Raw genomic sequence first — 121,743 nt, 5'->3', positions numbered from 1 at the left:
AACACAAAATAGCTTTTAAATTTCCAATGGTGTTTCTAGAAGATTTGGTTTGATGACTGTCACTATTATTTATAGATTATTGGCTCCAGGAATCTAAACTGAATTCTTTGAGGATAATAATCATGGATTACTATATTATATTCCTAACTCCTAGCACAAAAACACTCAATGGTTGTGAAATGAGAAGATCACACAGGAATCAACTATCAATGTTAGGTATAAACTAAACTTAATCTTTTTAATAAATATCTGACTTTTAGCCAACAATCTAGATCTGGTCAAGGATGTACAAAATCAATCCATTTAATATCCCTTCTTAAGCATTAACAACTTGATGGAGATGTTACTGTATTTCTGGTGGAAAAAAAAACCCAAGTTAATTACTTTTATAATACCTTTCAAGGGCAAAATCCAGAATGGGAATTTTTGTTAGTTCCTACTATAATTGAGAGTTTACACTACGGAGAAATAAACTAGCAACTGTTGTACATATTTTTGCAATCTTCTTTTTAAGGTTAAAAAACATATTACATTAATAAAATAATATTAAAGTTAAGAATTTTCAACACCAGAACCCACCTTAATTTGGGTTTGCTACCTTAGACATTTTTTCAAATGTTTATTGATTAAATAAGATCACAAAAATTATATACTGAGAATTTACGTTGTGTTCAGCTGGTAGACTAGTTCTCAAACTTCTTTCTTCAGGCTACTATATCCATCTATAGACACTTAAATATATTCTGCCCTAGACAAAAATCTTTGGATAAATTTTAAGAACTTATTGTTGCTTTAACATACTGTTCAGATTAAAATAAAAGCAACACTAAAATACATAAATGTTATCTTTTAGAAAGCAGTGGACATTGGCCAGATTATTAACATACTATTTCACATTATTAATAATCTCCCTTTGGCAGACATTGATCAGTTATAAACTCAAAGAAATGACTTGAAAAAAAAAAAAAAAAAGAAATGACTTGAGAAGTCAGGCACGGTAAATAAGCCTTAGGCTCCTCCCTAATATATAGTGTCACATTACTGTCATGGTGACCGTCCTTAAATTCAGGACTGATGAAGAGAATCCCTAATTCTAACCCGAAATACCCATTACTTTAAGCAGAAGTCTACAAGCAAGATATTAACAGTTAAGAATTAACAGGCTTTTAACCAAACTACCAGTACCTACTGACATACATTTCCTATATGGTTCAAATTTTCATGAAATAGAACAACAGAAAAGAAAATACCTGGAATAATCGAAAACCATTATTAATTTATCTAGAAAAATGTTCTAAGGCCACCTTTCTTTCCATATCAGGGGAGTAAACGTTTTCTTTAAGAGTGCTTAAGTTAAAAAAAAAAAAAAGTGCTTAAGTTAGGACACCTGGGTGGCTGAGTTGGTTAAGCATTTGCCTTTGGCTCCAGTCAATATCCTGAAGTCCAGGGATGGAGCACTGAATAGAGCCCCACATTGAGCTGTCTGCTCAGTGAGGAGTCTGCTTCTCCCTCTGTCCCTCATCCTGCTCGTGCTCTCTCAAATAAGTAAAATCTTTAAAAAAAAAAAAAAAAAAAAGGCATAAGTAAAGTAGGTTCTTCACACCACCATAAAAAGTAACCATACTGGTTACTTTTATGAGTATTTTTGTATTCTTGTGCATGCAGGCTCACACACAGGTCAGGTAAGTCAAGTTAACAAACTCTTTCACCAAGTCCTTGAAAAATGGAGAAGGGCTGAAATCAATTAGATGATGGAAATGACTTAATATGCCAATACTTTAAAAATGCTTAAATGCTAGTACAGATATGGGGGCATCTGGTTGGCTCGGTCATTAGAGCACGTGACTCTTGATCTCAGGTCCTGAGTTCAAGCTCTACCTTGGGTGTGGAGCCTACTTGAAAGAAAGGAAAGAAAAAAAGAAATACTAGTACAGATAGAACTCAAGAATAAAAATAGGGATCCCTGGGTGGCGCAGCGGTTTGGCGCCTGCCTTTGGCTCAGGGCGCGATCCTGGAGACCCGGGATCGAATCCCACGTCAGGCTCCCGGTGCATGGAGCCTGCTTCTCCCTCTGCCTATGTCTCTGCCTCTCTCTGTGTGTGTGTGTGTGTGTGACTATCGTAAATAAATTAAAAGAATAAAAATAAATTTGGATTTTGTGAATAAAATATGTTAAGGTGAAATTTAAAAATTTTAATTTGGACAGTGGCACCTCTTTCTAAAACAAGTATTATATTGCCTAAGTGAAAACTAGCTTTTCTCAGCAAAGTTCAATGACATTTCAGCCTAAATTTTTATAGATGATGGATGAAAAAGCAAATGATAACTGAACTACCAACGTAACACATACATAAAAACACACTTTAACAATCCACTTTAATTTAGGACAAATTATTTTAAATCATCTTAAATTCAAACGAGGTTGGCCTTATTTTAGGCTTAAAGGGCTTTTAACAAATTTTTTTGAAAAGTAAAAATTTTAAAGTAAACATAAAATTTACCACTGAATTCTGACTTCACATTATTAGGCCTGTTTTTAACCCAATAGTTAAGAGTGTACACTTAGTCAGGAAGAAAAGGTTTTGAATCCTGGCTTTGCCGCTTCGTAAGACAGATGAACCACTAGCCCCATTTAACAAATTAAATAATCTCAATCTCTGACTTCCTCATGTGTCAAGTAGGGACAATACCACCTACCTTAAAGGGCTGTTGAAAAAAAAAAATAAATAAGGGCTGTTGATTACATAACACACAACGTAAGGCAATTCTTTAGCACAGTGCCTGGTATGTCATACACCACGGTATTAATAACCTACCATGAAAAAAAGCTTAGCTAAGGAAAGGAAACAGCAGATTGTTTGTTTTCTATACCTTATCTATTTTTATTTCTCAAAACCAAGTTTTAGAGTTGAAAATCAGGTATTTTGCTACATAGAGACTATCTACCTTCTAGCCCTTCTATATAAAAAATGGATACATCTGCCATTTCTGTTCTCCACGAGCATTTCCCATCTGTCGATCTTCATCCATATAAATTGTTTTTAAAGTCACCTTTAATTATTTTCTTGCTTAATCTGCTTTAGCTTTTCACCATCCACCACCAGATTACTTTGATCTAATTACTGAATGTTAACCATATTTTTTCTCTCAGAATTCGAGATTTCAGGAAAAATAAAACCACCTGAGTATTTTTTAGTAATCTATCAACTTTCCCTTCTAAGCTTTCAGAAGTTATTTTATCTTCCATGACTCTTGTAACCTGCTTTCTGATCTAGTTCCTAAATAAACATGCCATGCCATTTGCTCGGCAACCTAATTTTTGGTTTTTCCTTCCTAGAGCTATTTTCCACCAACTCCCTAAAGCTTTATTAAAGCCTGTTTTTCTACACTCACTTCATTTTCTTGAGGACGATGCTCCTAAACTCCTCTGGATCCTTAACACTATTCATATTTGTGGTGGCCTTTGCCAAAGTTTTTATCTCCCAACTAGATCCAACTAGACCAACCAGATCCTGCAAACATCTATTGCTGATACCTCTTATATTAAGGTCTACTCTGAATCCTGCAGGGAGTGTGAAATAATCTATTACTCAACGTGTAGTCAGGACACTGGCATCACCTAAAAGCCTGTTAGAACTGCAAATTCTTGCCCCATCTCAAATCTACTGAATTATAATCTGGATTAAAAAATAAATCCCTGGGGCACCTGGGTTGAGCGTCTGCCTTCGGGCTCAGGGCGTGATCCTGGAGTCCTGGGATGGAGTCCCATATCAGGCTCCCCGAAGGGAGCCTGTATCTCCCTCTGCCTGTGTCTCTGCCTCTTCCATGAATACATAAAATCAATTTATTGATTTCCATCCACACTGAAGTTTGAGAAATAATGTTGAATGATAAATTGTGACCTAAACAGTTTTTAACTAGAAAATTAAAATCATCAGAAGTTCTTTCAAAATTATTTTTACAAACACAACAAATGGTCTCATTTACTTTTTTTTTTTCACATTTTGGAACGTCAAACAGAAACAACATTACAACTAACAAACTAATATTACTCATTATTTTAAAAGTTTTAATAACAATATTAATTATTGGTTTTATTTAGACAGATTAAATTTTTCCACATCAAATTCTACATAAATAGGACTAATCAGGTAAGGTTCTGCTCCATAACAGGAAGCATGGAATGTTTCAATATGACCAGCCAATGCTTAAACATGTATCATCTAACCAAAAGTATTTAGTATATCATATTAGTATATGTATATTTAGTATTAGTGTATCATAACTTGCTGAAGTATACACAATTTAGTATTAGTATATCATAACTTGCTGAAGTATACACAAGTTGCTTTGACCAAACCTGAATTCGTTCAGCAAAATAAATAAAACCCCTTTTTATAAGCAATAGGTTCAAATGAAAACAATTTGTTTTGATAATATTTTGATTGATCAATGTTTCAATACAAAAATTTCAAAAAGAGTGATTTAGCTGATAAAAAAATAGTAGTGGCTTTTAAAAACATATGAACTGCTTTTGAGCTACTTAAAATCCTGGACAACTGAAATGTGCAGTTTTAAAGGATTACTGGCTCAAGTACTGAAAAAGTATAGGCACATCTTTGTCTCCAAATTCTATTAAAAAGTGCTTGATACAGTATGAGATCTTCAATAATGCAGTATTTTCATATTAAAGGAAATATTTTCCCTCTTACATATTTGAAAACTGCGGGTGAGTTCTTCCCCCCATTCCCAGTGTTACTGTCCTTGACAATACTGATCCTCACCCTTTACCCCTGTGGAAGATAATTTTAAAGTGATCTAACCTCATGTTATTTTAAAGGCATGACATGAGTTGCACAATTTTATGACTTATTTAACCTCCTGCTCTCTTAATAAATGGATAGCTGGGCCTAAAAATCACACCCTCTGGGAATTTTAAATAAATAGTTGAACAAAACACTATGCTTATTAGTTTTTTTTTTCTTGTTAGTTTTTGAGGAAATGCCTATACATGGATCATGAGTTCAGTCACAAATTTCAAGTTTCAGTTAACAGAAATGTGATTATTTTTCATAGCTATAGGCAGAAAATATTCCCCTATGTGAATATAATACACACCACTGACAATACCTACTAAAATCTATTTCTAAAAATAAACTAAGAAATTCAGGGCTTCAGGTAGAGCCAAAAGACGCCAATAGCTTAAAATATAAAATACTAAGCTTAAAATGATCGTCAAATGCAACTTGCTCTTATTTTTGGAAAAAACACACCATACATCAGGTAAGCTGTCCCCATCTCCAGCTCTGTCAATACCTAAAGGGGACCATATTTAGATATTTTTTTTCTGTTAGAATATTCCTTCCTGTCTCTGTGAATGATCTGTTGATTTCGGACGAAATCAACAAATAAAATCTTTCTGGAAAATGCTAACCTAGAAGTATTTTGTATACTCTCTTATCTTAAAACAGAAGGGGGAAAAACAGTAGGGTAATCACTTTTTCCTCCCTATGAGCTCACATTTATTTAACAGTCTTCATTCAAAAGAGACAGAATATATTGCTATTCTTTCTGAAGAGTTTATTAATTTGTTTATAAATCATTAGGTCCCTATCACATTTCTCCTAGGTCTTTTTTGCTATTAATGGTACAGTCTGCAGAAAAATGAGCACATTTCTTCAAGTAAATTTCCACTGAGTTGCAGAACTTCTACCTCTTTGATAAAGAACTAAGTACAGCCTCAAGGGAGAACTCACAAAGAATAAGGATTGTATTAGGGCTCTCCTCAAGAGAATGGGATCAGTATGAAAACAGAAACCCTTATAACATTTTAAGAAATCATCCTCAATACGGTACTTCTTGTATACTGGAGACTTTTCCCAATGATGCATCTAAATTCTCCAACAAAACCGTCCTCAAATATTCCCTCGTCATGTCTTCAATTGCTGGCATGTTATGTCAAGGGGTCAAGAACACCAGGGTTATGAGTAAGATGGCTACTGAAAGCACTGTTTAAGTGTTTTCCCTTTTCCCACCTCTGTATGTTTTCTAGGATCTTTCCCAAATGGATATGCCACAATTTCATCAGAAAAACTTGACTGGCAACCTTTTATGCCAAAAGCCAACATTCTCATCTTACAGTTGTAGGCCCAGGGCTAATCCCCAGTAAAGCTACTTCCTGACACTTTAAGAGGCCCCCTCAAGTTCAGCCCTTTTATTTTTACTCCTTCCCACTCCTTCACTGCCTTCCTTCAAACCAGTACTCAATACCTAGTACTGAATTTGAAGACAGGAACTCCATTTGACCACAAAAGTCTCAGTTACAGAACTACTGAATCTGTTTTGCACAATTGAAACCATCACGCCCCACCCAAAATCACCAACACAACATTTTGAGCATGTTAGATTTTATTAAAAATATTTAACATTGTACAAATATTCCAATACAGTTATGGTACCTGAACACTGTACCAAAAGCATGATTTTTATTAAACTGCTGATTAAGTGGTCTTGCAAATGTTCCTATTTTAATATTATCATATTACTGTATGCATATAGCAATGTAATGTTCGCAGGAGCTTTCAGCTCAATTATAGAAATAGCCTTATAACAGTACTAAATATCTTAATAGATTTGTTAAAGTACAATTCTACCTATGTTACTGAACAGGCTAGAGATGTCCCTTTTGTCCATGCTAAATGAAAAATCAAGAAAAGCAATGTTCATGGGATCCTGACAAAGTTACTACATAAAATGAAAGCCCTTGTTTACATTTGAGGAGATTTAAGCTTTCCCCCCACCCCACAATGTCTCCCTTTGCTGATCCCATGAAACCCATTTTGTTGTTAGTATATAAAAGCCAGCAACTAGACTCTGTGCTGCATTTTCCTTAACTTAGATGAACCCCTCAGAACTACTTGAGTGTTCCTACTGCTTACTATCAAGCTTTCCAAAGAGCACATTATTAGTGCAATCTTTATAATCTTTTCTATAACTGGTACACACATAAAATGTGTCAGAAGAGAAACAAGTACCTCCAACCAAATGATGCAATCACTGCAATTCTTAAAGTATAATTACATTTACAAAGTAGTCTACAGCAAGCTTACAGAAAAGATTTCAGGATACTGACTAGTACGTGTAACACCTAAGAGATTCTCCCTAGACTGATATACATTCAACCAACAAAGGAGGTGTAAGAATATTAAAGAAGTTCTTCAGGCATTATTCATAATTACTTTTAATCATTGATTATGTCATAATACTTTTTTTATATGTTATGGCCAGAAATGCTTAGTTATTAAATTTAATATCTTTGATTTATTCTTTACTAACATGGAATCTTCTACTAGGAGAGATTTTAATCTTTAGTAATTATCTAAAAATTGACTCCTAATTGGACCAATACCTACTAATCCCAACAGCTATCTTGGGTTTCAGACAAAATACAAGTTGTTAACAGATTTGTGGTTTTGCTATTTCAAGGTTCTAATATTTAGTTTTGTTAATGTCCTCTTGACCCAAAGTCATTATATCAAATGTATTTTTAAAACAAGCCTTCTGTTTGTGAAATTACTAGAACTTTAAAGTTTCATTTTACAATGTTAAATTTTGGGGGAAGATTTAAAAAATAATTTCTCCTAGTGTTTAAATCCTCCATTTTTATCAACACCTTCCTACTTTTACTAATATCATCTTGCAATAAACATCTCTTATGATGCATTGTGTTAATTTACCCAATAAAAATGCAAATATAATAAAGATATTAAAGGGACTGAAATCATAGTAAAATGAAATTTATTGTATAAGAGACTTTAGAATCTATCTTGTAAAGTGTCTATTGATCACCTAAAATATACCCTGAGTATTTTTATTACTTCATACTTGCAGACCTTTCCTGCTAAACTGTAATTTGAGAATAAAAAGTATGAAGTACTTATTATATGTTCCTAATTAAGAACAAAATTATTTAATATTAAAGTCTTAGTTGTCTACAAGGCCAACATAAATGCCCACTTATAAAATATGGGCATTCTCCCACACTTAATGCCCCACTACTGATAAAAAAAAAAATAGGAAAAAAAAAATTTCTTACCAACAATTCCACTGGTTATCGTCCCCAGCGAACCCCACCTAGCAAGTCGACATCATGACATGTCAGGTCAGGGCAGCCTCAACCTCGCTTCCCTGATAGTCAGGTGATAAAAGGAAGGAGTTAAAACAGGAAAAGTACACTTGCAGATTTCTGGATAACATCTGAAAATGGTTAAAAAACAAAAACAAAACAAAACAAAAAAACCTAGAGCTTCTGGTAACCTCTAAATAAAAAATACATATGCATATATATTTAAAAAGAAAAAAAACTATTCTAGAAAGATTAACAGTAACTACTTCAAATTAAATATTTTTATTAATCACTGAACAATACATTAAATATGCAGTATTTTTAAGGCTTGATGCTTTTGTTTCAAAAATCAGAACTAATTCACAAACTTCTAGTGCAAAAGTAAACACATTTGGTTAGTGGATTTGTCATTCTGAATTCTCTAGTCAGTCACCCAATCCACGGGCTTACTCAGAACTAAGTTAACAGAAGCTCCCATTCTTAGAGAAACATAAACACACTTATAAATCCAGTGCACTCTTTCTATAAGGCTTTTTCTTAGCTGCTCACTTAAGAGATGCCGCATAATAAGGGACAACACTAATATTAACATTTCTTCCACACACTTTGGTTTTGTTTAAGAATACTGGATAGCTCAGTATTAATAAAATTCTCTTTGGAAAATCAAAACTGCAAATTTTAACATATGTAGAAGTGTTTATAATTGACGAACAATAGCCTTATAGCAAGTATTTACTGGAGGGGTTTTGGTTTTTACAAATAATACACAATTAATAAAACGTAGGTATGATTATCCAAATGGGCAGGAGGCAAATGATGTAATGAGTTTCCAGAATATTATGTGGCTTTATGCTAGGAATGGAATTTTATGTCCCTTCTCTTTTGGAATTTAAAATAGAATTTATTTTGATGCATGCTGATCTTTTTTAAAAAAGGGTTCACCTCCTAAGTCGGATTTCAAATGAGAGAAAAATTGTCTATTAAAAGAAAGCATTGGGCTTTCTTATGCAGAATAACCCCAGCAACTAAGAAAACTAAAAACAATTATGCTGAACTCTTTTGCTTAAAAAAACTAACTACAGAACCATAGTAGCTCAATTTCCATATCAATTGATCAGATAAACTTGGATTTATTAGAAATCTGGCAACTTATTAGAACTTTTTTGCTTTTAAAAAATTAAAACACCGTCATATAAATACATACATTTAAGCAACTGCTATAAATGAGTGATCAAATAAAAATTAGCATTTCATTATGGGGAAGGGGTATATTTAGGTCAGTCTTAGGGTACCTACAAAGAAGAGGTTGGCCTCAATATGAAGTAAATATATTTCCTAACACACGTTACTGTAGCAGGCTCATAAGTAAAAGAAAATGAATTAGGTTGGGGAACAAAATAGATGGGATAAGAGCAGGAAATAAAATTTCCCAAAACTCATTAAAAAAAATCCATTAAAACACCTAATGAAAATCTAAAATAAAGATTTCCTACATGGACATTTCTCAGATTTATGTATTAGATTGTTAGATTTATTTCTGTGAAAAGTTAAGTTTTGAATCTGTTTTCTCTGACTGCTGCTACAGCAATAGTTTACAAGATCTCAACAAGGGAAAAGGCACTAAACTGAAACTTAATGTTCAAAAAGTTGTGTTTTTCTAGGAAATAAAAGCTACAAAAAAACCGATAAAGCAATATTAGAGGGACATCTCTTAGACATATTTTCATCAGTGAGAGTATAATATTATTTGCAATTAAAGGAAAGGATTTTGGCATGGAACCCAAGTTTTAGTCTTATGTTTTTGCTAGGCTTTATATTTTAAGATGGGTAGGGGAAGCACAATCAATTACTTTTTCAGAATCACTTTTTTTCCCATTCCTAATTTTCTTCCTGATAACTCTGTAGCTGGTAACATCTAATTTTAAAGAAATAAAAATAAATCAAATTTTACTTATAGATGCTTTCTTCTTTCCAAGAAAACTCAAGATTTTATTTAAATCTAATTTAGGCTTATACTTCTAACCACAAATTGTATTTTCAAAGTTTAAAAGCAGCATTTAAAAAATGTTTGGTGTCTTTACTTGCATACATGGGCAGAAAAAAAACAAGTGCATGTAAGTTTTACCAAGTAAGATACCCATGTTAATTTGGAACTACCATACAACAGACTACATAATTCCTTTGTGAGTTTCCAAAAACACAGAAGGAATATTAATAGGGCCTGTTAACTTACCGAACTATGTAATAAATGTACTTTTTAAAAAAGAGAAATGAGATACAGATTTTCATCAGTAAATACTAATTTTCTTACTTGAAATCAAAAGAGAAGCCATGAAACCCAAAATATAATCTAAGCATGCTCATAAGGAATTATGATTTTGAAATCTACTGCTGTCATAAAAGACACCAAACAGGAACAAAACACAAAATAAAGGTGTGCCTATTTTAATTATTCCCTAAGGGGCTTATTTTTATAATTTAAAAACATTTTAGCCCCACCTAGGAGTAAAACGGAAGGGAAAATTTTATGGTAATTTGAAAATGATCCAGACTTTTTGTGCACTGTAAAGTATGGATTCTTTTGTTCCTCTTATTCTCAAGTAAAACTGTCATTACAATAATTCCAAATTTCTAAAGAAAACAGGGAAATAGATGCTATAACTCGGCCAACAAAAACTTTAGCCAGGAGAGTAGTAAAAATAAATAAATAAATGAGATATTAACAGAAAAGTCAGAAGTATGACTAGTGGGTATTTTTAAGCCTTTCTTATAAGGCATATAAGTGCTTCTCAGAGCAAATTTATGTAGCAGTAAGAAATTATATTCCTAACCCAAGATTGAAATGGTAGTCACAATCACGTATACTAAAACTGAAGTTTAATCTGCAGTGCAATTGACGCCACAGTTCTAACATTTTTTTTCCTGTTATACATTCATTTATCCAGCAAATAAGGTCTTCAGGCAACAAATTATCCTTTATAGAAAGAATGTGGGTCAAAATAAATTGCAGTCTGCTTCCCCAACCCCATTTTATTTAACCCAAATTATCCAATGCCTGCAAGAATGTTCAAAGCCTTTGAACCTGTTTTATAAAAATAAAGGATAAAATTTCAAAATTAGAAGAGACTATGAGAGAACACCAATCAATAAAGTGCTATTTGTAATAAATACTAGAATTTAGACTAATCCTCAGTTTGATAGCCACAATGCATATTGGAATAGACAAGAAATTTTGCATGAATTTGATCACTCACATAGGCAGTTATAATTTGAAAACAATATTCCTTGCAAGGATTACGAATAAAATAATGTTTTAGGACACAATTGAATTTGAAATAGGTAATGTTTTGAATAGATTTTTTAGTTTTATTGAAATCTTACATGAACAAGAAATTGGAAATACAATCACATCAAAGAACAAATTGTCACGGCTTTGACGTTTAAGCCAAACAAATTTTGTAGGGCAGATTTCAAAAAGGTGTGAAGTTATAACAATTTAAAAACACAGTTAACCTACTTCTAGGAATGCAAAACATACAATCATAGGTTATTTTCAATACAAGAAAACTTAAATTTGTTTGCTTTAATTTCTTAAAACTACTAAGACAAAGCACTAGCTTGTATTTTTATTTACAGCATACTCCATACTCCTATGTAGTCTATCCCAAATCCAAAAAAATGAAACTGTCCAAAACCAAAGGTTCTGCAAAATCATGATTTTAACAGTGTGCTCAGCTTGTTTTTGAAGCTAAAATGAAGCCTGAAACGATAAAAGCATTGTAACCCCCAGAATAAGGGAACTCTGCAAGCCCAATAATGTCCAAGAGCATTTATGAAAAGAGGAAAAAAATAAAAAGACTTGAGTATATATACAATAGTGATTTCTTCAGCCCAATACAAATGGCAGCAAACTGCTACTGAAAGATGAAACAGTTAAGCCAATTTTTTTTTGAAGAATGTAGATCTAGAGCCAATCGGATCTTGCCAATATCATTTTCAAACCCTCACTTGTCTATTTCCACTGTTGCCCATAAGTATCCTGATAAAATTCCTGGTTGTCATTATTGTAACCATAGTTACCAGAATAGTCACCACCTTGTTGAAGCGGCTGCTGAGCGATGGGTTGGGAACCCCAGTTCTGTTGGTTGTTGGTCTGGCGGCGCTTGGAATCAGGTTGGTTGTACCCATCTGCCTTTCTCTTGCCTCCTACATTGCCCCCACGATTGCCCCGAGATCCACGGGAACCACGGCCTCTCTGCTGTTGTGCAGGACCCCCTCTGCCACCCCTAGAGCCTCTTGGTGGTCCCAAAGGTGCCCCCCTCTGTGAATAGCCAGCTCTACCTCTTGGAGGTGGTGCTCCCCGCCCCCTTGGTGGTGGTGGAGCACCTCGCCCTCCCCTTCCTCCTCCTCTTCCTCTTACTGCATAGCCATCATCATAGCCGTAGTAGGGATCTTCATAGCCTCCACGATAGTCGTGATAATCATAACCATAGTAATCATCATAGTAATCTTCATAGCCATAGTAATCTGGAGGGTAGCCATATCCACCTCTCCCCCCACCACGACCCCGACCTCTAATTGGAGGTGGCATACGAGGAGGAGGGTGATAGTAATAATCTTCATACCTAGCAATGGAGGAAAGGGAGAAAAGAGAAAAAAACAAATTAGCTTACTTCAAGACTATTCCTGAATTTTTTTATTAACTTGATCTCTATTACCAAGTTATTCTTTGTTCAGAGATGTAGTTATTAAAATGTAGACTCACGCAGTGCTTCTGGAAGCCTGTCTAGCAGCTTGACGCTCTTTCCTTTTCTTGTCTGGTGGCTTGGCTAAGACTATTTCAATTTCTTCCCCTTCTATTTCTTTGCCATTCATTTCATCCATGGCCTATATAAAATTGTAAAAATAAATTTATTTTGCAAGTAAGACAGTGCTTTAAAACATAATTACATAAACCTATCTGTGGCATTTAATACAATTAATAAACAATTTATTTCACAACTATTTTAACTGGCAAAAGAAATCTAGCCATGAAGAAAAAAATACAAAATACTTATTTTCCTCCATCTTACTTATGTGTAAATTATATTCAAAACAGAACTCATGTCCCACTATTTATAAAGATAAAAGGGCTTCTAGAGTTACCTATCACTGTTCCTTAATTCCAAATAACTAACCCTGCAAAGTTGAACTAAACCAAAGAAGCAAATCCACATCTGGGAAAAGTGCTGTAAGTAACACAAACTTTTCAGGACTCAAATTTTTAAATAAAAATATGGCATTCAACATGTAAATATGAAACTGCTCTTTCACAAAAATCTTAAAAGATTTGAAAGACAAATGAGGTCACTGAGATTATCAGTGAAACTGAACAAGACTCGGACCAAAAAATGCCTCGGTTTCCCCCACAACACTTCACCTAGAGCATACTTAACCTGAACAGTTAAGAGCAGAGCCCAGAACAGACATGAACTAAGGAAGACTCGAGTGCTCACCTGGAAAGTAATCATTAAAAGCATTCTATGCTCTACTCCTTTATATATGTTGTTCCACCTAACAGCCTCTGCCATACTTCCGATCAAGTAACTCAGTAACAAAGTATCACACCTCCTCCCCACAGCCTTTCTTTCTATTTCCCTACACTACCTTTTCCTCTCTGGACAAACAGAATAAAATGTTCTATACATAGAGCATTCACTTATCTACCAGCATGTAGACAAAGATTACATCAGTCCTCCTCTACATGCTAATTGCTCCCCTTTACCACATTTAGCTTTTGGCTACTTCACCTAAAGCAATGAAATAAGTCCACAGAAGCTTCTCAGTTGCTGAGACATTTTGTAATTTCAGACTTCACTACCCTACCAGTTTTTATACTTCTTTGCAACTAGAGGCAACCGGTTATTTAGTAACAACTAAATGAATAGGAATACTTAGAAGGTATAAATTAGTTATCTGTGTTTCATACCACTGGCAATTTCAGAAACTAACATTAAATTCAGCACTACACTGAATTTTGTAAGCAATGCTGTCTCACTAATTAGCTTTCATCAAAAGACAAACCAATAAATTCTAACTAGCCAAAGATTCTATAAAGCAAATACCCTGGGCAGAAAACAGAATCTGCTCAAATTAAAGGGGGCAACACTCCACAAGACCATGAAGAAAAAGGACAAGGCCTGACTGAGACACTGAGGATTTTGAACCTACCTCCCCAAATACATAAAACAGCTCTTATTAATGTTTTGCCTTCTCTCCCCTCACCAAGAAAGGTGAGAGGAACAAGAAACTAGAAATTTAATCCATTGGAGATTATACTGATCATTATTGGCAGAAAACAGCACATATATTCAGGTTTTATACTCTAGCCACCACATGAAAATACTTTTCCACAATTTTCAGTTCTATCATCAAATGGACTACTGTATGCAACAAGTATCTCTCACCAACTACTGAAATCAGCAACACATTTAATACTATTAGAATTCTGGGGGCGCCTGGGTGGGTCGGTCAGTTAAGTGCCTTCAGCTCAGATCATGATCTCCAGGTCCTGGGATATCAAGCCCCGAATCAGGCTTCCTACTCAAAAGGGAGTCTACTTTCTCTCTCTCTCTCTTTCTTCTCTCTCTCTCTCTCTCTCTCTCCCCCTTTACCCCTCCCTACTGCTCATTCTCTCTCTCGCTCTCTCAAATAAAATCTTAAAAAAAAAAAAAAAAAGAAAGAATTCTGAAATGACTGAAGAAAGACAAATTTATAAAGAACTAACCACTGTCTCAGAACACATCTGCTGAATTCTATAGGCTGTGCTGTGTGTTATGTACACTGCTCTGGATCTTTCACAGGTCCACAAACTATGATAAACAAAGTAGTTATAGTATGATTTGTTACCTATTTATCATTTACAGCACCTAATTACTGTATCTTGTAGTATTTCCAGGGCATCATGCTATCAAATCTTAAGCTTACAAAAACAATACAGAGATTAAAAATAACTTGCCTGAAATCACAAACCCAGTTAGTAATAATCAGGCTTTGAAATACAAAGTCTTACCTGTTACATTACTATCACTTCACAGATTATTAAAAGAAAGTTCCAGAGTTCGGCAAAAGCTGAAAACCAATTTTATTTCAGTTTTTAAAGTCATTTTATGTGTTTGCAAGTTTCAACAACAAAATTCAAATATCAAGAAGCAAAATTTCAAAATCTCTACCTTAACAGCTGCTCCTCTGTCTTCAAAATGAACAAATGCATAGTCTTTCAACTTCTTCACTCGTTCAAGTTTTCCAAATTCAGAAAATGACTTTTCCAGTATTTCTTCTGTCACTGTAGTAGCCAAGTTTCTCACAAATAAAACTTTCACCTAATACAACAAATACACAAATTGGCATTGGCTACTTAATTTTAGCTGAAGTCTTACATTAAAGTATTTCTTCCTATCCTCACTGCAGGCCTTCCTTCTCAAAAACATTAAATAGGGGCGCTTGGGTGGCTTATTTAAGAGTCTGCCTTTGGCCTAGGTCATGATCCCAGAGTCCTGGGATCGAGCTCCACATCAGACTCTCTACTGAGAGCCTGCTTTGAAGAGCCTGCTTCTCCCTCTCCCTCTGCCTGCTAGTCTGCCTATTCATGCTCTGTCAAATAAATAAATAAAATCTTTTTAAAAATTAATAATAAATGTGTATCACAGAAAATATAAAAATTGCCAAGAAAATTACTCTGTCAGTTACCAATTTACATAGATTTCTGGTTCCTTCTCCTGCTGTCATTAAAGTACCTAACCCTGTAAACAAAACCTTCAAGGAACCAACACATAATCCACAAACTTAAGAGGTCCCTAAGTATCAACTAAAACAACATGTTTTGCAGTTCTGCTCCCCTAGAACTGAGTGAGCTAATTCTAAAGTTCATATGAAAAAATAAATAGGAAAAAAAAATAACAAAATTGAGAGACCAGCCCTACCAGATATAACAAACTATAATGTTCACCTGGATAAAAATAAAAGTTGGGGGGGGTGCCTGGCTGGCTCAGTCAGAGGGGCATGTGACTCTTGATCTCAGGGTTATGAGTTTGAGCCTCACACCGGGTGTAAAGATTACTTAAAAATAAAATCTTAGGGGATCCCTGGGTGGCGCAGCGGTTTAGCGCCTGCCTTTGGCCCAGGGCGCGATCCTGGAGACCTGGGATCGAATCCCACGTCGGGCTCCTGGCATGGAGACTGCTTCTCCCTCCTCCTGTGTCTTTGCCTCTCTCTCTCTCTCTGTCTATCATAAATAAATAAATAAATATTTAAAAAAATAAATAAATAAAATAAAATCTTAGAGACGCCTGGGTGGCTCAGCGGTTGAGCATCTGCATTTGGCTCAGGGTGTGAACCCGGAGTTCTGTAATTGAGTCCCCCATTGGGCTCCCTACGGGGAGGCTGCTTCTCTCTCTGCCGGTGTCTCTGCCTCTCTGTCTCTCATGAATAAATAAAATCTTTTAAAAAGATTAAAAATTAAAATCTAAACAAAAAAAGCTGGATTCATATCTCAAAATACACCTGGATAAACGCCAAATACATCAAAAATTTTAAAGGGGTAGGCAGGGGTGGGGATGGGGAGAGAAAAATATTAGAAAAAAATAAAGGTAATTCCTTTACATAACTACTCCAAGGAAGGCTTTGTGACTTAAAATCTATTATATAGGGATCCATGGGTGGCTCAGCGGTTTAGCGCCTGCCTTTGGCCAAGGGCGTGATCTTGGAGACCCGGGATCGAGTCCCACATTGGGCTCCCTGCATGGAGCCTGCTTCTCCCTCTGCCTGTGTCTCTGCCTCTCTCTCTCTGTGTGTTTCTCAAAAATAAATAAAAAATCTTAAAAAAAAAAATCTATTATATAAAGGAGCAGTAAAATTCAACTACTAGAAATAAATGGCTTTCACATGGCAAAAACATTCCAGAAGTAGAGCCAAAGACAAATTACTTCTATCACAAAGAGTTAATCTCTGTTTTTTTTTTCTTTTTAATCAGAGCTCCAGAAAATAAGAAATAGCTCAATGGAAAACTGAACAGAAAGACAGACAAAATTCATGAATACAAGGTTCACACAAGGAAACACAAATGGCCCTTCAACATATTAAAAACTTAAACCCATGCACAGTAAGAGAAGCAAATTATGATGGTTTACCAGACTGGCAAAATCCAAAAATATGATCACACACTATTTTGATAAGGATGAGGAAGAAAGTGGGCCTCTTATATTTTGCTGGTGAGAGGGTAAAATGGTACAGGGGAATATGGCAATATCTTAATAATTACAGATGCATGTACTCTGTGGCCTGCAATTCTATCTCTGAGAATCTATCCTACAGGTATATCTGCATTTTTAGTAACTTGACAGGACACAAGCTCATTCATTACAGTATTGTAATAATAAAAGATTAAAAACAAACCAATGCTCAGCCAGCTGAATACAGTATAGTACATCCACACAGTGGAATCTTATGTAGCCATAAAAAAATGAGGAAGAGCTCTAAGAGTAGATATGAAGAGGCTGCCAAGATACACTGTTACTAAGACATTTTTTCCCTTTTTTACTTCTCTGAAATAGGGATCCAACTTCCAGCCAATGTGACATGCAAGCAGTGTCATAATTTAATTGTAATCACTTCTTAGTGGTATACATAATAATGGTATACTTCCTCAGAGCTAATGATCCAGGATAACGAATAAAGAAAATATAGATCAGTGAATGCAGATTACCTGTAACCATCATTTAAAGTCAGAAAGTATTTAAATACAGAATTTGCCTGTATCTGCCTAAGTAAGAAAGGAAGCACTAAAAGAATAAACCAGAGGCTACTAAATCTGGGTGTGTATTGGAGATAAGGGAATACAGTAGACGGAGCGAGGTAGAAGTGAGACTTCTCTGTCTATACCTTTCTACATAATTTTGATTTCTAAACTAAGGAACTATTCAAAGAAAAAAATGAACATACCCACTGAACTGTTGCCTCAGATAAAGGAGTATATGAATAAAAATTACTTGGAGGAAGGTATTAATTCAAGGGCGGGAAAAATCTGACACTGTCCACCTCCACCTCTACCCCCTTTATTTTTACAGTGTTGTCATAGGGGTCAAACTCTATGTTTCACAGGCGTCGGTTGGTTTATTTACTTTTTCCAAAAAATTCAATACAAATCTTTTATTCTTTTCTTTTTTTTTTTTTCAGAGAAGAAACCAAAACATACTATTTATAAAGGCCCCCTTTTCATTCTGAAACTTACAATCTAGGAAGACTAGTTTCTGGAATAAAATGCTGACGTTTTCTAACCCTATAGAAGTTTAGGATGCATTTAATCTGAAAGGTTTTAAGAGGTACGTGGATAGTGTTGATGAACAAACCACCAGCTACACTGGTTTTCTGGAAATTTTATTCATCTAATGTGTAATATACCTATGCTTTTTTAAACATGTTTTTACAGAAAAAGCAATACAAACTCTACTCAGTTTCTACAAGGCAGGTCAAAATTGTAAGGGTTAAGAGATTTATCCAACTTCAATAAAATAGAGGACATCCAAGTTCAATAGGTTTGTCCAAAGTCAAATTATATTAGAAGAAACAAATGAATTAAAATCAAGTTATAAATAAATAAGTACATACATACATACTATTTAAATTCCCAGTCCCTTTCCTTAACACAAATCTAATCAAGGAATACAAGAAAAAAGACAAGGAGCAGCACATCTAAGCCCTTCTCTGGTTCCTTCTCAGTGGATCTTGTCTCAACCCAGAGATGTCTTTACCTATAAAAAGATCACACTAGCATAAACTGGGGCTCTCCAAACTAATTAGAGTGAAGATTACCTGCTCAGAACCTGGAATAAAAAGCTTTAGAGAAAGACTTCTCAGATTAGGAGAATTCAACCACTAACTTATGGTCATCAGAGAGTTGCTACCTCACCAAGGGGAGAGACACACCAAAATACTAAAAATCTCACTAAAACAGCAGATGCAACTCTGATGAATCTCTTCACTCTGAGGAGTCACTCAAAGGTAAGCCTAACAATCAGGACTCATAGCACCATTATTTACCAAAGATTGTAGCAATGCAAGTATAAGGCTTAGGAGGGCCTGCCATGTATATTTTGCTACTATCACATAATAGCAAGCATGATAACCCTTTGTCTTTGTTCATGGAGACAACCGTCTAAGGGAACATGATAATTAAATTTAAAAAAAGAAAGAAAAAAATCAGCCATAAATTTAAATAAAATATAATCAATGGCCATGTAATAAAAGTCATAGGATGGTCGATGAGGATTACAATTTCATAACCCCCAAAAAACATTACTTCTGTCTTGACTTTTTTAAACTTCTGTAGCCCTCCTAGTACCTAGCACTAAACACATTCTCAGTGTATATGGAAATACTTAAAGGAATTTCATTTCAGTTCCTTTTGTACATTTAATCTCTGGAAAAAGGGATGATTTGGAAATTTCTAGATACCAACAGACTGTTAAGTTGGTATTAAAGCAGATCCTAGGGATGCCTGGATGGCTCAGTGGTTGAGCGTCTGCCTTCAGCTCAGGGCGTGATCCCGGGATCAAGTCCCACATCAGGCTCCCTGCGGGGAGCCTGCTTCTCCCTCTGTCTGTCTCTGCCTCTCTCTCTGTGCGTCTCTCATGAACAAATAAATAAAATCTTAAAAAAAAAAAAAAAAAAAAAAAACACATCCTAGAATTAACATCAAGAACTATATTTAACATGAAACTTCTAAAAGTTGAGCTTTACTGTGAAGCACAAAATTTAAATAACCATCTCACCCCCAGCCCAAACAACTGCATTTACCTTAGCCATGACTTCTGGATCTGGTTCTTCCACAGGGTCAGCCCATTCAACTGTAACTACATTTCCCCATACTTTTACTTTTCCACTCATCAGTCGGCGTCTGGCTTGTGCTGCTGACTTGTGATCCTCATATTCAAGGAAGCAGAACCCCCGATTCTTCTTTTTGTCATCGGGTTGATGATAGAGAATAACGTCCACCAAACCCTCTGTTAAACCAACAGCCAGATATATAAGCCAAAAGCATCCACCACACATCTAGCGATTAGGCAGACCTAAATCCATTTGCCGAAGAGCAAAAAATACTGAAGAAGCCTCAAAATGATTCCCTAATTACCTAGTAGACAATTAAATCAGCATTGTTAGATATAAGTTGTCAAACAGTATTTTATGTTCTTTTTTAATTTTTCAGGGTCCTGAGGATACAGCCCTAAAAAGGTCCAGTTACTGTATTCTGACATGTAACATATTACCATGTTTTAGAGTGTTTGATATAACATGACCTTATAAATTTATGAAAATACTACCAAGGAATTTAAAAACCAAGTTATAAATATAAATTCAAGAGAACTTACATTCAACCAAGTAATCATGATCAAAAATTATCCTTGGATCTAACTTAAAAGTTACTGTTTTTACCAAGAATGAAAACGATTGCTAAATAATGGTGTCCCTCTGGTCTTAGTCTTGTGTTGTCATCTTTCCACATATGTTCTTTCTTGGTAGTATCAGCTAGTTTGTACTTTTAAAAAGCTATCTATATCCTTAAGAATGCTTACATTTTATTTCAAGCCCAGACTCAAAGACATTTCCAATTTAACATGTCCAAAACTGCAGTCACCACTCCCCAAATCTGTCTTCTCTACTTTCCTATCTAATAATAAGAACCACCCCCTGGCTCTCAAGCAAGAAACTGAGGACTCATTCTTGATTTTTCCTTTACTCCCCTACCCAATTTCAAGCCCATCTATTTCTTTCCACCTTCACGGCTATTACCTTAGTCCAATCTTCTGTCCGAACTACTGTGATACTAAGTGATTAGCTTGATTAGCTCCTGCACTTAAACCCCTCTAAACCATTATCCATATAGCAGTGGGGATAATATTCTAAAAACATCAAACAGATGTTACTCCCTGCTTGAGATCTTTAAATACCTTCTTGTTCTACAAAGAGTAAAATCTAAACTCCTTAAAAGGTCCACAAAAGCCTTGCCTACTTCATCTAATTCTACCTTTAATTCTACAGTAATTTTAACAACACTGGCCTTCTCTCGGTTGCTTTAATACATCCAGTTCTTTCTTGCCTCAGAGATTTGGCACATCTTGCTCTCTTAGGATGCACATCCCTCTGCTCTTTATATGCTACATCCTCCTCATTCTTCAGGGCTTGCTGGAAATGTCATTTTATCAGAAAAGCCTTCCATAACCATCAAAACAGGGATAGTAGCTATTCTCCAGCTAAGTATCCTTTATTTCCCTCTTCTCAGTGCTTACCACATTGTGTAAATATTTAATTTTTGGTCTTATCTCCTTTCCCAGAATGTAAGCTCTATAAGGGCAGAAAATAGATCTTATTCACCACTGCATCCCAGCACACAGCACAATGCCACCACTTTAATAGGCACTGGATAAATACCTGCTGAAGGAATGAATAAATGGATAAGAAGCCAAAAAGGAGCTGACAGATAATAAAGTGATGAGGTCAAAGAACTGCACTATTAGAGGCATGTGCCCAACACAACTGCGATGGATGGTGGCAGTGGTTACAAAGGAGAACACTAGAAATCAAGATTTTGGAGTGGATAGAATCTCTGGCAGCAAGCTCCAGAATGTTCTCTGGATGTGGGGGAGCTGAAGTAAAGAACTGGAGATGAGGTAGTCTTAGAACTAGGAGGCTAGGAGACTGGACGGTCCATCCACTTACATCTCAAAGGTACTACTAAGTCAATTTAGGGCAGAAGAGAAAGACTATGAGCCGAAAGCAATCTTCAATTAATGGGAGATGAATCCAGAAGAGCAATAGGTGACAGCATCAAAGAAAGAGAATGGACAGTATATATGGATGACAAAATCGTGTTTTTTATGAGGGCAAGTAATGGTCTAAATCAGTATTTCGTTTTTTTTTTAAACCACAGCTAGCATCAGAGAATCTCTATCCACGTTTAAAAAAAAAAAAAAAAATGAAATGGAATAGGAAAAATTACGCCAGATCGTGAAAGTACAGTTTTGTTAAATTTTGTTTCAGTTATAAAGGTATATGGACCTGTGATGTAAAATGCACTTCTCAATCAATTCCATGGATTTAGAACCAGAGATTTTGAAAAATCTGATCTAGACAAGGTAACAGAAAGGAGGATAAAAACTTATCCTCTTGGCCCTAAAGCACAATGGATGTCAGGAAGCCTTCAATGGAGGGCTACAGGACAAAGACTGGCAAAACCTAAAGATTAATGAAGGTACAGACAGGGACATTCCAATAAATTAAGGATATAATGGAACATGCTTAGACCAAACCACTGTAAAGCAGAAAGGAGGCAACTTAGACACTGAAGATTTGAATTTTTAGATTAATATATACCTCCTTTTTATGTACTTGTAAATAATACCACAGATCTCCCAAAACTAACTTCTACTAAATACATTTTTGTTTTACCTGTGACTTTACTGAATTCTTCCAGAATGTTTTCCTTAGTCTTATTCTTCGGAATTGATCCAACAAAAAGCCTGTTGTTTGCCACAGAAATGCACACTCCAAGGTGTTTACCAGGGCGAATTTCATAGCTGTCACACTGCAGGGAAGAAAAGAACCAGATACCCCACAACCATCCCAAACTCAGGACAACTGATCTCAATCTAAAAAATTTAACAATTTAAGGCCAAACACTTCTTGCTTCACAAACTCACCGAGTTCCCTCATGCTTACCATTATATAAATGTGTATTTTAAAACTTGTTATGGTCTCTCATCTTAGTTTGGTTAACTTTTACTGTTCTTCTGAACATAAATGACTCAGTTATTCATTTTATTTTTAAAAATATCTTATTGTCATATTTCAATGTTATCTATCTGAAAAATTTTCCAGAGAATTTCAGAAAAAGTACTCAAGACTGATCATTCAAGGTCCTTAGAGATAAAATTAGATACAGATAAGCCAAAAGCAAAATAACAATGAAGAGTTAATAACTATGTATAATCAATAAAGAGAAATTCAGAAAAATTTCACATTCTACACAAAACACAGTGTTCTGAATGTAAACATGAAAAGTTTTAAACTGCATATCAAACACAATACCTTCAAAATCATATGAAATGACAGGAAAGAAAAAAGGCTTTCTTTAAATCACTATGGTGGTGGTGGTAGTTTCCTTAGCTTCTTAGGCTTTAACATCACTTACCCATTAGCTTACTAAAAGATACATGATTATTAAAAAAATAAAAATCATCCATGTGTTGCCAAAAATTAGGAAATAAAGCTTTGAAACTTCTCAATAAAAACAAGTTGGAAGCAAAAGTTCTTAATAAAAACTAAAATCTGGGTTAAGCTAGAAGTGGAACTAATTGAGAAGTGATTAATGAAACCAAAAGCCCTGGTGAAAGAAGTACCCATTTTAGAAGGACTGGAACTAGACAAAGTGAGGCTTTTAGATGTATGCAAAGAGTATGCAAAAACAATGACAGTCATTTTAAGTTACTGAGATGGTAGTACCAAAACAGGTGTGAAGAAATTTACACAACTCTGTTACAATGTACTACTACTACTACTAATACTATTATACTATTAAGTACAAAGGGTAAAAGGAAATTACTAGATTACAGAAGATGGGCCCTTCAACTAGTATAAAAGGAGAGAAAGAGTGAAGACAGAGAAGACTGAAGGGCCTGTAAACAAAAGATAGAAAGAACAGGCAAAAACTTAGAAAATAAACTATGATTATTAGGCTGTAACAAAAATAGTCTCAATCATTTCCTGAATTGTGTTCTAAGAGTCACTGTCACCCAGTTATGTTCCCCAGAATCCATCCCAACCTTCATTTCACCTTTCAGAATCTTGTCCTAAAGTTTAACAGTAACAATTCACATCTTTTTTGCCTGAAATCTAAAGAGGGAACTGCAGAAGCCAAATATTCAAAAGAAACTTTAGATATAACCAGTCTAATAAATAACTTACTCAAATTATGGGAGATTTTCTCTAACACATTATTTCTTGGGTATTTTCATTCCTTTTTACTCTTATAATCAGGAAAAATAGAACAAAGATCACATATCAAATGTATCAACATCTAATCATTCAAAGCAAAAACTAAAGAAAATGAAACAATGTTAACTGCAAACATTTTTAATTGAGGTGATTTACCACTAGACAGTGGGTATTTGTTTATCACATACCAGTTTAACAGCTTCCTGTGCAGCTTCCTTTCCACAGAAGGTAATAAATGCATACCCTCTGTTCTGACCAGACAGTGGATCCATCATAAGACGTAGATCCCAAATGGGACCAGCCTTTTCAAAAAGGGGTACCAACTCATCCTCATATAAATCTCTTGGTATTTTACCTACAAACACCTGAAATAAAATCTCAGTATTAGAATCCCAAAGTAAGCATTTTAGAGCCATAAAGCCGAACTACCTTACTTCTAAGGGGCTAGAGGAACAAAGATAGCTAAGGAGGAATGAGGACAATTTAAATCTTTAGCAGTTAACTCTAACATTTATTATAATGACCTTAGGATCATTAACATAGAACAATATTCCACACTGAAAAATGGAAACTAATGTGAGTGTGCAAAATCTGTACAACTAAATTTTTTATTTTTAAAGTTTACCTTTTTTTCACAATAACACAGAATAAATGGCATGTACGAATCTTTGGGAAATATATCTGCATTTTCATAAAAACAGTTATTATTTTTTTAAAGATTTATTTGAGAATGAGGGTGAGAGGGAGAGCAAGTGAGCATAAGTAGGGGGGAGGGGCAGAGAGAGAGAGAGAGATGCAGGCTCCTCCCTGAGCAAGGAGCCCTATGTGGGGCTCAATCCCAGGATCATGACCTGAGCTAAAGGAGGCTGCTTGACTAACTGAGCTACCCAGGTGCCCCTAAAAACAGTAACTGAATAAAGACTGAAGTGGTCTTCCTCAAGTTTTTTAAATTCTAGGGGCACCTGGGTGTCACAGTCAGAACATCTGACTTCTTGATTTCAGCTGGATTGGGATCTCAGGGTCATGAGATCAAGTCCTGCAATGGGCTCCGCTTCAATATGGAATCTGCTTAAGTTTCTCTCTTCTTCTGCCCCTCCACCCTACATGCACACTCTCTCTCCCCCTCAAATAAATAAATCTTTAAAAAATTACTAAAAAAATTATGTAATAAGGATTAAATTATAATATACAACGTTAGAATTAAACAATCAAAAACCTTCTCAGTATTTAATATCAGACCACAATTTTCTTCAAGTTTCCACCATGTCGGCAAGATTATAGATGATCTTTTATGTTAAAACATTTGCAAGCTACACATAGTCTTTTTTTAAAGATTTATTTCTTGGGCAGCCCGGGTGGCTCAGCGGTTTTGCTCTGCCTTCAGCCCAGGGCGTGATCCTGGGGTCCTGGGATCGAGTCCCACATTGGGCTCCCTGCATGGAGCCTGCTTCTCCCTATGCCTGTGTCTCTACCTCTCTGTTTCTCATGAATAAATAAATAAAATCTTTTTAAAAATAAAGATTTATTTCTTTGAGAGAGAGAGAGAGAGAGAGCGCAAGTGAGGGAGAGAATCTCAAGCAGACTCCATTGAGCAGGGAGCCTGCCAGGCTCCGCCTCACAACCCTTAGACCATGACCTGAGCAAAACCAAGAGTCAGACACTTAACTGACAGAGCCACCTAGGCGCCCCCAAACACAGCCATAAAGATTAAGTCAGTGTCTGCATTAGAGATGAATTTTATGGTGAAACTCCTCTACATCAACACTTCATATTCTGAAAAATGACCTGATTAATGACACAGCAATCCAAAAGATGCCCAAATATTACTGGATATTAAGTTTCTGATAACCATAACAGCTAAGCCCATTTCTTCTAACCACATTCTTCTGGAAATAATTGCCAATTTTTATTTCTTCACCTCCCCTATTTTGCTCAGTATATCCTTCCAAACATGCCAAATCTCCCATAACACAACAATATGCAAACAAGAAACCTTTACTTTGTTCATTTATCTTTTCTTTCACTTTCAAATGCTTTGAACACATGGTCATGTCTGTTTTATTTCACTCCTGTAGTTATCCAACACATCTACCATATCCTTAGCACTGTGTAGCTACAAAGAAGTAAAAGACATCTAAGGCATCATCTGTGTGGTATCCTTACAGAACCATCTTTCTAACAAAAAACTCACTCTGGAGGGCCCTTGGCATCTACACTCTCTTTCACTAGAACACTGGCTTCTTCCTCTAATGCTCAAGCTGTATGCCCAAATGTCACTAATGAACTTCAAATGACTAAATTCAAGCTTTTTCTTCCTCAGTCTCATCTTGTCTTCTCCATAAGTGTTAACAATGGTGATGCTGCCTCCTAAAGATTTTCTTCTCTTCAATTTTTAGAACCCCTGGTCTAGCCTGGTCTTTTCACCTTTAATTATTTCTCTATCCTTTCTACGGTGATTCTTTTATTTACCTAATAATAGTCTTCATGTTCCTCCTTATCTTCCATGTGTTTCCTTCATTTCCTTCACTTAAAAGGATCATATACATTCCTCAAATCTATATCTATAGTCATCTCTCATACCTACAACATCCAAAGACCTAATTTTATACTTCCAACTGCCTATTAAGCATTTCCTCTTGGTTGTCTTGATTTTACCTGAAATCATCAATAAGTAGCAATGCCAATTTTTGTTTTTTTAATATAGATATGTATAGATATGAATATGTATCTGAATACTAATAATGGGTTTATCAATGCATGAAAAAATGAATTTTATTTTTTTCTGTAATATTTCCTAAATATTCTACCATAGATATAATAGATCTATAACAAATGTTTCTTTTTTCTAAAAATCAAAATAAGTAAAACTCACCCTGTCAACCAGTTTCTCTGATTTCCTCATTTCTCTTGGGAGAACCTAATTTCTGCTGCTCCGTCTATCCCTCATGATGATCAAGGAAATAATACTTTAAATAAAAATCTCTGATACTTTAAATCCCTCCCGTTCCTATCCATACCCAACTAATCTTCTAAATATCAGCTTGAGGGATCCCTGGGTGGCGCAGCGGTTTAGCGCCTGCCTTTGGCCCAGGGCGCGATCCTGGAGACCCGGGATCGAATCCCACGTCGGGCTCCCAGTTCATGCAGCCTGCTTCTTCCTCTGCCTGTGTCTCTGCCTCTCTCTCTCTCTCTGTGTGTGACTATCATAAATAAAATAAATAAATAAATAAATAAATAAATAAATAAATAAATAAATAAATAAATAAATAAATAAATAAATATCAGCCTGAAGTTGTTCCAATAAATAATACCTAGCTTATATAGGAACTAACTTCCAAACTACTCATAGAACATGTCCAAACTTTTCATGAAACATGGAATTCCCTATAAGTTGAACACACATGCTATGTATTTTTCTAAGTTCTAGTGATAGAGTGAATGTCACAAACAAGGTCTAAGCATTCATGAGGCTTATACATTATATATAGAGATAAAAGTTTTAAAAAATAAATATGATTTCAAGAGGTATTAAAGGCTAAGAAAAATAAAAGGAAAGGGAATAATGAAAAGAGGTTGTATTTTAATTAGGAGAATCTCCCTGAACAGGTAAATTTGAACTGAGACCTAGAGCAGAAAATTAAGTAAAAAATCTGAGGAAAGAACATTCAAAGGTAAAGAACAACTACACAAAGATGGAAGTACACTTGATATATGTGATCAACAGCAAACAGGACAGTGACTGGGAAAAAACTCCACATGGGAGACAGTGTTGGGAAAGAGAAAAGTGGCCAGACAGATTAAGTTACACCATGTTAAGAGTTTGCATTTTATTTCAAATGTGTTGGGAAGATATCGGAGAGTTCTAAACTGACCAGTGACTAGGTATGACATGTTCTCAAAGGTTAGCAGCTAGGTAGAAAATAGATTTTATGGGGAACCAGTCAGATTCACAAGGCAATCCAGGCATGGGATGATGGCAGCATAGAGTAACAGATTGATAACTATGAAAGTAGGAAGGATGTTGAGAAATAGTTGAGTTTTAAGTTATGTTGGGTTCAAATCTACACTTTAGGGGCAGCCTGGGTGGCTCAGCGGTTTAGCGCTGCCTTTGGCCTGGGGCCTGATCCTGGAGACCTGGGATCAAGTCCCACATCGGGCTCACTGCATGGAGCCTGCTTCTCCCTCTGCCTGTGTCTCTGCCTCTCTCTCTCTCTCTCTGTCTCTCATGAATGAATAAATAAAATCTTAAAAAAAAAATGCATAAGAGCCAGCTCCTTGCACTCTATATATAAAGTATCATTTGAATGTTACAAGTCTAACTTACAGATTCCCTGTAAGAATACTGTTTTACTTAAGAAAAAACCGACAAATCTGCGGTCAACAATATTATAATCAGTGGGGTCCAAGAAAAAACAGGTTAAAAATACTGGTTTACTGAGAAGCAGAATATGGCTTCATTTCAAGATTTTCAAGATCAGTTTAACACAGGACACTTAAATAACTTAAAAAGGCTAAAAATAAACAGTATTCAAAACTAAGCATCATTCCTTCAAGTTTCTAAGCTCAATTTTTAATTAACTAAACAAAATAGAAATGTTTTCCTTTTCTTAACTTGTTGATGCCTGAGCCATTTTGGCTCTGTATGAACTGTTTAGAGTAAGCACTCAGGCATATAGAGGTAAGTCTCCCCCTGCCTCTATTACAACAGAATCTAATGAATACCATAACAGCAGTTCTTTCTTTACTCACTAAGCATCAGAGCTTGAAAATAGTTTTGGTTGTCTACTACCAAATACTCTAATAGTAACAGAGAAAGCCCTCTGAGGCTCTGGGAGGAAAGAGGCAGCAGTTTAGTCTTTTGAGTATCTACTAGGGCTCTTCCATTATCCAGCTCCTATTTGCTATTTTGCAAACACAGCAGTTCTTCCCTATACATAATTCAATTCAGGTACTACTAAGTCATATACTTCTACAACTCTGTTAAATACACTGGTTCTCTAAAACTTCCATTAGTTAAAATACCAAAGAATTAAATCTCAATCTATCATTTCCTTCGAATTCCTCTACAAAACATCAGTGATAGGCTGTTTAAAAAAATAATTTCTCGGGCAGCCCGGGTGGCTCAATGGTTTAGTGCCGCCTTCAGCCCGGGGCGTGATCCCAGGAACCCGGGATGGAGTCCCACGTCGGGCTCCCTGCAGTGAGCCTGCTTCCCCCTGTACCTGTGTCTCTACCTCTCTCTCCGTGTCTCTCATGAATAAATAAAGTCTTAAAAATAAAAATTTCGGGATCCCTGGGTGGCGCAGCGGTTTGGCGCCTGCCTTTGGCCCAGGGCGCGATCCTGGAGACCCGGGATCAAATCCCACATCAGGCTCCCGGTGCATGGAGCCTGCTTCTCCCTCTGCCTGTGTCTCTGCCTCTCTCTCTTTCTCTCTGTGTGACTATCATAAATAAATAAAAATTAAAAAAATAAATAAATAAATAAATAAATAAATAAAATAAATAAAAATTTCTTATTATAATGGAAACAAATAAAAGCAGAGGCTGCTAACCAAAATAGATTTATAGTGCCAGCTGAAGAATACAAAGATACCATAACCAAACTAGATCTGAGGACCCAGACATACAAAAATACCTTCAAAATTAATACCTATCTTTCTTATATATTTCTTTTTTCTTCTTGTATGTTTCTTATCTCAGGACAATACTTAGAAACAATGTCTGTAAAGAAGTGCTCCTTTATAGGGTTAATTTACAGATTTTACTAAGATGAAACCTTGGTTTTCTCATAATTTGTCAGTCTCAAGCACTGACACTAATTTTAACTTCCTCAATCAAGAGCTAAAATTTTTTAATGAGTATAGGGGCACCTGGGTGGCTCAGCCAGCTAAGTGTCTGTCTTTGGCTCAGGTCCTGATCCCAGAGTCCTGGGATCAAGCCCTGCATCAGGGAGCCTGCCTCTCCTTCTCCCCACCACCACTCATGCTCTCTCATACTCTCTCTCAAATAAATACATAAAATCGTTTAAAAAATGACTAGTGAAACATATAAAGAACAAAAACTTAAACCTCACTACATCAAAAATGACACCAACTAAAACCAACTTATTTATTAAATTAGCAACCCGGTATATGAAAAACCTTTTTTTCTGATTTCTTAAAACTTTAATTTTAGGGGCACCTGGGCAACTCAATCAGTTAAGTGTCTGACTCTTGGTTTCAGCTCAGGTCATGATCTCATGGGTCATGGAGTGGGCTTGAAGATTCTCCCCCTCTGCCTCTCCCCGACTTGCACACCTGCCCCCTTCTCAAAAATAAATAAATCTTTAAAAAACCAAAACTTTCAACAAAAAATTTCCAATAAGTATAGGCCAAATCTCCTAGAATTTAACTTTATGGGAAGAATCCAAACCTTTACACTAAGATTTGGTTGTAACAAACTGCTTGATAGGAGTGGTTTAGGCTCATATAGGATTTCACTGCAAAGTTATTTGCTGTATGCCACAATAATCAACATACAGGAAAAAGCATCTTTCTCCTAAAAAGATAATGCAATATAAGAAAATATGCATATTTTACAATTAGGATACCAACTTTGTTTCTAATTGGATACTCAAAATAGTTTGTTCTATTAAATTGTTCAAATGCTTTAAGTGAAATATTAAAAGAGCACTAACAAACTCATTTCTTATCTATATAAAACAAAGATAAATCTCCAGGGGTGGGTCACTCAGTTAAGCATCTCCTTTGGCTCAAGTCCTACTGGGATAGCACCACACGTGAGGTTCCCTGCTCAGCGGAAAGTCTCCTTCTCCCTTTGCTTCTCTCCCCAGCCTGTGCTCTAATAAATAAAATCTTAATAAAAACTTAAAACTCTTAAAAAGTCTCCACTAATGAGCTCATTAATAAAACCAATCTAAAAGGGACACCTGAGTGGCTCAGTGGTTGGGCGTCTGCTTCCGGCTGAGGGAGTGATCCTAGAGTCCCAGGATCGAGTCCCACATCGGGCTCCCCCAAAGCATGAAGCCTGCTTCTTCCTCTGCCTATGTCTCTGTCTCTCTCTCTGTCTCTCATGAATAAAGAAATAATAAAAAATCTAAAAAAAAAAAAAATCTAATGGACTAAAAAAGTTTATTTTTATAATTATGAAACGGATGCACCCAACTAATTTTATACCAGGCTATGCTGGACATTGGAAAGAACATTAACAGTATCACACAGACTTAATTTTTATTCCTAAGGATTTTATAACTAAAGAAATAAGACTATTCCATTTTTAATTTATTTTATAAGAGGGCTTAAGTAAGCAAACAATTTAAAACCATTTGAAAAAAATACATATGGCATAGTTTGAGTAAGAAAGTTGAACTATGGGATCCCTGGGTGGCGCAGCGGTTTGGCGCCTGCCTCTGGCCCAGGGCGCGATCCTGGAGACCCGGGATCGAATCCCACATCGGGCTCCCGGTGCATGGAGCCTGCTTCTCCCTCTGCCTGTGTCTCTGCCTCTCTCTCTCTCTCTCTGTGACTATCATAAATAAATAAAAAAAAAAAAAAAAAAGAAAGTTGAACTATATATTGTTTAAAAATAACTAAAATGTAAATGAAATCTGCAAGAGTTCAAGATCTAAGCAGAACATTAAAAACGAAGGATGGGGGGATCCCTGGGTGGCGCAGCGGTTTAGCGCCTGCCTTTGGCCCGGGGCACAATCCTGGAGACCCGGGATCGAGTCCCGGGCTCCCGGTGCATGGAGCCTGCTTCTCCCTCTGCCTGTGTCTCTGCCTCTCTCTCTCTCTCTCTCTCTATCATAAATAAATAAAAATTAAAAAAAAACAATAAAATAAAATAAAATAAAAATAAAAACGAAGGATGGCTTGAGGCATCTGGCTGGCTTAGTCAGTAGTGCAACTCCTGATCTCAGGGTTGTGAGTTTGAGCTCCACTTTGGTATAGATTACTTAAAAATAAAAAATAATATAAAAATAAAGAGAGAGAGAGAGAGAGAGACACCAAAATACTATTTATTGTATACTATGTTTCAATGACATTTGCTCCTTTAACAAACTTAGATGGCTTGCCTTCCAATTCCAACTCTACCAATATACCAATAATTATGGAACATTAAGTAATTTAGAATATTTTTTAAGAGATTTGAAACAATAATATGTAGCTGATTTAAGTATCATGAAAAATAAAAATTCTGAGTCTCCTTTAATACTGATAAATATTGAGAAATAGAATATTAACTATAATAATGCTTAAAAGAATTTCAGGAACCAAAGACCAAGGAATGTAAACTCTGTATAAAAAGAATACACTGGAATTATTTCTGATATAAATCTAAAAAGTGCTGTTAACTGGTAATGTCTTTACTCACAAACTACAAATAATAATAATAATCTCTGCTTTTGGCTACCTGAAAGACACCAGACCAGGAGTGCCTGCATGGTTCACAGATCCCAGGTCCTCCCCCTTTGCCCCACCCCCTGCTTGCACTCTCTCTCAATAAATAAAATCTTTAAATAAAAAGAAAAAAAAGAAAGACATGAGATCAGAAAAGACCCTGCTGTAAATTTATATTTTAGCACAGTTTTGACCATTTAAAGATTAGAATTGGTGAGGCGTTTGGGTGGTACAGTCAGTTAAGAGTCCAACTCTTGGTTTTGGCTCAGGTCATAATCTCAGGGTTGTGACATCAAGCCCTGCGTCAGGCTCTGCACTAGCATGAGTCTCTTGGGACTCTCTCTGCGCCCTCCCTGCCCCTGTGCATGTGCACACTCTCTTTCTCTAAAATAAATAAATCTTTAAAAAGTAGACTTGACAATCAGAGAAGGACAAACATTATATGGTCTCATTCATTTGGAGAATATAAAGGGGAAAGGAGAGAAAACGAGTGGGAAATACCAGAGAGGAAGACAGAACATGAGAGACTCCTAACTCTGGGAAACGAATAAGGGGTAGTGGAAAGGGAGTGGCGGGGGGTGGGGGTGACTGGGTGACAGGCACTGAGGGGGGGCACTTGATGGGATGAGCACTGGGTGTTATGCTATATGTTGGCAAATTGAACTCCAAAAAAAAAAAAAAGTAGACTTGACTAACAAAGTATGAAGAAACTTTCATAAAGGCATAGATGGAGGAGAAACTGCATCTTTGCTCAGACCAATGTGCTTGAACTTTTATCTGATTCTACATCCTTCCCTTGTGTAACCCAATTTCATCAATAAATCTCTCAGCAAATACTGAGTACCCTTTATGTGATGGGGGGAAGGCCAAGGAGGGAGGACAAGCACTGTTCAAAATTACTGATATAAAACAAAAACAGAATAAAGTAACTGCTTCTCCTTAGTAACCTCAACCCCAGCACCTAAAATAGGGTTGCTGTTTGCATGGTTTTAGCAACCCGTTCCAAGAACTCTACATTCCTTTACCAAGTGTTTGGGTATCTACTAGTCACATGGTTCTTGCTTATGACTACAGTAAAATACAAATGGATATCCAAAGAAAATAATTATAGCTAAATTTTGAAAAGAATCAAGTACTCTTCTCCATCACACAATAGACAGAATAATTTACAAACCAGAAAGATTTTGGCAAGCAGCTGAAGAACACTTACTTCTGTTCCAATTCCAGGTTGCACACCAGAGTATACACTGTCTGGTGGAGGACCCCCATACTTCCTCTGTCCTGTGGTTACATCCAGAGTATAGCCAGTCCTCTCAAGCAATGCCTAAAGATAATGATGCATCTGTTTATACTTGAATATTGTATCACACATCAGTATATTAATCTTTTCCAAAAGATACCCCGACATCTTAGGCTATGTATCTTAGTTACATAAAATAGTGTCAAAATTCATACTGGTACCACTCACACATTTTGCTCCCACTTCATTTCACTGCTCCTTTCCATATATTTAATGGAAACAACTGTAGACATATTAAATCTCTAAGCGCGTAACAGTTTTTTCACATGAATGAGAACAGAAAAGGATTATTAAATGTGACATAAGCTGGCCCCAGGCTACCCATTCATACTTATATACTCATTATTCCTCATTTTGCGTTCTTCTCTATTTCAATGAGAGAGCCTTCCTTCACTTGTTCCCATTACATACCATACTTGTGATTCTTTTCAAATAAAATGTTCTCTACCCTTAAAAAATCAAAAGTCCGGGCAGCCCCGGTGGTGCAGCGGTTTGGTGCTGCCTGCAGCCCAGGGGGTGATCCTGGAGACCCCGGATCAAGTCCCACGTCGGGCTTCCTGCATGGAGCCTGCTTCTCTCTCTGCCTGTCTCTCTCTCTCTCTCTGAATGAATAAATAAATCTTAAAAAAAAAAAAAATCCAAAGTCCTACCTCCTTCATGCAGCTTCTCATTCACTATTGCTCACATCTTCCTATGACTTTATATTATAGTCAAGTAATTTAACCTTTATTTTGTTCAATCCTTTTGTTTTGTACTCCTTCTGCATCTATAGCTCTATAAGAACCAGACACATTTCTCACACGACACAGACTCAAAATATTTGCCAATTATCAAATGAGTATACTCAGGTTTCAAAAAACAAAACCTTAATGTTTCCGGATTACCAACCTTCTTCACATTATATTAGATATCAAGAGATATCTTGATAGAGATAGGAGAATGGAGAGAATGGAGAAAAGTTCTTCCCTAAGAAAAGCTCTTGCCCCTTGAGAGGCCGGCAGAGCAGACACAATGGGGGAAAAAAATGAAATCTACTTAAAAAAGGCAAGAATTTTATACTTCATGTTTTAAAAAATTAGATGGTCCCTAACCAGCTAGATGACTCAACTTATGATTTTTTGACTTCAGAATGGTATGAAAGTGATACACATTCAATAGAAATCACACTTCAAATTTTGATTTTTGATCTTTTCCAGGGCTAGCAATATACAGGACAATACCCTCGTGACACTGGGGTATGGCAGGCAGGCTTAGCTCCCAATCAACCACAAGGGTAAACAACCAATGCACTTACAACCATTCTCTATCCATACCTACCACTGTTTTTCACTGTCAGTACAGAACTTTATAAACTACAAGAGATATCCAACACGTCGTTATAAAATGCACTTTGCGTTAGGTGATTTCACCCAACTATAGGCTAATGTAAGTGTTTGAAGCACGTTTAACATAGTCTAGGCTAAAAAAACATAATAATAAGGTAGTCTAGGCTATAATGTTTGGCAGGTTAAGTGTTATTAGGTAGACTTTCAACTTAGGATATTTCATCAACCTCGGGTGGGTTTATCTGGACATAATACCATCCTAAGATGAGGAAGATTTATACACAATGTCAAAGCAACAAGAGATATTAGACATCACCAAGTTTAGTGCCTTCAAAAGTATCTTTGGAGAAACCCTGAGATGCCAGAGTCACCTTAGGGTTCTCTATTTTTCTAACTTTGACACAAAAAGAGCTGCTCTAATTTTAAGCACAGAAATTACTCCTAATACAGAATATACACACATCTATGTATTACATTTCAACACATTACTTGTCTAAAATGTAATATACATGTATCATACATACAATATATACCTTACCAAAAGCAAAGATCCAGCTTTAGGGAAGTAACATAGGCCTATTCAATACATTAAGTTAAAAAAAAAAAAAAACTATTATGTCAAACAGAATTTTCACATATTTATTTTAAAAATGGAAGAATGGGGTAGCCCCCCGGTGGCGCAGCGGTTTAGTGCCGCCTGCAGCCCAGGGTGTGATCCTGGAGACCCTGGATCGAGTCCCACGTCAGGTGGGACTGCTTGCAGCCTGCTTCTCCCTCTGCCTGTGTCTCTGCCTCTCTTTCTTTGTCTCTCATGAATAAATAAAATATTTTAAAAAATAAAAAATAAAAAAATAAAAATGTAAGAATGGGTTATGCCATTTTACAGATGAGGGGAAAAGGTACAAAGGAGCTCTATGTAACTATTATATGACAGAAACTACAAGTTCTATTTCCTATCTAAAACAAAACAAAACAGTACAAACAACTTCATTAAATAACTATTTAAATCTGAAAAGTCCATCACTGTGGCAAAACATCAATATCCACCTAAATAAGGAATTAGGTTCACTGGTCTTTCACCAAAAGCCCTACATTTACCTTGCAGAACAGCTTATCTAAATAATAATAATAGAAATTGGTGCTAGATACACAGTTCTTGCACATTCCAGGCATTACTCTAAGCATTTGAAATATCTTAATTGCTTTAATCCTCACAACTCTATGGGAATAGGTACCTATTCCTATGTCCAGTTTATAAATAATGAAACTGACGTAAATAAAAATTCAGAAGAAAAGTAGTTATAAAACACCTCTTTACCAAAAAGAGGAAAAAAAAAAGAGAGAGAGAGAAAGTGCTTAGAAACAACCAAACCAAGAGACATGACTAAGTTAATCTAAAAAGCTATTATCAGAATCATCAATAAACATGTATCATTCATTCATAGCCAGAACAAGTAATGAAGCAAGGGTCTGAATTAGGGTTTTCTGCCAAATATACAACTGAATGTTTGCTCCCCAAATTCTTGTGTAATTTTCCTTAAATTATCTCATTTCCATGCACTAGCTTAAAAAAAATGGAACTATAAAAACTGTATCTAAGAAACATGAAAAGAAACACTCAATCTCATCATTAAGCTTATTATCATTACAACTACCCAAGTCAAGTTTTACCTTAATCTTTGCTTCATCAGGTCCTTTTGTGGACTCTTGCACCTTGCTCCCCTGTTTCTCCCTTTGCCTGTAGGTCTTCATAACTCCACATAAAAATGCACTTTTGTTCTAGAACAGGCAAGTAATTCAATGAAAAAGAATCACCAGGAGTCACTGAAGGGTCAAATATATAATTAATTTATAACTTCAAAAGACCAGTATTTTAACAAAATATTTACTCATTTATTCACTCGAGTATTTGCTGGGTAGTTACTATGTGCCAGAAACTGGAGCAGACAGCAGTAAGATAGCCAAGACCTCGGGAGCTTACCTTCCATACTGGCAAAAGTCTTCCACTCGCAGATATTCAAATGCATCTAGCCTATATTTGCCAGGCATTCCAAAAACAATTCCTCCTACCTACATTATTTTCCTCCAAGATAATAAAAAGATCAGATAACCCAAAAATGTTTAAAATCTGAATAATTTAAATCCATAAAAACCTAGTAATAACAATCAGCAAACCGACTTCGATTTTAAGTTTTTAAAGTAACTTACTGCAAAAAGTAAGGTGAGATTTTACTTTACAGTTGTGTTTCTGAGAACTCTGCCGTAAGTGGGTTTTTTCTTTAAACTAATTTTTTTTAAACAGAAGCAGAGGCGATCACAAACAAAAATCCCTTGTCTTCAGGGAAAAAAGTAATGGCAAAGTAATATCAGATCATTAGCTGTTCAAAGGCATTTCTAGTAATAGCCTTACCTGAACATGTGATAAGTCACTTTCCTTGAACTGTTGTAGTACAGACAGAGCTCCTTCTTCATTAAATTCCCTGAGAGCATCAATTGCTCTTTCATCAAGATCGACATAAGCTACCAATCCTAAAAATTAAATTGAAAAGGAGTAATGTTATTGCAACAAAGGGGATAACCTAAACTGTGCTATCAACGCTTAACCAAGAATTGTTATATTCAGCACTATTACTAACAAACTAGGTTTTCATTTAATATGCATACAGGCAGCTATACAACTACTCTACAGAAACGTCAAGAGTACAAATTTGAAAGTAAAAGATAAAATGTCAAACATGAATTTCAAGCCCTATAAACATGAACTTCAATCCCCACATCCCACAAAAATCCTAGTCCCATTTCCCCTCCCCTCCTGAAAAACTGGAAGTTAAATCTGATGTACACAGTGTACTACAGATTAAGGATTAATATAACAAAATCTGATTTGTTAGAATGGTAAGCATACACTATATTCCCCAAGGATCAATCTTCAAATTATATGGACTGTTGTAGTTGTTGCTAACCACACAAGAGGTGGGAGAAAAAGAGAAACCATTTGTACTAAATAATTCTTTCCACTCTCCAAAAGGTATCAAAGGCTTTCCCTCCTTAGCACCAAAGAGAAAACGAAATGCATTTATCTGAGCATCCACTTTGCTGCAATCAGAATGTGGAAAGGCATAATTTTAAACTCTTCTACAAATGCAAGTGCAGCTTGATTAATCAATTCTGAAAGTCGTATTTTTAGGCATTTTTTTTTTGTTCTTCTGATGTGTCAAGCTGAGATTTAAAAGATGCTGTGGCATTCACAACACTGTCAATAATGACTTTTCTTCAAATGGCATTAAGAACTTTACTATGGACTTACAAGTAAACTATACAGAAAATATTTGCACTGCATTCTATTCATAATAGTATATTAACTGCACACAGAACATCTACTCAGTTTAAAATGTAATTTCTTAAGTCTGTTAAGTTTCTGTTGTATTTCTCTCTAAGGAATATATTTCAGAATTGATCCAATGTAAAATAGAAATATTTGGCAGATTAAAACCCCAATTCCATATGAACTAACATCAAAAGTGACTCCATTTTGATAAAGCCAAAAAGAACTTTATTCCGTACAATAAATATTTTTTTAAACTGTAATGCCATTTGTAAAGTTACTTTAAGAAAATGTTGCCATGATTTGTTTTAACAGCTCAAAATGAGCATCCCTAAATATTTGGAGTTTTCTTACTTCAAAATTCCATACCACCACCCAAAGCCACAACTCAGGACACCCATCAATCCATTCTGTCAATCCAACCCTACACCCAAACCATCAGCCTCTTATCAATAACAAAACACTCTACAAGAGAGCATCTCTGAGCAAATCACTGCCAATACTCTATGGCAGAATGTCACAGAAAGTTCCTGAGGACTGATTTTTCAAATGGAACCATCACCCAGGAGTCATTTTTAGAAAGTCATTTTAACGTCTAAAATTATCCTAAGCTTCTCAGATTTGAAAAAATTTAAGGACAAAAAAAAAAAGATATTTGTTACTACAGTACTTAAGACACATTTGTGAGACAATTCAATACTCTCTCCCAGAATCTGGATAGGCACACAAAACACAGAGGAAGAAAGTTTCCATCTATGGCCCCAAAGGGGGAGGACACATTTATTTATGAACAACACTCCCTAAGGGTAAATATTTCTCTCCCTCTTTAAAACTTCAAACCACTTACAACCAACCATATTAAGATATTCAAATTTGCTTAAGCACTTATCCATGGGACTTCGAGATTTTTTTTTAAAAAAGCAGCTGTTACAAACCGAACACTTCCAGATTACTGAGAGATGTGGATTTCTGTCTATTAGGAACTAGACAGGCCACAAGCTCTCAAGGAGTCTGACATTTATTATCGTTTCAGACAATACGGTCTAACCAGTCCTCTTATTATGCCACCTAATCAGACCTAAGCGGATTTAACAATCACTTTAAGAAGCTAAAAGTAGAAAAGTAAAAGCAAAATGATGACTGATTTAGAATTAAGAAAACAACGTAAAATTTGGTATGTGGAAACATACATTTTAATTGGTGGTAAATCTAAGACAAATTGATGTACTGTTCTGAAAACAACTAAGACTGCATATTCAACACTAAGAAGGCTTCAAAATAATGAAATAAGAATATCAAAGTCAAACCCAATATGCCCTCCATGAAGGGAAAGTAACAAACATTCAGCTCTACATAGATCAGAAACAGTATTATTTAACCTTAAAAAAAATCTATAAAATTCAAAGTGGTTTGCCCTCACTTTCATAACCAGTCAGAAACAAGAAATGCATATTATACCTGTCTGAAATATTTCATCAAGTCTTTCTGCCACCTTCTGTGGGAGGCCTGCCTCTATCAGTGTCTTGTAGTGTTCTGTGTGAGTTACACTGGAAGTATCCATTGGTTCTTCCTCTTCTTTTAACTGTACCGCATTACCATTCACCTGATTAGCCATTTTATTATGCTGCTGGAAAAAATTCAGGAGCTATATTACATTAAGCCAGAAATAACTAGTTTGTAGGACAATGCATGATTTATCTAAACTAATTTGTATACATGCTGCTAATAAACTCTATCAAAATAATATTATATGCCTTTTGTGATGTATCTGACCTAAATTTGCATCCTGTAAAACCATAGAAAATGTACATGGAAGCATTAGATCTTTAAGGAACTTCATGTACACAGGGTTAAAAAAAAAAAAAAAAAGCTTGAATTCACTGAAGGTAGAATTGCTGATTAACAAAAGCAGCTGTTGTGTCCTGACAAGCATATCAACAAATCACCACAAAATCCTAAAAAGCCCATCAGCTCTCAATTCTTATACAGTTTTTAAAAGTTTGATTTAGAAACAGAATGAACGCCCACAGACCACTCAGTCAAAGTTTAAGGACTTTCAAATTTTCCTAGTTCTGCTTCAAATCTAGGGTAGGTGTGAGATAAATGCTCTGCTGTCTCTAGTTCAACATGCTGGTGGTTTGGGTTTTCTCCGCCTCACTTAAAAACAAACAAACAAAAAAAACACACAACTTGACATTAATTTTTGCTCTAAAATTAATTCACTATTCCCATTCACAGATTTAAAAGAAAAAATGACCAAGTTTAAAAGCTAAATGATTGTTTTAAGTCCACGTAAAATAAAAAGTGAGCTATAATCGAGGTTGCTTCTTTAAAAAAAAAGTACATATTGAATTTTTCATATCAGTAAAATAAAGCTGCAAAAACATATTGAAGAATGGACAGCTAACTTTTTCCAAATAGTTTCAACAAACATTACCTAGTTAAGGTAAACTTAGGTCAGATGTCTCAGATCAACCTACCCAAATTATTTTGTATGTTCAACCTGTATACAATGCTGAAATGGACCAACTCCCTGAAGAGAGAGATTAGATTAAAAAGAAAAAAAAAAAAAAAAAAAACCCATACAAGGCCAGTCTCCATACTGCCTCAAAAGACAGAGAATTAAAGTACACTTGTCTGTGGTGAATGTGATGAAGATAATAAGCAGAATAAAGACACTGCAACAAATACTGAAATAGAGGACATGAAGGTGGATCTCAAGAAGAAGCCGACTTTTTTTGATGAGTCTCAAGGTACCTACTGAGCTATAAGGAAAATACAAGCTTCCTAAAAACACTAAAACTCGCAAGATAACCACACTTCCAGATTGCTTATAACCACTGTGCAAATGCACCAGGTGCAGTTTTCTGACCTAAAACAACTTTTCATTTCAAAGTCCACTGATACTTAGTTGAAGTTAATGAAGAAGGGAGGAAGATTGAGGGGAAGGAGGTAATAGAAGGGAGAGAGGAATATGCAGAAAGGGTTATTCTGAAAATAAGATAAACATCATGACTTCTTATGATTACAAAACATTAAGATTGATAGCCCACTACTGTCTATACAGACGCAGACTCTGGTTAAACTTTGGGTGGAGAAATGTTTCTCAAGGCAAGCCTCAAATTCTGATGAACTGGCAAAAACGAAAACATTCGAAACTGGCACACTTTTCATCAAGAAACTACTTACAGTGTAAGATGAATACGTTTACTGATTAACACAACCTACTTCTATAGAGATGTACCCTAAAGTCCAAAATCTCTTTGTGAACATATAGTTCTGCTTTCCCACGCTCCCCCACCCCCAAATACAACCGTAAGATCATCAGAAGTCAAAAGTTCTCAGTATCACAAGACCCTTACAGTATGGCACCTGGGAATACTATTAGTCACAGAAAGAAAGCAAATTTTTAACAGGAAAGTTCAATGAACACCTGCTAAGGTGGTATGTTTTGTTTTGTTTTTTAAAGTATGTGTAAAGCAAAAAGACAAGTTGTGTATTAAGCACAAGACAGAAATATTTGACTGCCATTTCATTGCAAAGGCTCTCCTACAAGTTGATTCTGAAATTGGGTTGAAATTGTCAAAAAGTTTGTAAACTTTTAACAACAGCCAGAAAAAAAAAAAAAAAAAAAAAAGGTAAAATAATTAGATTCCAGAAAATAAAACCTTTCAGATTTCAGATCAAGGAAAACCTCTCTCTTCAAGCCAAATACAATGTGCTCATTTAAAAAAAAAAAAATTTTTTTTTTTTTGAGAACGTTTAACTTTTGTGTCAATTGAACACAATGCCACAACAGCCAAACCATATTTCTGGATGCAGCAAATATCCTGTGACTGGAGTCATTTGATCTAAGCATTTTTGCAAAAAAAAAAAAAAAAAAAAAAAGACGTTTTAAATGAGATTTTTAAAGGGCTGCTGGGAGATTTTTTTTGGGGGGGGGGGAGTCGGCACTGGCCCCTCCCTGACTTCTTCTGAACACCTCTGTGCGAAATTCTTCGTATGAAGAGACGGGCTTTAAAAGAACCAACGAGATGGAGGGTAACGGTCATCTCTTGGGTCAGGAGCGTCAAGCCCTTATCCTACGACTGACTCCTGAGGCATAAACTCAGCCTGTCTCGAGGACAGCAGACATCTCACAGCTCAGTGTGAAAGGACTGAACCTTTCCAAGAACCCCTCGGCCTTAAGTTTCACGTTTTTGGCAACACGGTCAGAAGAAAAAGAATCGCCTCTCCAATGGAGTGCGCCTCTGACATTCTCGGAATCGGTGCATCTCAGGCGCCGCCTGAAGCCTAAGTTTCACGGCCTCTAATAGTCATTTTTTCCTTCAAATCTCGGCTCGCAGCATGCAGAGTGGGGGAGGGGAGGGAGGCTTCCCACACGAATCGGCCCTCGGGCTCCGGCTCGCACAAAAGTTTTCTGGCGGCTCAGGTAACCCCGGGGCGTGCATCCCGCCCTCTGCCCACCCCACCCCTCGGGCCCGTCCCGGTCGGCAGCACGTCCCCCTCGCGGCTAGGCCTGCGGGCACCACGGCGAAGCGGCTCCGGACGCGGAGCGGAGCAGCCCCGGGGCCGCGCGGGCTTCCGAGGCCGCCGGACGGGGCCGGCCGCGTGGAGCGGCGGGCGGAGGCGGGAAAAACGCGGCGGGCCCCGGCAGGCCGCGCGGAGGGCGCCCGGCGGGCCGGGCCGCGGGGGCCGGGGGCCGGCGGGGCGGGGGCAGGATGAGCAAGGGCGAGGAGGCGCCTCGGCGGGGCTGGGCCCTCCGCTGCGCGGCCGGACCAGGCCGAAGCCGCCCCCAGCCCATCCCCACCCCCACCCTGGGGCCTCGGAGCGAAAACGAAACTGGGGCCGAGGCGCCGAGCCCGGGCTGGGCCCCCGTCGGGTCGGATCGGGGCTCCCGGCCCCTCCCCCCACGGGCCGGCGCGAGACTCACCAGGGCAGAGCTGGGGCCGCCGGCCGGGCCCGTGAGAATCAGCGCGAGGCGCTTTGAAAACGACTAGAAATGGCGCGCGCGCCACCCCCTCCCCCCCTCATGGACAGAGACGCGATCCCGGCAGCACGCGGGGTTTCCCGGAACTGCTTCCAGGGACTCCGCGCGGCCGGGCAATCACGTCGCGCGGCGGCCTGAGGGGCGGCTCGGCCGCCCAATCGCAACGAGAACAAGGGGCTCACGCCGGACGACGGGGGAGCCAATCGCCGAAGCCGTCGGCTGAGCCAATGAGGGAGCTCAGCGCCGCCGGCTGGGGCGCCTCCGGGGCGGGGGCAGGAACACAAAGGGGTCTGTGGTGGAGCCCCGGGGAGAGGCGAGGCGGGGCGGCTGGGGCGCCGGGCCCTGAGGGGCCGGGGCTCCTCGCTTCTCGTCAGCCGCCGGGACGAGCCCGAGACGCTAGGCCCCACGCCGCGTGGCCGCCTCGGAGCCCCGCCCCCGCCGCCCGCCGCGGCCTCGCTGCGCCGCGGCCCTCCCGCCCCTCCGGCCCCTCCGCCGGCGCCGCGGCGTCCCTAATCCCCCCTAGCGCCGCCGCCGCCGCCGCCGATCCCCCCCGGCCACGCCCACCGCCACGCGGTCGGGCCTCCTCCTGGCGCGTCTGGTGGCTCCGCTTGGAACGCGACTTGAGGGTGGTGCGGCTGGCCGTCCGGCCGGAGAGTCTCCCGTGGAAGAGCCTCCCTGGGAGCGACCGGGCGCCTGTCCGTCCCCCCCGCCACCCCCGACTCCCTCCACACAGCGTGGGGGCCGCTCAGAACGGGAGGGAAAATCGCTAATGTGGGCACGACCCAGGAGCGCGGTGAACCCGCGGACGCCGGAGTGGGGAGCGTTTCCCCCACACGCTTTGCAGCTAATTTTTATGAAGAAGTGAGGCGGATTATGTGCGTCTGTGGAGCCGAAAGAGCGGCGCGGGGAGACGGGCCAAGTCCCAAAGGAGGCGGATTCCTGTTACTCCTAAGGCCCGTTTTCACTCTCCAGCCTTGCGGTTGGCTTGCTGCCGCCTCAGTCCGAACCTCCCTCCTCACGCAGCCTCCGCAGCTCGCTTCTGTGGAGCCAGTGCCTCCCTGGCCCTCGTAGGGGCTGGACAAGCTCGGGCAGCGGCCTGCGGGCTCTCCAGATTCACTGAAGTTTCCCAGAACCTATTAGCCCAAAATGACTTATTAAAAACCCACTATGGGGGGCCCTGAGTGGCACAGTTGGTCACCATCCAAAGACTCTTGGCTTTGGCTCAAGTGGTGATCTCCGCGTGGTGGGCTTGACACTCTCTCTCTCTCTCTCTCTCTCTCAAATCATACCTTTTCAAAAACAACCGATGTGCCCAGTACCGAGCAAATAACGTCTCGGTGGATTCAAGTTTTGTGTAACCGGTTGTGAAAGTTACACGACTGCTGGGATCTTTTGGAGAAGTAATATAAGATTCATACAAATCGAGGGACGGAGCACTGGAAGGGCATGGTAGACATGAGAGATCTCAAGGCTTAAACCTTGTTAGACTCTAGCTCAAGGGTTCTTAACTTTTTGTTTTTGTTGTTGTTATTTTTGTTTTTCTTTTTCTTCTTCTTTTTTTTTTTTTTTTAGTGCTATTTGCACCAGTGCGTACAGTCTGGTACGGGGTATGGATCTCTTCTAGATTTTTGTTTGTTTGTTTTTAAGATTTTCTTTATTTGAGAGAGCACATGAGCAGGGGGAGGGGCAGAGGCAGAGGGAGAAGCAGACGCCCCGCTGAGCAGGAAGCCTGCCGTGGGACTCTATCCCAGGACCTCAGGAAGCCAGACGCTAAACCGATTGAGCCACCCAGGTGCCCCCTTCTAGATTTTGAAATAAAATATATAGCATTGCAAAAGAAACCTTATATTGAAATACAATAGGAAATATATTTTAAGAACAGATTTCTGATACAAATTTTTTTAAAGATTTATTTATTTATTCATGAGAGACACACTGAGAGAGAGGCAGAGACATAGAGGGAGAAGCAGGGCTCCTCACAGGGAGCCTGATGTGGGACTCGATCCTGGATCCCAGGATCCTGACCTGAGCTGAAGGCAGGTGCCCAACCGCTGAGCCACGCAGGCGTCCCACAATTTTTTTTCTTTATTAAGACGTTAACTGTCAAGATCTTGCCGCAGAACAAGTAACTACTGAAATTTTAAAGCGGTGATGAGATGATATTCAAGATGTCCGTGATAACTATAATGTGATATGAAAATGCCTGTGAGCTCTACTGGTGACAGAGTGAAAGGTACTGCTAATTCTACTGTGATTCGTTGCTTGCATTCACAATGCGGGGAAATGCTAAGTTTCAGTTGGAAGTTAGTGAAAATGAAGATGCTATTTTGAGAGGCGCCTCAGTGACTCAGTCAGGTAAGTGTCTGACCTCAGCCTAGATCCTAATCTCCTGGTCCCGGGATCTAGCTCAGAAGGGAGTCTGCTTCTCCCTCTCCCTCTGCCCCCATCCTCCCACCCTGCTCATGCGTGCACATGAGCTTTCTCTTTCTCTCAAAGTCTTTTGAAAAAAATATTCGTATACTCCACCTTTTCAGACCAACTATCTTGATTTTTTTTTATTTTGGAAAATATAGTCATTGGAGCTTTACATTTAAAAAAATGTGTGAGAGAGAGAGAGATAATTTGATATTCCACAAATATCTATCTGTGCTCTCTGCAGACAAATCACCGTGTTAAAAGTAGGGAATTATAAAACGAATGAAACACAATCTCTGTGCTCCAAGAACTTACATTCAAGCTGACAAAGTGGGCCAGATACAGAAACATAATTTTAAAATGAACTGTTAGGGAGCACTCCAGCTACGTCCCTAATCTTTTGAGATTAGGTAACAGTGCAGCCAGGACATTTTACAACCCTTACCTGTCACAGACCAAACCTATAGTCTGAGCTGATAATTAGTAACATGCTTTTTCTTATTAAAACAATTACAGGGTACCAGGATATTCAAATTGAACCTTTGACTTTTATGACTTAAAACCTGAAGTTAACAGAATGTTTAAAATTATTAACCCTTCTTACTGGATCCTTAGATCAATCTAAATCATGTTTTTCTCTTTTATAACACTGAGTCTATCCTTCAGATTTTGAACACAATTGCATCAGTTAAGCCTCTTCAAAATGCCTTCACTTGCCACTAACAAGGACAAGCTATCCAAGGCACAGGTAGGGGAACGGAACAAAGAAGCATAGGAATAGAGAGAAAAATGGAAAACAAATACCATGTGTAGCATATTTTAGGAAGGACATCACTAACCAGTCCTTGCCAACATTAGGTGCCAAGGAGTCCTCTCCTCAGGTTTTTGGGTTTTTTTTTTTTAAGATTTTATTTATTTTTTCATGAGAGAAAGAGAGAGGCAGAGACACAAGCAGAGGGAGAAGCAGGTCCCTATAGAGAGCCCGATGCAGGGCTTGACCCCTGAACTCCAAGGTCACGACCTGAGCCAAAGGCAGATGCTCAACCACTGAGCTACCCTGAAGGGTGCCCCTTCACTCCTCAGCTTTACTTGAAAACTTCAAACTTCATTTTCTTTATCAAACTTATATTTAAGGTGATTTCCAAAACTGGTGCTTCAATCAAATTGACCAGAGCTGAAGTCTGTATTATACTTCCTAGGATTATGCTTCTTTATTTTTTTTTAAAGATTTTATTTATTCACGAGAGACAGAGAGATGCAGAGACATAGGCAGAGAGAGGAGCAGGCTCCATGCTGGGAGCCCGAAGTGGGACTTGATCCTGGGACTTGATCCTGGCTCTCCAGGATCACGCCCTGGGCCAAAGGCGGCGCTAAACTGCTGAACCACCAGGGCTGCCCAATTATGCTTCTTTTAGAAAAGTAATGTGCCAGGGGTGCCTGGGTGGTACAGTTGGTTAAGCATCTGACTCGTGATTTCAGCTCAGGTCATGATCTCAGGGTCGTGAGATTGAGCCCTGTTCTAAAATAAATAAATCAAGCTTTAAAAAAAGAGAGAGATGGGGCATCTGGGTGGCAAAGTGGTTGAGCATCTGCCTTTGGCTCAGGTTGTGATCCCAAGCTCTTGGGATCAAGTCCTCATCAGGCTCCCTATGGGGAGCCTTCTTCCTCTGCCTACATCTCTGCCTCTGTCTGTCTGTCTCTCATAAATAAATAAAATCCTAAAGAGAGAGAGGGATGAGGGAGAGAAATGTGCCATATGGCTGACTTGCAATAGCTTGCAGTCAATTTACCCCAAGACCTGCTTGCATGCCTCCTTTATCATTTTTGTAGCATTTTTTTTTCTTTTGAAGATTATCCTTGCACTGGCCCGTTGAATTCTTTTCTAATTCTCAAATTCATTGGAGCCACTATAAAATGGAAAGCTTATCTCCACTTCAGCAGCAAGACATTTGTTTTGTTTTTTAAGGTTTTATTTATTTATTCATGAGAGACAGAGAGAGAGGTGCAGAGACACAGGCAGAGGGACAAGCAGGCCCCATGCAGAGAGCCCGATGTGGGACTGGATCCCCAGTCTCCAGGATCACGCCCTGGGCTGAAGGCGGTGCTAAACCACTGAGCCACCGGGGTTGCCCCAGCAAGACATTTTATTTATTTATTTATTTTTCCAGCAAGACATTTTAAACAATAATCACTCCTACTGTGAGTTGAGCTCCTACCGTGTTTTGGGTATTTTAAATACACTACTGCTGATCTTTTTTTTTTTTTTTTTTTTTTTTTTAGCTTTTTAAAGATTTATTCATGACAGGCACACAAAGAGGCAGAGACACAGGAAGAGGGAGAAGCAGGCTCCGTACCACTCGATCCCAGGATCATGGGATCACGACTTGAGCTCAACCACTGAACCACTCAGGCATCCCATTACTGCTGATCCTTAAATGAAACCTTAAAGATAAATAATATTTTCCCACTTTATTGAGGAAACAAGTCTCAGAGAGGTTAAAACATTTGCTCAAAGCCACACAGCTGAAACCAAGACTGAAACAGCTCTGTGTGACTTCAAAGCTACTTCACCAAGCTACTTTTCAGTTAAAGTCTCATTATCAGGCAGCCTGGATACCTCAACGGTTTAGTGCTGCCTTTGGCCCAGGGCGCGATCCTGGAGTCCCGGGATCGAGTCTCGCATCGGGTTCCTGGCATGGAGCCTGCTTCTCCCTCCTCCTGTGTCTCTGCCTCTCTCTCTATGTCTATCATAAATAAATAAATAAATAAATAAATAATAAATAAATAAATAAATAAATAAATAAATAAACAAATCTTTAAAAAAATAAAATAAATAAAAAATAATAAATTCTCAGCATCAACAGTTTCTTTGCTTGTAGGGTACATATTTTTACCCGTCGAAAAATCATCAGTGTCGGGACGCCTGGGTAACTCAGTGATTGAGGATCTGCCTTTGGCTCAGTCATGGTCCTGGGGTCCTGGGATCCAGTCCTGGACTGAGCTCCCCAAAGGGAGCCTGCTTCTCCCTCTGCCTATGTCTCTGCCTCTCTCTGTGTCTCTCATGAATAAATAAATAAAATCTTAAAAAAATCATTAGTGTCAATCTGATAAGTTAGAAGATACTATTTAGAGTCCCAAGCAAACTATGGAATAAGATAATGACGTTTTCTATGGTTTGCACATCGGCTTCACGATGCAATTGGAACTTGTTCTGAAAAATGACAGTATCTAAGAACACAACTGTGGCCTCACAAGTCTCAACATTGGGAAGCAACAGTCCTTTGAGTAGGTTTATTAGAAAAGAAAATGACCCATGTAGGACGCCTAGGTGACTCAGCAGTTGAGCTTCTGCCTTTGGCTCAAGACATGATTCCAGGATCTGGGATCGAGTCCTGCATCGGGCTCTCTGCCAGGGGCCTGCTTCTCCCTCTGTCTCTCTGTGTCTCTCATGAATAAATAAATAAAATCTTAAAAAAAGGAAAATGACCCATAAAGATCATACCTATATGGACTTCATACTACTAGTGAACATTTGTTAAACACTTACCAGGTTACCTCTTTTAAATTCTGGCAGTATGTGAGGCAAGTATCAAAATGTATCCTCTCCCTTTTGCAGATGAAGAAACTAAGGCCCAAGCTAGAGTGGAGACTCAAACTCTAGTGTAACTCCAAATTCTAGTCCGTCTGTCTTCTTTTCTTTTTTTGAGTGGAACCACTTGTGGCTTGAGTTCAGGACCCTGAGATCAAGACCTGAGCTGAGACCAAAAGTCAGCTGCTTAACTGGCCACCTAGGCGCCCCCAAATTCTAGTCTCTTAATCGTTATGCTACACAATCAGAAGAGGCGCATCAAAACCAATTAAGTTAAACCTCCCTCTTTGGCAGCCCCGGTGGCTCAGCGCTTTAGCGCCGCCTTCCACCCAGGGCGTGATCCTGGAGACCTGGGATTGAGACCCACCTCGGGCTCCCTGCATGGAGCCTGCTTCTCCCTCTGCCTGTCTCTCTCTCTCTCTCTCTCTCTCTCTCTGTCTCTAATAAATAAATAAAAATTAAAAAAAGAAAAACACTTAAAAAATAAACCTCCCTCTTTTTAAGCCTTCATATTCTCAAACCTTATGTTGGAAGTCTCTGATTTTGAAGTTCTTTTTGTCCTTATTGCTTTTTGTTTTGTTTTGTTTTCTTGTGTTCTCTCGTCCCCTTGGGTTCTGTTGAGGGAATATGGAAAAACTGAAAAAAGTGAGCTCTCCTTTCAGTCCCCCAATCAAACTCCAGAAAGCAAGAATCGATTTTCAAGTTTACTTAGGATTATTAGATCCAACTTAAAAGCAATGAATGCTTGGTCTCCTGGAAGAATTTAAGAGACTCAGGAATGAGATTCCCCAGCAACTCCCCACCAGGAACTTCATGCATCTACCCATTGACACTGAACTCTGCAGCCTTATAAAGAGAGAAGCACAGGCGGCAGCAGCACCTGCCACCCAAATTCCAAAATCAAGTGCTAGGATATTGCTGGACATAACATTTGGTCCATTGAGTTCTAATTATTTTAAGTCTTCCCTATAGGCAGACATAAGAGCTCTATCTGAAAATCTTTTATGAAAGTGTTACTATAAACTTTTAACCCAAATCCAGGAGAATTCAAAGAATTCTAAGAATTATTACACATATTCAAATATACAAGTTAAATACACTGTTACCCAAATCAGATTTAACAGGGATTATGAGTCCTGCTCCTTCAGGATAACTTATGTCTTGCTTTTAAAATCTAATAAAAGAGTAAGAATTGATTATAAATAGATTATGTATATATAACTAAATTTTCATTACCCTTAAGTTGATATATCCATTAGAAGGGGCAAGTTCTATCATCAAGAATAACAAGACTAATTCCTTGTACTCACATAGAGGTTTTCCATTTAAAAAGTTTCAAATACAGTATTTCACTAGATATCTTTGCTGTCTGGACATCTTGAAATGTGCCCCATCCTTGGCCTTGTGCTTTCCTCTCCTGATTTTCTGGGTTCTGTAATACTTCCTAGGTCCTCTCCTCCGCCCATCATTATCTACTGGTGTTCCCCGGATTTCATCCTTGAGACTGTTCTCACACTTTATGAAGGCCACCCATTCACATGCATGGTTTACACATCTCCGTGCTAGCTATTCCCATGGCTTTATCTACAGCCCTGCTTTTAATCCTGAGCTCTAGACTCATACTTTCAACTATGTGCTAGGCATATGAATATATGTTTGGATGTAATGGGTTCTTTGAACTCGACACCTAGTTTCTAAAGATGGTTTTTATCTCCCACCTTTTGCTCCTTTCCTCAATGAGCTCCACCCCTACCAACCTGGTGGTTGTTCCTCAAGCATGCCATGCACTGCCTCACCACCTTATATTTCTTCTTCAGTAAATTAAGTATTAAGAACATTTTCCCCAGATATCCTGATGGCTCATTCCAGGTTCTAGCCTAATGTCATCTTCTTATTTTTTAGATTTATTTATTTATTTGTTTGTTTGTTTGTTTATTTATTTATTTATTTTAGACACAGGGAGAGAGAGAGAGGCAGAGACACAGGAAGAGGGAGAAGCAGGCTCCATGCAGGGAGTCAGACACGGGACTCGATCCCGGGACTCCAGGATCGCACCCTGGGCCAAAGGCAGGCGCTAAACTGCTGAGCCACCCAGGGATCCCTAAAATAGATTTTATTTTTTTATTCATGAGAGACACAGAGGCAGAGACATAGAGGGAGAAGCAGGCTCCCCGCATGGAGGCCAATGCAGGACTCAATCCCTGGACCAGGATCATGCCCTGAGCCAAAGGTGGACACTCAACCACTGAGCCACCAAGGCATCCCCTTAATGTCATCTTTTTAGAGGGGCTTTCCTGGAGAAAAAATGAGTGGGAAATATCAGAAAGGGAGACAGAACATGAGAGACTCCTAACTCTGGAAAACAAACTAGGGGTGGGGGAAGGGGAGGTGGGCGGGGGGTGGGGGCGACTGGGTGACGGGCACTGAGGGGGGCACTTGATGGGATGAGCACTGGGTGTTATTATATATGATGGCAAATTGAACACCAATAAAAAATAAATTTACAAAAAAATATAGAGGGGCTTTCCTTGACTACTCTAAAATAGCAGTCCCCTTCACTCTCCTTTCCTTGTTTGTGTTATCTCCTGATGTTATGAATGTCGTTGTGTCTTGCCCATTTCTTACACCAGTATATAAGTTCTACAAGGGCAGAGTCTTCATCTCATTCAGTCTTATGCCAAGTACATAAATTGGCACTCAACAAAGTTTTGTTAGATGACTTATAATCTTGATACCCATCCCAGGCTCCTTCTCTTTTGTATGTTCTGGCTCCATTCATAGTATACTCATCCATACAACAAATCATTTACCTTAGAAATCTGGATGTCATAGGTTCTGATTCCTTCTCACAAGTCACTCATGTAAATTTTTATTTTAAGTAAGCTCTATAACCAATGTGGGGCATGAACTCACAACCCCAAGATCAAGAATTGCACACTCTACCGACTGAGCCAGCTGAGTACCCCCCAATTTTAAAAAAACTTTTAGTCATCTCTGCACCCAATGTGGGACTCAAACTCATGACCCTGAGATCAAGAGTCATATGTTCTTTCTACTTAGCCAGCTAGGTGTCCTGGAAATTTTTGATAGCTTACCTGGAACCAGGACTGGAAAAGAGTACAGAGACCTGCTCCCTCTTTTCCCATTCTATCTCTGTCCCATTCTAGGAGTGCTCTAGTGTCCACCTGTGTGAGGCTACCCAACCTGCAAGTATAAATTTAGTCTATCCTCCAAACCTAGGCCTAGGGATACACACATGCAGGTTGATTTGCCCTCAAGAAACAACCTAGGGAAGAATCTTGGAAATGGGCTGTTTGGGCAAAGAATTCCAAGGCCCTAGATACTTGGAGTTTGTGATCTAGACTGGGAGGGGGGAGGTATGAGCTTCAGATGGGCATGTCCCCTTAGTCCCATGAGGAAAGGTGCAACTGGAGGAGAGCCACATTAGGCCCTTTACAGAGCAGGGCTCAGAGTGTGGCCCTGTTGCCCTAATCTAATGGCAGTACTACTTAGGCTAAAACCCAAATTCCACTAGAATGGATGTAACTAAGCAAGAATGAAGGGCACGTGGGTGGCTCAGTGATTGAATGTCTGCCTTTGACTCGGGTTATGATCCTGGGGTCCTGGAATGGAGTCTTGCATTGGGCTTCCTACAGGGAGCCTGCCTCTCCCTCTTCCTATGTCTCTGCCTCTCTCTGTCTCATGAATAAATAAACAAAACAAAACAAAACAAAACAAAACAAACAAACAAACAAGAATGAAGTCCAGAAAACATGCTTCTTTCTTTTGCTAAAAACCAAAGTTTTGGGCAGCCCAGGTGGCTCAGCAGTTTAGCGCCGCCTTCAGTCCAGGGCGTGATCCCGGAGATACAGGATCAAGTCCCACGTCAGGCTCCCTGCATGGAGCCTGCTTCTCCCTCTGCCTGTGTCTCTGCCTCTCTCTCTCTGTGTCTCTATGAATAAATAAATAAAATCTTAAAAAAATAAAAATAAAAACCAAAGTTTTTTTTTTTTACATTTTTTTTATTTATTTATGATAGTTACAGAGAGAGAGAGAGAGGCAGAGACACAGGCAGAGGGAGAAGCAGGCTCCATGCACCGGGAGCCCGATGTGGGATTCGATCCCGGGTCTCCAGGATCGCGCCCTGGGCCAAAGGCAGGCGCCAAACCGCTGCGCCACCCAGGGATCCCTAAAAACCAAAGTTTTAAGGGCTATGATTCAAGAGCTATCAATGTGGAAATCTAGAGAAGGAAATCTTGGATTAAAAACCTATCAAAAAACTGAATATCAAAATTTAAACCTGGTTCTTTGAAAGACACTATTAAGAGAATGAAAAGACAAGCCAAAGACTGGGAGAAATATTTGCAAAGCATATGTCTGATAAAGGACTTGTATCCAAAACATTTAAGAATTCTCAAAACTGGGATCCCTGGGTGGTGCAGCGGTTTAGGCGCCTGCCTTTGGCCCAGGGCGTGATCCTCGAGACCCGGGATCGAATCCCATGTCGGGCTCCCGGTGCATGGAGCCTGCTTCTCCCTCTGCCTGTGTCTCTGCCTCTCTCTCTCTCTCTCTCTCTCTCTCTCTCTCTGTGTGTGTGTGTGTGACTATCATAAATAAATAAAAAATTTAAAAAAGAATTCTCAAAACTCAATAAAAACAAATGTTCCAAAAAACTTCCATTAGATCCTCAAAGGAATCTGGATTCTTCCTGTAAAAGATTAGCCACCATTGGTTTATGTGCTCTGCTTGGAGAATTCAGAGGTTGACCAAATATCAAACTTAGAACAGGGAGCTTAAAATCCTGCTCATGCTCTCCCTTTATTAACAGCCTGCCATACAACACAACTCCAAAGTTGCCATAGTCTTCTGAGATAACCCTCCAAAGATGACAATGTTTCATTAAACACAGGAACCATTAGGGGTGAGTGTCTTTATGATCCAAGCTTTATATGGGGGAAGGGAGAGGTGACTTAAATGGGTCATATCACTTCAGGGAGACTTCTTCCTCTTGCAATAAGGCCCCACCAGGTATGCAATGACAGAATCTTTACAATTCTTGTGTGAGTAGCTTGTGTGATGACAAATAAGAACTAAAGCCACCGGCCTTGCTGAGGGGAATGGAGTTTATACATATTTTCTCATTTATTCAACAAATATCTGTTGCCTGCCTACTATACACCTGAAGTCAAACATTTGCTAGCAGCTGATGATACAATGGTGAGCAAGACACAAGGACTTCTTCAAGGGTACCAAAGTCTAATGGAGGATATGAGAGTAAACAGGCAATTATGAAACAGGGATAAAGGGCTTTGATTGGGATAAACCCATGGAATATTGAAAAGAAACATCTGATCCAGTCTTGTGGGATCAAGAAAGGGTTCCTAGAACAAGTGAGATATGAGGCCTGAAGGATGAGGAGGAGTTGACCAGAAGAGTGGAGAGAAAGAGATGCAGCTTGGAGAGTGTAGATAGTGCAGAGAACTGAAAATGAGCACAGTGGAGGGCAGGCAGAGGCCAGAGCAAGGATGACCTCCTCAAAAATCACACCAAAGGAGTTTCACCATATGCAGCTGGCAATGGGAAGCATGAGAAGGTTTTACACAGAACAGTGGCAAGAAAAGGATTTGTCCCTCAGAAAGATCTAGCTCCAGCAAAGCAGAATAGACTGAAGGGGGTAGAAAATAGAAGAGAGCATCTGTCTTGGGCTCAGGGTGTGATCCTGGGGTCGCACATTGGGCTCCCTGTGGGGGGCCTGCTTCTCCCTCTGCCTGTGTCTCTGCCTCACTGTGTCTCTCATAATAAATAAATAAATAAATAAATAAATAAATAAACAAACAAACAAACAAACAAAATCTTAAAGAAGAAAATAGAAGAGAGACCTGGGGCGCCTGGGTGGCTCAGTCATTTCAACATCTGACTCTTGATCTTGGCTCAGGTCATTATCTCAGGGTTGTGAGATTGAGACCCACTTCAGGCTCTGAGCTGGGCAAGGAGCCTGCTTGATTCTCTCTTTCCCTCTCTTAAAATGAAAAGAGACTCATTAGGAGATGGTTTCAGTAAGCAAGATGTGGGGTGCCTTGGCTGGCTTAGTCAGAAGAGCCTGCAACTCTTGATCTTGTGGTTCTAGTTTGAGTCCTACGTTGGGTGTAAAGATTACTTAAAAATAAAATCTTTAGGGATCCCTGGGTGGCTCAGCAGGTTTAGCGCCTGCCTTCAGCCCAGGGCCTGATCCTGGAGACCCGGGATCGAGTCCCACATTGGGCTCCCTGCATGGAGCCTGCTTCTCCCTCTGTGTCTCTGCCTCTCTCTTGGTGTGTCTCTTATGAATAAATTAAATCTTAAAAAAATAATAAAATCTTTAGGGATAGCTGGGTGGCTCAATTGGTTAAGCAGCCAACTTGATTTCAGCTCAGGTCATGATTTGAGTCCTGGGATCAAGCCCCACATTGTGCTCTCTGCTTCAGGATTCTCTCTCCCTCTGCCCCATCCCGTGCTAGCTTGCTCTCTCTCTCTCTCTCTCTCTCTCTTAAAAGGATCTTTAGGGCAGCCCGGGTGGCTCAGCGGTTTAGCGTCACCTTCAGCCCAGGTGTGATCCTGGAGACCCGGGATCGAGTTCCATGTCAGGCTCCCTGCATGGAGCCGGCTTCTCCCTCTGCCTGTGTCTCTGCCTCTCTCTCGTTCTGTGTGTCTCTCATGAATAAATAAATAAAATCTTTAAAAAAAAGAATCTTTAAAAAAATATTTTTAAAAAGTATTTACAACTATGTGATGGAGCTAGAGTGAGTATATTAATGCTAAGTGAAATAAGTCAGAGAAAGACAAATACCGGTGTAATCCCACTCACATGTGGAATTTAAGAAAGGAAACAGTTGAACATATGCAAAGAGATAAAAGGAAAAAAGGAGACAGAGAAACAAGCCAAAAGAGACCCTTAACAATAGAAAACATACTGAGGTTTGATGGAGGGAGGTGGGTGGGGGATGAGTTAAATGGGTGATGGGTATTAAGGAAGGTACTTGTGATGAGCACTGGGTGTTGTATGTAAGTGATGAATCACGGAATTCTACTCCAAAAACCAATATTGCATTATATGTTAATTAGGTAAAATTAAAAAGAAAAAAACGTAAGCAAGATGTGGCCTGGTGATGATCTGAAGAACTGTAGAGCCCATTATGTCACTTATTTCTTTGCCACTTCTATGAGATAGGTATCATCACCCCCATTTTATGGATGGGAAATCCAAGAAACAGGAAAAAATAACTTACTTGTCCAAGGCTGCACAGTAAGTGGTGAGAGAGCAAGGAGAGAGAGCAAGGTTGGACAAGACTGAATGACTATGCCACTAATATTTATTGGTTTGGGGAAGGTGCCAAAAGGAACCAGGAGCTGTGGAGTATGATATGCAAGTTTCTAGCTTGGATAACCAGGCAATGGCTGAGTTAAGAAATACAGGAGGAGCACCTGGGTGGTTCAGTGGGTTAAGTGTCCTACTCCTGGTATCAGCTCAAGTTGTGATTTTATGGATCCTGAGGTCAAGCACTGCATTGGGCTTTTTGCTCAGTGGGGAATCTACTTGAAGAGTTCCTCCCTCTCTCTCTTCCTCTCCCTCCCTCTCCTGTGTAGGTCTTCTCTTTCTAAAATGGATTAAATAAATACATATGTACATACACACATACGTACGTACATACATACAGGAGAAACAGCTGGGGGTGGTGGTTGGAGAAAGTGGTAAGGTCAGTTTGGGGTTTGATTTTATGTTGCCTGGGTAATTTCCAAATGGAGGTGTCTACAAAGCAGCTGGGTGTAGAGGCTGCTGTGAAACTCAACGTGAGATTTTGAGTTCATTAGCAGGGATCTCTCTCAGATGGAAAAACAAAACCACCTTTGGAAAAACTGAAAATGATACAAACTTTGAACCAGAAGCATTTAGGAAAAGATATAAAAATGGAATTAGGGATCCCTGGGTGGCGCAGCGGTTTAGCGCCTGCCTTTGGCCCAGGGCGCGATCCTGGAGACCGGGGATCGAATCCCACGTCAGGCTCCCGGTGCATGGAGCCTGCTTCTCCCTCTGCCTATGTCTCTGCCTCTCTCTCCTCTCTCTGTGACTATCATAAATAAATAAATAAAAATAAAAATGGAATTAACTATGAAACGATTCTAGGTTACAAGGTAATTTTCATCTATTAGTTTCACTCCTCGGTTGTTTTTCACCAACAACCTTTTTACCTTGAAGTCTCCCATAGACGGCGATAGCCCAAACTACCAGAGATGGGTATCTAACCAATGCTTGAAAAGTCCATTTCTCCCAGGGAATGGTAACTCCTTTTCAAACACCAAACTTTTGAAACAGTAGGGAACCATTTAACAAATTATCACTTCAGTGTATTCATCAGTGTCCTAGAGGTCTGGAAGCAAAGCCCTAATCTAGCCTCTTAGAGAACAGCTCACACAAAAGGAACTCTGATCCATTATAATAATGGTGAAGTATTAGCATATCAAATACCCTTAAAGCGGTGGCTCCAGGTGCGCCCACATTTTCCTTTAACTTTTCCTCCCAGAAATAAAAGTTATTGAATGTGTAGAAAGGAAAAATAGAATAAAAAAATGTTTTGATAAAATCTCTTTTCCAAGTCTTGGCTATAGGGTTACAATTTTTTCTTCCATATTTGTATTTTTCCCCCCAATTTAAAGCACTTCTACTCCTTACCTCTGCCTCGACTGGCCCTCCCTTTAAAGACAGGTTTCATAAAATTACTTGTAAGTAATTTGAAAATTGTGGCCACACCCTAGTAATACATAATCACTGCCTTAGGCAAACTGTGTAACTGTGTCATGAATAGAGAGCCTTTGACTGTTTCTAAAATGTATCTGTTCTGAGATCTCAATACTAGTTCAGTAGAAATTGTTTTAGCATTTTCAACAGATACCCAAAAATATCTCCTTAAAGGAACACGAGCTTCTCTCATTTCTGCTTTTAGTTTGTTTTTTCCTTCTCCAAAGCTAATGAGGTACTCATACCAAATATTTCCATGCTTTTTGCCACTAGCCCAATCTTCATAGGAAACTAGCCAGATTTTTGCATCTTTCTAAAGTACGGCAATATCCAGAGGGCTCACCAATGTGTGAAAACAACGTATTCCCAAATTTTCCCAAGAATGTCTGTACAAATGCATTAATGTAAAGACAATTGTGCCCCATTTTAATGAATCTGATGAAAAGCCATTTTATGAATCAGTGCTGGATTACTAAAATAATTCTCAGTTTTTTGATTTTCAAAAATTATACTTTTAATTATAGAATATTGTTAGAATACAGATGTAGATAGACACTAGCATAACTGCGACCAATACCATACGAAAACTGCTCTACATACTTACTTGTTCACTCACTCTCCACAACCATAGAAAAACAGGCACAAAGCGTTCAGGGTATGCGCAGAAGCAGCCAGAGACTTGGGAGCAGAAGACATGCAAAAAGCATTAGCAAAGAGAGTCTGATGCATAAGTTCTACACAAATTTCAACATAGCAAATGGGCAGCAATTGGGAAAAAGAGAGGAAACAGCTGGTGTGGCCCTTGCCCTTTTAACTTCCCAGCTGAAGTTTACATGTATGGAGAGATGGCTGGGGCACTTAAAAGCCTCTTCTTGAGCCACTCACCTCTAAGAAGCCAAAAGCAGCAGCAGCAGCAGGAACAGGTAGCAGGGGGCAGGAGAGTAGAGAAGGAAAAGGGAGTGATAGATACTTGGGTCATGAGGATGCTGTCTTCTGCAGCCGCTCCAAAGCTGATGCCCATTGTGGCTCACAGAAACAACAGGAGAACTTTTGATATTCATCAAAACCATTAGCAACACTGATACAGGAGAAGACATATTTGAGTTTAGTCATCAAGAACATGTAAGTCATTCAACAATTAAAATATGAATACCCGCAGTCGGCTAGATTTTGTATAGAACACAAAACATACTCCTTGCCCTAGTTGAGTTTGTTTTTAAGTGGGAGTGGCAACATAAAGAAACCTCCTTGATGGAGTGGTGTTTCATTTTGTTACTTTCAAGGTTGTGTCACTGCAAACAATGCAGTCCCACACAGTTGAAGGTCCTAATGACTCATTTTCGTATACTTCCTGAGACCACTGGCTCCTTAACACACCAAGTCCCAAAGAGCTATGGCAGAAGTATTTTTAAAATGTTACAACACTCACAGTAAAGCACAGTAGAAATAACTTGGGGCACTCTCAAAAATATATATATTCCTTACTCTAGTCCCTTCACACTGCCACCCCCAAATGCCTGGGTAAGCATCATCTGGGGTAGTGCTTAATTCCTATGTGGGCTGGGATAAGAACTGACTCTAACAGGCTTAAATTGGGTCAACTCTCATTTTAACCACATGTATCTGTAAACTGAGAGGATGGAAATACATTCCAATCTAGGTTTATTAATTCCTTGTGACTAGGCCAAAGAGAAGATAATTCAGTCCGAGAACAGGACAATCAATCTACCCAGTCATTATCTCCCACGATTGACTGATACACATAAACAAGTGCTTAGTTCTGTACAAAGACAGATCTTACAGGAGAGCATACACTAGAGCACTAGTGTTTAAATTTTTTCTTTAGAAAAAATGGAAACAAAAGGACATTTCTCACATTGGAATTATCTGTAGTTTTGTCACATGATCAACATCACCCAAGAACATGCTAATTCTGTGTGAATTGTTTCTGCTACTGAAAAAATTACAGGAATACACGTTTTACTGTACATTACACATGCCCTTATGCAAGCCAAGATAAACACTGGGATGTGGCCCTTATCAAATCCTAGAGTTAGCAGTATAAGGAGAACTGATCTTAAAGGATAGAGGGGGGAAGAACACAGAAAGGACTGGTGGTGTTCCTTGGGGAGGAACTTTGTGTTTCCTTCCCTGAAGTGGTCAATCCCACTTGCTCCTGACACTCCACCATCAGTATGGTCCTACCTTTCCTTGAAGACATTTTCCCTACAATGTTTCCTACAGTGATCCCCAAAGAAAATGAATACATTTTGATTAATGGCAATAACAACAGTGGGCATCTCTTACTAAAGTCACCGCCACTGATGAGTCCTTGGTCCCCAAACCTGTGTCTCAATTTTCCTTTAATCTGTATCTTCAGTTAGCTTTTGCAAAGATGCAAGCTTTAATACAGTTAAATTAGAAACAATGTGGAAAAGTTTTGATCATTGCCTTCATCATGCTGAATCTTGCCCTCAGGAAGATGGAAAGATACAAATGTATGAGCAAATCAAGGGAAAAGCCTTTTGAAGGGGAAGATGTGTGTGCCCAACTACTATGGAGAGTGAATAGGTGTGGCAATTCAGGCAGTCTCTGGTTGTCTTTTTCCGAAGCAGCTGTGACCACCCTATTACAGTCCAAAATTTCCCCTAGCATTGTTCTTTGGGCCAAGGATGAGAGAAATAACTTTTAAAGATTTACTCCATATCCAGGCCTGAATATTTACCAGCATTTATCCCCTGGCCTTCAGATTCCCAGTTACTTGTGGGGCTGAATTTGATGAAGTACTTCATTAATATTGAGTGGATAAAAATCATTACTTTGGAGGAGGGGAGAACATTCCCAGAATTGTGGGTCAGAATTACAAATGGCTTATCTTCTTTGATATTTTAAACTGTGGCCCACAAGGAAATTCAGTATGGTAAAAGCAGTTCAGTCTTCAAAGAGCTGTTTGATATCAAATTAAATTGTACCTTCAAATGAATCCTCTCTTGTAATTATAGGACTTAGTCAGTGTGAACTCTCTTATGTTTAATAAGGGCTGAGCTCCGACTGAAACTCTTCTCACATTCGGTACATTCATAAGGCTTCTCTCCTGTATGAACTCTCTGATGTGTGATGAGGTTGGAGCTCTGAGTGAAACCCTTTCCACACTGTACACACTCATAGGGCTTCTCTCCCGTGTGGGTTCTCTGGTGTTTAATTAAATCTGACCTTTCACCAAAGCTTCGCCAACACTCGTTGCACTCGTAGGGCTTCTCTCCGGTGTGAATCTTCTGGTGTGTGATGAGATGAGAGCTCCTACTGAAGCTTTTCCCACAAGCATTACATTCATATGGCTTTTCCCCAGTGTGGGTTCTCTGATGCTGAACCAAGTGCGAGATGCGGCTGAAATTCTCCCCACATTCATTACAGTGGTAGGGCTTTTCTCCTGTGTGGGCTCTGCGATGGCGCACTAGGTCAGAGTTCTGACTGAAATTCTTCCCACACTCATCACACTTGTAGGGCCTCTCCCCCGTGTGGACTCGATAGTGTTTGATGAGATCAGATCTCTCGCTGAAGCCTCGCCCACATTCATTACACTCGTAAGGCTTTTCACCTGTGTGGGTCCTCTGGTGCTGAGCTAGGTGAGAGCTCCGACTGAAGCTTTTCCCACATTCTTCACACTCATAAGGCTTTTCCCCACTATGTGTCCTTTGGTGCTGGATTAGGTGAGAGAGCCGGCAGAAACTCTTCCCACACTCGTTACATTTGTGGGGCTTTTCTCCAGTGTGGATTGTCTGGTGCTGAATGAGGTGAGAGCTTCTTCCAAAACTTTTCCCGCACTCATTACAGTCATAGGGCCTCTCCCCAGTGTGTGTTCTTTGATGCTGAATAAGGTGTGAGCTTCGACTAAAGCCCTTTCCACATTCGTAACACTTATAGGGTCTGTCTCCAGTGTGGGTTTTCTGATGTCGATTAAGGTCTGAGATCTGACTAAAGGCCTTTCCACAATGAGAGCATATATGATATCGGATGCCTGTGTGGACTTCCTTGTGAACAAGCAGATCAGTAACTTGTTGAAGAGGATAGCTTACCCATTCTTCTGCTGTCAAATCTCCCCACTGTCTTTCTGGTCTATCCCCGCTTTCAAAGCCCTCTTCATTTTCAGCATTTTCCTCAGTATTCCCAACAGGTCTTTCAGAAGCAGTCCCAAATTCTACATCTTCACTAATCTCTTGCTTTGGATTTACCTCATTCTCACTCCTGATCTCAAAATCTGTAATAAAGGGTAAAGAATAATGATAATACTCACAAATACACACACACACAAATTATCTACTATGTACCAGGCATTGTGCTAAATTCTTCACCAGAATCACCTCCAACCACCCTGAGTCGGGCATCATGATGATTTCCACTCTATGAATGGTAAATCCAAGACCCAGAGAAGTGAGTTGGACAAGCTCATAGAGTAGTAAATGGTGGAGCCGAGATTCAAATCCAGGTCTGATAACAGTTTATGCTTTGTACCATTCAGTTAATGGTTCTTTACGAAAATTGTATATATTCCTGGTGTTTTGAAAGAAAAGAGCCAGAAACAGAAAATATAAGAGTCTCTATATTAAAATCTCTAAAAACCAAGGGCCTAGATATTTTATGTGTGATTGTGTATGTTCTTAACTTTTCAAGCCTTCATTATTACCATTATCTAATAGTTACTAAGAATCTATTCGGTTAGCATGGAAAAAACAAATTTTTGTCTAGCTATATCAAGTCTTAGTTGATAGGAAAGGTGACTGCCAAACATTACTTGCTACTTTCCAGCGGCCTTTTAATGTGAATAGAGAAGGGAAGGTTGGAAAATGCAAAAATAATGCCTGGCTCAGAACATTCTGAGAGAACATTCTGACATTAAAATATAGTCTTCAGAAAATGAAAATACACAACTATTGTCTACAAGAAACTTTCTACCGGACACTGTATTTTCCAAGTTGTGTTTCTTAGCATACTCTTCAACAAAGAGGTTACTAGGTATCCTGGGAGAAAAGGGCCTACAGATAAATTCGTTCAGTAAATGTTGCATCCAACAACCTCTTCTTAGAAATTCACATGCCATTTAACACATTAAAGGTTCTGAAGTCTTGGGGCTCCTAGGTGGCTCAGTCAAGCAACTGCCTTCTGCTCAGGTCATGATCTCAGGGTTCTGGGATTGAGCCCCACATCAGGCTCCCTCTGCTTCTCTCTCTGCCCCTCACACCACTTGTTCGCTCTCGCTCTCTCTCAAATAAATAAAATCTTAAAAAAAAAAAAAAAAGGTTCTAAAGGGACTTGAGGTAAGGAAACCTTGTAAAAATTATTTAATTCAGTTCCAAACTTAGTTGGGAAAGGAACTTGGTTTTCTATGTGTATGTTTCTTCCATGCTGCCATCCTTTGAACAAGTGCCCCTTGAGCTGGACCGTAGCCATTTCAACTCACATTTCCTTAAGATTCTCACTTCTTGGGCAGCCCCGGTGGCTTAGTGGTTTAGTGCCACCTTTGGCCCAGGGTGTGATCCTGGAGACCTAGGATCCGGTCCCACATCGGGTTCCCTGCATGAGGTCTGCTTCTTCCTCTGCCTGTGCCTCTGCCTCTCTCTCTCTCTCTCTCTCTGTGTGTGTGTGTGTCTCCACTAATAAATAAATAAAATCTTTAAAAAAAAAAAAAAGATTCTCACTTCTTGCTTTGTTAGATCGAGTAGAATATTTGGATCAGAGACTGCAATATATCTAGCTAAATAACTTCATTTCTAGTTGCTTTTCTAAAGGAAAGATCCAAAAATCTTGGAACATCAGGAAGAGCCCAAGTTTAAAAGGAAACCCCTTATAGTTGTTGCCTTTTGTTCTGGAAAAGGCTAGAGAAATATTTTAAAACAACAAAAAAAGAATTAGTCCTAGTGAGTGGCAGATTACCTAGTAAACCATACATGACTGCTAACTTCTGTCAAGTCTTATCAGGAGATGAAATGAGTCAAAAGACCGTTCAGCTCAAGGATATACTGTTTATTCTAGTTACACTCAGCACAAAGGATAGCTAAGAGAAGACAGGTTTGCAGACCATCAAAAAAAAAAAAAAAAAAAAAAAAGCTTCCCTTCCTCATAGAACCTGTGATCTGATTTATTTTTTTTAATTTTTATTTATTTATGATAGTCACAGAGAGAGAGAGAGAGAGAGAGAGAGAGAGAGAGAGAGGGGCAGAGACACAGGCAGAGGGAGAAGCAGGCTCCATGCACCGGGAGCCCGACGTGGGATTTGATCCTGGGTCTCCAGGATCACGCCCTGGGCCAAAGGCAGGCGCTAAACCACTGCGCCACCCAGGGATCCCTGTGATCTGATTTAGTTCATGATTCTCCTGGAATAATATTTGACGCACTCAAAACCTATGACTGACTCTGAAACATCTCTAGACAAGTACCTGCTCCAGATAAATAAAGGACCTCAGGCACAGCCAGGGCTCTGAAGCCAAAATAAATACAAAAATGTGGTTTTTGCTCTTCCATTAACCTGGGTGAGAACCCTCCTCATCTTCTAGTAAAACCACCATTTACAGAGGCCTTGACATCCTGGCACGCACCATTATGTCAGACCTGTTTGGTCAGTGATCTGTACAAACAGGCTGGAGCATGGTGGATGACTCAGGGCATACGAAATCTGAATGTTTCTAAAATGGGCAGAAACAGTCTTTCTTTTTAGACAGTATGACCTTGGTGTACCTGCACTCAGAGATTTGCCTGAGGACTCAACCCAAGCCAACTGCCAAGCCAATTGCCAATTAAATGCTTTAAATATCAAACAACTAGCTTGCAATGAAAGAGTCAAGCCACTTTGTGAGAGTCTTGAAAACGTGGGGGTGAAAAAAGAGAGAGAAGAATCCTTACTTACCTAGTGAGACAACATTTCCATAATTCTCCTGCATAACATCCCTGTAAAGGTCCCTTTGTGTAGGGTCCAAAGGTCTCCATTCTTCCCGAGTGAGGTACATGGCCATATCTTCAAACGTCACAGGTGCCTGAAATCACACAATGCTTCCTCATTACTTGGTATCTGGGGGTTAGCACCAGTTTTTCTTCTTGCAATTAGAGACGTGGCTAGAATTGTTGAGAAGGCGAAAGGAATGAATTCTGATCTGAAGAGTCGAGAGAAGAAATAAACAGGCAAAGAAGAGACGTGGTAGAAAAGGGAGCCATGTACCAGCTGACTGCTCCGGCCCCCACGACCAGATAGATAATCCCTGCCCACTGCACAACTTCGTCTTCTAGCGGTACTCTCCTTGGAACACATGCAGCGCCTACGTCACTCCATACCTTTACTCACAAGGTTATCTTTTTCCCGGAATCTCTTTCTCAGACTAGTGAAATCTTACGATTCTTTTAAAGGCCCTGTTCCTGTACCAACCGTTCCTCAGTGCCCCTATCCACCTGCTCCGCTCCACGCCTCCCTCGGACTCGAGAATTAATCATTCCCGCTTCTTGGTTACCGCACCACGGCACTCTGTTCCTACGACAAATAAAGCCGTTATCACGTTGTATCACGGTTAATCGGATGTGTCTGTCTCCCTACAGACCCGTAAGCAGACGGGGAGGGTCTGTTCCATCCATCTTTTCCGCCTCTCCGGTATTTAAAGGCATACAGCAGGTGTTCAATAAATGCTAATTGGTGGCTACGCTGGCCTGGTACTGAGGTTCCTAGACGCGGAATACCAAAGCGAGCGAATTACTAATCCCAGGGCATTTCCAACAGGGATCTGCAGAGCAAAGAATCGCCGGGACAAGGCGGGTAAGCAGAGGCAGGGTCCGAGAAGCCACCCCCGGCTTACCTGGGACCCAGCCATGAGCAGGGTGGCTGCCATCTCGGACTCAAGGGTTCGCCTCCCAGAAGAGAGAGCAGGAAAAGCAGCTAGCAGACAGCGCTAGAGGAGGCGAAAAGCAGGGCGTGAGGCACAGAAAACAGGCCCTGCCCACTCCCCAGGGCTGGAGTTCTGGCCGCCAGGCGGGTGGGGAGGGCCCTGCACCCGGGCCGGGTCACTCTCCTCCCTGACCCTGGAGCGCGACCCGCCCTCTGTGTCTCCGCCACCGGAGGGTGGAGGCACCGCCAGAATCCACTAAGACAGCCCCCTGGCTGGGGCCCTCCCGGGCCGGGGTCAAGCCGACGCGGTGTCGGGGAGGAGGCTCTCAGCCCAGCCCACAGAACGCCTCCGCTCTCCCATCTCAAGGCTGGGCCCTTTCCGGCAGCTACCTCGACCAATCAGCGAGCAAAGCTCGCCCAACGCTCTGCCAATTAGATGCCGCAAACTAGGCCCGCCTCTTGTAGCGTGGCTGAGCACCTCCATCACGCCTGCGCGGGCCCCCGTGGCCTGCCGGGACTTGGAGTTCCATTCCGGCGTACAAAGGCCAGTCAGAGGCCAAAACCCGAGGAGGGAAAAGAACAAAAGGGTGAAGAAAGAAGCGCGTCCTCCTAGCCGGGGCGGAGTATCTCCCGCTTTCTTCTCTTGGAGACCGCAGCCCGATTAAGCCAGAGGGGTTGCCCTGCATCTCCTCGCGACCTTAGAAGCTTATCTTGAGTCGGGCCTCAGCTTCGACGTCGGGCCTAATTCAAGCGCTGGCCCGTGTTGGGTTCTTCTGGGATGAGCCCTCATTTGACAGCCGGGCCCTGAGAGGAGAGCGGCAGCCGCCCACTCCCCAGGGGAGACTCGGCGGCCGCGCTGGAACTTTGAGCTCCGCCCACGCACTACGTCTCCCAGCAGCGCCTGCGGCACTCTCACCGGCCACTCGGACTACAACTCCCGGGAGGCCCCGCGCCGCCCGTGCGCTGGCTAAGTGCAGTCCGCGGCCGGCCAGGCGGCGGCCCGGCCCGTCGCTATTAACCCTATAGGGGCATCCACCCTTGTCCTTCTAAAGAGGGCGCCCCTTGAGGGACGGGGTGAGTTGCGCCCAGCGGAGGGGAAGCGAACACCCTGAGGAAAATCAGAGGTGAGGGTGGGGGCTAGGGCGCCTGGGGAGGAGCGAGAAGAGTGGTCCTTACCATCCCTGAGGCTTGCCTCCCAAAAGGATTTCTGACGCTGTCCTGCACCGACAGGCTCTTGGGCCTCCGAGCGGCCCCTGACCGGATGAAGGTGGGAAGCCGAGAAGCCGAAAAACCGAGTTGGGGAAAGAACAGACTCACCTCCTGACCCGCGAAGGGTCCGCTAGATCGCCGGCTCCAGGATCCGAGAGGCCTCAAACAGATTCCAAGTCCGCAGGCAGAGTTCTCTGAGACCAGACCCCGGGGTGTTTGGAAAGATTCTGGAGCTCAGTGGCAGATCCCGGGTATCTCAGCCCCGCAGGTAGATCTCAAGTCCGCGGGCTTGCAGGCGAAGCTCAAAGATCGTAGGCGGATCCCGAAGACTCGCAGACAGCTCGGGAAACCACAGACTCCCCGGCAGAGCTCGGAGGCCACAGCAGCTAGCCAAGACACACCAGCAGCAGCTAAGCTGCATTCAACTGGAGCTCTTCCGAACGGAAGGACTTGCAGCCTTCCCTCTCCCCAGCCAGGATGAGAAAATTAGACAATGGGAGCCGAGCACTGGGGAAAGCAGGCATTCTGCGTGGGGAAGCGCTCTGAGCTCGCTGTAGCCTTGGAGAGGGAAGTGATGGAAAAAGAATATAGCAGCTTATTAGGGACTCCCACCCTCTTCAAGTTATAAATATCCCCAGAACCTTGGCTACGTGCCCAGAAGCCTGTTGTCTCTAACTTTACAGGAGACTTCTCTGCCTGGGCTGGGAAAGGGGCTTTTCTTTTGTTTTGCAGATACATCCACCCACTGAGTGACTTGAATCCCCCCCACCCACCCCCAACATGACTCTAGGCTATGCTTTTATTAGTGAGTGTCCTGTTCCCAGTACCCAGTTATTTATGGTTAAATTACTCAAGTGTCTAAAAAGAACTAGGACCCTACCCAGCCATGAGGCCGACTCTCTCACCCCCACTCCTCATCCCCCAGCTGTGAGGCTAGGAATTCTTTAGATAGCTCAGAATCGAACCATCCTACCCCATCTGAAATTTATTTGGGTACCCCCCCCAAAAAAAAAGGAAGAAAAAAAAGGGATTTTAGGGCATCCTCAAGTCCTTGAGAGACAATGTCCATAGTGGGAAGAGCGTGGGGTACTGAGTCAGACAGACCTGAGTTGGAATCCTGGCTGCCTGTCCTTTAGATAGTCATTCACTCTCTCCAGGCCCATTTCCCTTTCTGTAAAACAAGGCAGTCATACCTGAAGCAGTGGTGAACACTAAGTGAGGTGACATAAAGCACTCCACGCAAAATGAACACTCAGATGATAGCTGTTATTATTATGAATCTTGCTTTTGGTGGCAGGGGAGACTTCCAGAAAGGCCTGTGGATATTTTCACTGGCTCAGAAAAATCAAGGAAGTTGGAGTGGCCCAAGAGTGTGAGAATCTGCTGGTGACCTTCACCTCACAATGTTTCTGCTGGAAATCCAGAGGGAATTGGAAGTTGGGCCAGTTTGGTGAATTCAAGCAAATTGGTAGATTGAGCCCAGTAGAGCAGAGGTATTTGAGGCTGCCAGAATGCAGCAAGTCGAGGCCTCACGCTCAGAGAAACTTCTGGGACAAGGAAGGGGGGTGGGGGTCAGTTCAGACTTTGGCGGAGTAATTGCATGTTTCTAATTGGGCCTAAGGTGAGTTGAGCGCCTGAGCCTCTCAGCCCAGCAGGGCTCCCTTTTCATCCCTTCGCTGACAGATTGCTTTGTAAACTTCCTTAGGCCTCTCTCCCCCCTTGCTCCAGTGCTTTAATTCCTTCTTTGTCCTCTCACTGTTTCTTTTATTCCTCAGGCCTGCCTGGGGGCAGGACGACTCTCTCTCTCTCTCTCTCTCTCTCTCTCTCTCTCTCAGAGCCCAGCTTGGCTACTGGCCTCTTTCTGTAAGTGCTTTTCTCTCTCTTCACCTGGAACCCTCAAGAGGGTGGAAGAGAAGAGAGGCTGAGAGCAAAGGGAAAGCCCAACTGCATTTGGTACCCTTGGGGAAGAAGGAGAGGAAAGACAGTGGGTGAGGGGCTTCCTGGTGCAGCCTTCAGTGGGACTCTGAGGGTTGGGGGGTCACTGGAGAAGGAGGTGGCTTCCTGCCCCATTGTTCAGGACTTCATTGTTTCTCAGGAATACTTATTGTCTGTGAATTTTCAATAATTAACTTGGAAAGCTGCATGTGTTCCCATCATTCAGCAGACCCCTAGCATCTACTGTGTACAGAGGTGGCCGCAGAGCCTCTCATTCATGGAAAGGGGCCAGAAGAACCACTGGGCCAGGGTCTCCAAGTTAGGCTTTGGACATTATCTCCAAATGCGGTTATACATTATGTCAGCTCCACTGACCAATTTGATCAAAGACCCTCCTTCTGTGTCCTTAAGCTTGTTTCTTATTAACAGGCTGCTCTGCCTGTGGAGCACTATAAATTATTATATTTTAACAAGTCCTATAATCATCTTGTAAGCAGCACAATTACGGTGTGATTTTTTTATTAGAAGCATTAATTTATTAAATATGGAAAAACGTGCCTCAATATTTATTTGTGAACTTGTCTTGCCATCTCTTCATTTCCAAATATACTAGGAACATCAAAAAAAAAAAAAAAATCAAAGCGCCCCGGGCTTCTCTTGATCCCTGCTCAGTGCAGAGATGAAGCGTCATCCCGGCACAAGGAGCTGGGGACATGGGGGACACACCAACTCGTTGCAGTCCAAACGCAGTAGTATATGATGAGCAAGTCTGTGCAGAGCAGGGGGCGGACCATAGCAGAGGGTAGGGGAGGAGGCTTCACAGAGGAGGTGACATCTGAGCTGGCTTGCAAAGACCGTAGGAGTCTTGGAGGTGGAGAATGAGGGGAGGGAAAGCATTCCAGGCTTCCAGAACAGCATGTGCGAAGTCAGGCGTGAAAGGACAGAGCTTGTTCCAAGATGGCCAGGATTGTGCATGGCTAGAAGGAAGAGTGTGGGGGTGGATGGCAGGGAGAGGAGGCCGAGCAGGGACAGTCTCTTACATCTCCTTGCCTGCCTGTCTCAGCCTTTGGCCGTGGATCAGCAGAGCTGGTGATGAAGTACAGATGGGGAGCGGCCTGGGGGCTGGCGGGGGTGAGAAGAGCAGATTGACTCTGCAGGAGGAGGGGGAGTGGAGAGGACTAGGAAGTTCTTTAGGAGCTCATGAATTTCAGCTGGTTTTCTCCCAAGAGGATCAACATTTTCCAAAAATGTAAACAATTGCATTAAAAACATACAACAAACTTATTATGAGTTAGCCTACCTAAAGGCATTCGGATAGGCCCGTATTCACCAAACATGCTTACTGTGTCTCACTTCTGTACCACGCACTGCTGGGGAGATAGGACACGACCCGTCACAAGGACCTCGGGGCTGCTGTGAGGACTAAAAGTGAGAATGGTGGCAAAACACCAGCATAGGGCACCATCATTGTTACAATGAGGAAAGTAAAACACATCACAGACGCTCTGTGAGATGAAGCCATATTTCAAAGTGGTTTAGAGCATGAACAGGGGCCTGGGTTCAAGGCCAGATTCTGTCTCCTAGAAGCAAATTACTCTCTGAACTTTGGTATCCTCAGTTTGTGAAAAGAGTATGATAATACGGGGCACCTGGGTGGCTCAGTTGGTTAAGTGAGTTTGGTTCAGGTCATGATCTCAGCATGCTTCTCCCTCCCCCTCTGTCCCTCCTCCTGCTTGTGCTCACTCGTGTGCACCCACACACTCTCTCTCTCTCAAATAAATAAAAAAAATTTTTTAAAGAGTATAATAATACAATTCATGGAGACAGAAAGCAGAATAGTGTCTGCCTAGGGCTTGGGGAGGAGGGAATGAGGAATTGCTTAATAGGTATAGAGGTTCAGTTTTGCAAGATGAAAATGTTTTGGAGATTGGCTACACAATGATGTGAATGTACTTAACACTACTGAACTGTGTATATATTTAAAATGGTTAAGATCGGTGTTCACTTTCTCAGCCCAAATACTGAAATTGGAACAATATAGAGAAGATTAACATGCCCCCTGGGCAAGGATGACATGCATATCCGTGAAGCATTCCATTAAAAAAAGGTTAAAATCATAAGTTTTATGTTATGAATGTTATCACTATTTTCAAAAGGGGCACCCGGGGGTGCCTGGGTGCTCAATTATGTGTCTGACTCCTGATTTCAGCTCAAGTCATGATCTCAGGATCATGGGATCACCCCTGCGTGGGGCTCCAGGCTCAGCGTGGAGTCTGCTTCAGATTTTCTCTCTCCTTCTTCTTCTGCCCCTCCCCGCTATGTCTCTCTCTCTTTCTCTCTCTAAAAGTAGATAATATCTTTTTTTTAAAAATGGGGGCACCTGGTTGACTCAGTCAATAGAACTGACTCGATCTCAGGGTTGTGAGTTCGAGATGTTGGGTGTAGAGATTAACTTAAAAATAAAATCTTTGAGGGGAATCCCTGGGTGGCTCAGCAGTTTGGCACCTGCCTTTGGCCCGGGGCATGATCCTGGAGTCCCAGGATCGAGTCCTGCGTTGGGTTCCCTGCATGGAGCCTGCTTCTCCCTCTGTTTCTCTCTCTCTCTCTCTCTCTGTCTCTAATAAATGAATAAAATCTTTAAAAAAATAAAATCTTTGAAAAACAACACAAAAGAGTATAAGAATAGTAACCAAGTTAGTAGGGTGTGAGAGTTAGTGGGGACGATATAAAGCAAGTGCCTATACCCACAGTAATGGCAATCGATAACATTTACTAATCAAGTACTTTGTATCAGGTATGATTGTAATGAATCCTCACACCCCTTTGAGCCAGGTGTGATTATTACCACTATTCTACAGATGAAAACCAGAGATAGAGAAGTTACATCATGTGCCCAAGACCTGGCTAATAAATGCTCAATAATTAATAGGTGTTATTGATACTGTGATACAAAGAAATCCTTATCATCATCATGGTAGAATGCAGTGTAATTAGGAAAGTGTTACAGCACTGTGGGAGTTCTGAGAATATCTCTTGTGGCCAGGGGATTAGAGAAGACTTCACAGAAGATGTGCATCTGGGGAAGGAGGCAGGCAGAGGGGTGAACTAGGTAAACAGGATTAAGAGGTACAAACTTCAATTATAAAATAAATAAGTTGGGACCTCTGGGTGGCTCAGTGGTTGGGTGTCTGCCTTTGGCTCAGGGCATGGTCCTAGAGTCCTGGGATCGAGTCCCGCATCCGGCTCCCCTTGGGGAGCCTGCTTCTCCCTCTGCCTATGTCTCTGCCTCTCTCTCTGTGTGTCTCATGAATAAATAAACAAAATCGTTTAAAATAAATAAGTCATGGAGACAAAAAGCACAGCATAGGGAATATAGTCAATAATATCGTAATAATGTTGTACAGTGACAAATGGTGGCTATACTTCCTGTGGTGAGCACTGGGTAATGTATAATAGAATTGTTAAATCACTATGCTGTACAGCTGAAACTAAGAATGTACGTCGACTATACTTCAATTAAAAAAACTAAGACACACACCTGAGGTGAGGCTTGAATGGGTGAGATTAGGACCGGGTGGGGGAGGGGGATCAGAATAGGCAGTCACAGTTGCGAAGGTCCATCAGGGTTTCGAGGACAGGGCAACTAGCTCCCTTAGGCTGGAACAAAGGGACAGCAGAGGTGGTAGATAAGCCACCTGATATAGGAGAGGAGGTTTGAAAGTCAAACCAAGGAGTTTGAGGTTTGCCTGCTGGAGGAAATCCAGCGGAGAAGACTGGGGGAATGATGCTCAGGGCCTCACAGGGCAGATGAAGGTAAGATAGGGATGCTTGGAGCTGGGAGGCCAGTAGGAGATCTTTGCATCAGTGCAGGAAAAAAGAAACCCCAAAAGAATATTGCTAGTGTTGAGCAGGGTTGTACGAGGGAGGGACATAGAATCGGTAACAGAGAAGACGGCAAGGGGAGGGTCAGAGATGGTTCTAGGTAGCCAAATATACAAGACGGAAGAAGGCACTTAAGAAAGAGAAGATGTGAGTTTAGTTTCAGATTAAGTGTATTGAGAGGGCCAGTGTGTTAAGAGGAGAAATCCAGGGATCCCTGGGTGGCTCAGCGGTTTAGCACCTGCCTTTGGCCCAGTCCCACGTCGGGCTACGTCGGGCTCCCTGCAGGGAGACTGCTTCTCCCTCTGCATGTGTCTCTGCCTCTCTCTCTCTCTCTCTCTCTGTCTCTGATGAATAAATAAATAAAATTTAAAAAAAGAGGAGAAATCCAGATAGACATTTGGTGATGGAAGACTTAAGCCCAAGGAATCTCAGCTGTAAAGACAGAGATTTGGGAGTCTGGATGAGCCTATTAGGAAAGACTTCTCATGCAATATGGTCTTACAGGTTCCTGTAACCTTTAGTAAGTATCTTCTAAGTTGGCCATCAGAATTGAACGTACTTTGTTTTTAAGGTCCCTTGGCCATGATGTTGCAGGTGAGAAGGCCTCTCCTCCATCCAAAGCATGGCCTCTCTGTTTTACCTTCCCTGACCTAGTCTTTTTCCTCCTGGAAGGTAGCAATCTCTCCTCCCCTGGGAAGCCTTCCTGGTGGCAGAAGTTCATGCTAACTGCCTTGCAGCTCGCCCCCTCTGTGTCTTCGACATGAAGGAGGAGAGGGGGTTAAATCATGAATCCCAGCCAACAGGCTGTGTGCAAGGACTGTGTGACAAGAAAGAGCACCACATGGCCAGTGTGGCTGGAGCACCCAGGATGGGGGCAGGGCTGAGGAGCCAGCCCTGCAGGGCCTGTGGACCCTGCCAGATGCAGTGGGGGAGAATGGAAGAAGGCCTGAAAGGCAGGGTGGTGGCGTAGGGACTGAAACACGATCAGACTTGCAATTTTGAAAAGCCTATCCCGGCCAGCACAGGGGCGAGCATGAACTGGAGCGGGTCCAGCGGGGACACAGGAAGACCAGTTAGGAGGATACTGATGAACACAGTCTGAGGCCTATTCATGCTTTTCTGTGTCCTTTTGTGAACGTAGATGTGTATTGTACTGTATAGATGTGCGGCTCTTGTGCTGCTTAATCTGACTCATCTCCTTTGTAAACAGTAAGGTTATTGAGGGTGGAGATTCAGTGTTTGTATTTTTTCCTGTGCTGTAACTCCCCATGATACCAGGAGCACAATGGGTATTGAGACTGTGACTACTCAAAGTCACCCCCAACGGCGCCACCTTAAACAGCCCCAAGTAACATTTATCAACAGTTATAATTGGTGATTGTTGCTTTGGGTTTCTAGACATTTGGATGGAGGATTCGATCATGCAAAAGAAAAATCTGGGTATCTAAGCCCTTACTACTCAAAGTGTGGTCTGTGGACCAGCAGCATCAGCATCACCTGGGAGCTTGTAAAAAATAAAAAAGTATCAAAAAAATAAAAAAATAAATATAAATAAATAAAAGTTAAGGGGCACCTGGGTGGCTCAGGGGTTGAGCATCTGCCTTTAGCCCTGGGAGTGATCCTGGAGACCTGGGATCGAGTCCCACGTCAGGCTACCTGCATGGAGCCTAGTCCTCCCTCTGCCTGTGTCTCTGCCTCTATGTGGTTCTCATGAATAAATAAATAAAAATCTTTTTAAAATAAAAAAACAAAATTAAAATTTAAAAAATGGGGAGGGGGTTTGCGCCTGGGTGGCTCAGTTAAGCATCTGGCTCTTGATTTCCACTCAGGTCATGGTCTCAGAGTCATTAGATCAAGCCCCAACTCACAGGTTCTGGGTTGGGCATGGAGTCTGCTTGAGATTCTCTCTCTCTTCCTCTCCCTCTGCCCACCCCACCGCCCCCTGCCGGTGTGCAGATTTTCTTTCTCTCTCTCAAAAATAAATAAATAAATAAAAGTTTAAAAAAAAAAGGAAGAAGAAAGAAAAATCTTAGCATCCCCACCCCCAGGGCCGAGACCCACTGATGCAGAATCTGCATTTTAACATGATCCCCAGGGGATTCCAGCCCCTACTGAAGTTTAGGAAGCACCTGGCTGTGTTAGCAGGAGGGCTCCACACTCCTGTGAGTAATATTCAGACCTCAGGCATGGTGTTTATCACATCCTGTTCCCTGTGGAAGACTGCTTAGGGTTTCTTTCCCTGCCAGCCCAGGAATTCCTGGAAGGTAGGGGCTAAGCACTGTGTACGGCTCCAGAGCTTTCAGAGCATCGAGCACAATGACAGGAAGCAGAAGGCCAGGGTTTTGGTCCTGGTTCTGCCATTTACAAGTTCTGTGTGTTTCGTCTTTTGTGAGATTTTTTTTCGTCCTTCTGAACGACCCACCCCAAACCCGATTATTATAAAGCTGAAGATGGTGGCAAATTTCTAGGCACAGTTTCCTGACAGGTTTCACCTGGAGGAGGAGGCACTTGATGGGTAGAAGGAGGAGGGCAATGTTCAATTCCAGACTGGATGATGCTGGGGCATATAAGGAACTTGGGCGGAAGTCACTCCCAACAGCTGCCCTAAGAGTGAACCCAGGAGTACGAGAACCAGGGGCCTCTGCACCATCACCCTGTGAAGTAGGCACTCATGCCACTCCTGTATTTACAGGTAAGAAAGTGGCCCATAGAGGTTAAGTGACTTCCCCAAGCTCCCAGGAGCTCATGGACTCCTGCACTTAGGCCATTTAGGAAACACAGAGTCCAGAAGGCTCAGCCTGGGGGCTGTCAGAAGGCAAGGGACAGTCAGAGACTGAGACCCAGGACATGCCCACTGACCCACTCCCAACCATTTTCCAGAAGGTTCCAGATTTTCCTAAAGCTTATCAGCTTAAAAAGCAAGCCAGTGTCATTGCAGGAAGAGCACAAGGTCCCTTATGCCCTGCAGACTTTCTCTGAAGCTCAGGCCACAGATAGAGCTATGAAGGGTGCATCACCAGGGCCTGGGCAGGTTCTGAGCCTCAGGATCTCCCAGAGGCTGCAGGCTTGGGCATCGCTGTACCCTTCAGTCAGAAAGCTGGAGCCAAAGATGATCTGCTCCCTGCCTGAGGGACCAGGTCTGGAGTCCTCCAAGGCCCCCGAAGTCAGCTCTGACCAGGGGAGTAGCAGAGAGTCTGGGAAGAGATCTTTCTATATGGCATGGGAGTCCCATCTGCCTATGCCAAGCTGTGTGCCAGTTGCTCCACACGTGTGACTCTGGGGTGGGATGGGGTAAGATTTGTTTCCGACTGGTATTTTTCAATTCAGAAAAAGTTGAGAGGTTGGGATGTGAGGGAAGGGACTCCAAGCAAGGGACTGCCAGCCCACAGCCTGACATGACACCTCAGCCATGAGGCTCTGAAGTCTCTGAGTTTCTGCAAGAGGTCTATCGACACAGACTCTTAGCTTTGAACCCCCGTTAGGCTCCCCCATTAGCGAATGAATATTAATAACTGATTATTAATTTGCAAAAGAATTCTCCTTCTGATCCCTAAGACCCCAGTCAGAGTTCAGCATTTTTCTTCATCTTAATTTTTATTTTTTTCTCCAGCTACAATGGCTTAGTGCGTTCTCTTTGTTCTTCCTCACCTTGTTCACTGAAATCCTGGCTGGCGGTTCTATCAGCAGAACTACAAAACCAAAAAGGCAATACAATTTTAGAGCTCTCCCTGTGTCGCCCAAGGAAGCCAGGGGGAGGGGGAGGGGACACGAAAAAGAAAGTAGTGTCTGGAGCCACGGAAACCAGAGTCCAAATCCCAGCTCTGCCCTTACTAGCTGTGTGGCCTTGAGCAAAACACTCATCTGTGAAATGGGATCATAATGCCGGCCAATGTAAGAAGCTAACAGGTAATAAATCATAGGAAATGTGATGCATGTAGTGGGCTTTTAATTCATGGTCAAAAATGTCATGTGATTATTACTAATCAGTTGGTTAAACTTTAGGCCTCCCATACGGCAATGGATACTTCCTGAAAATGTTATCAGAAGTCATGTGTCTGCCATCTCTAGTGGACCCTGCCTCTCCAACTACTAGGAATGATGGAGGAGGACCTGGGTTCAGAGCATGCACAATGTCCTTTTCCTAACAGTAATAATCATAAGAGCTACCATTTATCGAGCACTTACTCTTGGCTGAGTAATATTACATCCTTGTGATCACCATATATCACTCCCATTTTCACAGGTAAAGAAGCAGTTCAGACAGGTTAAGTGACTTGCCCAAACTCCCATAATACTAGTAGGTAACAAACTCAGAACAATAAGGATGGTGGTTCCTATGTGCCAGCACATAGGTGCTCAGGGATTTTTTTTTTTTTTTTTTTGGTATGGTCATACAGGTTGTGCACTGCACAAGAGACCTGGCCACAGGGCAAGTTGGGGGTGAAACTTAGCTCCTGCCATGTTTGCCTAGCTCTGTGGCCTGGTACAAGGCTATGTCTACTTGGAGGCAGGAAGACCTTTTTTTATTTGATCTAACAAAGATAACGTAGGAGCTAACAGGTGCCCTGTTAATGCTTTATTTATATTACTTTCCCTAATTCCTCAAAACAGCCCTGTAGACTAGATATTAATACCCCCATTTTCTAGGTGAGAAAATTCAGGTCTGGAGAGTTCAGGTCACTTAGCAAAGTCACTTTGTAAGTGATAAAGCTAGAATCTGAACCCGATGCCAAAGCTGATGCTCTAAACCACTGGGCCACTAACCTGGCCCCATCCCTAAGTGCTCAATAGGCAAATAAAGGAAAAATACACAATCACCTGACTTTTACCTTAACAAACACAGCAGTTCTAATGAAGCCTCAGGGCCATCAAGGCCCTTAGTAAGGTTGCAGAAAACTCAACCCATCGGGAATTTGGAGTATTGTCTTTCAGCGCTCCAAACTGTGTGGCTTTATGCTCACTAAATATTTTTCAGTAGCTCAATTTCCTCGCCTGAAAGTGAGAGTAATATTGTAAGGAACGCTTCTCATAGTTGTTGGCAAAGTGTGTGCGTATGTAACAACCTGCACATCGACCATGGGAGGAAGGCATTATCATCGCCCTTCTGCTCAGGGAGGTGAGTGACACGCTCAGAGCCACACAACAAGTAGGGTAGAGTGGGACCTAAAACCAGTGTTCCCAACGACTCCCAGTCGGTCTGGGCTCCTGGCTAAGTGCCTCAGAGCTTCTGGAGCACCTGCAGCCTGGTGCTCAGGTGGCCCAGGCATCACGCAGTGCGTGTGTGGCAGGAAACTGACATTGATCACATAATCGCATTGAGTTTTTTTTTTTTTTCAGAAGACGGGGCAGGAAGGAGCACTCTGCGAGGAGTCTTTGTTTGGCTCCCACGCCTGAAAACAAAACCTCTGCCTTTGCAGGGGCTGGGACAGCCCAGATTATAGTCTTGGGTAATGTAGGCCTTTTCCGGAGCTGTCTTACGAAGGGAGGATGACCTAGGAGCATTTGGTGGCAATGTCCCTGACAGGGCTCAGCCTTCCTCTCATCCCCAGCTGTGGCAGGGTTCAAAGGAAATCCCATCTGTGAAAGCACTCTGCAAAGAGGTGCGGTCCAAATGCAGAGTGCTGTTGTTTTTCCTCCCCTCTGTGGATCTCAGGAGGCTGACTGCATCTGTGCTCAGATGACAGACTTGCCCATCCTGTGATAAAATGTGGGCTGCTGCTCCCACCCCCGCTGGGTGCCTTCCAAAACAAAAACATGCACATGCACTCTCTCCCCGCCTCCCCAACAACCACCCGCCACTATCTCCAGCTCTGCAGACCCACTCTGCACAGGCTGGTGAGCCCCCCTTCTTGGCTGTGGGTATAGTACTCCTTATGTGGGGCAGCAGCTGTGGATGACAGGGGAGGGAGAAAGTTAGAGACATACAGACCTTCCAGCGATTGCCACATTCATTGCATAAGACAAAGGTAGTCATGGGCTCATCAGCACTGCGTGTCTGCACCTGAGAAAGAGAGACAGAGAGAGAGAAAGAGCTGGACCACTCAGGAATTCACCCCATGCTCTAGGACCTGCCATAGCTCCCACTGTCTGTAGCAGTAGGTCCAAATCCCAGAGCTTGGCACCGTTATTCTCACCCTACTCCGGCCGTTCCTTCATCACTGAGAACTCCATAGCGTAATACTCCCCTCCCCGGACAGGGCCATCAGCTCACCTCCAGTACCTCACTGGCTCAACAAGCCCTCTGCACTTTCACTTTTGTTCTTTATCCTTCCAAACCCATCTCTCTGCTCTTGCCTCAAGGCTCATCTCCTACAGGAATTATTTTCTGACTCATCTCTCAACACGCCCTATCATCTATGCCTCACTGATCAGAACTTCAGGGAACTGGAAGCAGCCTTAAAGATCATCTAGTTCTTTCCTTTATTTAGTTACTTGGTTATTATTATTATTTTTTTTTTAGTTACATGCTTATTTATTTAAGTAGGCTCCACACCCAGCATGGAGCCCAATGCAGAGCTCAAACTCACGACCCTGAGATCAAGAGTAAGGACATTTAATTGACTGAACCACCCAGGTGCCCTTCCCTCATTCCCTATGTTAGAGGCGCAAGACTTGAGCCCCAAGACTTGAGGACCAGAGAGGAAAAGCAGTTTGAAGATCATTGGATCACCGGGACTGTTTCATGTCACATTTCCTAGTTCCTCACGCCCTCAACCGAACCAGACAGATGCAGGAGTCGGGATTCCCACAGCAAATCCCTTGGATTTGCAGATTTAACAATGACAGTCCTGATTTTCTACAGCCAACCCTGGATGACCACGATATGTTACTGTGCGGACACTCAGCTCTGAATGGGACGTGCGCTGGGAGTCCGTCCCCCGGGCCCTGAGCAAGCCCAGCAGCGGGCCAGGAGGCCACAGCTTAGCGCAGCCGCCTTACTGGAGAATGGTAACACCGGAGGGAGGATAACCCTGGGGTTTCTCTGTGCAGAGAAAACTTGGCTAATGGGCGGTTTACTTCTGGGGGGAGAAGATGCACAGAAAGCTCATCGTTGCACATGGAAATGTGCTTGGAAGAAAGCAGGAGGCTGCACCAACATCTCTGAATCCCTGAGGGGAATTCTTTGAGACGCTCCTCCAGAATGGCAAGGCTGGCTATATTTCTGCTGCAGCCACAGATTCCCGCGGGCAAGGTGCTCTTGATAAATCTTGCTTGCCCAGCAGATGGAAGAATGAATAGAGTTCTAGAATGACCAGGTATAAATTAGAATCCAAGCATAGTGGTGCCCCAAGAACATAATATGTACCACCCAGAAACAGAAGGTGGTTCTTGGGGTTTGAGTCTTTCAGAGAAGGGGCCTCCACAGCCTTCTGCGACTCCCTGTGCTGGGACAGTGGTCCTCAGCCTGAACACCTGGGGCTAAACGCCTTCAGCTTGGCTGCCACGTTGGCTGTACTGCAGGCAGGCAGAAAAGTCTCGATCTGGGTTTGTTACTACCTCTGCCATTTATGATGGTCTTGGCCATCTTGGACAAAGCTGCATACCTTGACCCCTGTCTGGGCCTCAGTTTCCCTGTGCATAAAATGAGGGAGCTAGTTTTCTATGGCTAAGTCTCTTTCTGAGCATCTGTGACTCTACAGAAGTCCGTGACTGGTCCTATTCTTGCTACAGGTCAGGCTAGAGCATGCTGGCCATGTCTCATAGACACAAGCCTGGGTGATCTTACATGCAGGAGAACATTTTCTAGAAGCCACAGGTGCATCATGGTGGTGGACTAAGACCTGCCCTTCTCTCTGCAGTCCGGAGTTTTAGCCCTTTCTCCCCCGGGCTCCCTTCTAGGCTGCCCCTGGTTCTCCACCTCCGACGCCCCCGTTGCCCCCTCTCCCGCACCTGGTTATAGGTACAGTTCTTCTTCTTGCATTTGCTGCACTGGAAAAGGTCAGTGGTGGTGCCGCCTGTCTTGGCCATCTGATGCTCACGGATAGCTTCCTGGGTCATGGCATTCCTCAGTTCCCTCAGCTCATCGCTGGCCATTTCCTGGAGAGAAATGAGTCTGCCCCTTCAGGGCTAGAGAGTCCCAGGGACCCTGTGCCCCACCAGGCTTCTAGAGAGCCTGAACGGAGGAGAGGGGAACATGCTGGATTGAGTACAAGGAGGGAGGCCTGGACTTCTGGCCTTGCCCCAGCTGGGAAAGGGCTATACCCAGAGTCTCCATTCTGCTTTGGGTGAAAGGGCAAGCCTGTAGGCTGACAGGGCCAAGAGCAGGAGGGCACGTGTGGGAGAGCAGAAGGCAAATAGCTTCTGCCCCAGAGTCAATATCTTGTGTACATTTCCCCAGATCCGGTGCTCACCCTGCCTGCCAAGACCTTGGGTACCTGCTTGAACCTTCCTGCATGAGCTGTCTGGGCCGTGACCCCCTGATCTGTGATGTTCCCCTTATCCATCCGGTCTGGACTTGGCCCAGTGCCTGTCCAAACTGTAATCACTGCCCAGTCTATTCTGACTGCTGGGAACCTTGACCTCAACACTCCATGACTTGCTGCAGCCACCTTGACCCAAGCAGGACCGGAAGCTCCTGGGTTCACACAGCTAACTGCTCACCTGCATCACAGAACATCTTTTTCTTTGAGCTCCTATAGAACAGAATGTCCTGTCTCCCATCAGCTCACCGCAGACACTCAGCATTTGCATTATCCAGGTCCTACCTTTATCCATCTCCCTGGGCATTTGACTCCCCTTACGCCTCTGCCAGAGGACAGCAGAGAAGGGAACACAAACTGGAGAGAGCTCTAGGTAAGGTTGGTTTGGGGGAGGGAGGATGGCCAGAGCTAATGTTAAAATGAGGACTTGGTGCTGGCTAAACATTTCCACTGTTGCTATCTATCCCGACTCCTTCAACCATGGAAAACAGAGTTGGCGCAAAGATCAAGTGATTGTAGCATGCTGACCACTGCATTATAACCACTTGGGCCTCCTGATGAAATGCAGAGTCCTCTGAATCCAAAATCCTAAGGGAACCCCCGGGAATTTTACTAGTCTGCCCTCAAGTTATTCTGGTGCACCCAAATGTTTAAGTCCGACTATATCAAGTTCAAGGACTAGGTCCTAACCACTGGCAGGGGTATACAGAAAAACAAGCCAATCCAGGGCCATATAAGCAAAAAGCAACTAACTTTAATTTGGGGAGAAATCCAGGGCATAATGCATTCATTCATTCAAAATGTATTGGATGTCAATTTACTGAATGCTTTTAACTGCACTTTGTGCTGGTGAATGGGGCCTTGGCCTTCGGGGTGCCTGGTTTGTAGCATTCACCAATTTCCATGGTGTAAATGCTCCTACAACGGCCAATTTCAAGCTACTAATGTCATGTAATCGAATGCAGAGCTGGAAATAGCTACACGGAATCACCTCTCTTGAGCTACTAGGCACTGACTCCCTCAGACGGCTACTTCTGAGCCCTGAGGATTCAGATAGGAAGATTTGTTTCCTGTCCCCAGGTCATGTTAGTCTGGTAGAGTGGCCAAGTATTTAGACAGGATTGCGAGATAGCGAGATAGCGTGAGATGTACTTAGAGCGGAAGAATACAAAGTACAGGGGGAAGCCCAGAGTAGGATGGCCAGCTGCTTGGGGGCAGGGGAGGCTCGTTAAAGAAGTTGATGCCTTAACCAGTCTCGAAAGATAAGCAGGAGTTCCCAAGACAGACAGGATTCTAGAGACCGAGAAGAATAGACACAAAAGATCAGACAAGAATAACAGGTCTTTGGGGAAGGACGTTTGGGGTGTGTTCAAGATGAGAAGTGTGGGAGATGGGGCTGGGCGTCAGACTGTGGAGAGGGGGTCTTGTGTGCCAGCTAAGAAACAGAGAACAGAAAGACACCCACTCACCAATCCATTTACCTGTCTCTGCCTGGCCTCATCGGGGAGGAGGCAGTGTCAAAGCCACATGGAATAAATAGAGTACTACAGTGTAGTACTATAATAAGGACGGAAAGGAGGATGAGAATGGAGTGGGAGAGGACACTGGTCCTCATGTATTTACATCTTTAGAGGAGGAGCACTAAAGGTGAACCCGATATGTTGCACAGCTTTGACATGCCAGGGATGAGTGTCTCAGTGCTGGGTGAGCAGGTTACAGATAAAACCCCTCTCCTCGTGAGGCTGATGGTATATCCACTCAACAGGTCTAAAGCTCATCTTAGAATCGATTCCACTCTAGGATATGTCTGAGTAGAGAGGGAAAGAGGGAAGGAAGAATGAGGGAAGAATTAGGAAGACACAGGATGCAGAGAGGGACATCCCCATACAAGGGCATCTGCTGTCCCAGGCTCTTGCTAATGGCAGCTCCCTGTCCCCTGAGCCAGAGCACAGCAGGCCGCCCAACCCCAAGCTGTTATTTTTCTTATTGGAGCAAAAATGGTCTTATATTTCTTTCTTTCTTTCTTTCTTTCTTTCTTTCTTTCTTTCTTTCTTTCTTTCTTTCTTTCTTTCTTTTTTCTTTCTTTCTTTCTTTCTTTCTTTCTTTCTTTCTTTCTTTCTTTCTTTCTTCCTTTCCTTTCCTTTCCTTTCCTTTCCTTTCTTTTCTTTTCTTTCTTTTCTTTTCTTTTTTCTTTCTTTTTTTTTTTTGTCTTATATTTCTTAAAGAAACTTCCTGCCTGGAGCAAAAGATGACCTCAGGATGAAGGTCTCTGCATTCGATGCCTAGGCTTCCAGCAAGGGGGTAGGATCCTCGGTGCCTGGCCCTGTGGAAGGCCTGGTAAGTTCTTGGCTTGCTCCTCTTGGTCTGGTTGGCCTCTTCTTGGGCATGGGTTGACCACCTGATTCTCTTGTTCTGTTCTAGTGAATAGTCCTTGGGTGGGGCCAGACCATCTACATATCTGAGTTGGCCAGTTCCTTTGCTGGGACTTCTGAGGCCTTTGTGTTAATCCAGACACTCAGCTCCATTCTGACCTCTAGCTTCTGGGAACTTCCTGGGTTTGGCTCAGACTTGCGCCTAGACCTTGCTCTTGGTTCTCCTGGCCTGGTTTCCCCTAGCCTTGAATTGCCTGGAAGAGTCTCTGGATAGCATTCCTACAAAGCACATACAAAGAAGTAAAGGGATCCTGGAGCCAGAGAGTGGGGGACAGGGAAGAGGAAACACAAGGCCAGGTTTCCATAAAAGTCAAAGCTTCTCCTTGCAAGGAAAGATAAGACACTGTAAAGCCAAGTTGCAATTTGTAACTCTGGGAATATGTTGCTGGTTGCCTAAAAAGATCAAATATTTTGAATTGAGCAGAAAGATAACCCTGGTCCACCTGTGCCAAGTTCCCCTATTTTATGCTAAAGCCGGGGCTCACTCTTGTTTTGGGTATTTGAGGAAAGCAGTGAAGAGAGAAATATACATACACCTATCACATCTCTCCCCCAACACACACCCCTGCACCCCCCAAACATATACTAAATACCAAACACACTCCATACATTACACACCCCACACACATCACACATCACACATACTCAGCACACATACCACAAACACACAGGCACACCCTCGCCAACAGTTTCAGAGGGCTCCCAGACGTTCTGAGGCACAGCCAGACTCCAGGATCCCGATGCATTTCCCTTTCCCTTGTCTGGGCCACTTTGATTTAGTGGGGCTTGCAGGGAATCTCCTTTCTTTTTTTTGGGGGTGGGTGGGGAATCTCCTTTATCAGCTCTGGCAACAAAGGGCCACTCATTATCTGAGGGTGCACAAAAGGGGTTTCCAAGAGGTAGGGCTCCGAAATAAACCGATCTGGGTTCAAATTCTCATCTGTCACTTCCTAGTCGTAGGTGGCTTCAGTTTTTCTCATCCATAAAATGGGTATAAATATTTCCCTTTTCATAGCATGGTGCTTGGGGTTACACAAAATGGTCAGTAACTAAACCTATCATACAAATTCTGGGGAGGGCTTTACGTATATTAACCTAAACACTCATATATATTAACTCATTCAATCCTTCATGAGATAGCTATTATTATTATTATTACTATTATTGTTATTATTATTATTAAGTAGTTTCCACGCCCTGCAGGGAGCCTGACACAGGGCTTGAACTCACAACCCTGATATCAAAACCCGAGCTGAGACCAAGAGTCAAATGCTTAACCCACTGAGCTACCCATGTGCCCCATGATATTTATTATTATTTTGTTTTATAGATGAGAAAAGTGAGGCCCAGAGAGGTTAAGTAGTTTGTCTAGGATCACACAGCTAAGTGAGAGAGGCTGAATTCAAACCCATGCAGTTTGGCACAGTCCTGAAGCTTGTAACCAGCGCGCATACTTCCTTGAACAGGCTTGTTTCCTTTCCCTTCCCTTCCTGACCTCTCAAGCTATAAATTCCTAGAGTGGCTCTATCATGGCACTTACCACCTCTGTATTGTACAAATTTGAAATTATGCCTGTCTCCCCACCTTGGACCTTGTTTCACAGAGACAGGCACGGCTGTTTTGGCTTGGGACCAGGACTGAACAAGACAGAAGAGGGAGGCAGATAACAAAGCCATAAAAACTGGGTGGTCTGGGGCCAGACGGCTTGCCTCCTGGCTTTGACATTTTCTTTTCTTTTTTTTTTTTTTTAAAGATTTATTATTGGGACACCCAGGTGGCTCAGTGGCTGAGCATCTGCTTTTGGCCCAGGGCATGATCCTGGAGTCCCAGGATTGAGTCCTGCATTGGGCTTCCTGCACGGAGCCTACTTCTCCCTCTGCTTGTGTCTCTGCCTTTCTCTGTGTCTCTCATGAATAAATAAATAAAATCTTTTTTTTTTAAAGATTTTCTTTTTTTTTAAAGTAATCTCTATACCCAACGTGGAGCTCAAACTCCCAAGAGTCCTTGGGATCAAGAGTTGCATGCTCCACCAACCGAGTCAGCCGGGCCTCTGGTTTTGACATCTTCTAGCTGTGTGTGTAGACAAATCAGTTAACCTCTTTGAGCCTCAATATCCTCATCTGTAGAATGGGGATACTAAACACTTCTATCTCAGATGCTGTGAAGACATAATTGGCCAATGAGCCTAAGGCACTTAGCACAGTGCTTAATTCATATTAGCTGTGTCCACTATCCTGATGGTCTAGAAGCCTGGAGGGATGGGGGGTCTGAGATGGTCTGGCTGAAAAAGCCCCCAGCTCATCTCCTCTGAGCCACAAGGTGCTGCCTGTCAGACGTGGGCAAAGCAGCAGGGACCTGGTCCCAGGCCCCACCCCACCCCACCACGCTGAGGTCCCAGCCCCCACTCTCACCTCTGCTGTCATCTTGGCAATGAGCCCAGCAGAGATGGCTCCACTGAGCACATTCCTCCTCAGGCTGGGGTTCCTGGGGTCCTTGAGGTTGCTGATTCGACTGCGCACCCGGTTCCGGTACTTCATGTCCGTGCTCTTGAGCTCCTGGTAGATATGTGACACGGTCAAGGACCAGCGAGCCACTCATGGAAGGGCACAGAAGGACAGGGAGCCACTCACTCCCTGAAGCCCGAGGAGCCCCAGGACCATCTGTTCCCCTCCTTGGACTTGAACAGGGATTGGGCATCTATGTGGCCTCTGACTCCCAGAGTGGAGCTCTTGCTCGGGCATTTGGGGTCAGCTATGCATCAGGGACAGGAAACAGCTTCCATGGTGAGATCAGGCCATAGCAAGCTCTATGGTGTCAGGGACCCCAGGGATGGGCGTCCTGGGTCTGTCTGAGCCTTTTGAATAACTCAGATGAATCACATTTCTTTGTGCCTTGGTTTCCTTATTTATAAAATATGGGGCTATTCTGAGGATTCAGCAAGCTACACCTAGCATGATGCACCAGCCTGGTGTCTGGGACATCACGTGCTCAACATTTAGGGCCTGGTAAGATGAGGACAGTGATAAAACTCATCCCCAGTTTCAAAAGGCCTCTGGAACCAGCTATCAGAGGAAAACATAAGATTAGGAGCCTCATGTCAAAGGCTCAAAGAAGTATTACAATCAAGACACCATTTTGTTCAATCTTCAGTCGTGTTCCCAACATAGTCGAGCACAGATCCACCTCCCCCCCACCACCCCCTTTTCCCCTAGGAATACCTAGTAGCAGGTCGTGGAACCCACTTTGGGAATTGCTGGTCAGAGTTACTTCTCTCATTAATAGATAAGGAAGCTAAGGCTTGGGAAGGATGAGGGCCCTGCTCAAGGTCACAGGGCAGATTCCCGGCAGAGACAGGGCTGGAAGCCAGATCCCCTCCTGCCAGTAAGGCTCCCTCCACTCCCACTGCAGGAAGTCGCCCCTGACCACCGGCCGCAGGGACTTCTCTTCCCAGGCAGGCGGGCGCAGCATCCCAGACAGGTCGCCCGCCCCGCCTCCCTTCTCTAGCCTCCGGAGGAGCCCAGGGAACACAGCGCATTGTCTTGGTCTCCTCCGCCAAGCAGAACCAGGAAGACAAACCCTTTGCTGGGAAGAGCCATATACGAGAAAGAGACTGTGGGGAATATGGACACATGGAACAGCTGACTTGCTAGAAGCGGTGGGAGGGAAGGTGGTGTCATCTATTTTGTCTGTTATTGCTGTTTTAATGTTGTTTGTATAATAACAACATGAAAAGAAAGAATATGCCACAATGCATGTAAAAGCCAAAAATTTTGTTTAAAAAAAAAATCTGTGTTTGGGGGCAGCCCCGATGGCCAGCGGTTTGGCGCCACCTTCAGCCCGGGGTATGATCCTGGAGACCCAAGATCGAGTCCCATGTCAGGCTCCCTGCATGAAGCCTGCTCCTCCCTCTGCCTGTGTCACTGCCTCTCTCTCTCTCTCTGAGTCTGTCATGAATAAATAAATAAAATCTTAAAAAAAAATTCTGTGTTTGGGATTCCTGGAGGTGTGAATCTGCTTGATAGGTGGGGACAGCAGGCCTGGCAGTACTGTCAGCAGCCTCTTCCTGACTCTGTCTCTGTTTCCTGAGATCCCAAGGCAGGACGAGGTGGAGCACAGGCCCTGGGGTCACTGACCCCTTCAGAGGTACGGTAGTGCGAGGTCACTCCAAACAGGGCAGATCTTTTTAGGACAGAGAGCATTCAAGCCCTGGAGCTTATCCTCCCCCTCACCCTCACGTCCCATCCTCTAAGAACAAAGAGGTAAAGGGCTTAATACAGCTCTGATTTCCTGTCCTTCAGAAGAGGGAGGAAGGGAAGGAGGAAAGGCCAGGAGTGGCACCGGGTACCAATCACTGGCCTTTGTTTCAACCTGGGCTTGAAGGTAGAAGGGACCTGTTTGGAGGAACGACCGCTTGGAGAGGAAAAGATGAAGCTCAGGGGACGCGTGGGTGGTTCAGTGGTTGAGCATCTGCCTTGGGCTCAGGTTGGGATCCTAGGATCCTGGGATCAAGTCCCACATCGGGCTGCTTCTCCCTCTGCCTCTGCCTCTCTCTCTCATGAATAAATAAATAAAATCTTAAAAAAAGAAAATATGAAGCTCAGGGTTTTGATACCTTGTGCTCTGTGTTCCTGAATCAACTGGGACTGATGAGAATGTACTTGGTGATGTGTTGAACAGCCCAAGATGCGCTGGTTAATAATTAAATGATGGTGGAGAGGACTTCCCAGCAAGCACGTTTGAAGATATACAGGTAGGCCTCACACAGGATGTGGCAGCAGGTGAGCTTGTTGACCATGGTCAGACCAGACTGGACCAGGGACCCTCCCCAGCAGACCTGATTGAGCTCCCTGGGTAGCCCAGGAGGCTTAAAAGGGTCACTCACATCTTAAAAGGGTCACTCACATCTCAGTGTGACACTCAGAACCCCTCTCCCTGGGAGATTTGTCCCCCTCCCTCTATACCCCTTTGAGATGCAAAGCTTTATTTCTCCAGCAAAAGATATTCCATGCATTCATTCAGTGGGACACTGCAGAGAGGGATTTTCTTCCCCAAATAACACTCTTTTGGTGCAGGGGGCCCACATGACTCGGTGGTCACCTCCTCTGTCTACAAAGCCCCCTTGTAAAGAGGGCAAGAACTCAGGACATGGAATCCAAAGGCCAGGGTTTTCAATCAAGCCCTGACACCCAGTAGTTCTGAGCCTCAGTCTCCTTATCTGTAAAATGGAAACAACAGCCTCTGCCTCCTAGAGACTGTGAGAATTGCCAGAAGCAGGAAGCATCAATTGCCCATCACAATGCCTGGTATGGGGATCCCTGGGTGGCGCAGCGGTTTGGCGCCTGCCTTTGGCCCAGGGCGCGATCCTGGAGACCCGGGATCGAATCCCACATTGGGCTCCCGGTGCATGGAGCCTGCTTCTCCCTCTGCCTGTGTCTCTGCGCCTCTCTCTCTCTCTCTGTGACTATCATAAATTAAAAAAAAAAAAAAAAAAAAAAAAAAACAATGCCTGGTATGTAGTTGGGATTCAACCTTCAGAGGATGGAACAGAGGAGAAGGCAGAGGATGAGAAAGGCTGCACTCCCTGTCGACTCTGATACTTGACATCGCAACCCAGCCAGGTGACAATGTGGCCTGTCTGGCACAGGGACTGAGCTCTCAGGCTCTGGAGTCACACTTTCTGGGTTCAAATCCCAACTCAATCACTACTGTCAGCTGTATGAGCTTTGGCAAGAGACCTAACCTCTCTGAGCCAGTGGCCTCCCTTGTAAAATGGGATTCATCAGGGGACCTACCTTGTGGGATTGTTCTCAACCTTGAACAAGGTACTGCTTCTAAACAGCTTAGCAAGAGGCTGGCAGGTGCAAGACTTAATACATGTTAGCTAGAATTAAAAACTCTAGTTCAGAGGCAGAGCAGGGGACTGTCTCCAGGACCCTTCCCCTCCCCTTCTCCCCTTCAGTGTCCTGGGTCCCTTGCACTTGGGAGCCCCTGCTGCTGGACAGTCCAGGCACCCACAGCCCTGGCACAGCTCAAGGATATGATCTTCGATTTCCGATGCCATCTTGTCACAGTTGACTCCATAGTCCTTGTAATCATCTAAAAGAGATTTGGGAAGCACAGGTGTCAGCCAGACATGGTGTTGGCAGTGGCGCCTGCCCGTACAGCGCCCTGCAGTGTCCTGTACCACTCCTGAGAAAGACCGCATCTCATCTGCCCTTGGGAAACCCTTCCCTCCTCCACCCCTGGCCCAGGCCCTCTCACCTTCGGCCTTCAAGGCTGCCGAGAGCATCTCCACACACTTGTCCCGCACAGAGTCCCCTGTGAGATAGCAGGGTGCCAGGAGGCAGACGGAGGGGGCAAAGGTGGGGGTTGAGGGGCTGGTGGGTGTTTTGGGGGTCTCTGCTTTCGATTTGCCGCTGTTTGATCTGAGGATGACAAACAGAAACAGACATTCTGACATTAAGCTAATAAAGCCTTCGCTAAGCACCATTCTGGATGTTTCCATGGGTGAGCTCCCTTAATCCTCATGACAACCCCATGAGGTAGGTGCTATTTTTAGGCACTTGACATGGATCATCTCATTTAATCCTCACAACGCCTCCATGAGGCTACCTGCTATTCATATCTCCATATTAGGCTTGCATTTTAAATTTTTTTAGAATTTATTTATTAATTCATGAGAGACACAGAGAGAGAGAGAGAGAGAGGCAGAGGCAGAGACACAGGCAGAGGGAGAAGCCCGCTCCAGGAGAGGAGCCCGACGTGGGACTTGATCCTGGATCGTCAGGATCAGGCCCTGGGCTGAAGGAGGCGCTAAACCGCTGAGCCACTCGGGCTGCCCTAGGCTTGCATTTTAAAGTGAGTTGTAGATAGTCCCATTTAGGATAATTTGACTCTGGTCACACATCTGGAAGCCAGAACCTAAACCCAGGCAGTTGAACTCTGGTGCCCAGACTCTTAACCAATCACTCTGCTCTGCTGGTTACAGAGTATTATCACTACACCCAAAACTATGCTACCGGGACGCCTGGGTGGCTCAGCGGTTGAGTGTCTGCGTTTGGCTCAGGGCATGATCCCGGGATCTGGGATCGAGTCCCATGTCAGGTTCCTTGCATGGAGCCTGTTTCTCCCTCTGCCTGTGTCTCTGCCTCTCTCTCTCTCTCTCTCTGTGTCTCTCATGAATAAATAAAATCTTAAAAAAAAAAAAACTATGCTACAATCCGTTAGACACCATGCTAGCTGCTCTACCATCTCATTGAACCACATACTCACTCATTCAATGAATATTTACTAGGTCATGTGCTAAGAACAAGGGGTAGGGCAGAAAAGTCAGGAAAGCTCCGTCCCGCGAGGAGCTGACAGTCCAGTGAACAGTGAATTTACCACCACTGAAGAGGGTTGGCTTTTACCATGTGCCAGGCACTGCGCCAGGCACTTCAGGAACATTTTCTAATTTAATTCTCATAGTAATCCTAGGAGGTAGATACTGTTCTCCTCCTCGTTTGCAGATGAGGGGAAACAGAGTTACACCACTGAGATTTGAACCTAGGTCTGCCCAATTCCAAAGTCTACTCTTAACTCCTGTGATACAGTGCCTAGGAGTGACCTCATTTGGGTTTGGGCTTAAAAACTCACAAATACAGGGCAGCCCCGGTGGCGCAGTGGTTTAGCGCCGCCTGCAGCCCCACGGTGTGATCCTGGAGACCCAGGATTGAGTCCCATGTTGGGCTCCCTGCATGGAGCCTGCTTCTTCCTCTGCCTGTGTCTCTGCCTCTCTCTCTCCTTCTGTATCTCTCATGAGTAAATAAAATAAAATCTTAAAAAAAACAAACTCACAAATACAGGGCAGCCCGGGTGGCTTAGTGGTTTAGCACCACCTTCAGCCCAGGGTGTGGTCCTGGGGTCCTGGGATCAAGTCCACGCATGGAGCCTGCTTCTCCCTCTGCCTGTGTCTCTGCCTCTCTCTCTCTGTCTCTCATTAGTAAGTAAATAAATAATCTTTAAAAAAAACCACTCACAAATACAGAAGCGTCTGCTTTTGGCTAAGGGCGTGATCCCAAGGTGCCTGGCATGGAGTCCTGCATCGGGTCATGTGTGTACATATATACATACATGTACAGATGACTGGAGGGATAACTGTGTGTCTTAGCTTGGGCTGCTATAACACCACAGCCTGGATGGTTCGTACAATAGATATCTCCCACAGATCTGGAGACAGGGAAGTCTGAGGCCCAAGTGCTGCTCAATTCAATTTTCTCCCTTGTAGACAACCTCCTTCTTGCTAGCTCCTCGCATGACAGAGGGTGAGCAGGTGTCTCTCTGAAGGACACTAATCCTATTGGATCAAGGCTCTACCCTCATGACCTCATTTAGCCTTCAGTACCTCTATAAAGGAAGGCTCTATCTCCCAATACAGTCAATTTGGGTGTTGGGGCTTCAACATAGGAACATTCAGACTCTAACACCTTATAATAGCAATTATCCCTCTGAGACCGGGTTACAGGAGATTTCAATCTCTTCTTATGCTTATCCATATTTTATAAATCGTCTCTGAATGGTATATGTACTTTTGTAATGAGAAACACTTTGGTATTTTTTTATTTTTTTAAGATTTTATTTATTTATTTATTTATTTATTTATTTATTTATTTATTTATTTGAGAGCGAGCGAGAGAGAGCATGAGTGGGAGGGAAGGGAGAGCCATGGGGGTCAATCCCCAGGATCATGACCTGAGCCAAAAGGCAAATGTTTAACCAACTGAGCCACCCAGGCACCCCAATTTAGTTTTTTTTAAAAACATCTGAAAAAGAGGATCCCTGGGTGGCTCAGCCGTTTAGCACCTGCCTTTGGCCCAGGGTGCGATCCTGGAGTCCCAGGATCGAGTCCCGCGTCGGGCTCCCGGCATGGAGCCTGCTTCTCCCTCCTCCTGTGTCTCTGCCTCTCTCTCTCTTTCTCTCTCTCTACGTCTATCATAAATAAATAAATAAATCTTAAAAAAAAAAACATCTGAAAAAAAATCTGATTATCAGGAGTTGCTACTCTAAGCTGATGGCTCAGATAGGTTTCCTGTCTTCCTGTTCTCAAGGAGCTAGCAGCAAAGGTGGAAGCAACTCATGTATCCAGTGAAGATGAACAGATATCATGGAAAATAATACAATGGCATATTTATTCAGTCACAAAATGAATGAAATCCTGAAATATGCTGCAACATGGGTGAACTGCCACGAATGGAGGACATTATATGTGAGATAAGCCAAATACAAAAGGACAAATACTGTGTGATTCTACTTGTATGAAGTACCTGGAATAGTTAAATCCAGGGAGACAGAAAGTAGGATGGTGGCGTGGGTGGTGGAGGAAGGGGGAAATGGGGATTTAGCATTTAATGGAGCAGAGTTTCAGTTTGGGAGGATGAGAAAGTTTGAGGAGATGGATGGTGGTGGTGAGTATACAACGATGTGGATGTACTTAATGCCACCATACACTTAAAAAATGGTTATAATGGCTAAATTTTATGTCATGTATACTTTGACAAAAAGAATCTATATAGGAAGCTCACTGAATAAGCATAACCATACAACTTGAAATATGCAATGATACCTAATCTGTTTTATGTCTTTGGTAAATCTTAATGCATTCGAATGACAAAATATCTTTTTTTCCTATGGTGGAAAAAAAGGTTAAAATACACATTTTGTTATATATATTTTATCACAATAAAAAAAGTTTAAAAAAAAAAAGAAAATGAAGTACTGATATATGTGACCAAAAAAACTAGGCTGAAACTCAGACTCCAGCTGCTGTTGGTCCCTCTCAAGTCCTTGCAAAGAGGGTGGTGGGCAATGGAAGAGGCATCCTCCAGCATTCCATTGGTGACCCGTGCCAATTAGTATCACCAGGCCAGCCCTCAGTAACCGCATGGCCTAAGAAAGCTCAAAGAGGTCACACACTGCAGTGCAATGCAGTCCAACAAATTGCACAAGGGCTGGGGAGCAAGAGCTGCCTGCTGGAGGGGTGGACGGGAAAATGCACTCTTGGCAGAAATGCACAGACGAGGGAAACCTGGGGTTTGCATGGGCGATGTTCAGGGCAGCTGGAGTGTGAGGGGGGAGGGGGCTGGAGAGAAGGGACGCGACAGACTTGGGCTTGCTAAGGAAGGTAAAAACCAAAGCCACCGTTTATTGCCTGTTTGCTATTTGTTGCTCTCCATAACCCTGCGAGTCAAGTTGCTGGCCCCATTTCACAGATGAGAGGATGGAGTGACAGTTGCACAACTCCCTCCATTTCAGAGCTGCTCCTGCACTACTCTTGCGGTGGGTGCCAGGCAGTCAAGATGCCTCCACCTTTATCTCAGTAACCCACCAGGATCCACCAGCCAGCCTACAGGCCTCCTAGGAAAAACTGACCAATAGGAGTTGAAGAAATTAGGGTCCTTTCCTACACACCAGAGTCTTAACCACATTGAGCCCTTGGGGGAGGTCCCAAAGGGCTGCTGCATTTCTTAATTCCAGGGAGCGCTATTCATATTGTCAGCTGGGAACCTCCCAGAGTTGTACAGTGCACAGCGTGGGCAGCTGCACCAGGCAGCTCTGGAACTATGGATGTGCTTCTTCCCTTCAGGAAGAAGATGCTGAGCTTCTGAAAAGTCAGACCCATGGAGGCATGTCCGAGAGTGAAGCTGACTGAGTAGTCTAGGCTTTCCAGTGTTAAAAATCTGGGGTTATAAGATCCAATATCCAACATCCTGCTGGGCACTCTTCAATGTAGATTCCTCAGGAGAACTCCTTGTTCCTCAGCCCTTGCTGTTTGGCTTGACCTTGGATGCCCCCTGTCACCACAGACACCCTTGGATCACTGGGACTTTTGTGTTCTCTGGAACCTTGGGGCTCATCAAAGGTGCCCCAGTGCTGCCTCAGGACTGAGGTGGGCTGGGGAAGGAAGGCTCTGCTCTTGCAAGGTTTCTATTTTGAATTACGAACAATTTCATCCAAAGGGATTTCCTAGCTTTATGTTTTAAATGCAGTTTGAACCTTTCTGTTCTAGAGGAACTTACCCTGGATTCCACCCAACCCTGCCTGACAACTGATGGCCTGGCAGCAGGGCACAAGGTTGGGAATCTGCAGGAGTCAGATTTCAGTGGGAGGGAAAGGTGTGTGGGTGAGGGCAGGCTGGAAAAGGTGTAGATTCTAGAGCCTAAGGGGCTGCCTGCAACCAGAAGAAATCTCCCTGCACTCAACCCTGATCCTGGCCACCAGGCTCTCACCTGCACAGGTGTAACTGCCCCGAAGCTGGTCTCCCAGCATCCTCTTCCCCTTATAACTCACTTGCCACACAGAATCCTGGGGGAACCCTTTCAAAACCTCAACAGCATCAAGTCTAACTCTTCACTGTGGCCTCCCAGCCCCTCGACATTGGCCTCTGCCTCCCCTCTGACCTAATCTCATGCCATGCTCCCTTTCAGGTCACGGAAGACCCTCCCCCAGCTGCTTCTTTCTCTTCCCTAACTACACTCCCCACACAGCCTATTCCTGCCCTTTAATTCCCTAGCACATCGTGACCTGGTTTCTTTCATTCATAGCACTCACCCAAATCTAGAATCTAGAATTAACAAGCAGTGTGTTTATAAACATTGTCTGCCTCCATCTCCAGATGACAGGTTCCAGTGTACAGGGACCCCTTCGGCTGGTTCACCACTGTTTTCCAGCACCTGGAACAGCGTTCGGGGCCAACACTCCACCAATCTTTGTTGAATGAATGAATCTAGGACGAGTTGAGGGAGTTGGCCACAAAGAGATAAAAGGCACATCCAGGGGCCTAGATACAGTTGCATTGGGTGGGTGACACATCCTCTTTGGAAGGCTGGTGACCCTGCTCCCTGGAATGAAGGGAGTGATCTCTCTCTGAGGCAGTGCCAACTCCCACGACCCAGGCCAGCCCATCCCCAGTGGTGATGGAGGCCCGGATTCCTCCTGGCACTGGGTCTCACTGACCTGCATGCCCATCACCACATCCGCAACGTCAGGACTCACCAGTGAGGAACCATCAGGGGAGCTGGTGCATGCTGCTTGGGAGGCATGAGAACAACAACTTTCATCTGGGGAATGTCTACATGGGGTGGCATATTCCTTAAGAACCCAAGCTGCTCCAGAGTGAAGCTCCAAGGCTCAAGGCCTGACACCACCACTTTGTAGCTATGTGACCTTGGGCTAGAAATGGGGATGACACCGGTACCCATCTTATAGAGTCTCTGAGAGGATTAAAGCATCTAAGAGAATTCTAGTAATGAAGTGTTAGCCAATCTACATAGATTACCGCACTAAGTCTATTATTACCAAGCATTATGCACATACGGAGCATTTATATGGGTTGGGAACAGTGTTAAGCATTTTGATACCTCGTTTAATCCTCATAATGAGGGGTTCATAATTATCCCCATTTTGCAGATCAATAGACCGAGGTTCAGAGAGCTGAACTGACTTATCTGAGGTCATCCAACCACCAAAAGGCAGAGTCACACCACAAACCTAGATCTGCCTGCCTTCCAAGTTCTTTTCAACACATTGTCTCTAAAAGGCTGAGAAGTTTCCCAGGTTAGACTGCTTGTTGCATTTACCACTCCCCCACCTCCCAAACTCCACCCCCCACCTTCCTGGCAGGGCACTCCCAGCCCCCTCCCTTCCCTTGGCTAGGAGCTGGCTGGCTGGAATTCATGTCTCCCTGCATTTCAGGAAGCCACGCTCATTTTGCTTTCATTGCACAGGATTGGAAACTGTGACAAATTGCAGGGAGGGCATCCCTGGCGGGGGTGGGGCGTCGGATTTAAAGCATTTAAAATTTTTTTTCATTTATTTATTCCTGAGAGACACACACAGAGAGAGAGGCAGAGACACAGGCAGAGGGAGATGCAGGCTCCATGCAGGGAGCCCAATGGGGGACTCGATCCTGGGACTCCAGGACCAGGACCTGGGCTGAAGGTGGCACTAAACTGCTGAGCCACCCGGACTGCCCTGGGGCGTCGAATTTATCAACCGCTTCCTTCTGCTCCCCGGATGTGCCAGCGCCTGCCCCAGCCTGGGATCTGACATCATCAAGCCTTTAGAAAAATTCTCCCGCCCCAGGTCGGAGCTGAGGCACCTGGAGGCCCGCTCGCTGCTCCTGCCGCGCCACCTCGAGGACACTGGGGTCACTACACCACCAGGCAAGCCTCGCTGCCGGTGAGAAGCGAACAATTCAGACAGCTCGGCAAGGGCAGCGGATAAAGTGCAACCTTCCTCCTCCACCCAGGGGTGCCCTTCGTGGTCTGCTCCCTGATGCTCCAGCTCCCTTCCCCGAGCACCACGCTCGCTCACATCACTACACCTTTGCATGCTCCAGTCCCACTGCCGGGCCTGCCCCCTCCTGGCTTGCCTTTACCAAGCAAACTGCTCATCTTTCAATTCTGAGCACAAATACAGCATCTTCCATGAAGTCTTCTTCGACTTCTCAAGTCATACTGAGACGCTCTTCCTATGTTCCCACCGAATGTTATATCTTTGAAAAACATTCTTAAAAAGCATTTGAAGAACAAAAACAAAAAAATATTTTGGTGTCTTGCCTCTATGTTAGTGATCTGCTGTATAAAGGCAGAGATCATGAGTTTATATCTTTGCCTGGGCTTAGGGGCTGCACCTGGTTGAGCTCCAAATGTATTTTGTTTGCCCTACTGTGTCTTAGGAAAATATGAATACATTGTCAATATTTAAAATTGGAAGTTTCATATGAAAATCTAGATGTCCAGCTTTCCTTAAAAAATAGGAAGACATGGCATGCTGGACCTGCATTTCTCCAAAGCAACAAACAGCTGGGCCAGATAGTGACGGCCCCCTTCAGACAGACAAGTACCCTCCAGGCTGCTGTGGTCTCCACCAGTCACCTACTGTGTGCACATGACCTTGGTCCTTGGAGGATGTTAGGTTTGCAAGGAGGTGCTCAACGAACATGCTCACCAAATGCATGGATGGATGGATGGACAGATGGGTGGATGGATGGAAAAATGGAAGAGAAAGATGAAATCAAGAGGTAGAGAGTGCAGGAAACAGTCTGGGTGGTAGGTAAGGTGGAGTTACAAGACATGCTTGTATTCCTTTGGATTCCCCACCCCAATACAGAACCAGCAGGAAATGGCACAGCTGCTCTAAGGACAAACATATTCTGCTTGACTGGCCTTCAGAAAAAGAATGCATTATGGGAGGGAGTCAGAAGACTTCAAGGTTATGAGGCAAAATCAGGAAAGGAGTATGGAAGTATAAATCCTTACACAAACATGAACTGTTTTTATTATAACATCACACCCAGGACTGGACTAGTGGTCAGTGCTTCCTTTTGGGATAGAACAATTCTTCATTATGCAGGGATATCCTTCATGTTCCAGGACATTTAGCATCTCTGATCCCTGCCTATTTAATGCTGCTGTGCTCCTTCCCCTCTCCCATTGCAGACTGAATGCTTGTGTCTTCTATAAACTCATATTTTGAAGCCCTAACCTCCAATGTGATAGCATTTGGCGGTGAGGCCTTTGAGAGGTAATTCAGTGTAGATGAGGGTGGGCCCCATGATGGGAGTACTGTCCTTACAAGAAGAAAAGAGACCAGAGCTCGCTTTGTAAGTGTGTGTGTTGTGCAGACACAGTGAGAAGGTGACCATCTGTAGGCCAGGGATAGGGTCCTCATCAGGAACTGAGTTGGCTCACACCTTGATCTTGGCCTTTTCATCCTCCAGAACTGTGAGGAATAAATGTCTGTTGTTTAAGTCACCTAGCCCACATTCTGTTACAGCAGCCTGAACTAAGATACCCTCCAAGTCATGACAACCAAAAATGCCTCCACAAATTTCTAAATGACTCCCTATTGAGAACCACTGGTGTAGAACCAGGACGACCCTGGACATTGCCAAATGACCACAGAACTCTTCTCTTCAGAGGCATGATGTGGCCTCAGACTCCTTCTCCAAGCAGAACTTCCTGGAGCCTCCACTCACCAGCTCGCACTCAGCAGCCATTTTGGAACAGAGCAATCCAGAGGCCCCATCAACATCTTCAGATGTTTAATCTTCAGAAAGCCTTAAACAGCCTAATTTTTGTGCCTCTTCTTTTCTATCCAGTGGTAGTCTTACTGGTACTAAAATAACTGTGCGCCTCCACATATAGTCTCCTAGAAGCCAACACCTGGTTACCCCACCATCCAATATGGTCCCTGGGCACGAATCATTAGCTTTAATCCACTTCTAATCCACTGCCTCCTGCTCTAACCTCTCATCTCCCCCGGACCACAGTTCACATTCCCTCTTTCAGTCATAATCTCTCGTTAGTGATCTCATCAAGTTTTGTGACTTCAAATGCTAGATACATGCTAATGGGTCTGAATCTTAGATTTCTAGCCCAGATGTTCTTCTTTAATCCTAGCTTGGTATAACCTAAGTATAAGGTATAACCTATTCAACTTCTCCATCTGCATGATTAGGAGACCCCTCAAACCCAACACATCCAAAACCTGAGCTCCAGCGTCTCCTGTCGCAGCCTGATTGACACAACAATCTTCCCCCATTCTGTCCTTTCAGGTCCTCAAGCAAAAAGTCTTGGAGTCACCTTGATGCTTCAGATTCTCTTGTACCCCTCCTCTCAAACTATCTCTAGAGTCCGTCACTTCCCCAACCTGCACTGCTGCCACCCTGGTCCAAGCCACCATCATATCTTGCCTGAACTTTTGAAAAGCCTCCTGGCTGGTCTCTGCTCTTGGTCTCTGCTCCTGCCCTCAGCCCTGACAACCCATGCTCAGCACAGCAGCCAGAGCCATTCTGATACATTCCCCACCTTGTGGCTCCCGTTCCAGTCCATCCTCCAACTTTCCCCCTCACTCCAGCCCTGGCCACCTCATCACTTCTTGACCCTGCCACTTAGGGTCCTGGGCTTGGAATGAACCTGGTATCTGCCTGGCTAGTTCCTTCATTTCTTTGAAAGGTTTGTTCTTTTTCTTTTTTTTTTAATATTTAATTTATTTATTTATTCATGAGAGACACAGAGAGAGAGGCAGAGACACAGGCAGAGGGAGAAGCAGGCTCCATGCAGGGAGCCCAACATAGGACTTGATCCCGGGACTCCAGGATCACGCCCTGGGCCAAAGGCAGGTGCTAAACCGCTGAGCCGCCCAGGCTTCCTGAAGGGTTTGTTCAAAGAGAGCTCTCCTGACTGCCCTGATGACCATCCTTCCCAACCCCCCTCACTGTGCTCTCTTGTTTTCCATAATGCTTGTCACCTTCTAAATCATTGCCTGATTTATTTATTATATGTATTGCCTAACACCCCATATTAGAATATAGGCCTCATGACCACAGGGATGTTTCTTTTGCTCACTGCTGTGTCCTTGGCACCTAGAACAGTTCCTGGCACATAGCTGCCCCTCAATAAATATTTGATGAATAAACAACTTGATAAGTTATGCTATTTCAGGTAACTAAACCCAGAGATCTCACTCCAGGTATAGACTCTCAAGACCTCTCTCCTCATGGGTTCAACTTGACCTTGAAAATGTTCCCTAGATAGTAATGGGGCAACAGTGACTGGTCAGCCACCCCAGTGAAGGAGCCATACCTCTGATTCAGAGTCCATTCAGTCTTACTATGTGGTCCCTAGAATTTGGAAGCAACATAATGAATGAGGCTTCCTTCTTTCCCCTGCCCCAGGGCTTCTCCCATGAAAGCAGAGAGGGGAACACGTGCTGAACAGGACCTCTGGGATGGAGAAGCCCAGGACTTCTTTTACCTTTCCATCGATGGCCTTTTTGGAGAGGATGTGGCTGAAGACTTGGAGTCCACAGAATCTCTCCTGAAAGAAGAGAAACTGGAGATGAGACTCTTGTAAACTAGCACCAGTACTGATGCTAAAGAGCTCAGAGGCTGGAGAGAAAGCTTCTGGGAGTCAGGCATGCTGGGCTGAGGATGATGGAGCCCACCTGGACCACAGCTGCAGGTGGGTGATGCTCCAGGTAGCATGGGCTAGTCACCTGCACATACCCTCCATCAAATGAAGCAATCAAGGGAAGGAAGCCTAATACATACCATATACATTACATGAGCTATGCCATGTATTACTAATTTTTAAAAAAGATTTTATTTATTTATTCATGAGAGAGAGAGAGAGACCGAGACATAGGCAGAGGGAGAAGCAGGCTCCCTCCAAGGAGCCCAATGCAAAACTGATCCTGAACCCCAGGATCACGCCCTAAGCTGAAGGCAGATGCTCAGCTGCTCAGCCACCTAGGTGTCCCACTAATTTTCTTTTATTGTAAATATTTTTTTTATTTTTAAGTAACCTCTATACCCAAACTGGGGTTTGAACTTGAAACCCCCAGGTCAAGAGTCACATGCTCTACTGACTGAGCCAGCCAGGCACCCCGCCTTCTTTACTTTGTATTACTAATTATTTTATCTAATGCTCAGCAGGCTCCCCCACTCCTTGCTCTCAGGCAGGCCTTTGCTAGCGGGAGTCCACAGAGATTGGCATTCCTGGGACTGCCTATTCTCACAAGGAGCCAAGGAGCTGGAGATCAGTTTTAGCCTCCCCTGACAGGCACCTTACTTAGGAGAAGCAGAGAGAAGAACATAGGCCTTGGAGATACTAGAGCCGTGATAAAATGGCAAGTGAAATAGGGCACAAAATTAGATGTATACGGTTTCTAAAGTCACACAAGAAAACCAACACCCAGGAGGGAAAAAAGATGCAAAGAAAATAAAACCGTGAAGCCTGGCCGGTTTAGCGGCTATAGCATACAACTCTTGATCTCAGGTTGTAAGTTGGAGCCCCACATTGGGTGTAGAGATTGCTTAAAAAAATAAAATAAAAATCTTAAAAAGAGAGAAGAAAAAGAAAGAAAGAAAGAAGGAAGGAAGGAAAGAAAGAAAGAAAGAAAGAAAGAAGAAAGAAAGAAAGAAAGAAAGAAAGAAGAAAGAAAGAAGAAGAAAGAAAGAAAGAAAGAAAGAAGAAAGAAAGAAAGAAAGAAAGAAAGAAAGAAAGAAAGAAAGAAAGAAAGAAAGAAAAGAAAAGAAAAGAAAGAAAGGAAGGACACCCATGGTTATATTAGGGTATGGGATCAGAGGTGAAAATTTGTTTTTATTCTCCAAAATGCATGTAGCTACATTCTCTTTATGATAAATTTAATCTGTCTGTAAATTGTTGGTTTTTTTTTTTAGATTTTATTTATTTATTCATGAGAGACACAGAGAGAGAGGCAGAGACATAGACAGAGGGAGAAGCAGGCTCCCCATGGGGAACCCAATATGGGACTCAATCCCAGGACCCCAGGATCACGACCCGAACCAAAGCCAGATGCTCAACCATTGAGCCACCAGGTAGCCAATCAGTCTGTAAATTGTAACCATCACTCCCCATTTCATTCACTCAAGCTTCTTGTCTTTCTTTCTTTCTTTCTTGCGGGAGGGAGGGGGAGGGACGGGATGGTGTAGGGAGGTGAGGGAGTGACGGGATGAGGGTAGAGGGAGGGAGGAAGAGGGAGAGGGATGGAGGAATGGAAGGAAGGAAGGAAGGCCTTCCTTCCTCTCCTTCTTCCTTTCCTTCCTTCCCCCCCTCCCTCCCTCCCTCCCTCCTTCCTTCCTCCTTTCCTTCCTTCCTTTCTTTCTTTCTTTCTTTTTTTTTTTTTAATCTTTACACCCAACGTGGGACTGGACTCATGACCCTGAGATCAAGAGTTGCATGTTCCAGGGGATGAGCCAGCTAACTGCTGCCCCCCGTCCCCGCCCAGGCTTCCTTGTAAGCCGGGTGCAGCACCTCCTCCAACATACTACATCACTGCCTTACCGATCATGTGTTTTGTCTGACCAGCTCCCATTGTAAATTCTGCAAGCACAGAGCTCGGCGGTGGGGCTTGTTCACCAGGCGGACACTGTTCCTGCAGAGCCCACATCCCCTTGGGCACTCTCTCCCCCAGTGCACTGGGACCCATGGGCTCCACGCTACGAGCTCCCCTGGCCTGTGCCCCAGGGAGTCCTCCGTGCCAGCCTGTGCCAGCGGCCTGGTGGACTGGAAGGGCCCTGGAGCTAATGACCCTGGGAGCGGCCTTCAACCCATACACAGGAATTGGTGGATAAATACCACAGTGTCCTCAGCCCTCCTGGGGGTGAGGTGTGTCCTCCACTGTCACCCAGAGTTCCCCAGCAGGACTGAAGCCTGGCTGCCCAGCAGCAGCAGCCCACTAACACACCCTGGGCTGGCTCCCTTCGCTTCCCATCTTACTCCCTCACTCCTCTCTCTGCATTTCTTGAAATCGCTTCCCAGGTAAACCCCTTGCACTTGAATCTGTGTCTCAGGGTCTGCTTCTGCAGAATCCAATCTAATATATTCACTGGCTTATTCCAAGCAAATACAAGAATGCCTTGCACAAAGTAGGTGCCATTTAAATATTTGTTGCCAGGCAGCCCCGGTGGTGCAGCGGTTTAGCGCTGCCTGCAGCCAGGGCGTGATCCTGGAGACCCTGGATCGAGTCCCACGTCAGGCTCTCTACATGGAGCCTGCTTCTCCCTCTGCCTGTGTCTCTGCCTCTCTGTGTCTCTATGAATAAATAAATAAAATCTTAAAAAAATATATTTGTTGCCAAACGCTGCAGAGCCCAACAATACAGAAATATAAAAACTAAAAAAGTGGGTAAACGAAGCTCCCCAGTGGCAACCGTTGTTTGAGGTCATTCCTTCCAGTTCCTTTCCCTCGGGCATACAAGCATATATAGCAGGTATTCTAGAAAGGGAGATAGTGGCATGAGTTGCAATCCCGGTCCTGCCCCCGGGGCAGGTCTTCTCTGAGTATGGGTTCCCTTCCCTGTCAAATGGGAAGAAAGTCACCTGGGGGTGGCTGGGAAGAAGACATTCCTGTCCCTCCAGCGGTTTTGAGAACATAGAAGTTTTTCCACTCTGTGGAAAACTAGTCCTAGCTAGGCACCTGATTTCTGGTTTTCTGGATTGTGCAATGTTCCCGCACGGATTTCCAGCGGGAAACATTTCCAATGTTTCCCTCCAGGTGGCGTGGGAGACAGTGGGTGAGGCAGCTTCAGGGGCTGGCCCTGATTATCCCATGGACCAGACTCCTTTGGCTCCAGACCTTCACCCCAGCTTCAACACAGAAGGGAGGCAGCAAAGAGGGAGAGGGGAAGAGAGAGGGCATTCTTCACATGCTCCTCCAATCCCTCACTGGATCCTGGGGCTTCCCCTGCAGGATTCCTCCTCGAATGCCCCATGGGGACGGACAGGTGCAGGCCAGAGTGGGAAGCTGGAATTCTTTCTTTTCTTTTTTTTTTAAGATTTTATTTATTTGAGAGAGAGAGAGAGAGAGAGAGAGAGAGAGAGTGCATGAGCGGTGGGAGGGGCAGAGGGAGATCGAGAAAGTGATTCTCCACTAAGCAGGGACCCCGATCATAATCTGAGCTGAAGGCAGATGCTCAACCGACTGAGCCACTCAGGTGCCCCAGGAAGCTGGAATTCTTGCAATGGAAGAAAGAAGGGAAAACATAAGCCTCAACCCCTGAGACTCATCATTTTCTGGCCCTTCTTCATTGCTTCCCTTTTTAGAGCAAACTAGAAAGATTCTGCAGTTATTGCAAATGATCATTATGAAAAGGATTTAGGAACAAGAAAAAAATGCTTAGAATACAACAGGAAGATCAACAGGGACATAATTGTACCCTCTGCCTATAGGAATAGAAAAATTATGTATATGAGTAGATCAGGACTGGCAGAGAAGAGCACATCCAAAAGCTATTTCATTGTTGGAAGCGGCACACTGTGGACAAATGTTTTTTCATTTTTATTTTTTTAAGATTTTAAGTAATCTCTACACCCAACGTGGGGCTTGAACTCAAAACCCCGAGACCAAGAGTCACATGCTCCACCAACTGAACCAGGCAGGTGGCCCTCGTTTTTATTTTAAATGTCACTAATATGGTTAGTATTTATATAATAAATAATGGTAGTAGTTCACCGGGGGCACCTGGGTGGCTCAGTGGTTGAGCATCTCCCTTTGGCTCAGGTCGTGATTCGGGGGTTCTGGGACCGAGTCCCACATCGGGCTCCCTGCAGGGAGCCTGCTTCTCCCTGTCCTTGTCTCTGCTTCTCTCTCTGTGTCTCTCATGAATAAATAAATAAAATCTTTTTTTTTAAAGAAAAGTTCACCGATATAGTTGAAATCAGACCCCTGCCAACTTAATTTTCCCTACAAGGTGGAGAGACAACCTCCTCACTCCCTTCTTAGCCTCAGTGAGAGCTTCATTTCACAGAGAAAAGTAAACTAGCATTAACAGTATAATGTCCCAGGAGAACGGTCAAGATGTTAAATGTAGGGGCACCTGGGTGGCTCAGGCAGTTAAGGATCCAACTCTTGATTTCGGCTCAGGTCATGGTCTCAGGGTCATGAAATTGAGCCCTTGGTCGGGCTCCTTGCTGGGTGCGGAGCCTGTTTAAGATTCTCTCTCCCCCCTACCCATCAGGCCTGTCTTAAAAAAAAAAAAAAAAAAGACGAGAAAGGTACACATCAAAATATTAACAGTGGTTATTTCTGTTATTTTCTTTTGTGTTTGAGTTTCTTTCTTTTTTTTTTTAAGATTTTATTTATTTATTCATGAGAGACACAGAGAGAGAGAGGCAGAGATACAGGCAGAGGGAGAAGCAGGCTCCATGCATGGAGCCCCATGTGGGACTCGATCCGGGACTCCAGGATCACACCCTGGGCCAAAGGCAGGCGCCAAACTGCTGAGCCATCCAGGGATCACCTGTGTTTGAGTTTCTAAACTTTTTACAGTAAACATGCCTTACTGTTGATATAAATATATGCATGCAAAAAGTTATAAAATAATATAGAGAGTCTAGTTCCATGTTATGGACACAATAAGTATTTTATGGGTAGTGTGATGCATGCAAAAAAGTCTGGAAAGATATATATAATTATAAATGATCATTATAAATGATAAATATATATTTAGTATGTATGTATATATATATTTAGAGAGTATGAGTGTTGGGGGGGGACACAGTGGGGAGGAGCAGAGGGAGAGGGAGAGAAAGAATCTCAAGCAGACTCTGCGCTGAGCATAGAGCCTGACTCCAGGCTCCATCTCAAAACCCTGAGATCATGCTTTGAGCCAAAACCGAGTTGTATGCTCAACCAACTGAGCCACCCAGGCACCCATAAACGAGATATATATATATATAATTTATTTATTTATTTTTTGATATATATATATTTAAACATGGGATACTTCTACATTATTATATATGCTTGTCTCTGGACAATGGATTTTAAATTTTATTTGTATTTTTAAAACTTTCTTTTTAAAAATATTTTATTTATTCATGAGAAACACAAAGAGAGAGGCAGAGACATAGGCAGAGGAAGAAACAGGCTCCCTGTGGGGAGCCCCATACAGGACTTGATCCTGAACCCCACGATCACACTCAGCCAAAGGCAGATGCTCAACCACTGAGCCACTCATGCATTCCTATTTTTAAAACTTTCTGGGGGGGGCGGGTAGCCCCCGTGGCCCAGCAGTTTAGCGCCACCTTCAGCCCAGGGCGTGATCCTGGAGACCTGGGATCGAGTCCCACATCAGGCTTCCTGCATGGAGCCTGCTTCTTCCTCTGCCTGTGTCTCTGCCTCTCTCTCTATCTATTTCTCGAATAAATAAATAAAATCTTAAAAAAAAAACTTTCTACAGGGACACCTGGGTGGCTCAGCCGTTGAGCGTCTGCCTTCGACTCAGGGATTGATCCCAGAGTCCAGGATGGAGTCCTGTATTGGGCTCCCTCAGAGGAGCCTGCTTCTCCCTCTGCCTCTCTCTCTGTGTCTCTCATGAATAAATAAATAAAATCTTAAAAAAAAAAACCTTTCTATAATGAGCAAGTAATTACCTGTATAATAAAATAAATATAATACAAAATAGTTAAATTAAAACAATAAATATAATTAGGATATATTACAAATAAAACATTTTATTTTTAAGAGGAAAAAAAACTGAGAAAATGATGCCCGTTTTTCAGGCCACAATACTGAGTCTCAGAGGTTAAGGTTGTGAACAAGTGACCAAGTTCAGTCCAGAACTTGGCTTTCTTCTCTCCAATTGTCTCATCTCCCATACGTGTCATCCTTATAGGCCTTTAAAAAAAATCCCTTTAATTATTCTTTAGTGGGATTCAGAGATGGAGCAAAAGGAAATGTATGTGTTCAGGCTGTTGCCTTTACCCAGATGCCTATACTCCCTATTCTAAAGGCTAGGTAGTCCCATATCCCATTTGGTATCCTCTCCCAATGGTCCACCCTCTAGTCTTTTCAATTTTATCTCATAAGACCCTCTCCATCCTGGTTCTTCATTGGTCAAGATGCTCAGACCTGCTCCAGATGTGGCCAAACCAGCCAGAGCATGAACACAGGGGAAGCACTAGTAGAGCTGGCCTAGTGATATTCAGGAAACATTAACTCCCTTCCAGCCAAACTTCTATCCCCTTTGCAAAATTAAAACATGCCATATGAAAAGTTAGATGTCAGGATTTCTCCAAGTAGAATAAAATTGCAAAGTGAGCACAATGAAAGGAACAGAACAACAACAAAAAGATTACAGAACCATTTGACAAGTATTCCATTTTAGGAAGACTATAAAATTGGTGATGACTGTAGAGAAAGTCAGCCAAAGAAAATAGAAAGAAAGACCATATACCAAAATATTGAGTGACTGTCTTTGGGTGGTGAGAATGTGGGTGATTTTTCTCCCTTTTTCTCTGTATTTTCCATTATTTCTACAACTGATTTTTATCACTTTACTTGTTTATTTTTAAAATATTATTTGTTCTGATTTATTTTTTTTAAGATTTATTTATTTATTCATGAGAAACACAGACATAGGCAGAGGGAGAGGCAGGCTCTTTATAGAGAGCCTGATGCAGGACTCCATCCGGGACCCTAGGATCACACTGGGAGCCAAAGGCAGACACTCAACCACTGAGCCACCCAGGCAACCCTATCTGTTCTGATTTCAAAAGCAATGATCATTGTGAAAAGAAACCCAAAACTACAGATTTTAAAATTTTATCATAGAAGACAGAATATGAAGCTTTTCCTAATTATAATCACAAATATATTTTTCTTTAAAACAGTTTCATGGAACACCTGGATGGCTCAGTGGTTAGGCATCTGCCTTTGGCTCAGGGTGTGATCCTGGGGTCAGGGGATCAAGTTCCACATTGGGCTCCCTGCAAGAAGCCTGCTTCTCCCTCCTCCTGTGTCTCTGCCTCTCTCTCTCTCTCTCTCTCTCTATGTCTATCATAAATAAATAAATAAATCTTGAAAAAAAATTAGCACAGGGCAGCCCCAGTGACGCAGCGGTTTAGCGCCGCCTTCAGCCCAGGGTGTGATCCTGGAGACCCGGGATTGAGTCCCATGTCAGGCTCCCTGCATGGAGCCCGCTTCTCCCTCTGCCTGTGTCTCTGCCTCTGTGTGTGTGTGTCTCTATGAATAAATAAATAAAATCTTTAAAAAAAGAACACTTAATAAAAAATAGCACATATTTATTGGAAAAAATAAGAGAGAAATTTGCAAAAAGAAGAAGGAAAAAAACTTCTCAGTCCTACCACTCAGATATAATCACTATCACCATCCTGGTATATATCCTTCTCATCTTTTTTCCTATACATATACATAAAACTCATTTAACTTTTTTTTTTTTTTTGTAAACCTTACACCCAACATGGGGCTTGAACTCACCACCTGAAGATCAAGAGTCACACGCTCTACTGACTGAGCCACCCAGGTGCCCTTCACTTACTTAATTTTTATAAAACTGGGATCATACTGTATATACTCTATCATACACACACAGCTTTTCTTAATACTTAGTGAACATTTTCTCACGTCTTTAGATTTTTTTCTACCTAGCACTGCCTCTCCATGGAGGCCCTATCGGCTTTTTTTTTTTTTCAAGATTTATTTATTTATTCATTCAGAGAGAGCGAGAGAGAGGCAGAGACATAGGCAGAGGGAGAAGCAGGCTCCACACAGGGCGCCGGCGTGGGACTCGATCCCGGGTCTCTAGGATCATACCCCGGGCTCCAGGGGGCGCTAAACCACTGTGCCACCAGGGCTGCCCCCTATCGGCTCTTTAAACATAATAAGTGATTTTTCAATGCATAGGACTATTCTGTGCATGGAAGGATATTTAGGATCCTTGCCCCACAGCTATTTGCACAGACCAAAGTGGGAGTAGCGTGATGGAGATATATCTCCCTCCTGGGTAAGATCTTTCCTTCTACAGCATCATTCCCTAAAGCGTTTTCTGCAAAATATTTGTTGTATAGGATTATAATAAACATTCATTTAAAAAGAGTTCAGACGGGGATCCCTGGGTGGCACAGCGGTTTGGCGCCTGCCTTTGGCCCAGGGCACGATCCTGGAGATCCGGGATCGAATCCACGTCGGGCTCCCGGTGCATGGAGCCTGCTTCTCCCTCTGCCTGTGTCTCTGCCTCTCTCTCTCTCACTGTGTGCCTATCATAAATAAATAAAAATTTAAAAAAAATAAATAAAAAGAGTTCAGAGATTAAAAATGTTTCAGAAATGCCAGCAGAAAAATGTTACAAATACAACATTTAGTCTATGCTTTAATCTGGCTAATTCCTTTTTTGAACTCACAACTCTAAGATCAAGAGTTGCAAGCTCTTCCAACTGAGCCAGCGGGTGCCTCTAACCTGGTTAATTCCTTAAAATGAACTCTTTTTTTTAAAGATTTTTTAAAAATTTATTTCAGAAAGAGAGAGAGAGAGACAGCGAGCAAGCGTGAGAGAGAGCACAAGCAGCGGGGGAGAGGTAAAGGGAGAAGCAGATTCCCTGCTGAGCAGGGAGTCTGATGCGGAACTCGATCCCAGGACCCTGAGACCATGACCTGAGTTGATCAACTGAGCTATCCAGACCACCCTAAAATGAATTCTTTATAGTGACTATACTAGGTCAAAAAGTATGTTCATTAAAAATATTGACATATTGGGATGCCTGGGTGGCTCAGTGGTTGAGCATCTGCCTTCGGCTTTGGTGGTGATCCCAAGGTCCTGGGATCGAGTCCTGCACTGGGCTCCCCAGAGGGAGCCTGCTTCTCCCTTTGCCTATGTCTTTGTCTCTCTCTGTGTGTCTCTCATGAATAAATAAATAAAATCTTTTTAAAAAGTCGATATATCACAGATGACATTATCCATATAATACCTACTATTATCTGCCATCAAATACTATTCAGTATTATCTAATACTGCCTTCTTATCCATTAGGTGAACAATTGTCCTTGCAGACCCTTCCCACCCACTTGAGGAATTAAGTGCTCTAGTCACATAGGGAACAGGTAAGATTGATTTATACATCAATGAAGGCTTTTATCTACTATCATGGATATAAGGCTTTTGGGTCTATCTGAAGTCATGCAGTTTGGGAGACCCTGGCTAGGTGGCCAAGGGGGGATGGGCACAGAGTTAAGACAAACAACTATTCTATTCTTCTCAGCAGAGGTCTGGGGGTCTGACAAAGATGGGATCCCACTCGGCCACATAATAGCTGTGTGTTCTTGGGAAAGTCCCTGCTCCCCAACCTTCGGCTTCCTCCTCACTAAATGGAAATGTTGAATAGAGAGCCAACAAAACACTTTACTTTTTTGTTAAGTTAGTTCCTAGCCCCATTTACCTGGAACCCTGACAAGGGTGCGATGTCAGCTGCGTTACCAGGCAACATTGCTTATGGCAAATGAGCCCTGATTGGTAAATTATGTCTAGACAGGAAGGGCTCTGAATGAAATATAAATAATTAGTGGAAAAACATAAATTTTGGGGGCTGCCCTGAGTACACTGAATCCTGCTGGGATCCTGGCAGCTTCAACTTCTAAGTTAAGGGGATCCCCCCTCCACTGTGGCCTCATTACCTGCACCTGGGTGGGCCTGAGAGTAGCTCTGGAGGCTGTGTGGTCCCCGAGCAGATGAGAGACGCCTGGGCCTGCTCTGCTGGCAAGCTGCGCCTCCTGCCCCGGCGTCCTTCCCGGTGAAGGCAGTCCGGGGATGGCCTATCTGGGTTTTATGGGTCTGTCTGATAAAGCCCAAGAAGACCCCAGAGGGAGCCCCACACATAGGAGATGAGAGCAGTCCCTCCTCCCAGGACATGAGGATTAATTCCAGTTATATAAAGAGGGACACTGGCGGAGGACATGACAAGTGTGGGCCCCCTTCTCTTCATCCCAGAAAAAAATACCTCTCTTTGGGCTCTTCGGCTCGTTTCTTCCTTGGTGGAGAAAGGCCTGTCTCTGGCTTCCAGTTGGAACAGTCGAGCCCTTTTTCCTTCTTTGCTTTGTCTCTCTCCTCTCCTTTTTCTCCCTTGGGGGGCCCGGGGGAGTCTGAAAATGAAAGCATGGCATTGTTCCCAAACTCAGCTCTGTCTCAACAGAACCAACCATGGCTTTGGGGAGGGAGAAGCAAAGGGCACAAAGTGACAGCTGCACACACCCCCCAACACACCTGCACACACACACAAACACATTTATATACAGATGCATACACAACATGTACATATGCGTGCAAATCCACGCTCACATAGGGGGAGAGAAAGACATCTGCCCACATACCATATTCATACAAATGTGTGTATATGGACATGTGCTACGCATATGAACACACGAGCACATGGAAATACATAGATAGGCACACGTACCCAAAAACTCACGTCTACAAATGGTGCACTGTGTAGACAAACACTGGCATTCCCCACTTAAGAGGCCATCTGTCATTTATCAAGTCATTCAACAAACACACACCGAGTGCCTGCTATATAAGCCAGACCCAGAATGGGAGAAAAACCCAGCCAAAGTTGGCCTTCCCCGCTCTTACCCAGCAGCCGCTTCCAGTTTTTGATGAGGACTTTGGCCAAAGACACCACCTCCTTGTCTGAGCAGTGCTTGCGGACCCCATTGACGGCGACTCCGATCCTGGTTGTCTGCAAAGTGAGAGGGTCAGGGGCTGGTTTTACAAGGGACACGCAGGACTGGCCGCCCTAATTGGCAAGGCCTGCCCTGGCCCAACACACCCTTTCCCCAGCCCCGGCCTCTCCAGAACCCCAGCCTCCCCTGAGCCCTGGCTGATGTAACAACCCCAGTCCCGTACCTAAGGCTCTGACCTGCCCGGTCCCAGCACTGGTGGACCACCCAGCGTGGGGGAGAAGCTGAGGCCGTGGTGGATTTGGCTGCTGCTGAGGACCCCTCCCCACTTCCACCTCCTGGTGTCTCTGAGTTCAAGTTTCAACTTAAGACACAGCTCTGGCTACTACAGCTTGGGTCTGTGCTGATTTTCTCAGGGCCAAGAACTTTGGGGAATGCTTGGGCAGTGTGGGCAACACAGGGAGGGTCTGAAAGTGGGCGACTTTTCCTTCTCCCTGGATCACCGGCCTCTTGGATCCCATAGGCCCAGGGCTGAGGTATTGGGGTATCAAGGAAAGCAAATCAATCCTTCTCACGGGCATTCCCAATCTAAGGGCCTCGGTCTCCACCCTCAGAGTGTTAGACCTCCTGTGCCCAGGCCCTCCCCTCAGAAACCTTAGACCCCACCTTTGGGGGTCTCCCCCACCCCAGGCCTTCCTCTTCCCCAACCCTCAGGCACAGCCCCCCGAGGGTCCCCACTCCTGCCCCACCTGGAGTAGCTGGATGGACATCTGACAGCTGTTCAGCTTCTTCAGCAGGCCAAGGGCCCCTTCCTGTGGGAGGCCACAAGGTGAGGACGGAGGCCATAGACTCTGTCCCAGGCCCCTTCCTACACTGTGTGGTGTTGGCAGGAAAGAGGGGTACAGGAGGTAAGGGGAGACTGCTCAGCTACGGGATACAGGTAGATAAGTGGTCGAAGGACAGGCAAGGGACAGAAAGAGGGAGAGAGAGAGGGGAAAGGTTCTGCCCCCAGACCAGCTCCCTAACTTCATCTCCCACCACCCAGCTGGCCTCACACCCCTCTGAGTCGGCACCCAGCTCTAACCACCCATCCTGACCCGGCCACAGTTCTGCTGTCCCTTCTACTGTCCCTTCTCCCCATCTCTTCTCTCTAAAATTAATTACTTCATGGTTTCTGGATATTGCTTTTGTGTCTGTGTCTGCTTCCCAACTGTGAGGATCGTGCCTTTTTTAAAAAAAATAGCTTTACTGAGATATAACTGACATGCAATAGACTGCACGTTTGAGGTTTGTATACACCCATGAAACCATCATCACAATCAAGGAAAGAACATAGTTGTCATCCCCAAAAGTTTCCTTGTGCCGCCTTGTAACCCCTCCCTCCCTGCACCCGAACCCCAGGCCCAGGCCACCCTATTTAGTTGTCATTGTAGATGCACTTGCGTTTTAAAGGATATAAAGATTTTATTTATCTCTTTGACAGAGGGAGAAGGAGGAGAAGCAGGCTCCAGGACCCTGAGATCACAACCTGAGCCAAAGGAAGACGCTTAACTAACTGAGCCACCCAGGTGTCCCTTAAAGGATTTTATTTAAACAGTACTGTGATGGCCTTTCTCATCTGGCTTCCTTCACTCTGCGTAATTGAGATTCATCTATGTTGATGAGTAGATCAATAATTCTATTTATTATTTTACTTACTTACTTATAATTCTTTTTATTACCGAGTTGTTTTCCATTATAGAGATATACTGCATTCACCTGTCAGTAGGGCTCTGGGGTAGTTTCCAGTTGGGCCTACCACAAATGAACCTGCTAGGAACATTTACGCACAAGTCCTTGTGCAGACACACACTTTCATTTCTTTTGAGTAAAGAGGGCTGTTTTACTCTCTGAAACCTCAGGGTTCAGCACACAGCTCAGTGCTCCCTGAGTGAGTGACTCAAGCAGAAAGCAGAGACGGGAAGGGAGAGTGGGAAGGGAAGAAAGGAACCTCAGATCTGCAAATCTGCTGGCTGCCAGGCCCTGAGCAACCCCTACCCCATTTCAGCCTTCTCCTTCCTCCACCCACTTTCTAGAGGCCAGCCCTGCCTCCTGTCCTGAGACCAGTTCCCTGGGGAGCACCAGCTGACTGTGTCCGGCATGACCCTTGCCCTGGTCTCATTGTGTGGTTCCAGCTGCCAGCTCCCTGCCCCGCCAGTCTTCTGTGCCAGGACCATATCCCAAGGGTTGCCCTCCGCAAGCCCTCAGCCTCCCTGGGAACTTGGGTTTGCAGTGTGTTTTCGGAGGCGTGACCTGTGGATGTGCGTGCCCACACACACACCTGTGGACACACAACTCTACATGCCCCACTAGATTCAAGGCTCACTCTGTGCTGGGTGGGCCCTGCTCTAAGTATTTCACCTGCATTAGTTGCTCTCACTCTCACACTGGCCCTGCCCTGCCAGGTAGACGCTATTACTACTCCCATCCTTACCGAGTTATTAGCCCATTTTCACAGACCCGCAACCCAAGAAATAAGGAGGTTAAATAATTTGCCCAGAGTTACGAGGCATGGAGCTGGGATTTGAGCTCAGGCCCTATGGCTCTAACCACTATACAAACTGTGTAGGTATGGACATACAGCTATTTAGACACGTGCAACCACGGAGTAGCAGCATGAGTCAGAGCAGGGGCATGTTGCTCAACGTTTAACACCCAGCTCTCAAACAAAAAAGCCGCCTTGGGATCCCTAGGTGGCTCAGTGGTTTAGCGCCTGCCTTCAACCCAGCAGGTGATCCTGGGGACCCAGGATGGAGTCCCGCATCAGGCTCCCTGCATGGGGCCTGCTTCTCCCTCTGCCTGTGTCTCTGCCTCTCTCTCTCTCTCTGGGTCTCTCATGAATAAATAAATAAAATCTTTAAAAAAAAAAAAAAAGAAAAGCCGCCTGGTTTGTAATGTTTGTCAGTATCTATAGTGTAAACAATCCTCCCATGGCCAATTTCTGGCTACCAACATGTCACTGAATTAAAGGAGGTACTGGGGAGAGATGTACAGTACCACACCATTAAACCCTATTTCCACCCTATTGATGTAATAGAAGTAAATCAGCTCTAGACCATAGACGGTAGTGAAATGTAGTAAAATAACTAGCAGTGATGACTTTGGAGTGTTTATTACCTTTGTTTTTTTTTTAAGATTTTATTTTATATTTGAGAGAGAGAGAGTGCACGTGCAGGCATGTGTGCAGGAGCATGGAGAGGGGCAGAGGGAGAAGCAGAGAATCTCAAGTAGACTCCAAGCTGAGTGGAGCCTGATGTGGGGCTCTATCTCACGACCCTGAGATCATGACCTGAGCAGAAACCAAGAGTCTGACACTCTACCAACTGAGCCACCCAGACACCCAGTACCTTTGTTTTTAAAATAAACTATTCATAAAAATAAAATAAAATAAAATAAAATAAAATAAAATAAAATAAAATAAAATAAAATAAATAAAATAAAATAAAACAAAACTATTCAGGGGTGCCTGGGTGGCTCAGTCAGTTAAGCGTCTGCCTTCGGCTCAGTCATGATCCCAGGGTCCTGGGATCAAGTCCCACACCGGGCTCCTTGCTCAGCAGAGAGCCTGTGTCTCTTCCTTTGCCTGCTGCTCCCCCTGCTTGCGCTCGCTCTCTCTCTCACTCTGTCAAATAAATATCTTAAATATATATAATTTATTTAATTCTAAGCATATCATTTAAAATTTTTTTAAAGTACCTTTCATGAGGGAAAGTAATCTTTCTCTCTCTTTTTATTTTTTATTTTTTTTTAAATATTTTATTTATTTATTTAGGATAGTCACAGAGAGAGAGAGAGAGGCAGAGACACAGGCAGAGGGAGAAGCAGGCTCCATGCACCGGGAGCCTGACGTGGGATTCGATCCCGGGTCTCCAGGATCGCGCCCTGGGCCAAAGGCAGGCGCCAAACCGCTGAGCCACCCAGGGATTCCCCACATCATTTAATTTTTAAAATAAATGGCTCTACATAGGGAATGTAGTCAGTGACATCTTAACAGCATCGTATGGTGACAGGTGGTAGTCACACTTGTGGTGAGCACTGCATAATATAGAGATTTGGTGAATCACTATGTTGTACACCTGAAACTAATGTAACATTGGCTGTCAACTAGAGTCAATTAAGAAAATACCATAATGGCTGTATTTAACAACCAGCTTGCAAAATTCCTGAAAAATCAACAATGGATATTATGCTGGTTGCAGCTCACCACTGGGTGTGTGTCTCTGTATGTCACACTGTACAACTGGGTCATGTTGGAAAAGAACAGCCATGAGCCGGGTTGGAGCTGGGCTTACAAAGCCAGGTGCAAGAGTTGCCAGGTGTGTCTACCTGTATACAGGGATGGGATGTGCAGCCAGCAGTACCTTTGGTATGTGTGGAGCTGTGTATATGCAGCTCCAAGCAGTGTGTCCATCTCTGTGCGATGATGCCCGTGTTAAAATCCTTGAATGTGTAAGTATGACTGTTTGCTAAATCTGTAGCTTTGCATGTATGGGGGTGGCTGTGCTGTGCACTCACGTGTGTGTCTTCCTGGAAGTATAATGGTCAGTGCGTCTGTCACATTAGCACCAGTGGCCATGTCTCACGTCCAGTTCTGTGTATAGATGCTTGTCTGGCTATTGCTGTGCGTGGCTGTGTGTGCCTAGCCGTGTTTGTTGTGTGTAATTATGTGTATGTGTAGCTGTGGCTGTTGGTGTTTGGCTGTATGTCTGAAGCTGCTTCAGTTGTACACTCACAGCATCTGACAAAAGCCCTAAGCAAGTTGCTGGGACTTCAGCAATTGGAAGCGAGTCCCAGGCTTGAGCTGCAACGTGGAGGATCCGTCTTATTACAGGAAGTGTGTCCTCCTCTCCCTAACCACTGCTGGGCGGGCCCACATTTGCTCCCAGAGCAGGCCCCACCTCTCTCGGCCACAGGCCCAGAGCTCTGTGCCCACCCAGATGCTGCCAAGAGCCCAGGCGCAGACGTGGCTGCAGAGGAGCTCTGTGCTACAGAGACCCTGCGGCCAGACCTGCCTCTTTCCTGGAGAGACTTCTGGGTAGTTCCACAGGAATCCATTCCCAAGACATACAGTTTCCTCTTCCCATTTCACAGAAGAAGAAATTGAGGCCCAGAAAGGGAAAGCAGACTGGGGAGCGTAGGGCCATAAAAGGCGTGAGGCGGGGAGGGCAGGGCAGGTCTCCTCCTCTTCAGTCGGAGCTCTAAATCCCCCAAGCTGCCTTTCCTCAGGTGTCCCTGTACCCCCTCACCCCCCACCCCTTAGCCTAGAATCTCCTGGCCCAAGCCTGGGGTCAGCAAGGCACAGGGCTGTGATGTGGAATTTAGCTCCGAAGACCTGGGCTGAGCTCTACGACTCCTGGTTGGGAAAGTGCCCATTGACTCCAGGCTCAGTTTCACTGGCTTTGGAGGATCTGGGAATGTGGGGTGGGTGGAGGCTGGGCGTGTAAAGGTGATGGGCTCCCAGCATCCCGCAGGTTTCTCTGTCCCGCCTGGCTGTGCAAAAGCCAAGTGTCATTCTGTAGCTCTCGGAAAGCACCCGTGCAGTCCTCCCCAGGGCTTCCCATCTCTTCCACCCTCACCACTCCAAGCAGAGACACTCCTTCCCAGGAGGTAGATAATCTCATCTCCTTCTTAGGGTGAGGAAGCTGGTAGACTCTGGTCTTTATACAGACACCAACTCTGTGTCTGCTCTAGGGCTGCTGGACACTCCAGGGCTCTAGTGATTCTTGGTGCTAACCTGGTCTAAAACCTCCCTTAGGGGCCATCTCTTTTGCAGAATGGGCTGGAAAGACGGGTCCTGTTCCAGCCGGAGGCTACGGATGGTGGGACGAGAAGGGCCCCGGTCCAGGGTGAGGTGGGGGAGCAGTCCCAAGGGCGACGCTCTCCTCTCTTCCCTCCCCGGGTGTGCCCAGGCCCTCCGAGACCCAAGGCCAAGTTTGCTCTGGCCAGGCAACTCCGTGGCCGCCCGCCCGCTTGAGGCAAAGATCACGGTGAAGATCAAACATTAACTTCAAGTCCAGGGCCCCGCAGGTAGGGCCGTGGGATCCCCTCGGGTCGGGCTCCTCCTCCCGCGGGCCCCCGCAGCCCAGGCCCGCAGCCCCTCCCGCCCCGCGGCCCGAGGGCGCTGCGGCTGCCCCGGCACCTGTTCGGCCCCCCCCCCCCCGCCCGCCCGCGGGGCCCCGCCCTGCGGCCAACTTAAGGGAAAGCTGCGAGCAGAGCCGCTCCTGGCGCCCGCAGCTGGGAGGCTGTGGGACCCGCGGTCACAAGGGGGGCTCTGACCCAGATCCACTAGTGGGGTGAGAGGCACAGAGGCGGCTCGGCACCCCGCATCGGCTCAAGTTCCTCTGCCCCTTCTCGGGCCACCCAGGGGTTTTGTAATCCATCCCCCCCCCCCCGCCCTCCGCCGTCCCCCTCCCCGCCCCGCTGTCGCCGCCACTCCCGGTACTTTGCACACGCCTCGAGTGCTGGGACTTCCAAAGTCCTTTCGCAGGTCCCCCGGCTCTTCGCTCGCTTTGCCGGGCCCTGCATAAGCTGCCCGGGGGCCCCTGGACCCCTCTTTCCCAGAGGGGCGTGCACCAGCGCCGTTTGGGGCCCCGCACCACGGGGCCGGCGCCCGGGGCCACGCACACGCCCCCCGGGGCTCCCGGCAGTGCCCCCGGGGCGCTGAGCCCTGCGCCAGCCGCGCCTGCCTCGGGCCCGGCGCCCCGCACGCGCCTCCCGGGCGCCGGGCCAGCACGCGCCCCCGGGACTCCGGCTCGCACGCGCCGCGCCTCCGGGGGCGGGGGCCCCAGCGCCGCGGCCTCACCGAGTTCTTCCTGGCCACCATCTTCTCCAGCTTCCTGGCGATCCGCAGCAGCTCCTCTTCCTGGCCCATGCTGGCGCACGACGCCCGGCCGGCCGAGGGGCCCGGGGCCGCGGGAGCGCAAGGGCGGCGGGCGCGCGACCGCGCGGGCCCCAAACCCGCAGGACGCACACGCCCGGGGCGGGGGCGGGGGCCGGGCCCTCCCACACCCCCGCGGCCCGCCCGCCTCGCGGCCGCAGGGGGAGGGGTGACGGCGCTAAATATAGACCTCAAGGACTCGCCCGGGCAAAGTCTGCCCGCGCCGCCGGGCCGCCTCCCAGGGGGACGAGGCCGCGAGACGGGGCCCTCCGCCTCGGCCCTGCTGCCGAAGGGAGGCTGCGCTGCGGGGGCGCCGCGGGCCCGACACCGGAGCCTGGCGCCCGAGGGGCCCCCAGCGCCCCGGGACGAGTCCTGGCTCCCGCGTCTTTGCACCGTCGCAGCTCGAAGCGGCGGACCTAGCTCCGTCCTGCGCCCCGGCGCGGGCTGCTCGGTGCCCTCGGGTCATGTTTCGTGCGCGGTGCCTTAAATCCAGCTCTGCTGCACCGGTGCTCGCTCCTCCGCGCACACGGCCTGTGGACACGTGGCTCCAGGCCCTCTGGTTCCGTCTATTTTGCTTGTTGCGAGGAGGTTTTGTATTTCTAATAAGCTCCGAGTGCGACCGGCCGGGCTGCCCCTGGGACTGCTTTCTGAGCAGTGAGGGTTTGGGAGATTCTTAATGCACCAGACTTTGCGAAATACCGATCCAGCTGCATGGGTGCCCGTTATTTATTCAAGGTCAGGTTACTACCTCCCCAGTGGGATTGGGTTTGGAGGGGTCATCTTCCGTGAAAGGAAGCAAACAGAATTGTGCCCCCCCCCCCCCCCCACGGCTGTGCGCACATCTGTGTTTCTCTAGAACGACCTTCCAAGCGTGCCCCCAGCAGACCTGGGAAGAGTCCTGAACTAGTGAGCTTCATGAACACAAAATGATCCTTTTCAGTGGGAGACGCGCTTAGGGACCCCCAGGGGAGGCGTGAAAAGTGATCAGTGCCGTGTACACAGTAGGGCGCTGTTGCTTGGGGTGTTCCGTGACATCTCCAGACTTTCCTGGGAGAACTTTTTTTCCATCCCAGCCTGGATCACCACTCATCTGGCTTCTAACTGCTGCTGCTGAGACTATGGTAGGAAGGGGTGGGGTTTTTTTTCTTTCATTAAACAAATGCGTTTTGAGTGTTCAAGTGATAAACAAGACAGACTAGTCCCAGCAAGCTTGAGATGCAGTCTAAGGGCAAGAGGAAACCTAAGCAAATTTGGACACAATCAATTCTGTATTATCACAACTGGGATGAGGGTCAGAAAGAAATGAGGATACCTTAAGGACACATCTGAGGGGACCTGCACCAGTGGAGGTGTCATCTGCTCTGAAGAAACGAAGTTTAAACTTTGGGCAGAAGTGCAGGGTGGGAATTGGGGGCAGGAAGGGAGTGTTCACATAAGAGATGAAGGAACATTCATTCGACATATGTTTATTGAGCACCTACTACATGCCCAGCAGTTCCAGCCCTGGGCATCCAGAGGACCAAAACAGTCCTCCAGGAGTTCTGAATGTGCCAGGCTTAGGGATGGGAGTGTGCTTGGCGTGTCAGGGTCAGAAGAACTGAAATATTGGTGGGGCTGTAGCATTGAGGTGGGTTTGGGAGGAAATAGGGGAGAAAGCCAGAGATGAGTGGGGTCTGACAACACCTGCATTGGGGCCACTTTTAGGAGGTTAGATTATCAGTTTGGGATGGGAGTTTGAGCAACTCCCAGGTGGGTTGAAGGGACAGCGGTCTGCAGTTACTTAGGATTGCCTCCTCCTCCTTCTTCCTCCTCCTCCTCCTCCTCCTCCTCCTCCTCCTCCTCCTCCTCCTCCTCCTCCTCCTCCTCCTCCTCCTCCTCCTCCTCTTCTTCTTCTTCTTCTTCTTCTTCTTCTTCTTCTTCTTCTTCTTCTTCTTCTTCTTCTTCAAGATTTTATTTTCAAGTAACCTCACCCAATGTGGGGCTCAAACTTAAAACCCTGAGATCAAGAGTCACATATTCCTGACTGAGCCGGCCAGGTGCTCCAAGATTCCATTTTAAAAAATAAACAGAGTTGATTTTTCTCAAACTTCCACACAGTTCCCACCCTGAGTTGTATGACCTCAGCACAAGCCAAGACATCTACATCATCAAGACTCAAAGGACCCTAAGTAAACATAAAGACCAACCCCTCCACTGTACAGATGGGAAGACTGAGCCTCAGAGAAGCCCAGGGTTGCACAGTTCAACCGTATCAGACACTGTTGGTACCTACCATATTCCCTGTCTACTCGTCCTCTCTTAGAGGTCACAGCAGGCAGTTCCTGGATGCATCACCTTCCCACGTTTTGGAATGAGGGCTTCAGAGCAGGCTGGAGGTGCTTGGGAATTAACACCCCCAGGAAAGACCCCTCAGCTAGCGAGAGACCAGTGTCACTTTCAGTGGGACAACTCAGAAATATGTTTTTTTTTTTTTTTTTAAGCAATTTCTACACCCAATGTGGGGCTCGAACTCACAACCCGGAGATCAAGTCTCATGTTCTATTGACTGAGCCAGCCAGGCGCCCTGAAGACATGTTCTAATCCATCGTCTCTCAAAGGTCCCCAAGATAAACCCTAGTTCAGTATAGTAACCTCTCATTAACACACTCCCTATTGCTTTTTGACCTACTGTTCCAGTCCTTACCTCATTATGGTTCCTGGGATCACTTTGTAAATAATAAACTACTTGCCCCCAAATCTTTGTCTCTGGGGACCTCAAATTGAGACAAGGACTGTGGCAGACTTCAACTGCTGGTCTCCCCATCCCCCCCACCCCACAGCATATTTCCTCTGCACTGGTGC

At 43.6% G+C, this 121,743-nt stretch overlaps 3 protein-coding genes, 1 long non-coding RNA gene and 2 other non-coding genes across 13 annotated transcripts; 2 read left to right on the top strand and 4 right to left on the bottom strand.

Moving 5' to 3' along the window:
- Positions 1-8,391: 8,391 nt before the first annotated feature.
- HNRNPR (heterogeneous nuclear ribonucleoprotein R) lies at positions 8,392-43,590 on the bottom strand. 5 transcript variants are annotated; one of them, XM_038531641.1, is made up of 11 exons: positions 43,434-43,590; positions 39,959-40,124; positions 37,586-37,704; positions 36,847-36,954; positions 33,761-33,874; positions 24,340-24,516; positions 22,607-22,742; positions 19,958-20,172; positions 15,337-15,486; positions 12,891-13,012; positions 8,392-12,750 (listed from the first exon to the last, which is right to left on the bottom strand). In XM_038531641.1, exons 2-11 carry the CDS (start codon positions 40,113-40,115, stop codon positions 12,138-12,140), a joined length of 1,911 nt encoding a protein of 636 aa, XP_038387569.1. In that variant the 5' UTR covers positions 40,116-40,124; positions 43,434-43,590; the 3' UTR covers positions 8,392-12,137. The 5 variants fall into 5 exon arrangements, with proteins under 5 accessions (XP_038387569.1, XP_038387568.1, XP_038387570.1 ...); XM_038531640.1 differs by having other exon boundaries at positions 39,959-40,127; positions 43,434-43,589; XM_038531642.1 differs by having other exon boundaries at positions 19,958-20,163; positions 39,959-40,127; positions 43,434-43,589.
- Positions 43,591-58,755: 15,165 nt separating this feature from the next.
- On the bottom strand, positions 58,756-68,031 carry ZNF436 (zinc finger protein 436). Of its 3 annotated transcripts, XM_038531638.1 has the most exons (4): positions 67,449-68,031; positions 66,103-66,195; positions 65,169-65,295; positions 58,756-62,525 (listed from the first exon to the last, which is right to left on the bottom strand). In XM_038531638.1, the coding sequence occupies exons 2-4, from the start codon at positions 66,133-66,135 to the stop codon at positions 61,273-61,275; spliced, it is 1,413 nt and encodes a 470-aa protein (XP_038387566.1). In that variant the 5' UTR covers positions 66,136-66,195; positions 67,449-68,031; the 3' UTR covers positions 58,756-61,272. The 3 variants fall into 3 exon arrangements, with proteins under 3 accessions (XP_038387566.1, XP_038387567.1, XP_038387565.1); XM_038531639.1 differs by lacking the exon at positions 66,103-66,195 and having other exon boundaries at positions 67,449-68,028; XM_038531637.1 differs by lacking the exons at positions 66,103-66,195; positions 67,449-68,031 and adding an exon at positions 65,705-66,069.
- MIR8897 (microRNA mir-8897) lies at positions 66,466-66,610 on the bottom strand. Its single transcript, NR_128866.1, has one exon. It is a non-coding gene; the product is annotated as a microRNA mir-8897 (primary transcript).
- LOC119871130 lies at positions 66,502-69,838 on the top strand. The gene is made up of 2 exons (XR_005356029.1): positions 66,502-67,255; positions 67,362-69,838. It is a non-coding gene; the product is annotated as an uncharacterized LOC119871130 (long non-coding RNA).
- Positions 69,839-71,272: 1,434 nt separating this feature from the next.
- LOC119871154 lies at positions 71,273-71,379 on the top strand. Its single transcript, XR_005356270.1, has one exon. It is a non-coding gene; the product is annotated as a U6 spliceosomal RNA (small nuclear RNA).
- Positions 71,380-76,732: 5,353 nt separating this feature from the next.
- Positions 76,733-119,410, bottom strand: TCEA3 (transcription elongation factor A3). 2 transcript variants are annotated; one of them, XM_038531636.1, is made up of 11 exons: positions 119,319-119,410; positions 112,736-112,798; positions 111,940-112,045; positions 111,308-111,449; positions 100,806-100,868; positions 90,271-90,434; positions 90,049-90,105; positions 86,421-86,575; positions 81,048-81,194; positions 79,087-79,158; positions 76,733-76,846 (listed from the first exon to the last, which is right to left on the bottom strand). In XM_038531636.1, the coding sequence occupies exons 2-11, from the start codon at positions 112,754-112,756 to the stop codon at positions 76,838-76,840; spliced, it is 936 nt and encodes a 311-aa protein (XP_038387564.1). In that variant the 5' UTR covers positions 112,757-112,798; positions 119,319-119,410; the 3' UTR covers positions 76,733-76,837. The 2 variants fall into 2 exon arrangements, with proteins under 2 accessions (XP_038387564.1, XP_038387563.1); XM_038531635.1 differs by lacking the exon at positions 119,319-119,410 and adding an exon at positions 118,828-118,971.
- Positions 119,411-121,743: the final 2,333 nt, after the last annotated feature.

The sequence above is a fragment of the Canis lupus genome, chromosome 2, assembly GCF_011100685.1.
Source record: "Canis lupus familiaris isolate Mischka breed German Shepherd chromosome 2, alternate assembly UU_Cfam_GSD_1.0, whole genome shotgun sequence".
Lineage (NCBI taxonomy): Eukaryota > Metazoa > Chordata > Mammalia > Carnivora > Canidae > Canis > Canis lupus.
Note: the sequence above shows the minus strand (reverse complement) of the source record. Positions and strands in the feature narration are given on the sequence as shown.

What these genes read in the sequence shown, in the direction of transcription:
- ZNF436 (XM_038531637.1), bottom strand. Translation starts at nt 65,746, where the DNA reads ATGATTAATTCTCGAGTCCGAGGGAGGCGTGGAGCGGAGCAG. An exon ending in GGAGGCGTGGAGCGGAGCAG is followed by an intron (nt 65,296 to 65,704) that starts GTGGATAGGGGC and finishes GTGTGATTTCAG; the next exon opens with GCACCTGTGACGTTTGAAGA. An exon ending in TGGAAATGTTGTCTCACTAG is followed by an intron (nt 62,526 to 65,168) that starts GTAAGTAAGGAT and finishes CCTTTATTACAG; the next exon opens with ATTTTGAGATCAGGAGTGAG.
- TCEA3 (XM_038531635.1), bottom strand. Translation starts at nt 118,896, where the DNA reads ATGGGCCAGGAAGAGGAGCTGCTGCGGATCGCCAGGAAGCTGGAGAAG. An exon ending in TGGTGGCCAGGAAGAACTCG is followed by an intron (nt 112,799 to 118,827) that starts GTGAGGCCGCGG and finishes GGCCTCCCACAG; the next exon opens with GAAGGGGCCCTTGGCCTGCT. An exon ending in AAAAGGCCATCGATGGAAAG is followed by an intron (nt 90,435 to 100,805) that starts GTAAAAGAAGTC and finishes TGTCATCCTCAG; the next exon opens with ATCAAACAGCGGCAAATCGA.
- HNRNPR (XM_038531641.1), bottom strand. Translation starts at nt 40,115, where the DNA reads ATGGCTAATCAGGTGAATGGTAATGCGGTACAGTTAAAAGAAGAGGAA. An exon ending in ATCCAGAAGTCATGGCTAAG is followed by an intron (nt 15,487 to 19,957) that starts GTAAATGCAGTT and finishes TTGTTGTATTAG; the next exon opens with GTGAAAGTTTTATTTGTGAG. An exon ending in ACAGAGGAGCAGCTGTTAAG is followed by an intron (nt 13,013 to 15,336) that starts GTAGAGATTTTG and finishes AATTTTATATAG; the next exon opens with GCCATGGATGAAATGAATGG.